Source organism: Microcaecilia unicolor, chromosome 2 (assembly GCF_901765095.1).
Source record: "Microcaecilia unicolor chromosome 2, aMicUni1.1, whole genome shotgun sequence".
Lineage (NCBI taxonomy): Eukaryota > Metazoa > Chordata > Amphibia > Gymnophiona > Siphonopidae > Microcaecilia > Microcaecilia unicolor.
This window is the reverse complement of record NC_044032.1, coordinates 33,602,814-33,746,992: the sequence shown is the minus strand read 5'-3', so window position 1 is coordinate 33,746,992 and position 144,179 is coordinate 33,602,814.

Sequence of the window (144,179 nt, the reverse complement as noted above, 5' to 3'; positions counted from 1 at the left end):
AGGAAAGTGCAAATTTTATACAAACAAAAAAAGCAACACTGGGCCTTCAAGACTTTTAACCGGCTATCTTTACACAGGAGAAGGCTTTTACAAGTACCCCTTTTTTTTCGCGTAGCAGCAAACATTTTCAACAATAACACTTTAATGTGTTAAGGCATTTGACCTAAACGATTTAAACACTGCAAGAACCAAATCTTGACCCCTGAGGCAGGCATCATTTGACGCCGAAACACAGCCCATGTCGGGTCACCTGTCAATAAAGTACTCCTGTTGTCCTAGTCTTGAAGGCCCAGTGTTGCTTTTTTTTTGTTTGTATAATTTATACTCCTAAATGTATTCTCTCTCCTAAAGTGACGCTGATAAATCTAAATCTATGAGAGTAATAGACACTAAATTAGGAGCGTAAATTTAGGAGCCTAGATTACTCTCATAGTTTAGGAGTGTAAATTTAAGAGCACAAATTTAGGCCCTCAAGGGTCCTTTTACTAAGCTGCAGAAGGGCTAACGTGCAGGTAGCCTGTGTCAAATTGGCACTACCGCCAGGCTAGCTCGTATACCCGGCAATAATTCTAATTTTGGTGTGCGCCGAATCCCACGGTAGAAAATCATTTTCTATTTTCTACCACGGTGGGTGTTCCCAGTAGGAACCGGAAGCACACTCACATTGGCGCGCACTGCGCGGTTACCACACGGGTAGCGTATTAGCCCTTACCGTTAAGTCAATGGGTGGCGGTAAGGGCTTCGGACATAAATAGGAATGCTAGTTTTAATATTAGCTCAGTCCCATTTTCCTGCCCATTTATAGAATGCCTTTTTCCCAGCCATCGTAAAAAGTGGTCCAGCGCGTGCCCACACTACCGCAGGCCACTTTTTACTGCAGCTTGGTAAAAGGGCCTCTTAAGTGTTAAAATAACATGTCTTAACCAGTGTTCCTTCTAAGCGGAGTTGGAGTCCGTCAACTACATTCCTGCCAGAGGGGGGAGGTGCTTCGATATTGTGTTTTCATTCCCTAGGGACAGACAGGTTCCCTGGTCCTGCAGAGCTTATCTATGCCGCTGTATTTAAAATGTGATACTAAAATAGAACTCCTCACTGGCAGGAATGCGGGTGGAGCACTTTCACTCCGCTTAAGGGGAACGTTGATTTTAGTGGTAACCCACTATGTCCCTTTCTATCTTTTAATGCTGGTTCCAGTAGTAATTTTCCTCATGCAAACTTACCATTGAGCACATTTGCATCAGGAGAAAGCTAGCATGGATAAGAACATAGTAACATAGTAGATGACGGCAGAAAAAGACCTGCATGGTCCATCCAGTCTGCCCAACAAGATAAACTCATGTGTATACCTTTCCTTGATTTGTACTTGCCTTTTTCAGGGCACAGACCGTACAAGTCTGCCCAGCAGTATTTCCCACCTCCCATCCACCAGTCCCGCCTCCCATCACTGGCTCTGGCATGGACCTTATAAGTCTGCCCTCCACTATCCTCGCCTCCCAACCACCAACCTCTCTTCCCCCACCTGCTTCGCCACCCAATTTCGGCTAAGCTTCTGAGGATATCACTAGGTCAAGCTGCTATCCCTTAGAACCCCATGGGTTAGTACATCAGTCAATAGATGAGAGAACCACCCAGGGAGCCTTTTACTAAGCAGTGGTAAAAAGTGGATTGCGGTAGTGTGGATACATGAAATTTATTTATTTATCTCATTTATACCACACATTTTCCCAACTGTATCAGGCTCAATGTGGCTTACATCGCACCGCAGAGGCGAACGCCAATGCAGTAAATTAATCTAATGCAATAATAAATCTACAATTGAAATAACGGAGGAAGGGGAAGAAATGAAAAGAACAGGGAAACCAGGGGAGAAGGGGGGGGGATGGTAAGTACAAAGTTGTCAGTGGATTGAAGTGTATCAGGCAGTGGAGACATATGTTGAGTCCTTAGAGTAGGCTTTTCTGACATGCGATGGGCCATTTTTTACCATGGCTGGGGAAAAGGGCTTTTTAAAATGGAGGCAATAAATGGTCGTATGCTAAAGTTAAACGTAGCGCATAGCTATTTACTACCTGAGCCCTTACTGCTACCCATTGACCTAATGATGTGCGCTCACGTGCAGTAATCAAGCGGCATGTGCCAATGTGGCCATGCTTCCGACTGCCACCGAGAACGACCACCGTGGTAGAAAATAGAAAAATATTTTGGAAAATAGCACGCACCAACTTTGAAACTACCGCAGTGGTGCCAATTTGGCACATGCTACCTGTGCATTAGTCCTACCACTGCTTAGTACTGGGAAAGACCAAAGGTCCATCGAGCCCAGCATCCTGTTTCCAACAGTGGCCAATCCAGGTCACAAATACCTGGCAAGATCCCAAAAATGTACAAAACATTTTATACTGCTTATCCCAGAAATAGTGGATTTTCTCCAAGTCCATTTAATAACGGTCTATGGACTTTTCCTTTAGGAAGCCGTCCAAACCTTTTTTAAACTCTGCTAAGCTAACCACCTTTACCACATTCTCTGGCAACGAATTCCAGAGTTTAATTACACGTTGAGTGAAGAAAACGTTTGTCCAAATTTGTTTTAAATTTACTACATTGTAGCTTCATTGCATGCCCCCTAGTCCTAGTATTTACAATACATATTTTTTTTCAAGTTTGTCCTTATGGATAATTGAGAAATATATGGGATTTGTTTACAAGAGAGACTTTACTATTTCATTGGTTGTACAACCTTTCCCCATTGTTATGTGATGGTAATTCCTGTCTGGAAGCACCAGTTACAAATGCCCACCTACTTTGCACCTCCGTCTGAGTGGCCAGGAAGAATACATTAGTATGTGTAATTATATGCATGGAATGTGAGCATACTGTTTTCTTCCCTCTAACCTACATATGCTTCTGGGAACATTTTATCATTCTCTGGTGAAAAGTATTGTGTGCTGTGGACCAAGTGAGGGCGATTTTCCAGTAGGCAAATTTACCTGGCTATATAGCTGTGAAAAAAAACTTCCTGTAATTGACAAGTGCTCGCAGAAATGCTTTGAAGTCAGACAGCATCAATGTTGTGCTCCATACATGGTTCTAAAACTGAGTCATTATGTTGCACAGAGCATATGTTTCATAAACTGATTTCATTTTCCAGGCTGTGCCTTCTTAACGTACTGTGAAAGGGAGTCCGCTCTAAAGGCTCAGAGTGCGCTGCACGAACAGAAGACGCTGCCGGGGGTGAGTCCAGATTGCTTTTTCCTTATCTCCAGCTGGCTGTGTTCCTCTCCGTTTTTCCTGAGTTCACTTGGCTCCAGTGAGTCAGAATGTGCTGTCAGTCTCACTAAGCCATCTGAGCAAGCACAATGCCCTGCTGGCTGCAACCTACCCTAGCTCATTTTGTAAGGAAGCAGTGAAAGGAACAGATCAGGTTATTTAGCTTCCATCCCTCAGTGATGAGAACATTCCTACTGACAAAGCAGAGTAGTCTGTAGTGTGGTTCCATTGATTGTGCTGCTTGGGTAGCAAGTAGGAAAGACAAGCAGTCAGAAAGAAACAGAAGGAAGGACTCCAGATGCGTTGAGTTGCTCTGCCTTTGTCTAGGCGTGCTCTGCACAGCGTTAAGTATTCTTGCACAAACTTTCAATGTTGTTGTTTTTTGCTAGGCTGAGGTACAGGAGGAACACAGCTAATGTTTGATTTTCCTCAACATTCTTTGACTTAGAAACGGTGTCTATAGCTCATTTTCGGTGGACCATATCTGCTTATATGTAAAGCCGATACATTTGACTCCTATTGAAAACAGTCAAGGATACCCAATAAGGGAAGAATTAACCTTGAGGATTTAAGTTATCAAACATAATTATTTGTAAAAATAAAGCATACAGAAAAATGAAGGATTCTGTAACTGAGAGATGGAGTGTTATTATTATTATTATTTGCATGACCTGCTTTTCAAGTCTATGAAAGGATCTCTAGTGGATAATTTCTCACATGTCCCTTATCTGGAAAATCAGAGAGTTCCTGCTATATAGGTTATATCATATGATGTCATAATCACATTCATATAATCTATCTTGGCAGACCTTCTTTTAAATGATATCATCCAAGTATTTATGTTTATTTTAAATTTATAAGTCTACTGCTTTTTTCATTACACTTACAAAAAAAAAGTTGGAACAACCAAAACTAAGAACCATGTGCATGAAGTGCTGTGAGAATTGAATGTTCTTCCATTGTGCCGGTTTGCTAGACAGATTATAGAACGTCAAATGTTTGATTCCTCTTTTTACGATCAAGCTGTTTTTGTGTAGAATCAACTGCCTTTGCAAATTCACACGTTGCCAGGTTATTACCATTTTGTTGAGCCCTCAAACTTTATTTATTTAAGGAATATGCGTGATTCAATATTCACAACCTAGTATGATCAATTTGTAGCTCCTGGTTTGTTTTCCAGCTATCTTGGGTTTTGTGATCCATATTGAACCAGTAATGGTTTTTGTGGAATAAAAGATCTTTATAACATAACACAATGTATGTTATTTTATCATTGTTATAAGGCAGATACCATACGAGCCAGCTCTGTGGGTAGTGAGTGCTGAGAACCCCCAATATTGAGCAAGCGCCTTCATTGTGTCCAAAGAGGGGTAGTTTGTATTGAGTTTGGCACTCATAAATCATGCTGAAAAGTTGATTCTGAGTGCAAAGATACCACAAGCGGGGTTACAAATAAAAGAGATGAAGGCTATAAAAGACTGCAGGGGCAACTTTAATTTTTGAAAGTTTTGTGAACTATAGGGTCAGTAGAATGGGACTATGCAATTTCTTTTTCATAAAACTGAAGTTTTTCATGTTCTACACCCTAAAAAATGAAATACATAAAAAGGTACCTAAAGTGGGGTGAATTACTTTTATATTGATACATGTTTCTTATTTTTGAAAAGTAAACACTTAATCTGTATCAAAAACCTTGCAAAACCACCGAATATTTATTTGTGCGTAGAGAAAAGAACCTCAGAAAATACCCGGTGATGTATTAGCCTTCATGCTTAACGGTTTATTGGCTCATTGTAGCTTTTTGAATCACTCTCAGGTAATTGATCAAACATTGGTTCAGAAAAAAACCTTTAATTTTCAAAAAATACGTTTTCCCTCAATGTCTTATATCCCTTTTTAAAAGTTGTTTGTAATTTTTTTTATATAAAATGATCCAAAAATAATTCAGAGGATAAACTGTGTCTGTTCATTTACCTGTTTCGCAGAACCTGCTTCCTCAGAGGATCTTCAGCATAGATATCATTTTAAGAAGCTGGTGCTAAACACAGTATCATTTCGACACTTGTACAGGTTTTGTGACAGATTAACGCCCATGTTTACTAAGGTGCGCTGTGGGCGCATTAGCGATTTTAACATGCGTAAATGGTTTACATGCATTAAACGCTAATGTGCCCATAGAAATGTATAGGCACATTAGCGTTTAATGCACCTTAAATTTAAGGGTGCATCCCTAAGTGTTTACTTATACAATTTTAAGGACCTGTTCGTGTGCCATAGATACTTGTTATAAGAGTTCTTATTTTTGAAAGACATAATTAGTCCATACCAGAGGCTGAAAGTTTGCAGGGTTATGCAGTCGATATCCCTCTATCACTTACTCCACTTTTGACACCTTTCCACTCAACAGGTCATCTATCCTTCCAATATTTGTTCATGCAAAATACCCGACTCTTCTGAGACAATGAAAAAAAGGGGAAACGCTTACATGTACAACCATTGATTAATTTTTCAATTTAGCATGTTTTTCCAATAGCAAAACGAAACAGGGGGAAAAAACCCTCAGGTCCTATGGTCCTTGAAATCAGAATGTGAGCTAAAGTCTCTTTTTCAGATACCAAAAAAAAATCAGAATGGCATTTCCCTACGATATCACAGCTCGTATCGTTACTTTCTTAAAGATAAAGCTGTTCGTTGACTTCAGACAGTCTCTAGCTACACCTCTTAGTGATATCATGAGTGGTTCCAGCCAAACCAGAAGGTTTTATTGCTGTTACTAATGTACATCTCTTCCTCTGCTGGTGACAGAATGGCAGAGGGCAGGAGAAAGCAGTAAGAGGAATACTGAAGTGATGCATTATGTATTTCAAGCTACTTTCTTTTATTAGTGAAAAAAATGTGTTTTTTTTAACGTTCAACCTTGTGATCCAATAGCCTCTATCTCTCAGATTGATATAACGCTGAGGGCAAGATTCTGAAAATGTCTTCTGGAACTCATAATGATATCACTGTAGTTTATTTAAGGAAACTGACACTTGTCCTTTGATTAATGGGTCTGCTCAAGTGCTGGGTTTATGACTCCTCTGTGAATAAGAGCTATTATTTACGACATCTCGTAACTGTGCCCGATAACATGCTGGAGCGTTATCAGACTGGGTTCATCACTATAAAATAACAAAGCAACATTTTTAAGGTCAGGGGTCAGTGTCCTCTTTTACATGAGATCACAAACAACCCGCAGAGCACCTTCTCATCACCTAACCCCGTCAGAAAGAATGCCGCACAGACTGCAGGAGCTGGAGCCGGAGAATTTACGATTTCTAGTCTAACTCGGGGGCATCTGTATATTTGGTTTTTGGTTTCGAAGGGCTCTCCATTTTGCTGGGTTCATTTTAAGTGGAATTTTGTTTTATGAGGCCTGGGTGTCCGTCCACTAGCATGGGAACCATGAGCCAATTGTCTTGTTCTGCTGCACAGAATACATTGCGTCTTTCTTGTTCAAAGTCATTTATGCCCTGATGGATTTGATATAAAAAAGTATTTGGGTTTTTTTCTCACAGATTTTCCTACTTCCAACAAATCATATCACTTTATTCATATAAGGGCATAGTCTTAGGATGGAGCCGTTGTATAGGTATACTGACAAATCATTTAGAGCCTCTGAAAGAGGAGCTTATTGTGGCTCCAATTTCAATCATTAATGCTTATGATTTGGGGCTTTATGTTAGTGAAAACAAATGTAATTACTTTCTACCTAATATAAATAATATTCATGCATGAGTCCTTCATGATGCAAAGTGAGTCATGGTTTGTCTAGCTTCGCTAGCTTTAATATCTGTGTCAGTGGCGTAGCCACTGGTGGGCCTAGGTGGGCCGGGGCCCACCCACTTAGGGCTCAGGCCCATCCAACAGTAGCACACAGTAATGAAAATGCTGCTCTCCACAATACTGGCACCTTCGCATGCTCAGTTTTCAGCACATGCCTTCTGCAGACTACCAAGGTGGAGACTGGAGAGAAGCATTTTCCCACCAGCTGAGATATGTTTTTGGGGTGGGGGAGAGAACATTTGGTGCCCACCCACTTCTTGCCTAGGCCCACCTAAAATCTGCTGTCTGGCTACGCCCCTGATTCTGTGTAGAGTTTAGTTGGAAGACATGTGGCATCAAGGGAGGAACTTGAGGGCATTCTATAATAGGACACCTCCAATTAGACACCCAATAATGAACAATAGGAGTGTATTCTATAACCACAATTAGGCACCCAATGTCATTATAGAATATTGGCATAACCTGGTCTTGGCATGCCTTGCATATAAGTGTCACAGCAGAAAAAAAACACAAGTGGACCTCGGGGAACAGGACAATGGCAGGTCTTTATTTAGAAGACCAGTTAGGCCGTGTTTCGGTGATAAGCTGCCTGCATCAGGGGTCAAAGATAACTAAAGTAGTTATAGATAATAGAATATACGAATCCACTGCAGGATTATACTCTCTCTTGACACGGAACAGAATGCTCTTACTTTTGTTAAAAAAATTACTCGAATAAACAGCGTGAGCTCGTTATTCCTGTGGTGTCACTAGTCACTGTCTGTTTATTCAAGTAATTCTTTTAACAGAAGTGAGAGTATTCTGTTCCGTGGCAAAGGAGAGTATAATCCTGCAGTGGATTTTTATATTCTATTATCTATAACTACTTTAGTTTTCTTTGACCCCTGATCAGTGGCGTTCCTAGGGTGGCTGATACCTGGGGCGGATCGCCGATGTGCCCCCCCCCCCGGGTGCAGCACGACCCCCACCCCTGGCGAAAGGACACCCCCGGGTGCATTTTTACCTGCTGGGGGGGGGGGGGGGTGTGCCGTGCGCCTGTCGGCTTCGCTCGTTCCCTGCTCCCTCTGCCCCAGAACAGGAAGTAACCTGTTCCAGGGCAGAGGGAGCAGGGAACGAGCGGAGCCAACAGGCACACGGCACCACCCCAGCGGCGTGCACCTGGGGCGGACCGCCCCCCCACCCCCCCTTGGTACGCCACTGCTCCTGATGCAGGCATCTTATCACTGAAACACAGCCCATATCAGGTCTTGTAAATAAATATCTGCTGTTGTCCTGTTCCCAGAGGTCCACTTGTGCTTTTTTTCTGCTGTGATCATTTGGCATCCTTGGAACCCTCTTTTTGATTGGCTTACATATAAGTGTCTGCAATTATACCAGCCATACACCAGAAGGTGTATTTTCAAAGCATGTAGACTTGCAAAGTTCCATAGTAACCATAGTATGATTGCAGGTGCCTAAATGTTGTAAGGATGCATGTAACACAGAATTCTGCAAGGTATCCATGCAAGTGGGAGCCCCGCCTATGTCCCACTCATGCTCCTCCTACATATACACCCCTTATAGTTACACACTATGGGCTAAATTCTGTATATCATGCCTAAAAAATCAGCGCTGCAAAAAAATATGCCAAGGAACATTCTATAAACTATGCCTAAATTTAGGCACGGTTTATGGAATACGCCTAAATCGAGGCGTAGTTTATAGAATACACCAAACACATGTTTTCTGTGACTATATTTAGTCACAGCCATTTACGCCAATGAAAACTAATGTAAATGCCGACACTAAATTATGCACAGAACAGGCATATTCTATAACGCTGTGTGTAAATTCTAGGAACACCCATGACTTACCCATAGTCACTCCCCCTTTTCAGATCTGCGTCTTATAATTTATGCACATCACTTTATAGTATATGCTTAGGTATTTGTGCATGTAAATTCTAATTGATGCCAATTACTGTCAATAATTGTGTGCTAAGTTCAATTATCAGTGTTGATTGGCTTATTATGCTAATTAAATTGTGTGCGCAAATCTAGAATGTAACTGGATTTGTGCATGCAGCTCAAGTCACACTATATAGAATCCAGGGGTATATATGCCCTTATAGAATAGCACCTCAGGTGCTTACATGCATAAGTGCAACAGTTTTCTGTGCATCTATATGTGCAAGGGGTGTATAACTCTGGGTGCTTATTATAGAATTGCCCTTCGCTTGTTAGATTATGTTTTTCTCCCTCCCCAGGATGGTAGAAAGCCAGTGAGGAATATATAATAAGCAGCTTGGATAAAGGTAGTTCTCTACTCAGTTGAGCTCTGGAGGCTAGCTATAGGGATATACCAATAACAGTTTTTGTGATAGGTCAGATAGGGGTCTATGTAAAAGGATCTAGTAGAAAATTGCCAAGGCTTATCACATGTTAAGTCTATGCAGGTGGAAATGCAGTATATCTAATATAATATTAAGAAAATATATAGTAATTTCAGGTTTAAAAAAAGAGTGAAAGTATAAAGAACTTGTGAGTCAGTTTGCATGCATAAGTTCCAGCTATTGCATCTGCCCAGAACCTTACTTTAATTCATTTCCAAGAAGGTCACGCACAATCCAAAACTGGTGGCACCAAAAATCCTCAGTTGAGCTTCTACTGAGTTCTTAAATGTGGCACACCCTGACAAAAAAGCTCTAGCGTGCTTTCAGAAGCAGTTTGTGCTAGCCTGGATTTCACTTATGCAGAGATTTCTGCCCCTACAGGAGGTGGCAGGAAAAGAATTCTGCAGCAGGGCATGTGTGATTCAAGATCTGCACAAGTTTCTGACTTGTGGGCTTTTTTTTTTTAACGTTCTTACACTGTTATTATCAAAAATGTAAATACCACTTTGCCTAGGAAGTCATGCAGAAACAGGGCTATTTGTTTAGAAATGCAGACTTCTGCTTTCTAGTTAATGTACTGCATATGATCACCGCACTTCAGGTGATTTATATGCAGGCTGGCATTTAATATTGTACTTAAGGTATATTACAAGTAGATGTTGTTCTAGCATGGATCTTTGTCATGGAATCCTCCCCTAACAACTAATAAAAGGAGACAGATGCGCTGGGGTTAACATATTCATTATACAACAAAAAGACTTACCAGAGAAAAGCAGACAATTTTTTTTTCTATTTTGCTTATTTTGCATTTTCCCCCAGATAGCTAGCTCAACTTTTGGCTTCATTTGCTGTTATTAACTGCAATGTCCTTGGCGAAATATGGTGGTTCCTTTTTTATAAAAAATGGGCTGTTTACCCAAGAATTTGCCTATTATTATGAGGTAAAGTAGTCATGATCTGATGAACGCTGCAGAAAATTGTGCCTGAGTTGCAAGATACAAGCACGGGCTTTTCAAACTGTTAGTCCAGTTTTGCTGTAATGCAAAACTTTTCTCCCAGGCTAGCAAAATCTCTTGTCCATTGCAAGAACTGGACAAAATAAGCCACCACCTTTTTTTTTGTATTGGAACAAACATTTAATACCTTACTTTCTTAAAGAAATACTACTATAATTTGATATCAATTCATTAGAAAGTAGACGTCCATGTCTGACTCATCTTAAGTGTATTGTATTATTGCATTTATTTGTTTTTTTGTTACATTTGTACCCCGCGCTTTCCCACTCATGGCAGGCTCAATGTGGCAATGGAGGGTTAAGCGACTTCCCAGAGTCACAAGGAGCTGTCTGTGCCAGGAATCGAACTCAGTTCCTCAGGACCAAAGTCCACCACGCAACATTCCATGTAGAAGTCAGCCCTTGCAGATCACCAATGTGGCCGCGCAGGCTTCTGTTTCTGTGAGTCTGACGTCCTGCACGTATGTGCAGGACGTCAGACTCACAGAAACAGAAGCCTGCACAGCCTTCTACATGGAATGTTGCTAGTGGAATAGCAACAAACATTCCATGTAGAATCTCCAGTAGTAGCAACATTCCATGGAATCTCCAACAGTATCTATTTTATTTTTGTTACATTTGTACCCTGCGCTTTCCCACTCATGGCAGGCTCAATGCGGCTTACATGGGGCAATGGAGGGTTAAGTGACTTGCCCAGAGTCACAAGGAGCTGCCTGTGCCTGAAGTGGGAATCGAACTCAGTTCCTCAGGACCAAAGTCCACCACCCTAACCACTAGACCACTCCTCCACTTGATGTGGACAAGTTATATCTATTTTGTATTTAAACTGAATAGGGATGGTAGTGTGCATAAACCTGAATCTATCTATATAGATAGGGAGATACTGATACATAAACTCTGAGAGTTTTATGGCTTCTGTGTTCTGGTGTAAAACATATTAGGGATCCAGATAAAGAAGGAGACAGTGGTTGTCAGGTTTTTGGGTCTGAATCAAACCCCACAATTTGTAGTTGTTTATATTATAGTGAAGCTGGATGATGAAGTATATTGGTTCTTTAATAGTGTATAGAAATCCTTTGCTGTTGTAGTAATTACATTAAAGGTCACATATCAAAGGCAATTTAGGTGAGCAGCTGGGTTACATTGCCGAAGGGTTACAAGGTAAAGTTTGCCTTTTTGCGGATGACACCAAGATTTCCAACAGAGTGGACACCCCGGAGGGAGTGGAAAACATGAAAAAAGATCTGAAGAAGCTGGAAAAATGGTCTAACGTTTGGCAATTAAAATTCAATGCGAAGAAATGCAAAGTGATGCACTTAGGGAGTAGAAATCCAAGGGAGGCGTATGTGTTAGGTGGGGAGAGCCTGATAGTCACGGACGGGGAGAGGGATCTTGGGGTGATAGTATCTGAGGACCTAAAGGCTATGAAACAGTGCGACAAGGCGGTGGCCGTAGCGAGAAGGTTGCTAGGCTGTATAGAGAGAGGTGTGACCAGCAGAAAAAAGGAGGTTTTAATGCCCCTGTATAAAACATTGGTGAGGCCCCACCTGGAGTATTGTGTTCAGTTTTGGAGGCCGTACCTTGCGAAGGATGTTAAAAAAATGGAAGCGGTACAAAGAAAAGCTACGAGGATGGTATGGGAGTTGCGTTCCAAGACGTATGAAGAGAGACTTGCTGACCTGAACATGTATACTCTGGAGGAAAGGAGGAACAGGGGTGATATGATACAGACGTTCAAATATTTGAAAGGTATTAATCCGCAAACGAATCTTTTCCGGAGAGGGGAAGGCGGTAGAACGAGAGGACATGAAATGAGATTGAAGGGGGGCAGACTCAGGAAAGATGTCAGGAAGTATTTCTTCACGGAGAGGGTGGTGAACGCTTGGAATGCCCTCCCGCGGGAGGTGGTGGAGATGAAAACGGTAATGGAATTCAAGCATGCGTGGGACAGGCATAAAGGAATCCTGTGCAGAAGGAATGGATCCACAGAAGCTTAGCTGAAATTGGGTGGCGGGGGGAAGAGGGGTTGGTGGTTGAGAGGCTAGGATGGGGGAGGGCAGACTTATACGGGGTCTGTGCCGGAGCCAGTGATGGGAGGCGGGACTGGTGGTTGGGAGGCGGGAAATACTGCTGCACAGACTTATATGGTCTGTGCCCTGAAAAAGACAGGTACAAATCAAGGTAAGGTATACACATGAGTTTATCGTGGGCAGACTAGATGGACCGTGCAGGTCTTTTTCTGCCGTCATCTACTATGTTACTATGTTACTATGGTTGCTTTCTCAGAAGCAATCAGCATCACTGTCCATGGTGCTGATGTCAGAAGAGGACCTGGCAGATTAAAGAAGGTTTTTAGGGAAACCAGAAACCCATTGAGGATGCACTGTTCCTTCTCTCCCTACCACCTATAATTAATACTGTTCACCATAATTTAAGTTAATGATTCATTCTGAAAACAGGGACTAACACTGTAGCGACAATTCTGAAGACACTACGAAGTGCATACCGATGGTTAGAAGTTTTGTTCCAAGGTTCAAGGCAGAGGTTTAATTCCATCCTAAAAAAAAAAAAAAATCTTTATGCAACTCTAATTTCTTGCACAATGTTCTTAGTCATTTCATTTTCAGAATTGGCAATACAATACTTGTTCAAAGTAAAATGGTTTCCAGTTTATGTGAACTTGTCTTGTTTCCTGCCTTTATATTGTCTTAGGGCGGTACTTAAGATAGGCAATTTTAGAAACATATAGACATGCAAATAGTGATTTAAAAAACTTCTATTTACATAGATAGAATCCCAAGACACAAAGATTTGAAGAGGATGTGGTGAGGACATAGGGGGGGGGGGGCGTGTTTTGGACCTGACTAAAAATAGACCTGTATTTCCCATTGTACAATAGGAAGCCATGTCTGCAGTAAAAAAGCATTCCCTTCTGTTTTTGCACTGGCCACAAGGAACACCATCTTCTAGTTTTGATTTAGGACTAAAGCAATAGATAGCTGCAAAGCTTGACGGAACCTCTCCTTCCCTCTGACCTCCTCTGAACACAAGCCATACTCTCTCTATTATCCTTACTCCACTCCTCCCCTCCAGACACAAGCCATAACCCTGATATTCCAACCTCCCCAGACATGATATATCTTCCAACATCCCAACTGCCTCATTTCCCTACCAATATTCTTAGAAACACCCTTGTCCCTCACACTTCAGCCCTCAGCTCTTAACAGGGGACTGTCTGAAACAGAACGAGCATGCAAGTTCAAAATGAAGCCTCTGATCCTTAGCAGTAATTTTCCATAACAAATACAAACCTTAGCAAATTATAGCTGATCATCCTTTCATCTTAGGATATTGATTTCTAAGAGGTTGATGTACTAATTTGTAAAATTGCTTTGCAAGTAGAGTGTCACATAGAAGCTCATATGAAAACACTCCAAAGTATGCAAAAATAGCAACAGTTTGGTGTTTTTATGTGTTTCTATGTGTGAAGCCTCACTTGGAAAAATATTCACAAATTTCATCTACTTGCTGTGTAGTAAACCTTTGCATGAACTCTGCAATGCATGGTATTTTATATAAATTCTGAAATAATGAACTGCTGGGATGCAAAAGCACGTGAAACTGCTCAATAATGGTGATTTTAATTATGTGAAAACTATTCATGGACCAGGTTTCACAAAAGGTTGATGAGCCTTGAATAGGAGATAGACCTTGAGGTGATAGTGTCTGAGGATCTCAAGGCAGCCAAACAATGAAGAAAAGGCAGTAGCTAGGCTGCATTGTGATGGACATAACGAGTAGAAAGGAAGAGGTTATAATGCCTCTATACAGGATGCTGATGACGCCTTACTTGGAGTACTGTGTTCAGTTTTGGGGGTTGTATCTCACTAAGAAATCAATACAAACGAAAGTCACCAAAATAGTAAACTGTCTCCATCAGAAGACATATGAGTTGAGACTGGAGACCCTAAATATGTAGAACATGGAGAAGAGAAGGGATAGAGGGGTTATGATGTAGACCTTTAAATACTGAACAAAAATGTCTTTTCCAGATGAGGAACTCTTAGAACGAGAGAGCATGATATAAAGCTTCAGGAGTGTAGAGACAACACATCGGAATTTTTTTTTTCTGAGAAAAGGTGGAGGATGCCTGGAATGCCCTCCCAGAAGAGTAGTGAAAGCAAAAAAAAAAAAAAAAAAATGATGCCAGAAAGTGGGATGTAAACAGTTAATCCCTTAAAAGGCAACAGGATGCAAATCAAGCATCGTGCATTTTTAGGAAAAAATGAGAAAACTAACTTGCATTGCATTCCCCATCAACCTTCCTGGGAAGACTCAGAGAGCTGTTGGCATTTCTCTACTATCATTTACCAGGTTACTATACTCCAATGAAAGATGTATATTTAGATAGGCTGTGTAAACAGCAGGACTAACTAAGGGGCCCTTGTCTGGTAAAATCTGGGCTTAGCGCAGTCTAATGTGGGACTTTCTAGCCCACTAAGCCCAGACTGAAAACGGCATTTTTGTAAGGCTTTTTAATGTTTTTTTCTCTTTTGCAGGTCATGTGCTAATGTTCCCATTAGTGCATGGTACCAGCATAACAATTACTGCAGGATCACTTGCCACCTACTCTCTGCCCATGCCACTCTCCCTCCTGTAAAAAAAATAGGTACTATGCAGGTTACTGCATGCAAACAGACAAAATATCACAAAATATTTAATGCAGTAGACTTTCAGTGTTCACTAACCACACATTAACCCCCGAGATTCTATATATGGTATCCAAATTTGCAAGGCCAAATTTCTGTGTGTGTCCAAGATGTGTGCATAATTTAATTGAGTAACGAGACCTTAATTATCAACAATTGAGTGCTAACAACTAGTTACTGATGGTAATTATCGCTCATTAAAATTTGTGTGTGCATCTGGATGTGCACTAGTTTATAAGGCATGGCATCTAATTCTAATTCAAAAGGAGGCAAAGCCGTGGGCATGTCAGGGGCATTCTGAAATGTTGCATGTATAGTTATAGAATATGGCCTCATAGCACCTCAGTTGGGCACCAGCACTTACCCCAGGTTTCAGCAGGTGCTAGTCTGACATCTAAAGTTAGGTTTAATACCCCTTAGTAGAAAGGCCTCAAAGATGGTTGAGGGGCCCTTTTACAGAGAGGCAGTAAGCCCAACGTGGGCTTACCGCTTGCTCTTCTGGGACTACTGGATGCCCAACGTGGTAGTCCCGCCCTGAGCGCATGCCATTTCCAGGGGAAAAATAAAATCCCCAGAAATGGCTTGTGTGGCGGTAACCCAGCAGTAATCGGGAATCGCCGTGTGCTGCCCTGTTACCACTGGGTTAGTGCAGGAGCTCTTATCGCCACCTCGGTGGGTGGTGGTAAGGGCTTCCCATCACATGGTCAGCAGAAAGAGTTCTCACCGCATGGTCATGTGTGCCTGGGGTCTTTTTACCCACCGCTAGTGCAGGGCCCTTTATCCTGCAGCTTGGTAAAAGGACTCCTAAGTTCTCTGTTTGATTGTGAGTCTGCATATTCAGTTCTCCTTCCTAAATGGATAAAGCTGCTGAATATTGACCATAAAGAGAAGTAGATAAATCATCCACTTACATAAATGTAGTGACCGTGAGTCTGAATATTACATAAGTAATGCCATACTGGGAAAAGACCAAGGGTCCATCGAGCCCAGCATCCTGTCCACGACAGCGGCCAATCCAGGCCAAGGGCACCTGGCAAGCTTCCCAAACGTACAAACATTCTATACAATCAAGCCATTGTGACATCACTAATGAGGTTGGCTCTTATTGGTGGAATGAGCCACTATGACATCACAATAGGTTAAATCACTGCTCTATGTAATAAAAGTGAGCCAAGTAGAGGACATAAGTACATAAGTAATGCCACACTGGGAAAAGACCAAGGGTCCATCGAGCCCAGCATCCTGTCCACGACAGCGGCCAATCCAGGCCAAGGGCACCTGGCAAGCTTCCCAAACGTACAAACATTCTATACATGTTATTCCCGAAATTGTGGATTTTGCCAAGTCCATTTAGTAGCGGTCTATGGACTTGCCCCTACTGCCCTGGATTCTATATATGTTGGCCAACATTTGGCAGTGTTTTAAGATGTGCACCCAACTAAATTTGCACCCAATTCAATTAGTACTGGTAATTGGGTGCTAATTGGCACCAACCATCACTAATGTAGAATTGCACGCACATCTTGTTATGCACTATTCTATAATAATGTACGTTCAAATATTTTAGCATGTAATCCAAGAGGGGGTGTGGCCATGGGAGGAGCATGGGTGGGTCAGGGGTAATCCTAAAATTTGCATGCAGTATTATAGCATACCAGAGGTGTGCTTCCAAATTGGGTGACAAGAATTATACCTGGGTTCAGGCGCTAGCAAATTTTAAAGAATGCCAATTAACATCAGTAATTATTTGCTAGCACCCAATTTTTGACAGTTAAGGGCTCTTAACGAGCCCTTAACTATCAAAAATACAAACTGCCAACTGTTGGCAGTACCATTAGAGGATTGTCAACCAGTCAATTAAAGAAAATAACATCTAACAATGGAAGGGCAATTCTTACAGAATAATATGCTCCCAAGCATAGGCGCCCCGTATAAGAGGCTTGGGGAGGCTAAGCCTCCCCAGCCCAATGGTCGACTTCCGTTTGGGTGTTGCGCCCTCCCTACCCGCCCCCCTCGCACGTGTGTTTTAATTGTTTTACTTCCGTGGCAGCGACGTCATTGACATCACTACCACGGAGAGTACGGAGGTCAGCTCCGCCCCCTTGGCAGCGACGTCATTGACGTAGCTACGGAGGTAAGCTCCGCCCTGTTTAGCCTCCCCAAAACAGTTGGCTACCGACCATCTATGCTCCCAAGTGGACTGAAAGAGGACTAAAAAAAACAAAGAATACTGTAATTCAAAATTATAGTACTGAATTGTTCTCCTCTTAAGAGTTGCATCAGCTGTAAGTTCGTAGGTTTCTCCCGATGAATCTGTAAGAACTCATAGCTGATTGGTTGGAATAAATGACCTCATTTCTAATTAAAGGCAGGCAAACACAGCAAAGGTGATAGCAAAGATGATGATAAACAAAACGTCCAATGGACTCAGAGAGTTCACATCAGAATCTTTATTCAAAGTATATTGGACTCAACACGAGTCGTGTTTTGGACACAGAGGCCTGCTTCAGGAGTCCAGTGAACTGTAAATATATGGCTTCTCAGTGCTCTACAGGTTTTGAAGGCAATAACCTAATGTCTATGTATCAATTGCAGAAGTACCTTCATCCATAGTCTCAGCAAACATACAGCATACAGAGAGTAGGTTATAGTACTACTACTACTACTACTTATCATTTCTATAGCGCTACTAGATGTACACAGCGCTGTACACTTGAACATGACGAGACAATCCCTGCTCAACAGAGCTTACAATCTAATTAGGACAGACAAACAAGACAAATAAGACCTTTCTCTTCTCCTGCTGCATCCTTCTCCTGTACGTACACCCAGGTATCTCCCTTTCTGCTGTTAAACCTGTTACCCCTGACACACACACAAACCAATTCCTCTCCTCTCCTGCTGTTATCCCCCCCTCCCCGCCCCAGCACATGGGTCCAGCATCTCTTTCCTCGCCTCCTCGCATTTATCTTAACATTTATCTGGCTCTTCATAGGATCTCCAGCAGCGATTCCTAAATGCTACTTGCAACTGACACTGATTCCTTCCCTCTGGTACATTATGCCAAGATGAAATAGGATAGACGGGGAGAGAAATCAGTAACGTAGGCAGATAACACACACGTCAGGGTACACCCGCACTCAGGCCCAGATGCATCAATCAAACGTTAAAAAACCCTAATATGTAAAAGTCCTAACAAATTTGAAAAAACGTAGAATGCACCAAAAAAACAAGTCACATATGTTCGGTGCGGTATTGAAAAGTACAATGTATTAAACATTCATAATCCCCGTCGGTAATCGGCCCCTAAAGCATGCGCAGAGCAGCCAAGCGTTGTGCTGGCCGCTCTGTGCATGCCACAAACGTCAAAAAAAAAAAAACACAACACAAACACATGGCTTATAGCCTTCAAAACCTGTAGAATGCTGAGAAGCCATACATTTACAATTCATAGGGACTCTTGAAGCAGGACTCTGTGGTCGAAACACGATTCACGTTGATTCCATTATACTTTGAATAAAGCTTCTGATGTGAACTCTCTGAATCCATTGGATGTTTTGTCTACCATCATCTTTGGTGTCACCCTTGCTGTGTTTTCCTGCTTGTATTGACCTGTGTGAGGGTCTTTTGTTCTTCTGTGCTTGTCGACTCATTTCTAATTAAGCATTAAGGAACAGCAAAAAATGTAAATAATAAGAGATGTAACCCCCTGTAATACCATGTGTCATGAGACAAAACTGAATGTTGTTTGTGAGAGGGGATTATTAATTGCAAAGTTATCCTCACCTTCTAAAGGACCTTAATATTCTAAGTACTTGTTGTGATTCATTGGATTGGCAGACTTAATGTTTTAAATAAATAAAATGAATTAATTATTTGGCTTACTGGGTACAGGTAGAATTCATCAACAATAGAAGGATAAAGCAGAGATATAAGAGCAAACAGAGGTATTAGCTTCCCCTCATGAGAATTCAATATTACCTATTACCATGAGTATAACAACTGTTAACAGTAGAGATATGCATTTATTAGAAACAGCACAGGAAATGTTGAAAGAGTGTGTACTGTGTGAATAATGATGAACACAAAAGTGAGGCAAATTTCAAGAGGATGTCAAGAAGTGTTTAATGTGAACATCATAAAATCGATTTTATGCTGTTCACATTAAAGACTTCTTGACATCATCTTCGAGTTTACATCACTTTGTGTTCATTGTTCACGTTTACGTTAGGTTTCTCCTCCTCCTTTTCATGTCCTCTCTGTGAATAATGCACATTACTTTTTCAAGAGTGCACACTATTCCCTGGATTACATATATGGCATCCAAAGTTGTGTGCCAAAATTTGGACTTTTGCCTAAATAGCGCACACAGCTTAATTGATGAGCCCTTAACTAGCAATAATTGGGCGCTAACAACCAATTATTGCAGTTAATTGGCATAAATTAGGATTTGCACATGCATCTGGCTGCACACTATTCTGTAAGGCTCAACACCTAACTCTCATAGTGTTGACAGTTCTGTGTGTAAATTCTAATTAATGCCAATTAGTGTCAATAATTGCTTGTTAAGTGGTCATTATCAGCGCAGATTGGCTTGTTAACTAATTAAGTTGCATGCGCAAATCCAGAGTATGATTGGATTTGCACACACAATTTAAGTCACGCAAATATAGAATCCAGGGGATAGCTGCTAATTTGTGCCAATTATCACTTGACCAAATATTGATAGTTACCACCAATTAAGTCAATTAGCTTATGCACAAAAGCGGCCCTGTTCTAAACGGAGTGCCCAATCGTTTCCTTAAATTTGGATGCACTTAGAGAATTTGGGGCTGGAGGCTGAGTAGGTATACTTTAATATAGTGGAGGCATGGGCTTATGGTTTGTGCAGTGGCCTACAGAACTAGGGGAACTGGGTTCAATTCCCACTGCAGCTCCCTGTGACTCTGAGGTAGTCATTTATCCCTCCATAACCCCAGGTAAAATAAATAGATAGATAGATAAACAAGCACCTGTATATAATATATAAACCACTTTGATTGTAGCCATAGAAAGGTGATCTATCAAGTTACATCCTATTTTCCTTTCCTTCATTCCTATAATTCATAGAATGGATGGATACAGAAAAACATATTCAGTTCATTTTCAGGCAAATTTCTGACTTCTTTCCTGATTTTGGGAATTTTTTTTAGTCATTTACACATTGGTTTAATAACAAAAAAATGTAACACTCCTTAGAACTTTTTCACACATGCAAATGAATTGCATGCACATTAATTTACAAGTTAATATAAGTTAAATTGATTTTGCCCACACTATATTTTTTTCAAGGAATGCTACTTAAGTACATAAGTTTTGCCATACTGGGCCAGATCAAAGGTCCATCAAGCCCTGCATCCTGTTTCCAACAGTGGCCAATCCAGGTCACAAATACCTGGCAAGATCCCCCAAAAAGTACAAAACATTTTATGCTGCTTATCCAAGAAATATTTTTCCCAAGTCCAATTTAATAATGGCCTATAGACTTTTCCTTTAGAAAGCCGCCCAAACCTTTTTTAAACTCTGCTAAGCTAACTGCCTTTACCACATTTTCTGGCAACAAATTCCAGAGTTGAATTACATGTTGAGTGAAGAAAATGTTTCTCTGATTCGTTTTAAATTTACTACTTTGTAGCTTCATCACATGCCCCCTAGTCCTAGTATTTTTGGAAAACGTAAACAGATGCTTCACTTCTACCCGTTCCACTCCACTCATTATTTTATAGACCTCTGTCATGTCTCCCCTCAGCCATCTTTTCTCCAGGCTGAAAAGCCCCAGCCGCTTTAGCCTTTCCTCATAGGGAAGTCGTCCCATCCCCTTTATCATTTTTGTCGCCCTTCCCTGCACCTTTTCTAATTCCATTATATCTTTTTTGAGATGCGGTGACCAGAATTGAACACAGTATTCGAGGTGCAGTACACAATGGAGTGATGATGTCCTCATTTTTGTTTTCCATTCCTTTCCTAATAATACCTAACATTCTATTTGCTTTCTTAGCCACTACAGCACACTAAGCAGATGGTTTCAACGTATCATCAACGACGACATCTAAATCCCTTTCTTGGTCTGTGACTCCTAATGTGGAACCTTGCATGACGTAGCTATAATTCGAGTTCCTCTTTTCATATGCATCACTTTGCACTTGCTCACATTAAACGTCATCTGCCATTTAGACGCCCAGTCTCCCAGTCTCATAAGGTCCTCTTGTAATTTTTCACAATCCTCCCGCGATTAAACTACTTTAAATAACTTTGTGTTGTCAGCAAATTTAAGCTACCCCCATCCCTAGGTCATTTATAAATATATTAAAAAGCAGATGTCCCAGCACAGACCCCTGGGGAACCCCAATAACTACCCTTCTCCATTGAGAATACTGACCATTTAACCCTACTCTCTGTTTTCTATCTTTTAACCAGTTTTTAATCCACAATAGGACACTACCTCCTATCCCATGACTCTCCAATTTCCTCTGGAGTCTTTCATGCAGTACTTTGTCAAACGCCTGCTGAAAATCCAGATACAAAATATCAACCGGCTCCCCTTTATCAACATGTTTGTTCATCCCTTCAAAGAAATGTAATAGATTGGTGAGGCAAGATTTCCCTTCACTAAATCCATGTTGGTTTTGTCTCATTAATCCATGCTTTTGAATATGCTCTGTAATTTTGTTCTTTATAATAGTCTCCACCATTTTGCCCAGCACCAACGTAAGACTCACCGGTCTATCATTTCCCGGATCTCCTCTGGAACCTTTTTTAAAAATTGGCATTACATTGGCCAATGCTAATGAATAGAATGCATATCCTTAATCTTTGAAGCTAACATCAGCTTTATAAGTTGCTTCCCTGATCAGCCCAGCGGTTGCAATGCAGTGCGCTGTCATCTGGCTAAAGTGAGTTTGATCTCTTGGTCAGGTCTCTTCTCTTTGGGTTAGGCAGGGCTAAGAATACGGTTGACACAGTATTCTCAACACTTGGGGTGGGGGAAACTGTCATCATGCATCAAAAAAAAATAAGGTCCAATATTCAGCAGGTGATGATCATTGTTTTGCAAACAGCTGCTGTCGTTGTCCCCAGAAATTCAACGTCTGGCCATGTCCAGGCTGCGTCACTGAATTTCCAGATTTATGGAGCCGGCAAAACCATAACTGGTTAAGGGGTCCTTTTACTAAGCTGCAGTAAAAAGTAGACTGTGGTAATGTGGGCACTTGTTTTTGGTGCATGCTGGTCCAGTTTTTATTGGGTATGGGAAAAAAGGCTTTTTTTCAATGGGCCGGTAAAAGGATCTGTGGTAAAATTGAAACCAGCACATGCCTACTTATGGCCTGAGCCCTTAACAGCACCCAGTGATCTAGTGGTAAGGGCTTATGTGCTACATGTGTCATCACCGGTCAGTGCACGCCAACTGCCGATTAACGCCAGAAATGCCGTATGCGATAGGAAATAAAAAATAATAATTTGTCCCGGTGGTAGGGGAGCATGGCAAATTTGAAATTACCACCTGCGGTACTGGGTGTATGCCATATCCAAAATTACCACAAGGGGGTGCGCTAGCTGGTGGTAATCTCATTTTGGCACATGCTACACATGCATAGAGCTTACCATGCCTTTGTAAAAGGGCACATTAATGCCATATTCAGCACTTAAATGGCTATAGTGAGTCATGTAAAGATAAGACTGACTTATTGGTTATTTATTGATTACCATGGCTGAGTGCTGAATATCGGCAATAAACTGACCAAGTGTTGGTTTCATTCCCGGAACGCCCCCAAAATAGCTGGTTTCGAGTTGGACTCTTAGCGGACATTTTCAGTCGCGCTATCAAGATGAGTGTTGCTGAATATAAACAGTTAGCCCAAAACAAGTGATTTAAGTGGCCAGCAGCTGGTTCTGTCTGGTTAAATCACCCAATCGTGCTAGATTCTGCGTCTGTGTTGCCAGGGTTATTGCAAGAAAAAGGCCATGGATCCAGATCTCAACTTCAGTTCCAACTGAGCGGGAAGGCCAAAGAAAAGAAGTAAACAGCCAAGTTAAAGAAAAATGAAAGAAAATTAAAAGATGTCTTCCAAAAGCTTCAGGAATACATTTTTCCAAGTTTTCACTGAATTGCGATAAACCTTGAAGTGCATACCTCATGTTGTGGTATCTAATGCTCTGTGACAACATCTCTACTAGACTGCTGTATATTTTTCAGTTTAAATCCTTCTGCATTCCAGTGTAACAAATAGATATAAAGCAAAAGTGGGCTAACACGGCCTACCATACCGTACAATTCCAGTATAAATTACAGTTCAGTGAGCAGTGACTGGCTGATAGAAGCCCATTGATCAAAACAGCCCGCAAAACACAAGCTGCATCTCATGCCCTTTATATTTTGAAAGGGAGCACATGTTTAATTACTCCTTGGGGAGCAAGTGCCTGTTCAAAGAGTTAAAATATTTTAAAAAAAATGAAATAAAAGGTCCAGCTGGTGCCAGGTAACCAAGTGGTAAAGAAAGGCGAGTAGAAATGTACACTGACGGGACACCTTTCTTCAGTATCCTTTAAGAAATTCTCTACTGGACTAGAGAGTCAAGGACTTGACTTTCTCTTGCTTAAGAAAGAAATGTGTTTTTTTTTCTTATTTGCTCACACCCCATGCAGTTATGCTGTGCTACAAATGAGATGAAACACCTGGCTACCATCTGCTTTGTAAACATTAAAGTTTCATTTTGTTAGTTAAAGATTGGTTTCAGCCTCCCACTACAGCAACTCCTGGAATGCAAAGTCAATTTATTCTAGATTTTTCACTGTCAGGCATGGAGAATAAAAGATGGTAAATGTATTGTATTACAAGCCCTGTGCCCACAATGCCGCATCTGTGGTCCCTAGTCTTGCTGTACCTGTGCATCATAGCCTACTAATATATGATTACTTAAAGTGATTTTTCGAAGAGCACACCATACTGGCTACATCTACATTTGGGAAAAAATCTGTTCTTGTCTTATGAACATGTCAAGCTATTAAAAGGGAATCGCAGCAATTAAACATCAAAATGAATCGCAAGAGTTTGAAGAATAACACGGGTTTTGTCTGCTTTGAGCTGCTCTGCAGCCCACAACAAGACACATCAGTGATCAGGTTGGTGAGGTCTGCATTGCCATGCATCCATGTCGAACACTGTCTTCCCTTTCATCCCTTCACCGACTCACAAGCCAACCATCATCTCATAAACAATTGCTAGATTATTTTCTTCAGAAAAATATTTGTTTGTAGTCCATTATTTATAGCTTTGGAGTGTCCTATTGCTACTACCATTCCTGTCCGTTCATGTATTTGTTTCCAGTTATTCGTTGCACGTCCAACACAATTTGGTTAGTGCAATGTGAAACAAAGGGAAAACTATAACAACATGAATGATACAATTTAAACCATCAAATACTGTAAAAGCACATCGTGGGGCACTTTTACTTAAGCGTATAAAGCATCTAGCTTGCGAAAATAAGATACTGTGAAGATGTGTTAAGGGATTTTGCCATAGTTACCTGTTTCTGCGTGTTAAACTGTACGTTATTGAATTTTTCTCTCAAGGGCGTGGCATGGGCAGATAGAGGGAGCAGAAGCATTAGCCAGCTAGCATGTTATACTTACTGCTCACTAAGGGCTGGATTCTATAAATGACATACAAATTTACATGCATAAAATTGCGTGCTATTCTGAGATACACGCACAATTACATTGAGTAAACAAGGAGTGGCCTAGTAGTTAGGGTGGTGGACTTTGGTCCTGGGGAACTGGGTTCGATTCCCACTTCAGGCACAGGCAGCTCCTTGTGACTCTGGGCAAGTCACTTAACCCTCCATTGCCCCAGGTACAAATAAGTACCTGTATATAATATGTAAGCCACATTGAGCCTGCCATGAGTGGGAAAGCGTGGGGTACAAATGTAAGAAAAAAAATAGTAGCAACATTCCATGTAGAAGCCTGTCCTCGTGCATCCGCGCAGGCTTCTGCTTCTGTGAGTCTGACGTACGGACGTCAGACTCACAGAAACAGAAGCCTGCGCAGGTTGCTGATGTGCAAGGGCTACATGGAATGTTGCTAGTGGAATAGCAACATTAACATTCCATGTAGAATCTCAAATAGTAGCAACATAAGATAGGAGTGGCCTAGTGGTGGACTTTGGTCCTAGGGAACTGGGTTCGATTCCCACTTCAGGCACAGGCAGCTCCTTGTGACTCTGGGCAAGTCACTTAACCCTCCATTGCCCCAGGTACAAATAAGTACCTGTATATAATATGTATAATATGTAAGCCGCATTGAGCCTACCATGAGTGGGAAAGCACAGGGTACAAATGTAATTTAAAAAAAATAGCACCAATAATTAAGTGCTAACAATCAATTATTGGCAAGAATTTGGATTTTCATGTGCATCTTTCTACATGTTATTCTATAGAGATCCATATGCAAATCTTACAGCATGCAGCTCAAAAGTAGGCATGGGTGCGGCAATGCATTTACTAAAGATACGCACAGTATTACTGATTTATGCCTTACTTACACACCAGAATTTGCACCAGGTTTCATTTGGTGTACATCTTCGCACCCAGAGTTTGGCACTTAAATTGGCTTTAAATGCTATTCAATAAATGACACACAACTTAAAGCACCTTTAAAAGACTAGCACTCGGCGTGGATTTTTTCAGTGCCACTAACTGAATCTAGTCCTAATTGTTTATGTAGCATGAATGCGCTCTATATAAGGCACAGCGAGTAGCATGCATTAAATTGTGCATGTGGCCAATGTAGACAAACTACTCAATTGAGTAATGAGTCAACCAGTGGTGATAATTGGCTGATAACAACCAATTATCGCTATTTGGCAATAATTGGAAATTATGCGCCTTTATTTCTTTTTAGTTGTATTCTAAAAAGAGAAGCACGGAAATTCTAACGCTGATAGCTGAAAAGGGGGCACAGCCATGTGAGGAGTGTGGGTGTGTTGGGGGCATTACTCAAATTTACGTGTATTATAGAATTCAGGAGTACGTTCCTATATTTAGGCACAAGTATTTACACCAGGTTTTCAGTGGCGTAAATGGCCACACCTAAATGCAGGTGCATTCCCCAGCCATATGCACTATTCTATACATCACACCTAACTTTAGATGTGGTATATAGAATTGCACTAAGTGCTTTCTTTGGACACATCTTGATTTTAGGTGCTATATATAGAATCTAGCCCTAAGTGATTTGGGGTTAACCAGGAGCATGTACTGCTCATTAATCTGAACATTAATGCATGACCTTCAATTAAAAATAGTGGGAGATACCCATTCTTGATGGATCTTTAGCTTTGGGTTTCCTGAGCATTAAAACTCTATGTTATAGCATGTTCAGCCAAAAACGTAATGCATTTTAATAGAAGAGCCCCTAGTTAGGTGTTTAAGTTTCATCTTCTCGTGATGTTAGTACAGATCTTGGTCAGACCTTCTATTATATTGCTAGGCCTTCTTATGACCATTCCCAATCCATCTCTAGCTTGGAGAAGTCACCTGTTCTTTGACTTCAAAGATGCAGAAGTTCTCCATGCTTTGCATGTCATCCGATGTGGGCATTGAAATGGTGAAATTTGACGTTAGAATGTGAAATTCAATGGCCATCTTCCTTCTCCTATACAAATGTTTTTGTTTAGGGTTCTGCGGAATGGTGTTTTAACAACTCGGTCTTTGGGCCATCATTTATTTTAAGTGATCCTCGTCGACACAACTCTTCTCTTTTTGACATGGCTTCCATGGGAAGATCAATCTAATTTAAAGTACAGCTATAAAGATGAATGATACGTAGATAAGATTGATGCACGAGCAGGATGGATACATTAGAAAGGGTGAATGATGACAAGACGTGGATTCTCAGGAGACAAGGATATAATAACAGAAATTAAAGAAAAATTTATGATGGATATAGTTAGCATGCACTGAGACTGATAATACTTCTGTATAGTTTTGCAATTGTGTGTAAAAGGAGCAAAGTATTTAACTTGTAAGAGATGATGTTCACTGTCTGATTGGCAGATGTGTGTGTGTGTCTCCATTTATGTATTAATATTAAACTATTTCTTTTTATCTTAAATCATACCAAAGAGTCCTTGTTACTGTATATATACCTGTAATGCTATAGTGGTTGCTCTAACATTTTACAGTATGAGTTATTGAGTTATTACTTAACGATCCTATATCAGAGGTGTAACAATGCAACCAGGCAATAAATGCCAACTATCAATGTGGGTGTCGTATACTTAGTCGTGCTGTCGTTTTTAGCGCATGCTAAAAAATAGGCGCATGCTAAACGCTAAAGACGCCCATAGGAATACTCTATTTTCCACTCTGTATATATTCCTGGAGTTGGTACTCTCCTCTTCGGAACCTGTAAGCCATATTGAGCCTACTGCTATGCGGGACAATGTGGACTATAAATGTAATAAATAAAATACATTGGCGTCTTTAGCGTTTAGCACTTGCCTATTTTTAGCACATGCTAAAAATGCCAGTGCATCTAAGTAAAAGACCCCCCTGAGTTTTGTAAACAAAGTAAGCTCTCCACTCTGAAACACCTCATGGATGCCTGATTGGCCAAGGACATATTCATCATGGCAGGAACTAGGCTTATGTAAATCATCAGAGCACTCTCATGTTTGAATGCAGACCCCTGATGAAGCCAGAATTAATGGTAAAAATGAGTCCTGTCAGGCTACAAAAAAATAAGTGCTCATTTTTTGACAACATTGCTGATCTAAGAACAGGGACTGTGAAGATATTGTTTTATTAAGTGGAGAAGAAAATAATTCTTAAACGATATGTAGATTTGCATGATTCGTTTTTGCAAATATATTCACTGCAAAATGGACGGTTTTACGGATCAATGATTGATAATGGCACCTGAGTTATTGACACGTTAATATAAAATAATGTCATTAAGGTGACTGAGATTCTTTTCCTCCAAAAAGAAAAGCTTGCTCCGTTGATTACAAAATGCATTTAAGGTCGGCATTTATTGCAGGGCTTCCCAACCAGTTGTGGATTCACCACAGCCAATTGAATGTTAATAATATCCACAATGAATGTGTGTGGAATAAATTAGAATATATGAGAAATTGATCTAATTAATATTGATTGTTCATATCCTGAAAGTCTAATTAGTTATGTTAAAGTTAGGCGCTGTTTATAGAATAGCACTTACACCCGTGAATCACATCAAAATTTAGGTGCAGCCAATTGCACCAACTGAAATGTGGTACAAATGTACATGTCTAAATTAGATATGTATCCTACCTTATTCTATAACAACATGCATAAATGTTAGGAATGCCCCCCCCCCCACCCGTTCGTCCCATGATCCTCCGATTTCTGCATCCCCTTCTTTACTTACACATAAAATTTAGGTGCAGATCCTGCATCTAAGTTTATGCACATATACGCCAATTAAATCTAATTAGGGCCAATGATTGCTGGTTAAAAAGTCAATTGTTTATTAATTAGCTCATTACTTAATTAAACTGCATGCACAAACTAGACATATTCCTAAATTTGTGCATGCAATTTTTGGTGACTTTAATAAAATTAGGAAGATTATGAGTTGTGGTCAGTCCTTTAAGCTCCTTGTCCAGGCTCATTTCAGAGGTGGAGACCTTCTACATAGGCCCACTCCATCACAATCCTCCGTGGCTGAAGTCCCTGTTTCCATCAACTCAGGCACCACCCCCACAAGATGGCCACTGATGCTCCCTAGAAAGTTATAGCAATCCTTGTTAGTAGTTTCACCCCAAAAGGCCATTATATTGTTTACATACTGCCTATAAGCTTTTGAAGGATTGTACATTCAGGCATAGTAGGTATTTTTTTGATCCCTGGAGGGATCACAATCTGAGGTTTGTACCTGAGGCAACGTAGGGTTAAATGATTTGCCCAAGAAGCTGCAGTGGAACTTGAACCAGGCTCCCCTGGTTCTCAGCCTATGACTCTAACCATTAGACTACAACTCTACTCCTCCTGGAAACAATTGATTATATAAAAGACGTATCAATTCATAATAGATTCTAATCTGCAATTCAAAAGCATACTTCAAAGGTATATCGTTTTTGCCAGTCACTCTTAGTAGCACAACAAAAACAGTTACCTCTCTCTACCTCAAATGGCAAACTCAAATTATTTCATATTCAATTATGGAACTATTCCAGTAGATATTTACCAGGCTTTAGCATTATCCCTCTCCACCTCAAGGAATCCTGGCAATAAGTCCCAGACTTCCAGAGCCATTAAGCATAAATCACACAATGCACTTAGGGCCTTATTCTGTAAAGTCTATGCTTTATAGAGAGAGCAGGGAACCAGCGGAGCTGACAGCCACATGGCTGCTCCCTGCACCCCCTTGCAAAATGCACCTGAGGTGGACCGCCCCCACTTCTCTGCCCTCAGTACACCACTGGCAACAGCAAAATGTGCTGTGAGCGTCTGCGCGGAGTCTTTGCTCGCCTTGCACATGCTGCAAGCAAATGTAAATTATTTGTCTGTTATCCATTGAGTTCTATATTATGACAATGGGGTTTCAGCATGCTATGTGACATCACCAGGGAGCTGCATATAACGAGACACCATGGCCCTGATGCTCAAAAGTAAATGTGTGCACTGGAGACCATTAGCACCATACTAGCGCCTGCATTTATATGTGCACAATGTTCAGAGCATGGGAACAAATGAGCATGCAGATAAACAATGCAAGAAGCATGCTAAAGTAGTAAAGCTCACGTTAATGGCTCTTCAGCCAGGCCTTTAATGGGAGAAATAACCTTCAAAATCTGCAACCTGGTTCCCAAAATCATCTACGGAGAAGCCCCGAGTTACGTGACAGACTTGATCGACTTACCAATTAGAACTACATCCGAATCAACATGATCTTATCTAAATCTGCACTACCCAAGCTGCAAAGGACTTAAAATACAAATCAACTTACACATCTAGTTTTTCCTACATAAGCACACAACTGTGGAACACATTACCAAAAGCCATGAAAACGACGTACGACCACCTAAACTTCCGGAAATCACTAAAAACCAACCTGTTTAAAAAGGCATACCCTACCGATCCAACTTAAATGCCTAATCTCTGCAACACAACCAAACTAAAGCACATAATGGACATAACACAACTCTTCGTTCTCTGATTCCCTAATGTGGCTGTGCCACATGAACTTGATCTTACTATGTAAACCACATTGAGCCTAAAAATAGATGGGAAAATATGGGACTCAAATGTAACAAATAAAATAAATAAACTTGTTAGTCTCACACACACAAGGAGTGACTCGGGCTGCACATACTGCAGCAGGACATGTTTATCCACTCCTACCCTAGCTGAGACTATATTTAACCATCTCAATGACATCATGTGCAACTTACTTTCAAACTCTTCTTACTCTCTTACGTGTCTATATGTTACATCTTTGCTTTACCCTTCACTATCAATTAAAATGTTCTATTCCGTATTGTGTTGACATTGTAAGTAGTTTCTAAGGGGTTTTGCTCTTCAGGAATAGCGGCAACCCTGTTTGCTGCCTAGACCATGCAGCCTGTTACAGTTGGTTTCCTGAAGAAGCTACAGCGAAACGGGTCAATTGGGACCAGACTTAGAGTTTAAACATCATGGTTGCTACATGAATACTTCAGGATTAATATAAGTCCCCGTTTTTTCTTTGGGACATTGCCCGAAGGGGCTGTAGAGTGTGCGTTTGTAGAGAAGCACTATAGTAATATTGAAATCGATTTTGAAATTGAAACCAGGGTATAATTGATTTGCATATTTTTTTTTAACTCAAAAAATATTAATCTGTGATTACTTTTTCACTGTGGGCTGCCAAGAAATGTGTGTTTCCGTTGCCACATTAGGATGTGATCCCTTTCCTCCCTCAAAAAAAGAGTGGTGTTGAATCGTCATGTGTTTTCTGTGAGTTATCTCCTGAATTTTGTGAAGTAGATTCGTGTGGGGTTGTATTGTGAGTAGTATACCATGCCATACTTTGTACTGTTTTTTGAATATTTTTACTGTTGTAATTGCCAATTGCTCATGTTTGATCTATTCTTACAGTACACCGCCTTGAGTGAATTCCTTCAAAAAGGCAGTAAATAAATCCTAATAAATAAATAAATAAATAAATAATGATGTCATTTTGTATTCCTCCCCAATGCTCAGAAAGAGTGGCTGAAACAAAACGGTCTTACTGGTGTAAAAAATAACACCAGGTCGGAGCAGGCGTTAGGGTATTGGAAGGAAGGATTTCTCATTATTCTCATGCTTCTCTCATGATTCTTTTCTGCAAAATTTGAATGTTTTTATTTATTTATTTTAACATTTGTACCGTGCGCTTTCCCACTCATAGCAGGTTCAATGTGGCTTACATAGTAATAGTGGAGTGGAGGAGTGGCCTAGTGGTTAGGGTGGTGGACTTTGGTCCTGGGGAACTGCGGAACTGAGTTTGATTCCCACTTCAGGCACAGGCAGCTCCTTGTGACTCTGGGCAAGTCACTTAACCCTCCATTGCCCCATGTAAGCCGCATTGAGCCTGCCATGAGTGGGAAAGCGTGGGGTACAAATGTAACAAAAAAACAGGGATTACAGAGTATAGACAGAGAAAATAAAATTATAGCAGAATAATAAAAGAGGAGATAGGTAAGTAGAGATGGGCAAGGGAGAAGAGAGTAGGAGTGGTGTGAGCAAGGGGTAGGTGAGCCCAGGAGAAGGGGGGTGGAGGCGGGGGGGGGGGATGGTACACGGGAAACGCTTAAGGAAATTTAGTGGAAGAAGTAGTTTGGGTTATTGTCAAAAGAAACCAGACAAGAAAGCTTGAAACAAAAACAGTTCCTGACATAAAAGTCCCTGACAAAATAGACTCCTGACAAAAGGGCCTGATGAAATAGATTTATTTTTGAATGGTACGAATTTGAAGGGTACAAAGAAGTGGAGGAGCCATAAATTACTGAGAAAGTCCATGGCGTGTCACTTGAAAGTCCTGGCACCTGGCTACAGCTTGACTTCACTATCCACACTTGGTATCTAGTGAGAATCATAAATCTGTTTTGTTGTGGGGTTTTTTTGTATAGGTTTTTTTTTGGGGAGGTTTTTTTTGTCATGGTCTGTTTTGGTTTTAATCTGTTTTGTTGTGGTTTTTTGTCGGGTTTTTTTTTGTATGGTCTATTATGTCGGGGTGCCGTCGTTATCTCCTGGATATTTGTAGGGTAGATGGGTTCATAAGATTATTTTGGGTCATTTGGGTATGCTTGCTTGAACAGATGGGTTTTTAGTGATTTCTGGAAGGATAGATAGTTATTGATTGATCAGATAGGTCTGGGTAGGGCATTCCAGAGTTGGCTGCCTAAGAAGTAAAAGTTGGATCCATAATAGGTTTTGTACTTAAGTCTGCTTTTGGAAGCAGAAGCAACCATGCGCAAGCAAACCCAAGCAAAATCATATGTTGGCATCTGTATACTGTCTAAATTTAAGTGTCTAGGCTAAAAAACAATTAAGAACACCCATAGTGAAAACACACATTGGCGTCTGTTTCCTGCATCTAAATATAAGCATCCAAGCTAAAAAAAAAAAAGCCATTTAAGAATTTACAGAAAATAGGCACCAATATCTGCTTCATGTTTGGGTTTTACCAGAGGCACACACACAGGAGCTAAGCTTATTGCAGAACGTTTCTGCGCATGCGGCAAGCACAATCTTCCCACGTCAAAGCATAATCCTCCCGACATCCTCCCGAATGCTCAACGCTAAGAGCGCACCTATATTGCATCTGATTAGCGTTGAACATTAGGGTTGTTGTTCTTCAGCGCTGTTCTGGCGGTAGTTTTACTGTACTATGCGGAACAGCTCCAGAGTTTTGAGCATTGGGGCCTCATTAGATGTTGAAGGAGGAAATATCGGAACAATGAACAAGAGAGAAAAATCATTATTCTGAAGGCAGTTCAGAGTTAGGTGCATGCCTGACAAATAGCATATGTGTTCCATTTAAAAGCTCATCAATCAAAAGAGGTGTAGCATACATCACATTCTATTAAAAAAAAAAAAACTATGACATACAAATCTGCCTGCTTTCTCGAAATAATTGTTGTTATAGCTCATTCTACATTTGTCATTGGATTTTAGATCACAGTTGCAATATAGTCATTATAGTTTATCCTAAATTGAAAGCACCATCAGTGACTCACAACCATCAGAAACCCTCGTTATTGTAAGTGCTTTGTTAGTTGGGGCATAGTAATTACAGCAATGCTGCAGTGTGCACATATGTTAATGGAAATGAATTGTTATGCTTGGCGACAGGTTTGCTATGATGGGGTGGTATCTAACTTGACTAGAACTCCTTGTTCTCTAGCACAATGTCTTCCTTTAAACTCCTGCTGAGATGATGTCACAGAATACCACAGTAGAGAATCCACAAACGTGGAGAACTCAACAAAATCCCACGAATAGTCACAATACAACAAAGCAGTGGGTAAAAAACCAGGAGTTCCAGAGTGAAGATGAACCAAACTTTATTAATCAGTATATTGACTCGACACAACGTTGTGTTTCGGCCAAAGGTCCTACATCAGGAGTCTAAATACTTGAGTTGAGAACGATAATGATGATCCAGAATTAGCAATGTTGTAAAATACAGTCTGTATTGTAGTGGTCTTGTTCTGAAGCGTGAGCCAGATCACTCGCATGAGCGTCTGGGCTGTGCAGTCTAAGAATACCACAGCACATCTTATTAAATTGCCCATTAGCCCATATTGATATTGTATATTGGCCACTCAGACATGGGAGCGCTGATGTTTGCCGTAAAGACAGCATGGGGATTCCACACAGGAGCTGATGGAGACCTGACTTTTTGGAACAAAAAATGATTTGGTTGTTTCTGGTGTCAGAGGAGCTTTAACTAGCAGATCAGGCAACCTGTTGATACTCTGTATCAATTTTGCCTTTGTCTTATACAAAGAAAATGCTCTAATCCTGTTTGATCTGTACATCTCTGCCTTCCCGATACTCTGTAAACCAACTATAGAGAGGGAGCAATGTTTTTCAAGTTATTTCCTTATATTAAACTGTTTATTTTAGAAGCTTTTCTTCAAGGCATGAGGTTCAAAGATTTCAAATTGAATTCTTCCAAGGAAAACTAATCAGCTCAGTTCCTTTTAGTAACGTTACATTTAATTTTCTTTTTTTAAAGGTGTGGGCCTCATTGACAATACACCCAACCCTTAGAGAGTCAACATGGCCTCATCAAAAGTTGGCAATTAAAGTAATAAATGCAAAAAACACTTATAAAAATTAATTGCCTGGAAATAGGTTTAAAATCCCTGAGAAAGACAATTATGATTATTCCTGGTTGCCTAAAGAACTAAGTTTACTACAAACATGAGAATAAGAAAAAGTTTAGGTGCACACAAATGTTAGTGCCTACAGGATTTCCGAATTCAGACTATTTGCATTAATTTCTGGGCTCTTCAGATCATAGTAGGGGCCCTTACTGAACTTAAGAGTAGCCATACTGGGTCAATTGTGGCAGCATTCCAGAACCCCAAAGAGTAACAACATTCCGGAATTCCATATAGTAGCAACATTCCATGCTACCAATCCCAGGGCAAGCAGTTGCTTCCCCATGTCTGTCTCAATAGCGGGCCATGGACTTTTTCTCCAGGAACTTGTCGAAACAAACCCAGATAAACTAACCGCCGTTACTACATCCTCCAGCAAAGAGTTCCAGAGCTTAACTCTTTGTTAAGTGAAAAAATATTTCCTCCTATTTGTTTTAAAAGTATTTCCGTGTAAAGTTCCTTGAGTGTCCCCTAGTCTTTCTACTTTTGGAACGAGTAAAAAAAAATCAATTTACTTCTATTCGTTCTACACCACTCAGGATTTTGTAGACCTCAATCATATCTCCCCTCATCCGTCTCTTTTCTGAGCTGAAGAGCCCTAAGCTCTTCAGCCTTTCTTCATATGAAAGGAGTTCCATCCCCTTTATCATTTTGGCTGCACTTCTTTAAACCTTTTCCAGTTCCGCTATACCTTTTTTGAGATACGGCGACCGGAACTGAATGCAATACTAAAGGTGAGGTCATACCATGGAGCGATTCAGAGGCATTATAGTATCTTTGGTCTTATTCACCATCCCTTTCCTAACTGAAATTTGGTAAATGTATTAATAGCAAAAACAAGTACTCAGGAAGTTCAAAGTCTGTGTGTTAAATGTAGAGAGCATGCCCATCATCTGTCCTGCGTGTACTGCACAGGGCAGCATGTACCACATGGGTACCACATTATATGCAGTAGCAGCCGGCACAGGAACACTTACACTATCTACAACAACATATACACCAGATTCTATATAGTGTAACTTAATCTGCGTGCATAAATCCAGTCATATTTTGGATTTACACATGCAACCTAATTAGTTAGCAAGCCAATCAGTGCTGATCATCGCTACTTAACAAGCAATTATCGACACTAATTGGCATTAATTAGAATTTACACACAGAACTGTCTAAGCATATTCTATTATTATTATTATTAATTACATTTGTACCCCGAGCTTTCCCACACATAGCAGGTTCAATGCGGCTTACACATTAAATAGAATTACAAAGTCTTGAAGGAGAATGTTACAAGTTGTAGTAAACATAGTAGTAGTGGGGTTTTGAGGATATGTAAATTGAGCATGGAGAGGTAAACAAAGATAGGATGAGCAAAAGGAGAAGAGATTGGGAGGGGTAAGGAGTAGGAAGGATGGAGAGGAAGAGATTGAGGAATGAGCTTAAGGAGATTGTGAGACATGGTCAAAGGTATAATAATCATCGGGGCAGGAATCATGTGGGTGGGCTTAAAAAGTTAAGTTGGGTCGTTAGGGTAAGCTTTCTTGAAGAGATGGGACTTCAACATTTTTTCTGAATGGTAGATGGTTGTTGATTGTTCAGATGGATCTTGGCAAAGCGTTCCAAAGCTGGCTGCCCAAAAAGGAGACAGTATAAGCTGATGCATATAAATTCTAAGTTGTAGAGTTGAAAAGGGGGTGTGGCCATGGGCGGGTTATATTGTAGAATACAACCTGTCCATGTGTAATTTAGGCATCAGGATTTACACCAAATTTTATTTGGCATAATTGCCCGCAATTAAATTTAGTCGTGCAGACAGGTGCTCAGCGTATTTTATAAACTGTGTGGAAATTTAGGCTTTATTTAAAAGTACTTTATAGAATACGTTTAGGTGTATTTTATTTCAGCCTCAACTTGTTAGGCGTGAGTCGTAGAATCTAGTTCATAATGTGGTCAGAGCCCAGATATGGAAAAGGCTCCCGTACTAATGGCCATGTGCAATTGGGAAATTAGGACATAGTCATTAATGGAGGAAATAGGAAGTGCTGCCATTTTAGAAGTGGGCTCAATGCATGGGAAACCCATGTGCTAGTCATAGCACAGGCCACTTTTTGGCACACAAAGAAGGCAATAAAAATGATAAAGGGATTGGATGACTTCCCTATGAGAAAAGGCTGAAATGGCTAGGGCTCTTCAGCTTGCAGAAAAGATGGCTGAGAGGAGATATGATACAGGTCTATAAAATAATGAGTGGAGTGGAACAGGTAGACGTGATCACTTCTTTACTCATTTCAAAAATACTAGGACTAGGGGGTATGCAATGAAGCTACAACATAGTAAATTAAAAACAAATCAGAGAAAATATTTCTTCACTCAACTTGTAATTAAACTCTGGAATTTGCTGCCAGAGAATGTGGTAAAAGCAGTTAGCTTAGCGGGGGTTAAAAAGGTTTGGATAGTTTCTTAAAAGATAAGTACATAAGTAATGCCACACTGGGAAAAGACCAAGGGTCCATCGAGCCCAGCATCCTGTTTATGGCAGTGGCCAATCCAGGCCAAGGGCACCTGACAAGCTTCCCAAACGTACAAACATTCTATGCACGTTATTCCTGGAATTGTGGATTTTTCCCAAGTCCATTTAGTAATGGTTTATGGGCTTGTCCTTTAGGAAATCGTCTAACCCCTTTTTAAACTCTGCTAAGCTAACCATTATTAAAATGGACTTGGGAAAATCCACTGCTTATTTCTAGGATAAGCAGCATAAAATGTATTGTACTGTTTTGGGTCTTGCCAGGTACTTGAGACCTGGAATGGCCACTGTTGGAAACAGGATACTGGGCTTGAAGGACCTTTGGTCTGTCCCAGTATGGCAGCACTTATGTACTTAGTAAAGGGGCCCCTATGCTTGTTAAGTTTTAACACACATTAAAATGACAGTGTGAAACCAACTTTACAACATGAATAAAAATTAGGAGAAATGTTTAAAAATCTGACAAAAATGCCCACTCGTAGTATGAGATTGCATGCCATTGGAATGCTCATTTCATAGTCCATGTCGCCTCTTTCTGCAACGCTTAGACTTCGGCAGGAATAATGAACTCTCAATTCCCATTTTGCAGGAGAGTTCTATACAGATCCATTATGCTCTACACAGCAGTTGCATGTTTAAACTCCAGTTTTTCGATCATTTGCTTCTTTGGCAGAATTTTCTTAGTAAATGGACAAAATCTGCATGCATTGCACAGATCACTGAGCTGATGTTTTTTTTTCCAGGCTTGCCCAATTATAAATGTCTCTTCTGTGACAACATGGAAAAGTGTGCATTTTGACTTTTCTTTTTTGCTTGAATGATTGTTTCAATAAAAGACCCAAAGCTGACCAGTTTAACGAGACCCTCATTTTTCTTTCAGTTCTTCAAATACGCATGAGCGTGTTCAATTTTGTTTTTCTATCTTTGTTAATGTTTTTATTTTTATTTGTTTCATTTGTGCCTTTCCCCCTTTCTCCCAGGCATTGCTCATCAATTCAGAAGCACTGCTGTAAAATTATTCAGGCAGCTGAGAAAATGACACTGCTTTTACAATTTTGTGTTAAGACATCCTTAAAAGCTGTTTTCCTAACACTGCAATGAACCAGGCTTAGAAAACACATTGGCTTAGAAATTAGACTGTGACTTCTCTTTGCTACAGTGAGTCAACTCATTAAGGACATTTGTCATCTTAGCTGCCGCTCTTCCATACACAGCATGGTCTGACGCATCTACTTACAGTAATATTTTCTATATGGTGGTTTGACTGCATTTGATTTTGTCAAATAGGTTCTACTGGCAGTGGCGTTCCGACCCTAGCTGACACCCGGGGTGGATCTACTACTACTAGTATTTAGCATTTCTATAGCGCTACAAAGCGTACGCAGTGCTGCACAAACATAGAAGAAAGACAGTCCCTGCTCAAAGAGCTTACAATCTAATAGACAAAAAATAAATAAAGTAATCAAATCAATTAATGTGAACGGGAAGGAAGAGAGGAGGGTAGGTGGAGGCGAGTGGTTACAAGTGGTTACGAGTCAAAAGCAATGTCAAAGAGGTGGGCTTTCAGTCTAGATTTAAAGGTGGCCAAGGATGGGGAAAGACGTAGGGGCTCAGGAAGTTTATTCCAGGTGTAGGGTGCAGCGAGACAGAAGGCGCGAAGTCTGGAGTTGGCAGTAGTGGGGAAGGGAACAGATAAGAAGGATTTATCCATGGAGCGGAGTGCACGGGAAGGGGTGTAGGGAAGGACGAGTGTGGAGAGATACTGGGGAGCAGCAGAGTGAATACATTTATAGGTTAGTAGAAGAAGTTTGAACAGGATGCGAAAACGGATAGGGAGCCAGTGAAGGGTCTTGAGGAGAGGGGTAGTATGAGTAAAGCGACCCTGGCGGAAGATGAGACGGGCAGCAGAGTTTTGAACCGACTGGAGAGGGGAGAGGTGACTAAGTGGGAGGCCAGCAAGAAGCAGATTGCAGTAATCTAAACAAGAGGTGACAAGGGTGTGGATGAGGGTTTTGGTAGAGTGCTCGGAAAGAAAGGGGCGGATTTTACGGATGTTGTAAAGAAAGAAACGACAGGTCTTGGCAATCTGCTGGATATGAGCAGAGAAGGAGAGATGCGCCCCCCCCGGGTGCAGCGCAACCCCCCCCAGGTGAAATGAAACACACCCCCCCCGGGTCCATGCCGCTGGGGGGGGGGGTGCCGCGGCGCGCGCCTGTTGCCCTGTCTCCGAGAAAGTTCACAATTCGCATGTGTTCACTGCTCCCTCTGAGTCTGCCCCGGAACAGGAAGTAACCTGTTCCGGGGCAGACTCAGAGGGAGCAGTGAACACATGCGAATTGCAAACATTCTCAGACTGAGACAGGGCAACAGGCGCGTGCCACGGCACCCCCCCAGCAGCCTGCACCCGGGGCGGACCGCCCTTGGTACGCCACTGTCTACTGGTAATTCATATGATGCTTTCCATCATCATCCACATTTACTTTCAGTTAATTTCCCAGAAATCCTGTGTTGATATTTCTACCTGGGAAGGACAATTTTCAGAAGGTTTTACACAGAAACAGAGAAAATGACAGCAGACAAAGACCAAATCTCCTATCTAGTCTGCTCATAGATGCCAAAGTTACGGGACTCAGTTTTAAAGGTCCAGTTTTAAAGGGGTCCTATTACTAAGCTGCGTAATGCTCTACGTGCGCCCAATGCACGCCAAAACAGAGTCACCGCCTAGCTACTGCGTGGCACTTGCGGTAATTTCATTTTTGGCACCTGTCTGATACACGCAGCCAAAAAATAGCTTTTATCTTGAGATGCACGTATCAGACCCGCGTCAAGTGGCATTTGGCGCGGGTAGGTCATTACCGCCCTGTTACTGCGTAAGACAGTAAGTGCTCAGTCTAAAATATCCATGTGGCAAGTGCAAACTTACTGTACAGTCATTTCATTTTGTTTCCAATTTTCACCTGCTGCAGTAAAACGGGTCCTGATGCAAGGCAAACATGGCCGCTGCTGTTAGCGCAGGGCCCCTTTTACCACAGCTTAGTAAAAGAGCGCCTTAATGTCCCCAGAGAGCTTATAATCTACGGGGCTCTTTTACTAAAGTGTAGCATGCACTAATGGACATGAGCACACAGTAAATGCTGCACATCCTATTTTATGCCTATGAGCCACGTGGTATTCACCGCACACTAATGTCCATTAGTGCATGCTAAGCTTTAGTAAAATGATCCTAAGTTTGGCAAGTCTGACCAAAATCACTCACAGATTTAATTCTGAAATCCCTAGGCATTGTTTAAGCTACAGTAAGACCGGCGCCCTGTATTTTCAAAGGAATACTCTAGAGGAAATATCCCTTTGAAAATGTACTTGCATGCCCCACTGCAGCAAAGTCTCCGTGGGCTTCTAGGATTACTGTGAGGTCTCAAACTTTCCCACCAAAGGCTGGCAACCTAGTCTCTAAAGGAATTGTTTACTAACAGTTTTTGCTAATATACGGGCTTATTTTCGAAAGTGATCGCCGGCCATCTTCCGACATAAATCGGGAGATGGTCGGCGATCTCTCAAAAGCGGCGAAATCAGTATAATCGAAAGCTGCTTTTTTGACACCATCGCTGGGTTTACTTGGTCCTTTTATTTTCATGACCAAGCCTCAAAAAGGTGCTCCAACTGACCAGATGACCACCAGAGGGAATGGGGGATGACCTCCCTGTACTCCCCCAGTGGTCACCAACCCCCTCCAACACTAAAAAAATAAAAACCTTTTTTGCCAGCCTGTATGCCAGCCTCAAATGTCATACCCAGCTCCCTGTCAGCAGTATGCAGGTCCCTGGAACAGTTTTTGTTGGTTGCAGTGCACTTCAGGCAGGTGGACCAGGCCCATCCCTGCCCCTACCTGTTACACTTGTGGTGGTAAGTGTTGAGCCCTCCAACCCCCCCCCCCCCCAAACCCACTCTACCCACATGTAGGTGCCCCCCTTCACCCATAAGGGCTATGATCAGTGCGGTTTTTCTAGCAAAAAAGGTGCAGGTACTCAAATGCTAGGCCACCCTTCAGTGGTGGGGTGATCACTGAGGGACCTATCCCACAATAGCCAGGCCCCCTGCAACCAGTCACAAAATCTATGATAAGGCAAACTTGGTATATAGAGACTGAGCTCTTTCATTAAAACTTGGGGTCCATGGGTCAATTTTAGCAGACAATGGAAAAGGTGCCGGTACTCAGTACCCCCAAGTACCCCCTCCAAAAAAGCCCTGGCTATGATAGTGGTGTACGGTTGTGGGGAGTGGGCTTTGGAGGGATTTGGGGGGCTCAGCACCCAAGGTAAGGGAGCTATACACCTGGGAGGTATTTGTATATATATATTTTTTATTTTTAGAAGTGCCCCCTAGGGTGCCCGGTTGGTGTCCTGGCATGTCAGGGGGACCAGTACACTACAAATGCTGGCTCCTCCCATGAGCAAATGCCTGGGGTTGAGATGGCTGCTTTTAGTTTCCAGTATTACTGAAAAACAAAACTGTCCATCTCAAACCCGGTGAACTCTGGCATTTGGCCGGGCCAAACCGTATTATTGAAAGAAAAGATGGCCGGCCATCTTTTTCGATATTTACGGTTCGGCCAGCTGTTTGCGGCGCCGCCAAAATAGATAGCTGGCAATCTATTTTGCCGGCGCCGTTCGATTATTCCCCTCATAGTTAACTTATAGTATTTACTCCAAGGCCCATATTGTGGGTCATTTTACAAGTGAGTGTGTATTTTTAGGTGCAGGGTACATGCCTAATTAGGAGCTATTTAAACATGCGTATGTAAATGGTCTGTTATAAAATTACAACCAGCATAATCGTACCTTAAATAGTGCCTTTAATATGTATCCTGTTATAAAATTGTCCTTATGAAAATGTCCTTGCAGTGAATAACATGCTTTAATGGTCTTAGCACATACTGTTAATATATCACCTTTTTAGAGGGGTAGTTATTAAGGTACAGTCAAAGTTGGGATTTTACCTCTCCTTAATTTATCATGGGAGTGACTATTTATTTATTTATTAGGATTTATTTAATGCCTTTCTGAAGGAATTCACTCAAGGCGGTGTACAGAAAGAATAAATCAAACATGAGCAATAGGCAATTACAGCAGTAAAAATATTCAAATAACAATACAAAGTATGACTTAATAGTATACTACTTAGAAACTAAATCCAAATAAATTGCTCTAACTCCTGGGTATTAGCCAATCCCCTCTTGGTATATTTAAATCATTACAAATTTAAATTAAGGAAGCCTCACAAGCCTAGGACACCTACATAGATGGACTTCCCCTTAACAGGCTCTGATCATAGGCTTCAATCAACCTCTGAAACCAACTGCAGAGAAAAACAACTCCCTATTGGAGAAAAAAACTCTGCAGCAAAAAAACAGAGGAAGCTCTAACAATCACAAGAGGTGTTAGGTTAATATCCCAACGTATCCCAATTTTAAAAAATACTGGACAAAATAATATTCATATTAAGGCATGTGCACAGTAAAACTGTATAAAGTCACTTAGCTTCTCCACCCGGGTGTTGATGATCATCCAACCAACATCCAGGGTGAGCTAAAACCACGTCCATTACTCATTCCTTGACAAAATGGTCCTTCTGTTTCGCTACTTCCTCAGAAGGAATTAATAAGGAAACAAATGTTACTCACGTTATATCTCTTCCAGATCTAATAGTATACCACTTACAATGTCAACACAATATGTAATAGAACATTTTAATTGACCGTGAAGTGTATAAGCAAAGATGGAACATATAGATAGGTAAGAGAGTAAGAAGAGTTAGAAAGTAAGGTGATTAATTTTAAAAAGTTGTACATGAGGTCAGAGATGGTTAACATATAGATAGCAGAAGGCAAAAGTAGAGACTAAACAAAGACGATTCACCACTGGAGACTGTTGGACTCACGTCTCCAGTGGTGAATCATCTTTGTTTAGTCTCTACTTTTGCCTTCTGTGATTTGTCATCGTAGAGAACTTCTCCTGTTCTATATTTTGGATTAACATATAGATAGGTAAGAGAGTAAGAGGAGTTAGAAAATAAAGTGGCTAATTTAAAGAGAGGTGCACATGAGGTCAGAAAGATGGTTAAATATTATATCAGCTAGGGTAGGAGTGGATAAACATGTCCTGCTACAGTATTTCAGTCCGTGCTAATGGCCAGTATGTGCTATCCTGTGGTAGATCAGTATTGCAGGTTAGTTACTCCGAAGGACAAGAATAACGCTGCTTTCTATCAACCTTGGAAGCTCCTGGGTGCTTTTAAACAGGCTGGTCAGAGCTGCCCCCTGCCTACCTTGTGGATAGTTCCCCCAAGGTCAGATATCCCCTCAGAGTCCCCCAAAATAAGACACCACCACCCTGATGGCCCCTCCAAGATCTGACCCCCAATGACCCACCAAAATAGGGAACAATCATCATGATGATCCCTCAAATAACCTCTGGTAGTCCCCCCCCCAAAAAAAAGAACTACCATTCTGATGTCCCCTAAGGCTATATAACCCCAATAGCACCCCCCAAATAAGACACCACCACCATGATGGCCCCTTTAAGGCCAAACCCAAACCCTAATGACCCCCAAATAAGAAATCACCACTTTGATGCCACCTCAAGGCCAGATACGTCCCTCACAGCACCTCAAATAAGACACCAGCCCAATGCCCTCTCTAAAGCTAGCATTCACCAATGCCCCCTCCCCAATTTGCATGTGGAAATGTATGCTGACTCACATGGATGGCAATATTGTATAACCTTTAGTGTGCTAAAGGGGCTTAAATTTAGGAGACCTGCTATAGAATGAAGAGAATATTTGGAGAGTATTATAAAGAGGTTCCTTGCATGGACAGGACTCAAAGTTATATATGTAAGTTATAGAATACTATAAGTTATGCGTGTATATGCAAAATTAGATGGTAGCACTTATACCAGCTCTATGATTGGAGTAAGTTCTTGTGCTGTTAGGCTGAAATATACCCATTTAATCTACTATTATATAAAGTATGTTCCTTCATAGAAGAGACTCTTACCAAGTGTCAATGCTAATTCTAGGCCCTTATTATAACATTTTTCTGAGGTATCCCATCGCTTGAATTAGGACTTCAGTAAATAGCATGTGTATGTTAACAAATGACAATGCAAGATAACATTTTCTTTCTCTCACCCTCTGTTTAAATTTATACCACTTTGAATTTTCTCTCTCTCTCTCTCTCTTTCTGATGTTCCTTAAACTGGTTGCTATTATTAGATTCAATGTTCATGTCTGAGGTCATGCAAAATTATTGCCATCCTTTTCAAAAAAGACCTTTTTTCTGATTCTATGGCAAGAATCATTATTGAATAAGATGACTAAATTCTCAAAGATGTTAAGCAAACATTTCAGGCCTTGGGTAATTTTCACTCAAATGACTTTGAACTACGGTTATCTTTGAATTTTGAGAACATATCTTATTCATGGCTTAGTTCACCTTCAATACTTTTCAAACTGGTCAAAGTCACCATAGCAGTTATTGGCAATATTCTTATTGAGGTTCTAAGAACACACCGTTCCCTTTGGCGGTATTAGCATGTTGATTCATGGTGTCAGGAAGGAAGTGATATCATGACAAAGTAATGAGTAGTAGATAAAGACCAAACTGGCCCACCCAGATCACCCAATAAGGTGGTTGGGTTTGTAACCACTGCCCTCCATGTCTTTGTTTAAGGTCCTAGCTACTGCTCTGTGTATATTATCTTGCATCTTAGACGTGTAAAAAGTAATTTTCACTGCTAATGTTTGTTGAACTGCACTTGTATTGTTTTCCTCTTCTTGCGACTGAGGAAGTCTCTTTTTGAATTCCATCATTTCTTTTGCCTCCACCACCTCCTCCTAAAAGACATTCCAGACATCTGAATCTACCTCTTTGTGGCTTCACATCTGGCCCTTAGTTCTCACCCTCTTTTTTATCTAAAGGGATTGTCTGTCGATAGATATATTACATCTATTGTAACTTCTCTACCATATCCTTCCATCCCTCCAAATAGATGTTGTAAGGAGGAAAGTTAAAGGGGAGGAGAACAAATCCTGCTGTAGAGAATTCTCACCGAATCTGATTTTTTCCTGGGTGGTCATCCGCCAAAAACCTAACACTTACCTCACCCTGAATCCTTCTTGCTCTGCAGTGCTGGAACCAAGAGCACTTTCAAAACTTGCCAGCTTACTATGCTAACCACGTGTCTTGCAATTGGCCTACTAAATCTAAATCTAAGTGTACTTCTAGCATTGAGAAGGTTATAGAGTACTAAGAGGAAGGTGTTAGCCTGACAGATATGTTAACAACTGTTGACCCCCTGTGTTACAAGAATAGAAACATAAGGATGTGTTCTACTCTTTTCCCTTCACAGGACTGACCATTAATGATGGAGAAAACAGGAATGGTCTGGAAGAGTAGAAGTACCATAGGGTCAATATTCAGTCAGTGACATTCAGAATTTCTTTAAATACTGACCACCGCTCACTAAGTTAGACCTTCAGTATTTGACCATATATGGACACTGGCACTGGAACTGAATATCCAGGTCATTAGCGGTGTCTGGACATTATATGAGTCTAGCCGATATTCAGTACTACTCACATAGCTAGGCAGGCAATATGTAGGCACTGGTTCTGAACATCACTGGCCAACTATGGCCAACCTCTACCCCTGGACCACCCTGACTATAACTGCCTCCCTGGCTGCTTAACCAATGATAAATATCAGCCGCCATAGTTTTGGTCAGGTTATACTGAAATCACTGCTATATTTTACACAATTATCTGTCTTCAAACCAAGTTATGTTTTACAGCAAGTTTCACTGTCCTATATGTTAATTTATTTATTTATTTTAGTACATTTCTATCCCACATTTTCCTACAGGCGCAGGCACAATGTGGCATACAGTAGTTCAAGAAAAATTACAATGAAAGAAAGGAATAAACATAGGAAGACAGAGCTGGGATGAATTCACAGAAAAGACATGGGTAGGAAAAACTGTCCAACAAGAGCAATTGGGTTAGAGACCCACTTCAAACTCCGACGGGGTAGTCAAATGGCGGAGTTCATTAAGGAGTATGCTTTCGTAAATAGGAATGTCTTTAAGAACTTCTTAAATAATTGATAGTCTGGTATCCCTTTTAAATGCTTCGGCAGTACATTCCAAGACTTAGCACTGGTATATGGGAAAGATGAAGCAAACACATTTCTGCTGCTGGGATAGTGTAGACAGAGAAAGTTGCGCGATGACGACAAAGCATTTCTGGGTGGCAGATCAATAAGGTCGAGCATGTATTCAGGGGTCTCTCCAAATATGATCTTGTGCATTAAAGAGTAGACTTTGAAGATGATGCGATCTTTGACTGGGAGCCAGTGCAGGTCAAAACGCAATGGTTGTGCATTTGCAAAGCGCGATTTGCTTAGTATTAATCTAGCAGCCGTGTTCTGGGTTGTCTGGTGTTTTTTTTAGTAAATAATCATGACAACCAGCATATATCCCGCTATAGTAATCCAGGTGTGAAAGGACCAGCCAGTGAATGAGAGTGCGGAATAGATCTCTAGGTAGACAATTTCTGATACGCTTCAGCCGACACATTGCAAAAAACATTCTCTTCACGATAACCTTCACTTGATTGTCCATAAGCAGGTGGTTGTCAAGTTCGACCCCAAGGATTTTCAGGCTATTTAAGATTGGTAGCTTAAAGTCATTGACATCAAGTGAAGTTGGGATTACTTTATTGTGCTGAGATGAAAGCACAAGACAATGTGTTTTGTCTTTGTTTACTGAGAAAGATCACCTTTTGACTCATTGATCCTACAAAACAATACTGAAGATCCCAAAACTGCCAATATGTGATGGCAGCTTTACAAGGAAAGTCAAAATTATACCCATTTCCTAACTGCCAGTTAGATATTATCAAAGCCATTGGGAGGCGTTCCAAAATGGCAGTATGAGTTATTGCTAGCATCAGAGTTCTGTAATGTTCTTCTGATTTTTTTTTTTCATTTTTCTTCCTTAAAATGCAAGGGGAAGACTTACACTTGAGTGATTCCACAGGTTGCCTCAGTGCAACATGAATGAGTTTATAATATAGCAGACAGCCTGTGTTTCTATTACAAGGGGATCACTTGTGATGTATTTTTTGAAACTTCATAAAAAACGTAAAAATATATTACCAAACAAATGTACCACCCCTCCCCTTTATGGTAGCCTACTGTGGATTGTTTCATTTTGGCTTTCATTTTATGAAAAGGTTTTTTTTTAATTAATTAAGTGTAATTACATGATTTTATCAACTGCCTTTACATTCTATCTCTTTTCTTCAATACAAAAATGGCAATCTAATAAGGAGCTTAAAAGTACCCTAGCTATAATGTGGATAAATTGATAGAGCACATTTCAGATAAGCAAGAACTGAACGTCTTTTATCTGGAGCATTCCTGAAACATACAGCCTTATAATATCTGGACAGTTTCCCTGTTTCTCTCCTCAGGCTCTTCTTCATAGCTGTACTTTAATATACTTCCTTTGACATCTGTAATAAAACTCAGGTCAGACATCTTTCAATAAAAATGGTCAGTCTCCCAACAGCTCTTCACAAGCGGAATATAACAGCCAGTGCTTTTGTTGTGTGTTTAACGAGGTCAGATGTGGAGAACAGAAGCATTTTGTGGAGGGGAAAAAATGCAAATATGTATCCACTCCGACTTCATGTGGGAATTGTAACATGGTTTTCACTGATGGTCAAGAATCATCTGTCCCAATGTATCTGGAGCTGGTGACCTTAGCCTTTGTAAATATCTGTTCCTCTTCTGGATGGTTAGATGACACCATTCCATGGGTACAAGACAAAACTACCGGGAAAGACTAAAGAATGTATTTCAGATGAAAGAATTTAAGAAATAATGCAAGCAAATGCAGGAAAGCTTTATATTGTGAAGTCTGAAAAATTGCATAATTTGCCATGTAATAATACATGCAAATTTCCAGGGAGCCTGGTAATGGGAAAAGAACTTGAGAAATGGGGAGTGCTGTTAATAGGTTATAAATATGCAAGAAAACCACAGGCACATCTCAGAAGTAATAGCAAGGGATGGCTATTGCCATCAAGCTCGGCTATTAGAATACTTTAAGTGCATAAAGGGAGGGAAAGGAAAAGAAGGGGGGACAAAACTCTCTAGACAGTGCAGGAGAAGGTCTTTTAGTAACAGCCTGTTCTCTGTTGCTGCTAAGACTTCGATATGCCAACAGAACATTCTTTCAACATTTTTCTTTATCAAAGCAGCAACAGCAGCTAGATCCAGCTTGGCTATATCTCAGCTTTATTGCATCCTCTTTAGATCTAATTCCTAATTCCCCCCACCCTATTTTTCTTTCTTTATTTATAAGTTTATAACCTAATTCACAAGTATCTACTTGTTTCATGAAAAACAGAGAAACACAGATACAGAAACCACGTCTAATAAGAAACATTACAAGAAGAAAATAATACATTCCTTTCTTCACAGTGTTTTACTTTCTTAGACCACAAAGCTTTGGGAGAGGGGCTAAGGAGAAGGGGAAAAAAAACTATTAACCTTTCAAAAGCTAGGAAAAGTGATAACCTGCATATATTCCACAAGTAAATTCAAGAACGCCGTAATAACAAGATGATATTCCATTGTTGGACACCTTCTTCAAGGCCAAAAAAAATTTAAGTTGTTCAGGCACAAAATATATATATATTTCACACGTAAATATTGTGTAATACATTTACACAGGTATGCCAATAAAAAAGTCGCCCCCAGTGTCTTAACTTCTTCTCCCGCAGCTAGAAAGATCTTCCATCTATCCTCAGTGGATTTAGTAACATCTGGGAACAACCACAATTTTTGTCCAGAAAATGTTTGCTATGCATTCTTGAATTACATTCTCAAGACTGCATTAAGATCTTGCTAGAATGCAAATGAAACCCAAATCAAGGAAAGATCTTTCAAGTCCTTTATTACTTCCTCCTGGACTTGCTCACATTTTTCACGGTCCACCCTTGATAGCTTCTTATCAGGTAAATAGTATATGCTACTGATAAGTGGAATAAGCTCTGAAGAAAAATTTAAATTTTCAGTAAGATATATCTTAAACAATTCCAAGGGAAGAACTCCAACAGGTCTAGGAAAATTCAAAATTCTTAAGTTCAAACATCTATTATAATTTTCAATCTGTTCAATTTTCCGATGTATTATTAGATTATTTTTCATAAGTGTTGTTACACTATCTTTCAAAGCCGTAATATCAGCTTGTGATTTCTGTACCTGTTCAGCAAAATCCAACTTCAGCCTAGTCATCGACTGAGAAAGCTGTCCCACCGTAGTAACTAGATTCACTGTTTCTTGAGTTGATTTCGTTATAGAAGTATTCAACTTCTCAATTGCCTTCCAGAGGATGTCCAATCGTGGAGTTAACTTCAATTTCTTCTCATCGCCACGTGTTCCTGGGTCAGCAGCTTCCGCAGGTCCGGAGCTTGTCTGCCCAACCCGCACTACAGCGAGACTCAGTAGAACCTCAGTGACCAGAGGTGACAATGAAATGTCATGCTCAAACAGCTCGGCATCTCCTCTTGTCGAGCCTACAGCAGAACTCCCTCTGTCTTGCTCTTGCGGTTGCTGAGTAGCGAAGCGGTTGAGCATTTGCTGTGTCAGGGAGGATGCCAGAGTCGGCAGCGGAAAGCCTCTAACAGTCCCCTTCCACTTAGTATAGGGTATGGTGGTTCAAAGAAAACGGATCAAAAAGCAAAACTCACACAACCAGCTTGCAGAACCTCAGCGTGCAGTCACCATCTTGGCCACTCCCCCTCCTAAATCTTTTTTTTCTCTTTGTTCCTGTTTATTGTTTACCCTTTCAGTAGGGAAAAAAAAGCGTAAGGCCCTGTTTACAAAGGAGTGCTAGCATTTTTAGCATATGCTAACACTAGAGAAACTCTAATATTCCTATGGGTGTCTCTAGCATTAGTGCGTGCTAATTTTTAGCATGCGCTAAAAACACTAGCATGCCTTTAGCGCAGCTTTTAAATGTAACTGGCTTTATGCTCTGTATAAAAAATGCCTTTGCTTTCCTACCTATGTTTCTAAAAGGGATCAATATAGAGTCTACATTAAAAAAAAGTCACCATAGAAACTTTCTTGAGAATGAAATACAAATCTTTCTGAAAAGCAAGAAGTTAGTGAAATAGCTTTTTTTTTAATACTAGCATCTTTAGAACCATGCTGGAAGAAAGCAAAATGTTCACATCGGCTGCGGTTGAGTTCTGTTTTTGCTCCAGCTATATTTGATTTCTGGCACTTTTTGGCAACATAAAATAAAATGCATAAAAAGAAAAGATTGCTATTTTCATAGGTCCATAAAAAACAATACAGTCAGAGCAGCAGGAAAAATATTAAATTTACAGACGACATCAAGCGTATTAGAAACATTATTTGGATGGTTATTTATGAAGGGGATTTTTTTATTGGTATAGATTGTCATCTTATTTTGGGGACGCAAAGGGCAAAGAGATCATATTAACAGTGGGGGAAGAGGGATCAATGTACCTTTAGCACCTGCCTATGGGTTATTTACATCTTGATCACAGGGCTTTTTCCTAAAGTTCTAGACAGCCCAGCCATGTCTATACTGTTGGTTGCATAACATGACCACAGCTCTGGTTAGCGAGGTGAGGAACTGAGTAGAACAGGCAGGATAGAGCATTAAAGGGAAGGAGACAATAAATAACATGGCAGTTTTCCAAAGCTAGGAGACATAGGTGCAGTGTGCAATATGTTATGCAAACAAAACTAAAAAGCCATGAAAACATAAGTGGCAGTTTCATGCGGTCTATGGCAGTTAAGAATCCCTCGGTGTATTCTGTAACGAAGTGCACCGAACTTCTAACATGCACAGGAAAAAAGGGCACTGTTATGGATGGGGAAATGGGCATCTCATGGGTGTTCCAAGATTTATGATCCTTGTTATAGAATATGTTTTAGAGCACCTAAATCTACGCACAGGGATTTATAGCAAGTTTTTGTGGTGTAAATGGCGCTGAAATATGAACTAAGCATATTCTATAATCAATGCCTAAATCTAGGCACTGATTAAAGAATATGCTTAGAGGGGCATAATCGAACAGCGCCGGCTAAATAGATGGACAGCTATCTATTTGGCCGTCTCCGCAAAGAGCAGTCCCGAACCGTATTACCGAAAAAGATGGCCGGCCATCTTTCATTTCGATAATACGGTTGGGGCCGGCCAAATGTCAGAGATGGCTGGGTTCAGACAGGTGGACCCAGCCCCATCCCCCCCTACCTGTTACGTTTGTGGAGGAAACAGTGAGCCCTTCAAAACCCACCACAAACCCCCACTGTACCCACATCTAGGTGCCCCCTTCACCCGTAAGGGCTATGGTAGTGGTGTACAGTTGTGGGTAGTGGGTTTTGTAGGGGGAGGTTAGGGGGGCTCAGCACACAAGGTAAGGGAGCTATGTACTTGGGAGCAATTTCTGAAGTCCACTGCAGTGCCCCCTAGGGTGCCCGGTTGGTGTCCTGGCATGTGAGGGGGACCAGTACACTATGAATGCTGGCTTCTCCCACGACCAAAGGGCTTGCATTTGGTAGTTTCTGAGATGGGTGTCCTCAGTTTCCATTATCGCCGAAAACCGGGGACGACCATCTCTAAGGACGACCTAAGGACGACCATCTCTAAGGTCGACATAAATGTTGGGATTTGGGTGTCCACAACCGTATTATCGAAACGAAAGATGGACACCCTTAGAGATGGTTATCCCCATTCGATTATGCCCCTCCACGGCTCCTGCACTAACCCTGTCTTAATCAGGTAGTGTGCGGCAATGTACCCACGCTACCTGATTAGCGCAGGGCATGCCTACACTCCACCGATAGACACGCCTCCTGCATCAAAAAATTAAAAATATTTTTAGTGCAGGATTAGCGCTTGCCAATGGGCACAGTACTGCAGGATGTGTCAGCATGTCCCACAGAAGGTGCTTTTTACCATGCAGTAGGCACGCTCTAGTGCCTACTACGGTTTATGAAAGGACCCCTTAATAATTTAGTTATGAGCCTAACTGCCCTTATTCTATTACCTGTGTGCTCAGTTTTACACACTAAGGGGTAAATTTAGTAAATAGTGCCTAAAGATCAGCGCCGAAAAAAATAATAGCACTTTGTGATAGTCTATAAACGGTGCTCAAAGTTAGGCACAAGTGGACCTCCAGAAACAGGACAAAGAGAATGCTTTATTGAAAGGACCTGACACAGGTCGTGTTTCGGCAACCAAGTGCCTGCATCAGGGGTCACAATAAATTGATGTTCAATTATAAGAATCATTCAGCATGAATAATTGCCTTCTTATATCGAGCACACAAAACGCTGTACCAATGTGGTTTCAAACAAAAGGCACCCATTACTTATCGGGATCTTCTAATCCAAGTGATGTTCTCAGTCCTGTAGAAAAACATGGTTGTGTAAAAGACCGCCAATAGAAACAATAAAAGTGTTTTGTGTGCTCGATATAAGAAGGCAATTATTCACAATGAATGGTTCTTATATTGCAGAAACGTGGCCCGTGTCAGGTTCTTTCAATAAAACATTCTCTTTGTCCTGTTTGTGGAAGTCCACTCGTGCTTTCTGTTTCCTAGTGTACTTGGAACCCTCTCTTTTGTACTTTCTGAAAGTTAAGCACCATGTATAGAATAGCACTAACCTGCTTATTTTCGAAGGAGATCGCCGACCATCTTCCGACACAAATCGGGAGATGGCCGGCCATCTCCTAAACCCGGCCAAATCGGTATAATCGAAAGCTGATTTTGGCCAGCTCCAACTGCTTTCCGTCGCAGAGCCAGTGAAAGTCCAAGGGGGCGTGTCAGCAGGGTATGGAAGGTGGGATGGGGCGGGACGGGGGTGTGGTTAAGACATGACCGGCTTCGGCCGATAATGGAAAAAAGAAGGTCGGCTCGGACGAGCATTTGGCCGGCTTCACTTGGTCCATTTATTTTTAGGACCAAGCCTCAAAAAAGTGCCCCAATTGACCAGATGACCACCGGAGGGAATCGGGGATCACCTCCCCTTACTGCCACAGTCACCAACCCCCTATGACCCAAAAAAACCCCATTAAAAAACATTTTTTGCCAGCCTCTATGCCAGCCTGAAATGTCATACCCAGCTCCCTGACAGCCATATGCAGGTCCCTGGAGCAGTTTTTTCTGGGTGCAGGTGGACCCAGGCCCATCCCCCCTACCTGTTCCATTTACCACCACAAGTGTGAGCCCTCAAAACCCCTGCCAAAACCCACTGTACCCACATGTAGGTACCCCCCTTCACAGTTGTACAGTTGTGGAGAGTGGGTTTTGGGGGGGGATTTGGGGAGCTCAGCACCCAAGGTAAGGGAGCTATGCACCTGGGACCAGTTTTTTAAGTCCACTGCAGTGCCCCCTCGGGTGCCCGGTTGGTGTCCTGGCATGTGAGGGGGACCAGTGCACTACAAATGCTGGCTCCTCCCATGACCAAATACTTTGTATTTGGCCAGGTTTGAGATCGCCGCCATCAGTTTCCATTATCGCCGGAAACCAATGCCGGCCATCTCTAAAGCCGGCCCAAATACTGAGATTTGGTCAGCTCCAACCGTATTATCGAAACGAAAGATAGCCAGCTATCTTGTTTCGATAATATGGTCAAGACACCGCTTTACGGGGCCGTCCATCTACATGACCGGCCATCTAGATGACCGGCAACGTTCGATTATGCCCCTCTAAGTATCGGGAACTGCGACTACATTTAGGCAAAACCATTTACACCAATGAAACCTGCCTAAATTAGGTGCAGATTCACCTTATTCTCATGTTTGATCTATTCGTACTGTACACCACCTTGAGTGAATTCCTTCAAAAAGGCGGTAAATAAATCCTAATAAATAAATAAATAAATATTCTATAACTGTGTTCATAAATTGTGGGAATGTCCCTGATATGCCCATGTCCCTCTTGTAGTCGTGCCCCCTTTTGGAGCCATGTGTTATATTTACGCCTGGATCTGGGCACATAAATATACTCATGTAATTTTTCATTGATGCCAAGCAGCATCAATAATTGATCGTTAGCACCCAATTAGCACTAATTGATTCGGTATTCAATTAAATTGTATGCACAAATTGGGCGCATGCCCAAATTTGCATTTGCAATTTAAATTACCATTTATAAAATTAGAGGGTAAGCTTGAAAATGTGCACGCAAGATTTTAGAATTAGGTGGTATGTGGAAAGTGAGAGCACTATTTCAGAAAGTGGGCACACTCTTTTCCCAAAAGAGCGTGCATGCACGTTCAAGTTTGTGCATTGGCAGAATCAATGGGTCATATGGGTCTTTCTCTGTCATTATTTCCTAATGGCCATGTTACCCTGTATCAAAATGTATATGCTTTAGAAGCTGGGATTGCTTTTATAAAATTTTTTCAGAGTTAATTATTTTGCCCCATCCAGAGAAAGAGAGAGAGAGAGAGAGAGAGACTCTCAATCCCTTATGTGTAATGTATTTCCAACATCTATTGTGTCGGAAATAATTTTTAAAAAATGGGCTACAGAATTTTCTGTGGATTATCAACCATCAGTGGTTTATTTTTTAAAATTGTTTCATGATTTTTTTAAACTTTTGTTTCTTTAAGCTACATCATAGTCTACACTGGCTTTGCTCTTTATTTAACTCTGCTATATTTTATATCTTTAAATAATCATATTATATTTTATATCTGTTTTGTTTATTGTAAATTTGCCATGAGCCTATTTTTGCTTTTATGTATTTATTAAAATGTTTATTTACTGCTAATCTCAGTGGTTTTAGATGTTAACAATTTAAACATAGACATATACCCCAAATTCTTTAAAAGTTGCCAAAAATTGTACATGTAATTGAATTGAATAACAAGCCAATTAGTGCCAATAATTGGCTTTTTAAAGCAATTATTGGCACTAATTAGATTTAATTGGCATCTACACACATACATTTAGGCATGGGATCTGAGCCTAAATTTTACACACTGCCCAAAAAGGGAGCGCAGTGTTTTGGGGCGGAGTGTGGGTGTGGATTTAAGTTACGTGTGCAATTGGAGCACAGTGCATAAATTTAGGTGCAAGCCCATGTTTTCATTGGTGCAAACGGCTGCCTCTAAATTTAAGCACAATCCCTGCATGTATAAATCGCACCTAACTTTAGGTGAGGCTTATAGAGTATGGCTTTTTTCAGCATCAATTTGTTTAGGCACCATGGGGGTCCTTTTATTAAGCTGCAGGAAAAAGGGCCCTGCGCTAGCAGTAGGGGCTATTTTTCCAATGCACCAGGGCCCTTTTTCCCACAGCCAGCAAATCCCTCAAAAATGGCCACGTGATGAGATAACTCTCACTGCGAGGCCATGCTGCGATGAGCCCTTACTGCCACCCTTACTGCCAGCTGTAGCGTGCAGCGATGCCTGATTACCTCTAGTTTACCGCTACGCTAGCCATTTCCTGGGGTTTTCTTTTTCCCCCGGAAATGGCGCACACTCGGGGCGGGACTACCTCTGGCGGCCATGTTGGGCAGGCGATAGTCAAAAAAGAGCAAGCGGTCAGTCCGCGTTGAGCTTACCACCGCTCTGTAAAAGGGCCCCCATATATATAGAATCTTGCACATCATAGACTCAGGGGCATTGCCAGACACACAATTTTGGGTGGGCAGGGGTCCAAGATGGGTGGGCAGAAGAACTCCACCTTGTCCCTCAAGTGATTTGATCTCTCCCTCTCTCCGCCCGCATGCCATATGATCTTTTAAACATCCCCCTAACCTGAATACCTTTTAAATAGCAGATTTTCACCGGCAGCGAGCAGCAACAAATACACACTGCTCATGTTGGCCCCACAGTCTTCCCTCTGATGTAACTTCCCATTTCCTCATAGGCGGGAATACATCAGAGGGAAGGCTGCGGGGCCGGTGCGAATAGTATGTATCAGTCGCTGCTCACTGTAGGCGAAGATCTGCTATTTACAAGGTACTGTATGCAGGAGGGACAGTTGTTGGGAGTTTTTGGCTGGTGGGGCTTGGGGATCCCTGCCAACCACATCATAGGTGTGCTGCTACTAGGTGGGCCTAAGTCTACCCAGGCCCACCCTTCGCTACGCAACTGCATAGACTACAGCATAACAACACCTTCAAAAACATATTAACTTATAATTGCAAATAACTCTTCTAACTATACATTAGATCAGTTATAAAAGAGCTCTCTTCTCACACTGCAACTTTTTTTATATTGAAAGGTAGATCATCATAAATCAAAATAAAGAAAGAACTGTCTTTGAGCTAAAGGATAATCTTATCCATTGCTAAAGGTCTTATCTTTCTATTACAAATGGCTCTTGTAGGCAGCATGTAAGACTCAGCTACAGCACTGCAGCTAGCTGGTTTTGTGAAACTCATCTAAGGGCCTGATTCATTAAGTTTGCTTTCCCGTAGACACAGAAGGGGTGATTTTCTAAAGCATGTACTAAGAAGACTTGCATGCTGATTTTGCATGGAAATGACTGGCATCTATGCACCTCTGTGCGCACATTCAAATGCTAGATATGTACCTACACAGCATTCTGTTTGTATGTGTATCGCTCGCAGGTGGGCATATACATGGGTGGGATCTGGATGGAGGAGGATCGGGCACTCAGTTATACACATAGGGCCAGATTCTACATACGACACCTGAAAAATCCACGCGGAACAAATTTCCACCTAATCATATTCTATAAGCGGCGCCTAGATTTAGGCGTGGTATATAGAACACGTTTAGTTGATATCCCAGCGCCTAGAACTACACGCATCCATTTACACCTAGGAAAATGTGGCATAAAAACCGGTGTTTAGATTTATTTATTTATTTATTTGTTACATTTGTATCCCGCATTTTCCCACCTATTTGCAGGCTCAATGTGGCTTACATAGTACCTTAACGGCGTTTGCCAGTTCCGGTATGAACAAATACAAGGTGTACTAGTGGTAGAATAAGGTTCATGTATGGTAGATACATTGAGGGAACAGAAGGGAGGAAGAGGGAGAGTTGGGGTGTGTCCATTACGATCTTTGGTTTTGTTGTGTTGCAGGTACTTAGGTTCTTATGTTGGGTCGGTGGGATATGCCTTTCTGAACAGGTTTGTTTTTAGTTCTTTCCCAAAGTCATGGGAAGAGGGAACTGCAAAATGGGTGGTTTGGTTGGCAAAGTTGATTATCTATCTATTCAACACTACTAACTGTACAGATAGTGGCACCAAATATACCTATTAAGCTAATTGCCAGAGCTGGCATTTAACTTAGAACAATCATTGTGCCGTTGAAAATCCAGCCCAGTCATACATGCTTCATTCATAAAATAATAGTCTTCCATTCCCCTCTTCCTGCTTTGCCATGGTCACAGGTAAATAACCTCTGTCAATTACACTATGCAGCACAATATCTTGTGAAAGCATTGAAATTACATTAACTAATGCAAAATACAGCTCCATGCATGATTTTTAATTTGAAAAAAATATGATCATAAAATGTCTTTGTTAGTGTGACTTCATTGGTTACCTATCAAAGCCAAAATCAATATATATAAATGGCGAGTGTCGTACTCACTCGCAAATGCGCAGTAGAGACCCTCTCTGCCCCGCCCCCGCGTCAATACGTGATGACGGGGGTGGAACAGAGAGGGTCTCTACTGCGCATTTGCGAGGGACACCGCCGTCACTAATGCTCCCCCCACCCGGAGTCGCCGCCGCCACCCACCTTCCACCCGGTTTGGCCTTCGCTCCGCTATTGAAACAGTGAGGGCACGCAGCACACAGCTCTGCTGAGCTGCCATCGGCCTTCCTTCTTCTTCAGTGCCTGTGTCCCGCCCTCGACAACGTTACATCACACGAGGGCGGGACATAGCCAGGCAGAGAAGAAGAAGGAAGGCCACGGCAGCTCAGCAGTAGAGCTGTGTGCTGCATGCCCTCGCTGTTTCAATAACGGAGTGAGGGCCCGACCGGGTGGAAGGTGGGTGGCGACGGCTCCAGGGGGGGGCGAACTCAGAGGGGGAGCGGCAGCGGCGAACTCGGCGGCGGGGTGGGGGGGCCTTTCAACCCCCCCCCCCTTCCTATACTAGCCCATTTTTACGGGCTGAACGGCTAGTTATATTTAAAATGTCTTAGCTTGTTTACATTAAATGTGTTCCTCTTCCAGTTCAGAAAACCACAGAAGCACCAAGAGCCTTAGGAAAATGGGACATGATTCTTTATTAGCAACTGTTGATATTCCAAGATAGACCCAACACAGGCCGTGTTTCGGCGGCTAGCGCCTGCGTCAGGGCTCTGGTGTCTTTTAAGACCGAAACTTCTTCTGAACTAAACATGAAGGGACTTGTCATTCCTGTCACATCAAGCACAACTTGCTTTGAATCTATACAGATTGCTATCCAATGTGATAGGAAAGAAGTTTTGATCTTAAAAAACACCAGACCCCTGATGCAGGCGCTATTTTCCTAAGGCTCTTGGTGCTTCTGTGGTTTTCTGTACTTGTTTGTACTTTGGACCCTCTCTGTACTGTTTCCTCTTCCAGTTCACAATACCATTGAAATACTGGGTATTACAATACATAATACGCTCAAAGAGATCAAAAACATATCTTCAATGTGGTCTGTTTGTCTTTTTTTTTTACTTTAAAATGAATACGGTTGATATGTTCTATTTTGGAACCTTTATCGATACAGATTCTAATACACTTGTTGGTTCTTTCTAAACTAGATTATTACAACTCACTTTTAAATGGGTTTCCGGTTATCATAAACTTCAGATAATATAGAATACTGCAATTAAAGTTATTTATGGTTGCAAAAAAATATATATATGATTATATTTCACCTCTTCTGTTAGCTGAACATTAGCTCCCAATAGCCTACGGAATTCCAAATAAGCTCAACATTCTTTTCATTCATTTCAGTCCTCTGGGTTGCCATTGTTTTTTGCAAGTAATTTTATTCCCTACACTCCTCTGAGATCACGTCGCTCGATGCAACTTCATCTGTTTCAGGAACTCGGGTTCATAAGGTGGTAAGAAAAAGCTCTGGTCCAATTCCAAAAGTCATTAAACCACTAAGGGGCCTTTTTACTAAGGGCCCCTTAGTGGTTTTTGGCGCACATCCGATATGCGCAACTGAAAAAAAAAATATTTTTGGATATGCGTATTGGATGCACACCAAATGGCATTTGACATGCATAGGTCATTACTGCCCAGTTACCACATGGGTAGAGAGAGTTGCATATCATAGGCTTATGCTCAACACTCTTAGCAATCTATTTCTGTTAGTGACCGCAGTGACGACTCACTTCACATGAGAAATCTGCCCATGACTCGCCTTACTCCTCATCGGTCACAAAACCAACTTTTTACCCTTTAATTAATGTGTAACGTTCAAAATATTTCACTCAAATACTTTTCCAGTGTAAAAATGACTCAAACTTAGGGCCCTGTTTACTAAGCTGCACTGTAAGCATGCACATTTTTTAGCGTGTGCTAAAACTCAGCGCCGGCTAACAATAGAGACGCCCGTTATATTCCTGTGGGTGTCTCTAGTGTGCGCACCTAAAGCGCGGCTTAGTATACAGGGCCCTTAGCGTTTGTAAGCATCCAATATTCAGATCCGCTGCCCAGTGTTTGAGTATGATCAGTATTGTACCTCCTTCTTGCTAAATATTTTGAGTCTGGCCATTTAAAGGGATTTTTCGTAGGCTTATGGACATTTAGAAGTTATGAGTTTCCAGAGCTACTGATAGCATTTATTTTCCCCATCTATAAACAATTTATTTTTTTTTCAGCTGAAAATAGTCTGAGGAAGGTGCGTTAGTATGCGAGAAATCTTTCCTCTAATTCAGGTGGCAACTGTACCCAACTTCTTTAGACATAGGACGTTTTTTGTTTGTTTGTTTGTTTTTACTATAGTTTGACAAAGTTTTGCATTACTGCATGATAATTGCCACTATCACAACTCAGTTACTGCAAAACCTCTGCATTAATGGTTGTAGGAAATCCCAAAATATACCTAGGTAGCATGAACTGCAGCCTTATCAGCTAACACTCAGGACCGTGCCACATGTTAAGGATGAGTTGTTGTTCCTGCCCAGTCTCTGCCCTGCTCTGCATTATTATTATTTGTTGCATTTGTATCCCACATTTTCCCACCTATTTGCAGGCTCAATGTGGCTTACATTGTTCCGTCATGGCGATCACCAATTCCAGAGTTAGAGATACAGTGGTATTACATTAAAGATCATGATTGCCATAGTAGATTAAGCCGTCAAGTAATTAAGAGTTCATATTCGGAAATGGAGGTAGAGTAATATTGTGTTAGAGTTCACTCGTGGTAGGATAGACCTTGGTAGTCAAGTATGGGGAGTTAGGTTTTATCTAGTACAGGCTTGAGTTTAATTGTCTGGTAGGATGTTTCGTTGTGGTATGCCTTTTTGAACAGGCTGGTCTTCAGTGATCTCCGAAAGTTAGTTAAATCACGGATTTTTCTCACGGGCGAGTGGTAGTGCATTCCACAGCATTATGAAGTTAATGATGAAATTAGCACATGCGACGTGTCATGCTGCTGTGTTGTTAACGTGGATGTATGCAAAAAATGTGTGTTATTTCTCATGCTAGTGGTTACAGCATCAGGCTTGACATCCAAGGGAGCCCAATTCAAATCCTACTGTTGCGCCATGGATCTTGGGCAAATCACTTAGGGGTCCTTTTCCTAAGCCACGTAAGCAACCACGCGCTCCCAATGCACACCAAAATGGAGTTACTGCCCGACTACTGCGTGGCTCTTGTGGTAATTTCATTTTTGGCGCGTGTCCGCTACGAGCGTCTGAAAAATAATTTTTATTTTCAGACGCGCGTATTGGACACACGCCAAGTGACATTTGACTCACATAGGTCATTATTGCCCAGTTACCACGTGAGTCTTTACCGCTAGGTCAACGGCTGGTGGAAAAGTCTCAGACCCAAAATGGACGCGCGCAATTTTCATTTTGCCACACGTCCATTTTCGGAAAAAAAGGGGCTTGTTTTACAGGTACACTCAAAAATGGATCGGCGCGCGCCCAAAACCCGCAAGCCATTTTTGAGCGCGCCCTTGTAAAAGGATTTTCCTTAACCCTCCGTTGCCTCAGGTTCAAAATTAGATTGTGAGCCTTCCGGGGACAGGGAACTATGTACCGTACCTGACTCTAACTCACTTTCAGCTAGTACCGAAAAAGGAAATCTAAATAAATGAATAAAGCAGGCTAGTTAAAGGTTTCAGCAGACTTACCTCATTCATGTGTATCAATAATGTGTAATTATTTCCTGAACCTGAGTGTTTTAGGATCCCGTTCTCCATTCTTCGTTGTTCATTTTCTTTTTTTTCAGTTGGTACGCTTGTCGAAAACTTTGCAGCTGAGTCACCAAATGTGTTCCGTTTATAGCCCAGCTGTTACCAGAAAAAACTATTTACTGCTGACAGGTTGTGTTTGTTCTCTTATGTACAGACTTCAAGGGTTGTGATTATGGACACAGATTTAGGAGCAGATATAGTAACAAGATGCAAGATTTGCAGATGCTATTTTAAGAACAGACTGTGAAAACTGCAAAGGGGGCGGACAGGAGGAAGAGATATGCTTGGCACAAGTACCAGTGGCATCCGAGATCAGATAATCATGCTCAGTGGATGGGCAAAATGTGACATCTGACAAAGGTACCCTTTTACTATACTGTGGTCAAAGATGGCCTTAGCACATCCTTATGTGGATCAATCTCGCAGCCTAAGGTCAATTTTTCCTCGGGGTAAAATGGCAAATTTTTATATTTTCAATATTAACAACTATGCACTAATTTTTCCATTAGCACATGGCCAGTGGCGCATGAGCCCCTACGGCCACCCATTATGTAGGTAGTAAGGGATCAAAACTGAGTGGCAATGTAGCTGTGCTAACCGATTAATGAAAAACATGCCCAATCTCTGCCCCAGACCCGCCCCTAGTGCTAAAAAATAAATGTTATTTTGTTTTGCCCGCGGGTAGCGCAAACATCCAAAAATTATCACAGGACGGCTCAGTATGCCCTGCAGTAAGGCCTTTTTTGTTGCAGTAAGCAAACACTAGTGCTTACCGCAGCTCAGTAAAAGACAGGGGCGCAGTTACGTGGGGCCACAGGGGCAGGGGCCCCACAGATTACGACCTGGCCCTCTCTACATTTGACCCCCCCACCCCCGCCACCGCATCAGGTACCTTGTTTGCTGGCAGGGGTCCCAAATCCCCGCCTGCCGTAAAGTCTTCTTCAACGCCGGTCAACTCCGGCACCTTCATTGCGTGATCATCTGTTTCTGATGCCTTACGTCCTGCACGGGGGCTACATGCAAGTTCTCTGGCTTTGTAAAAGAGGCTCTAAGTGCCGGCTGAATATCTGCCTCCGTAGAACATAGCTGAAGAGGTTGAAGTCTTCTGAGACACATCGGACCCCCAGGGAGTGTGCTGCCAGAACACGTTTGTTTCATGTTGTTTTCTGTGTCATTTCCGCATATGTTTGCTTTATTCAGGGGCTTTCTTTAATTGTGTCTTCGTAGGAGCAAAATACAAAAATGGAGAACCACAACAAACGCGAACACACCAAAAATGCAAATAGTGGATCAATGAACACTTCAAATGAACTCCAGAGTGTACAATATATTATCCACACACTGCAAAGTTCTTATAACCTTTCTTGAATATCCTTTTACATTGTTTCTCTTTTTTTTTTTAATTTTTCTTTTAAAAGACCTCAGTTGGCTGTAACTGTCTTACCCAACCAAAAAGCAAGCAAACCTGCAGTCAGGTAGACTTTTATGATTCTTGAACAGCTCACAGTTACTACTTAACATTTCTAAAGCGCTACTAGGGTTACGCAGTGCTGTACAATTTAACATAGAGGGATGGTCCCTGCTCAAAGAGCTTACAATCTAAGAGACAAGTGAACGGTCAGTCCGATAGGGGCGGTCAAATTGGGGCAGTCTGGACCTACTGAACGGTAAGAGTTAGGTGCCGAATGCAGCATTGAAGAGGTGGGTTTTAAGCAAAGACTTGAAGATGGGCAGGGAGGGGGCTTGGCGTAAGGGCTTAGTTTTCTATCATTGGACTTAAAAAACCTCCATATTTTTTTAAAAACTTTATTTATTGATTTTAAAGCAACATAATAATTATAAAAAACATATAACAGCATATAATATGGAACAATGAAAAAAACAAAAACAAACGAACACACAGGTCAGTGAGCTGATAAAAACAGAACAGTATGCGCAACATACTTTAGAGAGCTAATTCCCTTCACAAGATACATAGTTGTCTAGCAGCGACCATGCTCTATGGAAAGAGGAGATGCAACCAAATCTTATAAACATAAATTCTTGTCAAATCTTCTCAACAAGAATAAATATATACTGTGCATGCAAAAAGTCACTTAACAGTAGGAACGGTCCCAATGGGGACCCTTTTCACTTTGTGGGCTTCCTCAGGGGAATGAGCTGTCTGCCAGCGATTTATGAGAATACCACCTTCGGGCAGACTGCATAGATCAACAAGGTCAAGTTATAGTCATTTTACCTCTCACTTGCATTCTGTTTGGGGTCTAAGTTGGCAGAGAAGTCATTTTGTTTATTCATTTATCTCCCAGCTTTCTGCAAAAGCATTCAGTGTAAGCAGCAATGATAAAAAGCAAAACAAAAGGAAACAGTGTAAATGAAAACATCATAAAACCCCTAAAATTCCAACCTTAGTCCCCAGACACACCCCAATGACAATAGAATTCAAACCCACCCAACCACACCCCAAAAGCCCAACACCAAAACATCCCAGAACACATGTCTAAACACCTCTGATTACCAAATTAATATAAGTAATTAAATAAATAGATATACAGATAAATAAGTAGACTAAAGACAGCTACACAAACCAGGACTTACAATCCATAAGCCTTTGTGCGATTCACAATCAACCTGCCGATCCCTTGGAGAAACCGACCATGTTCCTTTTGCCACACCTTATCCTCAGTTGGCAGTTATTTGTTGTTTTGATTCCAAATAAGAGGGCCTGAAGTAACCTGATAAACCATTCAATCAATTTTCCTTTATAATCTGGTCCTTTGGCATTCCAGTGTCTGCTACTGATGTTTAAGTAGGGAAAACAACGTTAAAAAAATGCTTGTTTTACTTTCTGAAAAGTCTGGGAAATGACTTTGCTTCAGAAAACAAGCAAACTTTTCCACAGTTGGAAACGTGAAACTAATTAACTTCCAAATATAAAAAAATGTAATTGGGCTGCTGCTCTTTTTCGCTGCAGCAGGAGCCAAAGATGGTGACCTTTCTTGGCTCTGAGTGGCCTGGGAACCCTAGGGGACCGTCCCTAGCTTTCAGCTCCATTTCATTTGCATTTCATGCTCAGTTGATGGGAATAAATAGCATTTCTCTTCTACCACTACCCAGTCAAACTCGTCTTTTTTTTTCTTCCAAGAAGCATCCCGGTAGTTAGCAGAGCGAGGCAGCGCATTAATGTGCAGAGAAATAGGTCTTTGGTGGCCCCAAGCAGTCACTGCAGCCAGTCTGCGGCAAGAGATGCAGCTCGTAGTGGATGCTAATTCTTCCCTTCCATTCAAACCTTTATTTTGCCAGAAAATAGACTTCATTGGGGAATAAATTTATCTCTAACAAAAAGGTCCCCACAAGATGCTGAGGCAAAATTGGCAAGCAAATTACGATAAAAATCATTACAATAATTGTACATTAATGCACTGCACTCAAGGAGACCGAATTTATGCTAGGATATAAAGTTGCTAGAATTAATGAATTTGGTAATGTTGTATAAATAACAAAGGCAAAACAGGAGAGAAAAAGAAAGAAAGAAAGAAAGAGAGAAAGATTTATAAGCAGCTAAGACAATGGTTTAGTTGAGAGTCGATGGGAGTTAGTATGAGATTATGTTTTTAAAATATTTATTATGCATTTGAAATAATAGTAAGATTAACTTGTAAAAATGAACATTAGCAATTATCATATCTGGGTTTAAAAAGGGTTTGGACAAGTTCCTGGAGGAAAAGCCCATAGTCTGTTTTTGAGATGGACATGGGGGGGGGGGGGGAGGAAGCCGCTGCTTGCCCCAGGATTTCTATCAGGTACTTGTGACCTCAATTGGCCACTGTTAGAAGCAGGATACTGGGCTAGATAGACCATTGGTCTGATGACCCAAGCCTGGTGCCCCTCCCGGGATCAGAAGGTGAGTGGTCCTTCAGTCATGGTGGTGGCCATGACAGGTGTCCTGAACATGACCCAGCCGTTAACACTTACACACATAACTTGCACACAATAGGTGTGATTTCCGGGCATAAGCCTTATTCTATAAACCACGCCTAACTTTAAGCACAGCATATAGAATAGCGCTTTTCTGTGGCTGATTATTTTTTTGCACCATATATAGAATTCAAACCTTAGGGGCTAACCCCAAGATTCTACATAGGTGGCCCAAATTTAGGCACCCAGCGCAGATACACATACATTAGTTAACAAAGCATCAACAATCATAAATTACACCTCATTGACAACAATTTGCATTTGTGCGTGCAACGGCTTTAGTATAGCGTGAAACTCAAAGGGGGCATAGCTATGGGAGGAGTATGGGTGGATCAGTGGGTATTCAGAAAAAGTTAGGCGAGATGTTAGATAATAATGTCCTATACACACCTAAGGTGGAAGACAATGTTACACCAGGTTTTCAGTACCCTTATGTTATCATCCCCACCTTAGTAGTTCTCTTATTTATTTATTTATTTATTTATTTATTTATTTATTTATTTATTTATTTGCTGTGTTTGTATCCCACATTTTCCCACACATTTGCAGGCTCAATGTGGCTTACATTATGCCGCAATGGCGATAACCATTAACGGAATAAGCATAGAGAAGAACTACAATTAAGGTATATAAGAATATCAAGCAAATTAGATGTTAAAGATAAAATATCAAGTGAATTAGAAATAAATAATAAATAAATAATTCATAACAGGTATATAAGAACAAGGACAATGTAAAACATTAAATAATGTCAATGTATTTAAAGTAACCAGAATAAAAGAATCAATGTTGGTTTGTTCTGGTTCATTTTTGATGTCAAGTCTTTTATGAAGGATTCTTGTTATAAGTCTCTTTGAATAAGTTTGTCTTTAGTAACTTCCAGAAGGTTAGTAGATCGTGCGTTGTCTTTATGGCATTCAGTAATGTGTTCCACTGCTGCGTGCAGAAGTAGGAAAAACTAGACGCATATATTGATCTGTATTTAAGTCCTCTGCAATTGGGTTAATGGAGGTTTAAGAAAGTTCGAGATGAACGTTTTGTATTTCTTGCTGGTAGATCTTTGAGGTCTGACATATATGACATATATCTCTTATTTGTCCTGTTTGTCTGGCCTAATTAGATTGTAAGTTCTGTCGAGCAGGGACTGTCTCTTCATGTTAAAGTGTACAGCGTTGCGTACGTCTAGTGGCACTATAGAAATGCTAAGTAGTAAAGTAGTAGGACTACATCCAGAGCCAACATTAGTTGCGAGACCCTCCTAAGCTAATATTCTGCAAAAGGTAAGCACTCTTTGTACAATACTAGTTTAGTTCAGGCCTTTTCGGTGCCTAACATTAGGTGCCATTTATTGAATCTGACACATAGGGGTGAATTCTATAAATCACATCTCAAAAAAATGGCACTGAAAAAACCCACTCAAGCATTATTCTATAATTTGTGCCTAAAGGTAGGTGCAGTTTATAGAATAGCAATTAAGCGCAGGGGTCTTGTGTAAATTTAGGCGCATTCATTTGCACCAATGAAAACATGGGGCAAATACCCCTACCTAAATTTTTTGCACGGAACCTCCTTATTCTATAATTGCCTGTGTAACTCGAATCCATGCCTACGCTCTACCCTGAAACACCCACGACCCTCCCATTCCTGTGCTTTTTTTTCCGGGATGCGTGTAAAATTTAGGCATGAATCATGTGCCTATATTTATGCACATAAATGTTAGTTGATTTCAATTATCACAAATAATTGCTTGTTAAAATGCCAATTATGGGGATAATTGGCTCGTTATTCAAATTAAATTGCGTATATAAATTGGGTACATTCTCAAATTTGTGCGCACAATTTTTGGCAAATTTTATAGAATCGGAAGGTAAATGTATTCACTTTTTTACATGTATATGCCAGTATACATGCATAATAGTACCTGTAATTAAATTACTCCCTACTTAAAAGTGCATTTGATATCAATAACACGCATACTTTTATACAACTCTGGTGTGGGCGTCTTCAGAGTAGATTTTGGGTGGTGTGTGGGATCAGTCACAATTTATGTGTGCATTTATAAATGGTGTGTATGCATGCACTTTACATGGGAACATTAACACCAGATCCTAAGCAGTTAGAAATATAAGCAGGTTCATTTTACCTGCAATTTCTGCGGCCATTGTGCTGGTATTGTATAATGACACGTAGGGGCTCTGTTACTAAACTATGTTAGACACTTAGGGGGGATTCTATATAAGGTGCCTAAAAAATCTGTGTGGAAAACATTTCTGCCTAAGCGTATTCTATAAGCAGACCCTAGATTTAGGCAAAGCACATAGAATACGCTTAGTTCATATCCTAGTGCCTAAAACTACGTGCATCCATTTACACCAATGAAAACGTGGCATTAATCCAAGTGTGTAGATATAGGCGCACTGGGCTGTATTCTATAACTGCATATGTAAATTTCAGAACACCCATGAGATGCCCATTTCCCCACCCATAACCATGCCCCTTTTGCCTGCATGCATTAGAAGTTAGGCGCACTGCGTTACAGAATGTGCTTAGTGAGTTCTGCACGTAAATTCTAATTATTGCCAATTAGTGTTCATTATTGATTTTCAAGTGCTGTTAACAGTGCTGATTGGCTTGTTAAGCCAATTCAGTTACATGTGTTGTTACCAAATACGCTTGGATTTCGACAAGGATCTCTAGGCACACTATATAGAATCCAGGGGTTAGGGGGAAATGTGATAAAAGGCACTAAAAGTTAGATAACGGGATGATCCACACTAAGCTAGTATTATATAAAGACTACTGCTACATCTACATTGCGTCGTTTATAGGACATTAGTTTAGTGTGTATTTTGCACCTAACACTTATGCCTCCCAAAGTCTGGTATAAATGGTGGTACCCAACTGATGGCTGTTAGGCATGCAAATGCATCAAGCCTAATTTCTAGGAACACTCCTGACCCACCCATGCCCTTCCCATGGCCATGCCTCCTTTAGAGTCGCATGCTATAACATTTAGGTACACATGTTATAGACTAGGTCTTAATTAACACCAATAATTTATTGATTGTGTATAATTAGCTAATTAGTTTACATGCAGATCTGGGACCCACATCTTTGGGTGACCTTTACTGAATTCCCCACTTAACATGCGCTTTGCCAACCATTAACTGCTAACTAAGTACTGCGTTAAGGGGCTTTGCGGTAAATTTTCAGTTAGAGCGCAATTAACTGTATGTTAAGTGCATATTGTTGTAGAGGGTGTGGCATGGGCAGACAGCATGGCAGGTGTTCAACAGCCTGAAACACCTACATACCAGCTAGTGGCTGCCATGCACTAATGCTGACATAGCCTGGTCACTTTGAATGGATTGTGTCGGCATTGCCACGTGGCAGCCACTACTGTGGCTTAGTAAACAGGAGGTTAGTGTACACTGATTGCAGCAGGGCAGCGGCATAGCAAGGGCGCGGCGGTGGGGGCGGCCGCCCTGGGTGCACGCCGCTGGAGGGGTGCAGAGAGCAGCCGCAAGGCTCCGCTGTTTCCCTGCTCCCTCTGCCCCGGAACAGGTTACTTCCTGGTCCAGGGCAGAGGGAGCAGGGAGCCAGTGGAGCCGAGAGCCACGCGGCTACTCCCAGCAGCCAAGAATTCACCCGGGGGGGGGGGGGGGTTGATGCGCTGGGGGGTGTCATAGCGCCGGGGGGGGGGGGGGGTCGTGCTGCACCCGGGGGGGGGGTGCGTATTGGCGATCTGCCCCGGGTGGCAGCCGACCTAGGATCATCACTGCAGCAGAGTTAATGCAGGAACACTTACCGCCTCCTAAATTGGAGGTGCTAAGAGTTTCTGCATTCGAGACCTGTATAAGGAAGTGCTAGGAACACACCCAACGATTGCCACATTTAAAGTTCCATAAAGGTGGAGTAAAGGCCTGCATTAAGCCACAGCAAATGCAGATTTTACCATGGCTTAGTAAAAAGGCCCAAGAGGTGCTTAGGAGTCTTTGTATGAAAGAGTTGAAAGAGGCTCCCTCTTGTCCTCCGTAGGGTTATCCATGATAAAACTGCCTTCTTAGTGCAATAAAGCCAGTGTCTTGGGTGGAAAAAAAAACAGTTTTGACTTTGGTCTGACTCCTCAAGGCTTTTTTTTTTTTTAATGTTTTTAACTCACGACTTCTGTAAATCAAAATGAACCTTAAAATGTTCTGGACAAGACAAGCTGACATTAGAATTTCCAAAACAACAGACTGCGATTGACACGAATGCTCATGAAGAACCTTGTAGAAAGTAGCTATTACGGTCTTAGACTGTTATCTCACATATGTTTGACTGAGAAAGTTATTTTTTTTTAATCTTAAAGTAGAAAGTCATGATGATCTTAAGTAAGAACTACTTCCTAGAAGGTATATATCTCATAAAAATGTAGTTTCTGAAAGCACAATGTTTTATTTTAATGTTGTATATGGGAAACTGTGGCTTTAAAGCTAGTAAGATTTTTTTTTTAAGTTGAATAGGCAAAAGACTAATATTGTTTGGCATGGGAATTATGATGCTTTGCCTCAACAGTTTTTACAACTTTCTACAGGCATACCCTTTACCAATTACAAATAAGTCTAAGATCCTGGGCATTATTCTAGATTCGAGATTGTCCTTTGACCAACAAATTACAGATCTCAGGAAATATATTTATTTTCTCTTGCATCATCTTAGAGTAATTTGATCCAGTCTCAGTATCTCGACTATTGTAATTCTTTATACAGGGAACTTACCGTGAAACTACTAGGAAGATTGCAGCTTCTTCAGAGCACAGCTGCTAGATTGACTTTTAGAATTTTGAGAGACTATCTCTTCTTTTTAAAAAGTTACATTGGTTTCCGGTTTCCTCATGCTTAAAGTTTAAGATAGCCTGTATGGTTTTTAAATCTTTAGTGGGACAAAATTCAGTTTGTCTATCTAAGTATCTGATTCTCCTGTTTAGTGGTAGGGTTTTTTGATCTGCTCATTTAAATACTTTGGTGTTTTCAAATACCAGAGATGTTGAGTTAAAGAGCTTAGGGCCTCTTATCAAGGCATGCTAGCGGTTGCCGCACAGCAATGTTGACGTAGCCCATTCAAAATTAATGGGCTTTGTCGACATTACTGCACTGTAGCCGCTAGTGTGGCTTGATAAAAGAGGCCCTTATTGAACAATTATTTTCAACTAGTAAAAAAGGCCCATTTCTGACACAAATGAAACGGGCGCTAGCAAGGTTTTCCTCAGAGTGTGTATGTTTGAGAGAGTGTGTGTGTGAGAGAGAGAGTGAATGTGTGAGCGTGTGTGTGTGAGAGAAAGAGAGTGAGTCTAGGTGCGAGTGTGTCTGTGAGAGAGAGAGTGTGTGTGTGAGAATGAGAGTGTGTGCAAGTGTGTACGTGAGACACAGTGTGAGAGAGAGAGAGTGTGAGTTTCACACAGATATAGTGCGTGCGAGAGAGAGAGAGAGTGTATGAGACCAAGAGAGTGTGTGAGTGACTGTGTGTCACATAGAGAGTGAACGTGATACAGTGCGAGACATAGAGTGTGTGAGAGACAGTGTGTGAGAGTGAGAGAGAGAAATAAATTGACTGTGAGAGAGAGAGAGAGAGAGAGTGTGTGTGTGACAGAGATACCACCCCCCCTCTGGTGTCAGGCCCCCCCCCTCCCTCCCTCTCTCTGGTGTCTGAGCATTACTGTGCAGGACGCTGAGCTCTGGCTGTGCTTCAAGGAACTGACCAATCCTATTTAATAGAATGCACTCCAACTTTCTGAAGCCGAGAAACCTCGTGTGGTTGGTCACTTCTGCTTCTGAGGAACCCGGAAGTACGTGATGTCAATTCAGGAGACGGATACAGCGAGCAGAAATGCCTCAGCCATGCAGTCAGCTTCAGAATGTTGGAGGTGTGTTTTATTATATAGGATATTTAGCTGTAAAAATCTGGTATGGTATCTCTCACCAGATTAGAAAACAACCGATTCATTTAAATGTATAGATTGTATTATTTTTTCAGGATGCTGTTTGTAATTCCATCTGAGATGCTTCTTTTCTTGTAATCCACAATGAATCCTGTGGAGATATAGCAGAATATAAGTTGTGAATGGAATGGAAGATGTCTTATCACAACTTTCAGTATTTATTTTGACGCTTATTTAAAGCATACTGTCTGTGGCATAAAATAGACTATTGTATCCACTAACACCAAACCATCTAGTGATAACACATCTTCTATCACATGAGTCTTCTCCTCGCTTTCCAGCCACATTTTATCATCATGGGGAAAACATCCTTCTTGCGTTTACCTACAGTTCTGTTCATGGGAAACTACATGATACATTTGAATTTTTCCTGAGGGCAACATTAAATAGATGTCTACTTACTTGGCTCCCTGCTATAAAAATACCATCCATATGGGAGAACAGCCTCAGGTCATTTTCTAGTAAGTGAATCATGGTTTTGGTTTTGGGAGCAGGTAGGAGGGGGGGGGGGGGTTCTTTCAAACAAAAAAATGAACGTCCATGCAGATGACGGTGGAATTTTCAAGCTAGGTAGAAATATCTAGAGATGGTAACTTGTCTCTAAGTTACCAAAAGTGCAATTCTGTACCTCGGCATCTACACTTACATAATACACCTGTCAAAGGCACCAGCATTGGTAGTTATGCATGTAAGTGCACTAGGCATTATTCTATAATGCCACACCCAAGTGTTATAGACAACAACAACAACAACAACCATTTCTAAAGCGCTACTAGGGTTACGCAGCGCTGTACAATTCAAACATAGAAGGACAGTCCCTGCTCAAAGAGCTTACAATCTAAAAGACAAGAGAACAATCTAAAGACAAGTGAACAATCTAGAGGATGAGTGAACAGTTAATCTGATAGGGTGGATAGATTGGGGTATTTTATATTTCTCGAGCGGTTAGGCGCCGAAGGCAGCATTGAAGAGGTGAGTTTTAAGCAGAGATTTGAAGATGGGTAGGGAGGGGGCATGGCGTATGGGTAAAGGAAGAGCCTGCAAAAAGGTGGGATAATGTGGGGTACAAATGCAATAAATAAAATAATAAATAATTCCAGGCATAGGGTGAGGCAAGGCAGAATGAGCGGAGCCTGGAGTTGGCAGTAGTGGAGAAGGGTACTGAGAGAAGGGCTTTGTCCTGTGAGCGGAGGTTGCGGGCGGGAACATAGGGGGAGATGAGGGTGGAGAGGTAGTGAGGAGCCGCAGACTGAGTGCATTTGTAGGTAAGGAGGAGGAGCTTGAATTGTATGTGATATCTGATCGGAAGCCAATGAAGTGATTTAAGGAGAGGGGTGATATGAGTATATTGGTTTTGGCGGAATATAAGACGTGCAGCAGCGTTCTGAACGGATTGAAGGAGGGATAGATGGCCGAGTGGGAGGCCGGTGAGGAGTAAGTTGCAGTAATCGAGGCGAGAGGTAATGAGAGCATGGACAAGAGTTCTGGTGGTATGCTCAGAGAGGAAAGGATGAATTTTGCTGATATTGAGGAGGAAGAAGCGACAGGTCTTGGCAGTCTGTTGGATATGCGCAGAGAAGGAGGAGTCGAAGGTGTTATAGACCCTGATTCTATAAAATTGTGCACACAAATTTACATTCAGCATGCAAAGTTGTGCATGCAAATCATAGAAGAATGTCTGTGGTGTACATATCTTAGGGCCCCTTCTACCAAGCTTCAGCAAAAGGGCACCTGTGCTGGCATTGGTTTGTGTTTTTCACACGCCGAGGCCCCCGTCTACCGCAGCAGGTAAAAGGTAGGTCTTTCTTTCTTAAAGAAACGGTCATGCGGCAAGTGAAGGACTTGCCAAGCAGCTATTTTGGGGGGAGCCCTTACCAACATCCATTGAGGTGATGGTAAGGGCTCCTGCGCTAACCCAGCGGTACTTTATAGCGAGCAGTAAGCTCGCGTTGGGCTTACCTCTGCTTTGTAATAGGGGCCCCTAATAATTAGCTGTTAATTGGTGTTAGCTACCAATTATTGGCTATAATCAGTGTTAATTGGCACTAATTAGCAGTTACGCATGTAACTGTTCTTAGGATTCTCTAAATTGTACACATAAAATTCATCGCATGCAACTGCTAGGGGAATGGACCTATTAGGGGAATGGGCAGGTCAGGGGAGTGCCTATCGCTTGTATACATGGGTCATAGAATACTAGCAGTTATGCTTCTAAATCCCCACAGTTATTTAAGAGACCGTATGATAGTTGCAGTACTAAGATGCAGATGGCAAAAGAAATCTTAATGGAGCAAGGCCCTGGAAGTTGAAACTCTTGGCTATTGTAAACATGTTCAGCATATACAGCTGCATAAAGTGGCCGTGCTGCCAAGTCAAGCATTAATATCTAATGAAAGAAAGTTGGGAAGGGAGGGAAAGGAAAAGACAAGAGAAAAAGAGGCGCCAAATGCTTTGGAAGCAGAGATCAAATGTACTGCAGAGAGAAGAAAAGAGAATAAGAGAGTGTGAGAGAGAAGGAGAAGGTGTGACAGTGTACAAGAAAGGAAAAGATATGTAGGATAGTCAGAGAGCATGAGAAAGTGGTAGTGAAATGGAAGATGAGAGGGTTTTCGAGATGGAGGTAAACCATTGTTAGAATGCAGGAAGAAGAGGGGGGGGGGGAATTTTCTCCACTCAACGTGTAATTAAACTCTGGAATTCGTTGCCAGAGAATGTGGTAAAGGTGGTTAGCTTAGTGGAGTTTAAAAAAAAAAAAGTCTGGACAGCTTCCTAAAGGAAAAGTCCATAGACCATTATTAAATTAACTCGGGGGAAAATCCGCTGCTTATTTCTGGGATCAGCAGCATAAAATGCATTGAACTTTTTCGGGATCTTGCCAGGAATTTGTGACCTTGATTGGCCAGTGTTGGAAGCAAGATGCTGGGCTTGATGGACCTTTGGTCTGTCCCAGAGTGGCAATTACTTATATAAAGCGTGAGTGAGAATAGAGAAAGAGAAAAGGAGAGAGAATAAAGAGTTTCTGTTTTACTTTCTCTAGTCCTAGGTAAGGTTACTCAGGGTACTGATGGCTGCTGCAAATTAGCAAGTATTAACTCAACTTCCATGCTTGAAGTAGAAGCAAAAAATAAAAAACCTGACCTCCAGGTTCAGATATTTGACAGATTCCTTCCGCACTGGAAATGGCACACCATACCAAAAGCTCATTGTTAATTAGCTTTGTAAAAGGCCAGACTCCAACAGAAAAAAAAAAAAAAACAAAGCTGCGTAATTTAATGAGGAAAAGAATCTCACACTGATCCATTACTGAGCAATCAGGGCTGTTTTGAACTCTCTGAATTTAATTGGTGTTCATTGCATATATGCCATCATCTATATCTATGTCCCCGTAAAGATCAGGCGAGTCACTGGAATTTATATATCCTGTGAGTTGTGTGATTAGGATGACCTCACGCCTGTAGGTGTAGACTTGTCCTCCCTTATTAAACTTCCTATCAAAATCAAAGTATCATACAAATTGTCAGCAAAGAACAATGTAATTTTCTTGTTGCTTCTGCTTCTCAAAGGATTTCCCAGCTTGTCAGCTGTACAGGCTTAACTGTCTACCGGAGACCACGCCATCTTATTTTGTCCTTGTGAACAGCAACCACATCAGCCTAAACCTCAACTAGGAAACCTGTGCCTCCCCCCCACCCCTATTTTGCATTTATTGTACATTATTCCTATTGAGAGACTGTGGATTCATTCTCATACTGTAAATTCGGATATAGGGATAGACAACGGGATGACAGTAGATTAGTACATTAAATTACATTTTTGTAGACGAGTCCAGCAATATGACCAACCATTTCACTATTGAACGTTCACAGTATGACAAAAACATTATTACAGATTGCCGAAGTTTGAAGATAGAGAAGCCTACTTTGTAAAAACACATAGATGCCTCTGTATCGTTATAAAATACTAAGGGTAAACCAGCATTAATAACAGCTAGATTATCACTACAGATAATTACACCTGTTTGGACGTAGGCGTGAAGTTTACATTGTAAAATGATTGTGTGTGCACAAATGTTATCAAATTCTAAAAAGATTTGAAGCAGTTCAGAGAACAGCAATGAAAATGATATGAGGCTTGGACTAAAAGGGGTATGCGAAGAAACTTGAAGAACTGAATACGTACGTCCTAGAGGAAAGGAGGGATAGGGGTGATCTAGATGTTTAAATATTTGAAAGGTATTAATATGCAAACAAATATTTTCCAGAAAAGGGAACGCGGTTGAACTAGAGGACATGAAATGAGGTTGCAGAAGGGTCGAGCAAGAAGTAATTTCAGGAAGTACTTTTTAACGGAAAGGGTGGTGGATGCCTAAAGTGCCCTCCGGCGGGAGGTCATGGAGATGAAAACTGTAGCAGAATTCAAAAAATAAATGCAAAAAATAAATGGTGGGAGGCGGGACTGGAGGTTGGAAGGCAGGGATAGTGCTGGGCAGACTTATACGGTCTGTGCCAGAGCTGGTGGTGGGAGGCGGGGATAGTGCTGGGCAGACTTATACGGTCTGTGCCAGAGCCGGTGGTGGGAGGCGGGGCTAGTGGTTGGGAGGCAGGGATAGTGCTGGGCGGATTTATACGGTCTGTGCCAGAGCCGGTGGTTGGGAGGTGGGGATAGTGCTGGGCAGACTTATACGGTCTGTGACCTGAAGAGCACAGGTACAAATCAAGGTAAGGTATACACAAAAAGTAGCACACATGAGTTCTCTTGTTGGGCAGACTGGATGGACCGTGCAGGTCTTTTTTCTGCCGTCATCTACTATGTAGAATGGAAGCAAAACAAAACGTAGCAGTGCTTAGATGGTAAGTCCCGTAATTGGGAAATAAGGTCAATGTCAGGTAGGCTTCTATGGCTAGACACATCTGGATGGGCTCTGATAGCAACTCCAGTACTTATGCAGTCTGTGGCCTGAAAACAGCAAGGACCGATCAAGATCAAGAATGTTATATTGCAATCTATTCTATGAATTTATCTTATTGGGCAGACTGGATGGCCGTGCAGGTCTTTTTATTTTTTTCTTACATTTGTACCCCGCACTTTCCCACTCATGGCAGGCTCAATGCAGCTTACATATTATATACAGGTACTTATTTGTACCTGGGGCAATGGAGGGTTAAGTGACTTGCCCAGAGTCACGAGGAGCTGCCTGTGCCTGCAGTGGGAATCAAACCCACTTCCCCAGGACCAGAGTCTGCCACTCTAACTACCAGGCCACTCCTCCATTATCTGCTATCATCAACTATGTTACCAGGTAAATACACATATAAATCACGGCTTCACCCAAACTCTGCTTTAGAACATTGCTCATACAGGTCACCTGAAAGTGTTCCCTTTCTTGGCACTGCACATACTTTTATATATGTACTATGCAAGGTAATTTTATAAAAGCTCTTTTGCATACATAAAACAGGGTTTTACAAAATAAAAAGGTCATAAAAATGACCCCTTATGCCTGGGATTCGTTATATTGTGCCTTCAATTTCCAAATGGAAATCAAACTGTACCGTTCAGTGAATTCAGACTGCCCCAATTTGACTGCCCCTATCGGACCGACCATTCACTTGTCTATTAGATTGTAAGCTCTTTGAGCAGGGACTGTCTCTCTTTGTTAAATTGTACTGGCTGCGTAACCCTAGTAGCGCTCTAGAAATGTTAAGTAGTAGTAGTAGTAGTACATATAGCAGTGATTTAACCAGAGCTGAGATTGTGATGTCATAATGCCTCATTCCACCAATGCCTAAGAGCCAACCTCATCAGTGATGTCACAATGGCTTGATTGTCCTATATTTGTCTCACTCATCTATTAGATTGTAAGCTCTTTGAGCAGGGACTGTCTCTCTTTGTTAAATTGTACAGAGCTGCGTAACCCTAGTAGCGCTCTAGAAATGCTAAGTAGTAGTAGTAGTAGTAGTATTCCATAACAATATGCATAACCTAATTGGTTAACAAGCTAATCAACACTGATAATTGAATGTTAAGCAATTATCAGTACTAATTGGCATTAATTAGAATTTACACATACTGCTTGCTAAGTGTATTGTAGAATTTACGTATACCACGTTATAAGTCGCATGGTTGAAAAGTGGTCATAGGCATGGAATGGGCTGGTCATGGGCGTTTCTAAAATCTATGCATGTTGTTATAGAATACGCCCGCACTGTGCTTAACTTAGGTGTTGGGATTTATACCAGGTTTTATTTGACGTAATTGGCAGTGACTAAATTTAGTCATGTGGACCACTGCTCCGTGTATTCTATAAACCACATAGAAAGTAAGCCTAGTCTATGAAGTACACCTAAAATTATAGAATCCACTTAGGTGTATGTTTTTGCCACGTGGATTTTTCAGGCTCCATATATGGAATCTAGTTCTATTTGTTGACTGCTTCCTGAATGCAAGATTTAGAATAGTCAATTTCAAGTAATACAGGGGGGTAATTATCAAGCCGCATTACAGCAGGTTAAAGTGGGGGGCATAGTAATGAGATGCAGAGAATGCACATGTACGCAGGACACCTATTTACTATGTAATTTCTATAACACAAATTTTTAGTAAACACCACAAGCTCTCTTATAACAGGAAAATAACCCCAGCAAAAACATGTGTCCTTGTTTGCAAAGAGCATGCACTATGGATGACATTTGCTCCCGAAGTGGAAAAAAAAAAGAATAACGCTGCACATGGTATGGAAAACAAAACAAAACAAAAATTTGGAGGAGTAGCCTAGTGGTTAGTGGTTAGTGCAGCAGACTTTAATCCTGGGGAACTGGGTTCAATTCCCACTGCAGCTCCTTGTGACTGTGAGCAAGTCACTTAATCCTCCATTGCCCCAGGTACAAAATATAAACCATTTTGAATATAGTTGCAAAAACCACAGAAAGGAGGTGTATCAAGTCCTATTAACAAGATTCCATGCACAATCTCAAAGAGTGGCAACTTTCCAAGTAGAACCCCAAAGAATAGCAAGATTCCAGAAACCCAAGGAGTAGTTAGTGCAGCAGGCTTTAATCCTGGGGAGATGGGTTCAATTCCGACTGCAACTCCTTGTGACTCTGGACAAATCACTTAACCCTCCATTGCCCCAGATACAACTAAGTACCTGTATATACTCTGTAAACTGCTTTGAATGCAAGAACCACAGAAAAGTGTATATCAAGTCCCATTTCCCTTTGCTTATTTGAGATTCTACATGGAATGTTGCTAGTGGAGGAGTAGCCTAGTGGTTAATGTAGTGGACTTGGGGAACTGGGTTCAATTCCTACTACAGCTTCTTGTGACTCTGGGCAAGTCACTTAACACTCCATTGCCCCAGGTACAAAGAAGTACCTGTATATATGTAAACTGTTTTCAATGTAGTTGCAAAATACCACAGAAAGGCGGTATATCAAGTCCCATTTCCCTTCCCTTCCCTAGTAAACACTCAAATAACCACTGATTGGGACATAAGTACATAAGTAATGCCACACTGGGAAAAGACCAAAGGTCCATCGAGCCCATCAAGCCCAGCATCCTGTCCATGACAGCAGCCAATCCAGGCCAAGGGCACCTGGCGAACTTCCCAAACATACAAATATTATATACATGTTATTCCTGGAATTGTGGATTTTTCCCAAGTCCAACAGCCGTCTCTTCTCCAAGCTGAAAAGCCCTAGCCTCCTTAGTCTTTCTTCATAGGGAAGTCGTCCCATCCCCGCTATCATTTTAGTCGCCCTTCGCTGCACCTTTTCCAATTCTACTATAGCTTTCTTGAGATGCGGCGACCAGAATTGAACACAGTACTCAAGGTGCGGTCGCACCATGGAACGATACAACGGCATTATAACATCCTCACACCTGTTTTCCATACCTTTCCTAATGATACCCAACATTCATTTAACTAAGTCATTTTAACTCAACTTTTACAAACATTCGACTGCAGCTAGCCAAGCTAAAGTTATGTCCATATATGGATTTTAAGTTCACTTTTAGCCCTGGATCAAGACTAAATAAATCAGTACCTGAAAATAGCACAATCACAGATTACAAAGATGGCACATAGCTTTAACTGACAAGGAAATAATCAGAAAGGCAGCTTGAGAGGTACATGGAACAAAAGCAAAATCCATGCAAACAGATTTTAAATATATATTTTCAAAGACAGGGCAGGGAGACAGATTAGAAACCTTTGCCAGCAGGAATCTGGGAAAGGTGATCTGTGCTGCTGAGGTGCACCAGGTGTTTTAAAAAGCAGCTGTGCAAATTCTTGGCTCAGGCTCTCTCAGCTGGGGGCACCATGAGAAAAAGCATAGCAAACAGCTGGGCACTAATTGAAGGGTTAATTGCTCTATAGAGAGGGTTTATCCATATTTCCTGGGCTCCCTGGCCTTTTCTCTCATGCATCTGCATTTAAATACATCCTGCTGATGTTCCTTGTGACCCTGAAGGAGTCTCTTCACTCTCCATTGCACAAGCAGGCACACAGACACATACATACCCACCAAAGGATGGAAACAGAAATGAATATATGCACATGTGTACATACCTGTGCACACTCCCAGGCACACATCCAAACAGCTCCTTGCACTAAAGCTCTCACTGTAACACATGCTAAGTATTTTGTTGTTTCTGGCATTAAAAGGGTCTCTCTTACACAGGGTTGTGAATTTTTGCAGACTGTAATTCCCAATGAGAAAGCAATGTCTCTTTACCAGAGTATTTCAACATTTGAGTGTTTTGTTGTACAATGAAATGAAGTTTGGAGCAGCGACAGCTCACCATACACAGGATCTACAGATTTCTTATAAAAAGGTCTTTTTAAATACCATATTTCTTCATTTCATTGTACCATCGCTCACTAACCAATTGATGTCTTTACATATTTTATATAAAGACTCCTAAAACAGTCTAACAGAGTGGAGGAGTGGCCTAGTGGTTAAGGTGGTGGACTTTGGTCCTGAGGAACTGAGTTCAATTCCCACTTCAGGCACAGGCAGCTCCTTGTGACTCTGGGCAAGTCACTTAACCCTCCATTGCCCCATGTAAGCCGCATTGAGCCTGCCATGAGTGGGAAAGCGTGGGGTACAAATGTAACCAAAATAAAATAGATACTATTGGAGATTCTACATGGAATGTTGCTACTAGTGGAGATTCTACATGGAATGTTGCTATTCCACTAGCAACATTCCATGTAGAAGGCTGCGCAGGCTTCTGTTTCTGTGAGTCTGACGTCCTGCACGTACGTGCAGGACGTCAGACTCACAGAAGCAGAAGCCTGCGCGGCCACATTGGTGATCTGCAAGGGCCGACTTCTACATGGAATGTTGGAACATTCCATGTAGAATCTCAAATAGTAGCAACAGTGGAGAAGTGGCCTAGTGGTTAGAGTGGTGGACTTTGGTCCTGGGGAACTGAGTTCGATTCCCACTTCAGGCACAGGCAGCTCCTTGTGACTCTGGGCAAGTCACTTAACCCTCCATTGCCCCAGGTACAAATAAGTACCTGTATACAATATGTAAGCCACATTGAGCCTGCCATGAGTGGGAAAGTGCAGGGTACAAATATAACAAGAAAAAAAAGCATGGTACTGTTGAGTCTTCATCAATAAACTATTAGTCTTCGTTTGACGTCTCCTCGTTTGATTCTGGTTTGCCTGGTCTATTTCCCACTCCTGCTAAAAAGAGAATGTAACGTGAATGTTGCTAGATAATAATCAGCATGGCTTCAGTAGGTTGTCCAGATATATGGCTAGGTTTGTCCTTGCGATTCCATGCAGACCCCCTCCTCCTCTTTTGTTTTTAGGGTTGTAACTGCAGCTCGGTGCAGTTTATCCCCATCTATGTCTTCTTTTTAAGTGTGGAGTGTGGTAGCCGTGTTAGTCCACTCTTAAGGTTATCAATAGAAATCAAACAAAATAAAACATGGAAAAGAGAATAAGACGATACCTTTTTTATTGGACATAACTTAATACATTTCTTGATTAGCTTTCGAAGGTTGCCCTTCTTCCTCAGATCGGAAATAAGCAAATGTGCTGGCTGACAGTGTATATAAGTGAAAACATTCAAGCATTACTATGACAGTAAAATAGATACTATTGGAGATTCTACATGGAATGTTGCTACTATTGGAGATTCTACATGGAATGTTGCTATTCCACTAGCAACATTCCATGTAGAAGGCTGCGCAGGCTTCTGTTTCTGTGAGTCTGACGTCCTGCACGTACGTGCAGGACGTCAGACTCACAGAAGCAGAAGCCTGCGCGGCCACATTGGTGATCTACAAGGGCCGACTTCTACATGGAATGTTGCTAGTGGAATAGCAACATTCCATGTAGAATCTAAAGAAATCAAACAAAATAAAACATGGAAAAGAAAATAAGATGATACCTTTTTTATTGGACATAACTTAATACATTTCTTGATTAGCTTTCGAAGGTTGCCCTTCTTCCTCAGATCGGAAATAAGCAAATGTGCTGGCTGACAGTGTATATAAGTGAAAACATTCAAGCATTACTATGACAGTAAAATAGATACTATTGGAGATTCTACATGGAATGTTGCTACTATTGGAGATTCTACATGGAATGTTGCTATTCCACTAGCAACATTCCATGTAGAAGGCTGCGCAGGCTTCTGTTTCTGTGAGTCTGACGTCCTGCACGTACGTGCAGGACGTCAGACTCACAGAAGCAGAAGCCTGCGCGGCCACATTGGTGATCTACAAGGGCCGACTTCTACATGGAATGTTGCTAGTGGAATAGCAACATTCCATGTAGAATCTAAAGAAATCAAACAAAATAAAACATGGAAAAGAAAATAAGATAATACATTTCTTGATTAGCTTTCGAAGGTTGCCCTTCTTCCTCAGATCGGAAATAAGCAAATGTGCACTGTCAGCTAGCACATTTGCTTATTTCCGATCTGACGAAGAAGGGCAACCTTCGAAAGCTAATCAAGAAATGTATTAAGTTATGTCCAATAAAAAAGGTATCATCTTATTTTCTTTTCCATGTTTTATTTTGTTTGATTTCTATTGATTTTTAAGTGTGAAAATCATTAAAGTTTTGCTATATAGGGATCCTCAGTGTTTTTCCCATGCCTTTTTTTGAATTCCATCACTGTTTTTGTCCCTACCATCTCCTCAAGAAGCACATTCCAGGTATCTACCACTCTCTCCATGAAGAAGTATTTTATGATGTTGTTTTTCAGTGTCCCCCTTGCAGCTTAATTTCATTTTCTGTACTTCTGTAGCCACTCTCTTTTTTGGAAAAGGTTTCTTTGTTCGTTAATATATTTTGAGCATTTAAATGTTTGTGTGTCATATCTCCCCTGTCCTTCCTCTCCTCCAGGTGTAAGTCTTCTCACAGACATCTTCTGTCACAGAGCCTAATCCATTTCGTTTGCTTTCCTCTAAAAGCTTTGACTCTTTAAAAATATATATTATTTAGTTATTTATTGAATGAAACACAAATTCTTATACAGGTAAAGCAAATATCCCAAATAAGGTCAATTCTAAACAAATAAAATACATTTTTTGGAAACTATACAAACCAAGAAAACTTCGTTCAGATATTGGGGTACTAACATTTCCATGAATAACAGACGGAGATGACAAGGAGCCAAAGCAAAGTCACTGGAGAATATTTAGCAGCAAAAAAATTCAAAGAGTTATATTCACACTCTATAGCAAGTCCATCCTGTTTAATTCTTGTTTATCAACCTTCAACCTAACAGCAGGGTCTGCAGATCTGATAATATTATTAACTCTGGGTAACCTGTCCAACCTGCTTAGATTCAAAGAAAACCTTTAAATGGTTTTTTTGGGGAAAAAAACCCTACAGCTTACAGAGTTTAACTTTAACAGGTAAGGAAAATTAAGTATAAAGGAAGCTGCCAAGGCCAAAGCTTCAGAATCCATCTGAATAAACAATTTCCTACTTTTCTGAGTATTTTTGGGAACGTCTTGGAAAATCCAAATACGTTGACCCCAAAAATGTATTGGACCTCACATCCTTTACTAGGGGGGCTTTGTGCATGGCCCTAGATCTGGAATGTTTACCCTATGCAGTGCCCACGGGTCCCTCATTGGAACACTAAAGATTGTGGACCATTGGCCTAGTGGTAATAGCTTAGATCTGCGGCTCAGGTGACCAGTGTTTCATTCCCACCTTATCTAGGGCTACCCTGCTAACCCCACCCCTGTGCTATTATATTGGGACTGACAGCCAGACCTTGCGTCCAGATGTGCTCAGGGAGTTGAATATTGGGAGTGGGCTACAAGGCTGTTTGATCTTCAGAAGGGTGCCTTAGGTTCTTTGCCAAAGTGACCTCATGGAACCTCTTGCTTCATTGAAGGAATGTCTTATAGTCTGGTGTAGAACAGGTTGGTTGGTTGACCTCTCACTCTTTGATGCTCAGGTGCAGCTTGGATCTAGAATTTCACACTAAATAGAGTGCACCATATATAGAATTGCACGCAGCATGATTCTATAAAGGATGTGCACCATATTTCGAATCGTACTATGAGTGAACATTGGCATGATCACATAGCCGCTCAGGCCAGTGATCGCACCCTCATTCTTGCTATACACGATTCCATATATGGCACACATTCTTTGTGGAATCATGCTAAGCGTGTGGATTTTGGGGCTCAGATTTTTAGGCACCACTTAAAGAATTTACCCCTATGTGTCTTTTGGCACTGGACTAACACCTGCTGAAACCTGCTGTAAATGCTGGCATCCAAGTTAGTCACGGTTGGATAATATTCTGTAATTCCACATGTAACGTTTCAGAAATTCTCCAAGACACCAATAGCCATGTCCCCTTTTGTGATACACACCATGGGAGTTAGGCGTGACTTATAGAACAACATGCATTCAGTTGTGTGTGCAAATTTTAATGAATGCCAATTAGCATCAATAATTAGTTGTTGGCACCCACTTATGGATGGTTCAGAGCTCATTATCCAATTTATTTGTCTGTTCGTCTTGGAAGCACAGATCTGGGTCTATATAGCAGTACTCTGCTCATTTGTGTGTGTTCTCTGCTCCAAATGTCCTTGGTAAGTTATTCTTACATATTCCTTAAAACACAGCACTCAGCATCTATCCACATGTGTCTCCAACAAAACTTTTATGATCTTAGCATAGCACAAGCTATCACTTGCCAATCTCAAACACAAGATTCTGTCTCACCACCCAACTATTCTCTTCAAATCTCTGCCCTCCATGGCCCTCTCCTCTGCTCAAAGAATCACCCCTTTGTTTTCCAGTCCAGCCCAGCACAACCTGTCTCCTCTAAGACATTCTACTTTACAAAGAGGCATCTTCACCTAAGAACAAAACAAAACCAATAGCAACAAAAATGCTGAAATCTTCTTTCCATTTAACACCTAGCAGTGATAAACAGGACAGAGACAGGTGCTAATCTCATTGGATTTCGGCATCTTGAGGAAACAAAGTGTTAATCTATGCTGGGAAACAAAGAACGCCATGGTGTCAGGAGAGCAAGCATCAGGGAATAATTAGTAACTGAAAAAGCAACACCCAACAGACTATCTTGCTGAACTTCCCAACTATTCATGTCTTCCATCAGTTAAAAAAAGAACTTATCTGCTCTCTCTGCTCATCTTCGGCACAGCCATGACATCATGGATGGAGTCAGGGGTACAGCTCATAGTTTGGCATGCAGTGTGCCAGGGATTTACATCATGGATCACAGCTGCATGATTATTCCACTGCCCCCTTAGATGTGGCCGAATTTCCATTGCAAGTATTTTAGTTGGCAAGAATGGGTAATGTTTGCTGTAGACGCATTTGTTTTGACAATGAACTAATTTCCATTGTGCTTTCCTTTATCTGTCGAGTTTACAAGAAAGAAGCAAAGCAGAAAGGTGGGGCAAGCAACAGTTTATTTCCTAGCTATGTAGAACATAGCATAAAGCACATTCTAAGAAAGGTACTGTTTATGGACACCTATTACAAACAGAAAAAAGGCATCTTGACCATTGGTGTTGGAGTTCTGTAGTAGTGAGCCTGGTAGAACTCCGGTTCATACATATAGTGAATTAATTGATGTACTCCGTGCAATGGGAGTATTCAAAGATAGCAATATGTATCTCTAGCAAGTTCAAGGCTAATTGAACCCTATCATGTTCCATCACAGGGCAGCTCACTAAGCTCTGTAAACACTGAAAACGAACCTGTTTAAAAAAGCATACCCTACCGATCCAACATAAACGCCTGATCTCTGCAACACAACAAAACTAAAGAACGTAATGGACATAACACAACTCTTCCGTTGCACGATTCCCTAGTGTGGCTGTGCCACATGAACTTTATCTGACCACAACATCACTTTGTATTTGTTTACACCGGAGTCTGTAATGGCTCTCTGGTACTATGTAAGCCACATTGAGCCTACAAATAGGTGGGGAAATGTGGGATATAAATGTAACAAATAAATAAATATTTATTCATTTATTTATTTATTGCATTTGTATCCCACATTTTCCCACCTATTTGCAGGCTCAATGTGGCTTACATAGTTTTATTATCATTGTCGTTCTAGGGTATCAGATACAGTTAGTATTGTGCCGAGATTAAGTAGGGAAGAGAGAAGAGGAAGGGAGTGATTAGGGTAGTTATAGAAGGTGGGTCTTCATAACTGAGTAGGCTGGTGAGGTGGATTAGTGGGGTTATTGGTTAACGGTTCTCGTTGTAGGCTTTGTTGAAGAAGTATGTCTTCAGGGTTTTGCGAAAGATGGTCATTTCGTTGATTGTGTTCAGGTCTGTAGGTAGTGCATTCCATAACTGCGTGCTCATGTAAGAGAAGGTAGTGGCATGCATCAGCTTGTATTTTAGTCCTTTACAGCTGGGGAAGTGCAGGTTGAGAAATTTGCGGGAGGTAGGTCCACGAGGTTTAGCATGTATATTGGGGTGTCTGCGTGAATGATTTTGTGTACAATCGTGCAGATCTTGAATGCAATTTGTTCCTTAAGTGGGAGCCGAAGTTTCTCTCTTAAGGGTTTTGCACTTTCATATTTGGTTTTTCCAAATATGAGTCTGGCGGCAGTATTCTGGGCAGTTTGGAGTTTTTTGATAGTCTGTACAGAAATAAGCACAGTACTCCAGCACCATAGTGAACAGCGCCTGGGAATAGCATAGGAACAGAGCAGAAAAATAGTTCCCCAAAGCTCAACACTAATTGCATGCAAATAATATGGATGCTGTGAGACCGAAAGTAAGGTGGAGGAACGTGCCTAAACAAGCACATAAATATATAAGCATGGCTGTTGTGTGCATTCAGCTGGCAAGCCCGGAAGTGAAGCATACATTGGCACTGTTCCTCTGTGCTTTTAAATAATAAGCTTTTCAATTTTTTTTTCCACTGGAAGGCTTATATTTAGGGGCAGTAAAGAGGCGCCAATGTGTGCTTTTATTTTCTAGATTTGCTCAGACTCACACACATGCGTTTCTCCCAGTGCTTAGAGGATTGCATTGAAGGGGATTCCTTCCACTTCCAAATTCAACCAAAACCAGTAGATTTTTAAAAAGTCAATCATGGGAAATCCTCTCTTCAAACACCCCAATGACAGCTCTATGCTGGCATTATGTTTCCAACAGTAAGGGTGGCTTTGTTTGTGCGCTCTTCTCTGAGTATTGGGGAAGAAAAAAGAAATAACTTCATTAACATGATTGGCTATATTTAAATACTGTTTGTGCTAATTTGGGGCATTAATGTTTCCTGCGCTGGAGTCCTCTGAATATTCTCTACACATTAACGTTGACGCTAGTTCATCATTAATTGGCTCTAGTGCCAGCATTGGCCTTTAAGGGGGTAGTTACTAGGGTGTGTTTAGACAATGATACCATTATTTACCCCTTAACAAGAGTTAAATAGCAATATGTATGTGCATTGTGCATTAAATGGCAAATTACATGTATTATATTTCTATAAAGCACATTAGTTTAGGTTACATGGAAAATATAAAGCTTGCAAATACCTCATTATTATGTACATAAGTTAACTCAACTTGCAGTGAGCACCTCAAGCTGTGTTATTCCAAGAAAAATAAAGCTAGTTCAAAGCTCCAATGATCCCAGACGGCATCTTAAAAGGCTGCAGCTGAATCGTGCTTCTCCTTTTCCCACTCACAGAATCCCTACTGCACGGATCCCTCCAAAAATCCCCTTTAGAGGCCCCTCCCCAAAGATACCCAAAAAGACTCTCACCTTCCTGTAGACATCCCCCCTCCTGGACATACTTCTTCCAATCCCTGGTGGTATGGGGGTTCCATAGGAGCAATTCCCAGCCAGTCCTGCCCCTACTGGTACTGGGTTAATAATGATACTGGCAACTCCATAGCAGTAGCCTCATGGTAGTACCACTAGAAATCAACACCACGATTTCAAACCCTACATCAACATAGGCAGCAATGACTGAGGATTGCTTCTGCCCCAGAACCCCCTAAAGTAGGCCTTCTCAACCCAGTCCTCAGGGCACAAGTCTCATCAAAGTTTCTGGATATCCACAATGAATATGCATGATAGTTTTTCATACCAAGAAGGAAGTGCATGCCAATCTATCTCATGCATATTCGTGGTGGATATTCTGAAAACCCTGAGGACTGGGTTGAGAAGCCATGCCTAGAGAGCCAGGGGTTTGAAAGACAGGGCTTGAGGACCCTACAGGATGGTGGGGCCCTCAGGAGGGTCTCTATGGGGAGAGGGCTCTACAAGGGGCTATGTTTGGAGATGGAATTTTAGGGGAGTTCAGAGTTTTTTGGGAAGGGGATCTGAGGAGGGATGTCTTCAGGGGGGCAGGAAAACATGGTTCAGCTCCAGCCCCTTTAAGAACATTTTGCAGGATCATCAGGCTATGAGTTAGTGGACCAGTGCTTCCAGGGAGGATGAATAAAATAGCTTACGAGGTTGATCGGAAGTTATGGTATTCCACAGGTTAGTTACTCCCATGATAAACCATGGTGTTGGTAAAAGATCAAACTTTACTGCACAATATTAACTACCCCACCCATACCTACACCCCCACCCCTCACTCCCACGCCCACCACATCCACACACACACACAAAAACACACAGCTGGCATTCTTCAAGTTTCACTCAATGATTGTCAAAAAGAAAAATAATTTAAAAAAAATCAAAACCTTAAATGACATTGAAAAATAAAATGAAATCCTGACACATGCAGGTACATGTGCCCCCTCTTTGTGTGTAAGGTATCTGCCTATTTTCAGGCTTTAGCACCTTCAAGGACCATCTATGCTTACCAGAGCTGCAGGCCTTCAAGTAATTATGTGTTACTAACTTGCTGACAGCATGCTCCCATAGCTATGTCTGGTTTGGTTTTCTGATAAATGATATTGTTACAGATGTGCTACAGGGTTGCAGATTGAAACTACACTGCTAAACTGAGAAGTCAGAAGAGGCCCTACCAGCAGAAATTTACCCCACAGTACAGGATGAGAAAAGTTGATGGTTGCCCCAATTAATTCTCAGCAGTGTGTCCCTGTAATGTTGCTGATGGCTAATTACAGTGCTTTGCTTGGAAGGATGCAAGTCTGATGGCATGTCATGCTTGCCAGCTTAAAGGAAGGCTGCCCCTGGTGAGTGTACAGATGTCATTGCATACCATGCGACAAAAAGTTTCCAACCCTTTCCAGAAAACGGTGTGTTCTCACTGGAGAACCATATAAGTGGGTGATTAGGTGATGTGAGGCCTCTCATCTGGAGCTTTGAGGTGAACTAGTCACTGTTCTGGCCCACAGTCAATCCAACATCAGTGATCAGTATACTGAATAGGTGATTAATCCTCGTAAATTCACACTCATAGCAGGTCATTTTAGAAGTATCTACACATGGAAATAGTGACCTCTACCATATTGACTGCATACATGTGGTAATGATGATTTCTATAAGTCCGTATTTACATGTGTAGATGCCCCAGGATGCAAAGATTTCAAGGGTGGCTGAAAACAATGTTTCCTGTGATTTCCATTTTACAAAGGAAACACTCACATGTAGATACATTTTTAAATTTTCACCCTGGCCTTTGCATTAATGCATGAACAAGTGTCAGCTACCTACTGGGGATATCAGCCAATAACTCACCCTGTAACATAAAGCTGTAACATGTTGTTGTTTTATCATTTTGACGGTGTTACAGCTTTATGTTATAGTTTGACTTATTATGCAAATTTTTATAAAATGGTCCATCTTCAGCAGAGTTTTTTTTTTTTTGTAAAATACTCAGAGAAATATGAAAGTCCTGACCTGGACGTCCCATTTCCCAATAGAGGTCCTATGCAAAAAGAAGCCTTGCATGTTATGCATCCCTTCAAGTTTGGGAAGAGTACAGAGTAGAGGAGGCCCTGTTTTTGCTGGAAGTTAAGTGGCCTAGTGGTTAGGGTGTTGGACTTTGGTCCTGAGGAACTGAGTTTGATTCCTACTTCAGGCACAGGCAGCTCCTTGTGACTCTGGGCAAGTCACTTAACCCTCCATTGCCCCATGTAAGCCGCATTGAGCCTGCCATGTGGGAAAGCGCAGGGAACAAATGTAACAAAAATAAAATAGATACTATTGGAGATTCTAAATGGAATGTTGCTATTCCACAAGCAACATTCCATGTAGAAGCCTGCGCGGCCACATTGGTGATCTGCAAGGGCTGACTTCTACATGGAATGTTTGTTAGTGGAATAGCAACATTCCATGTAGAATCTCAAATAGTAGCAACAGTGGAGGAGTGGCCTAGTGGTTAGGGTGGTGGACTTTGGTCCTGAGGAACTGAGTTTGATTCCCACTTCAGGCACAGGCAGCTCCTTGTGACTCTGGGCAAGTCACTTAACCTTCCATTGCCCCATGTAAGCTGCATTGAACCTGCCATGAGTGGGAAAGCACGGGGTACAAATGTAACAAAAATAAAATAAGTACATTAGTTTAAAATAGGTCTAGTATATCAGTGGCTCTTTAATGGCATGCCTCCTTTTGCAGAAGACTGAAGAATGGTTTTGCCTTTCTGTTGCTGTTAGAACAACAACAACAACAAAGAGAACAACAGAGAACGATGGGAGGGCTAATTAGCGACCCAGGATGCTCCGGAAGCCGGCAAAAGAATCTTGAATTCTAAATGTCAGGAGCAGAGTAAAAAAAAAAACCTTATAATTAGTTAGAGAGCTTAAGTGCCAATTTAGCAGTTGATACCCATACCCCATATACAAACATATTTATTTCAGTGGTGCCAGTAATGCTGCCGTTAAGGCTCAAATGGTATTTCTAATGCAAATCGAACAGAAAGGAGGGCATTTTGAATTAAGGCTTAATTGGACAAAGCATTTTGCAGATGATTTCACCAGTTTGGGGTCTTTAGGCTCTGGATTTTTTTTTTTTTTTTTAGGAATAGCCTTAGTCACTCTCAGAGGATAAAAGCAACAGAGTTGATGATGAGATCTCTAAGGTCCCAATGTTCAGAACTCTGGTGCTGAAGTGAACAGCTCCCACCCCATACTGCGGGAACAGAACAAAAACTGAGGGGTCCTTTTACTAAGGTGCACTAAAAAATGGCCTGCGGTAGTGTAGACGTGTGTTTTGGGCGCACGCAGAATCATTTTTTCAGCGCACGTGCAAAAAAATGCCTTGTTTACATTTTTGCCGAAAATGGACGTGCAGCAAAATGAAAAGTGCCATGCGTCCATTTTGGCTCTGAGACCTTACCTCCACCCATTGACCTAGCGGTAATCGGGCAGTAATGACCTATGCACATCAAATGCCACTTGGCAGATGTCTAAAAATAGAAATTATTTTTCGGCTGCACGTATCGGACGTGCACCAAAAATTAAATTACCACAAGATCCACGCAGTAGCCGGGCAGTAACTCCATTTTGGCGCATGCTGGGCACACGTAGATGATTATGCGGCTTAGTAAAAGGGCCCCTTAGCTTCCCAGTGCTCAACACTAATGACATGCAAATCATATATATTCTGTGAGGTCAAAAGTAAGGGGGAGGAATGTGCCTGGCACAGTAAACACAGCTCTTGTGCACATGGCCAGGCAAACCCAGAAGTGAAGCACACATCGGTCCATTCTTCTGCACCTTTAAACATAAGCTTTTCAAAAAGCACAAAAAAGCAGGCTCCAATGTGTGCTTTCACTTTCAGGTTTGCTCGGACTCACACGTATTTGTTTCTTAAAAGCTTGCATGGGCTTCCTTCTGCTTCCCAAACAAATCAAAATTGGCAGATTAAAATCACACAAAATCCTCTCTCCAATCCCCCTTACAACAGCTCTGAGCTGGCGGTAGGTTTCTAGTGTTAAGAGCAAGCGGAGTTTGTTTCCTGTTCTCCGAGCATTGGAAGGGCATAGCAAATGACCTCATTAACATCCTTTTGACTACATTTAAATACAATGTGTGTCCTTCTTTGGGTTGCACATTGTTTCCTGCGCTAAAAAGCCCTCTGTACATTCCATGCAGATTAATGCCGGCTAATCAGCTCTAACATCGGCAATAGTTTCTGAGCATCGTGGCCTAAGATAGTTTTTGATCATGTGTAGTATAGTAGTATTATATAACTACAGTTTCAGTAGAACTGCCATTAAGAACCAGGCATACCCGTTTAAGGGGGGGGCCACCCACAACCGGGCTCAAGGCCAGCAAAGATAGAAGGGTGGGGGAGGGTACAGGGAGGGCCAGCTAGAGAGCACAGGTAGTAGTGGGAGGGAAACAAGGGGTAGCAAGGGGAGGGGGCAGGAAAGAAGGGGAGGAGCAAGGGAGGAGGAGAGAGGAATTTGAAATGTACGCTTAGCATCAAAATGTTTGACATCAAACCTTTTTGGTGACCTTTCTTGAATTTACCCCATACTGTCATATATGTGTGAGAATTACCCTCTTGATGTAATTGGGAAAAGCTGAAAGAAATCAGGACTCAGGCCCACAAGAAGTTCATAAAAGATAGTCACAGACCAGCACCAGTGAAAGGGAAGTTGGTAGCAAATGTTTCTTCGCAAAAGGTGTGCCCCTCTCCCCAAAATTGTTGGGTACACAACAAAAGAGAATGACCCTTGGAAACAAAATTGTGGTCAAACACACAAAGCAACAGCATTATCTAATGGCAATCTTGTTTTCTTGTGTGAAACAATAGGCGTTCTGCTCCAGTCCGAATCTCTAGGGACCTCAAAGTTCATGGCCCCTGTAAGTTTAGAACTTCTAGCACTGAAATTACCATGAATAAATTAGCACACCAAGACCTTATTCTCCTGCATTCGCATGTTCACCACTCCATACCTGAAAACATAAGAACATAAGAAAATCGGTGCTAAGGTCAAGGTCCATCAGGCCCAGCAATCGGTCTCAGGTAGTTTACTGGTTACAGTTGATTTAATAATGGCTAATACGGCAAATCCCAGAAATCAGAAAAAAGTTCTCTTAGGTCATATCCAGGGACAAGCAAAGGGTCTCTCAAGTTTATCTGGCTAATCATTTTTTTTCTGGTGTTTTCCTCCAGGAATTTGTCCAAACTTCTTTTAAACCCTGCTACGTTAGTCATCTCAATTGCATCCTCTGGCAACAGATTTCACAGCTTAATTGTGTGTTGTATGAAAAAATATTTTCTACAACTTGTTTTCAATCTGCTGATCTTTAACTTCATGGAGTGTCCTGTTGCATTGGTGTTTGAAAGATTAAACTACCATTCCATCCCACCTGTGATATTATAAACTACTAACAAAAAGCCTCTCAGCTTTGGAATTCTGCCAAATACCTGTGACCTGGATTGGCCATTGTTAGAAACAGGATACTAGGCTGGATGGACCTTTGGTCTGACCTAGTAATGCAATTTGTATGTTCTTATTGTTCTTATGAGGTGGGCACTTGCTGACAGCCACATAAATGCATTTGAAAATTGATTTCTACAGTACATTCTGCCATTGTAGCAGTTTACTTATAACTACACTAAGCATTATCGGAAGCTCTGGAATGTAGGATCTGTAATTCGTAGTTTCTCTTACTTTCTCTGTTCCGGAGCTGTAGCCCGTTTACTGTCTTCTAAGCTCTTGAGTTTTATATATTACTTATGAGTGCTATGTAACTATTTCTACTTAGATCTTCTGTCTTCCATTTTTGTCCAATAAAGTCATATAAACTAAACTTTAGAATCATATTTTGCAAGGAGTCTTAAGTCATTCTAACACAGTTACCTCTACAACAAGAGACAGTCCTTGGCAAGGGCTTTGTTTCATTTCTTGCTTCAAAGAAAATTCTCTGTTTATTTTTCTGCTCAAACTATTTTAATCCTTTTCTAAACAGTTGAACATATTCATTGATGATTGTATAGGGCAAGAAAGCAACATGATGCTGAATAACTCGTTGACCCAAATAACGTAGATTAATCCATTCTCTAAGGGAAATACTACTACTACTACAACTTAACATTTCTAGAGCGCTACTAGGGTTACGCAGCGCTGTACAAAATAAACAAAGAAGGACGGTCCCTGCTCAAAGGAGCTTACAATCTAAAGAACAAAATGTCAAGTTGGGGCAGTCTAGATTTCCTGGGTAGAGGTGTAGAGGTTAGGTGCCGAAGGCGACATTGAAGAGGTGGGCTTTAAGCAGAGATTTGAAGATGGGCAGGGAGGGGGGCCTGGCGTATGGGCTCGGGGAGTTTGTTCCATGCGTGGGGTGAGGTGAGGCAGAAAGGGCGGAGCCTGGAGTTGGCGGTGGTGGAGAAGGGTACTGAAAGGAGGGATTTCTCTTGAGAGCGGAGGTTACAGGTAGGAACGTAAGGGGAGATGAGGGTTGAGAGGTAAGGAGGGGCTGCAGATCGAGTACACGGAGCCTTTTATAGACAAAGAGGGGAAGAGATCGAACTGGAGAGAGAGGTACTATAAAACATACTTATGAAAGATATAGCAAATAATATAAAGTTATGCTCATCAGTGCTATAATGTAGACTGTGGGAGGCAGCCCAGCTATGTCCCGTGGTCAACGGTGAGCTTGGTTATTCAATGCTGGGCAGTTTCAGGTGACCAGCATTGAATATCCGATTTATTTTTGGCCAGTTTAAACTTAAATGGCCAAGCCGATATTCAGCACTGGTCATTTAAGTTTATAATAGCCAAAGATAGGCCTGCTATTTGGGTGGCCAGTTTGGCCACCAAACTTAGCCAACAATGCACTGAATATTTGCAGATAGCTGGTTATATTGTGCAATATAACTGGTTAGCCTCTAAGGGGGAGATTCTATATAAGGCGCCTAAAAACAAAATTGGTGCTGTAATCAGTGCCGACTAAGCGTATTCTAATTGGTGCCTAGATTTAGATGCCAGTTATAGTAACATAGTAACATAGTAGATGACGGCAGAAAAAGACCTGCACGGTCCATCTAGTCTGCCCATGATAAACTCATATGTTATCACGATAAACTTACCTTGATTTGTACCTGTCTTTTTCAGGGCACAGACCGTATAAGTCTGTCCAGCAGTATTTCCTGCCTCCCAACCACCAGTCCCGCCTCCCATCACCGGCTCCGGCACAGACCCCGTATAAGTCTGCCCTCCCCCTGCCTCTCAACCACCAACCTCTCTTCCCCCCGCCACCCAATTTCAGCTAAGCTTCTGTGGATCCATTCCTTCTGCACAGGATTCCTTTATGCCTGTCCCACGCATGTTTGAATTCCGTTACCGTTTTCATCTCCACCACCTCCCGCGGGAGGGCATTCCAAGCGTTCACCACCCTCTCTGTGAAGAAATACTTCCTGACATTACGCTTAGTTGATATTTCAGCACCTAAATCTACAGACGGAAATAACCAGCTAGCTCCCTCTGAATATTTGTGGATAGCCGGTTAAGTGCTATTTAACTGTCCAGGAGCCATTCTAGGCTGTTTAAATAGTGCTGAATATTGGGGGGAATCATGTTTTGTCACAGCGAAGAACAAGGTGGGAGGTTGGGAACATAGAAACTGACTATAACATGACCCATAACTTTGACCCTTATCCCACTCCCTGTGATTGGCCACTCAAGTTGTAGTGGAAATTTTTCTTGCCATAGCTCAGACAGCCCACTGGTCTAAAATATACTGTACGACAAGTGTCATTATCATTCCTTCTAGAGGCAGATAGAGTTCTTATCGTATTTTGGTCACAGAGAATACTGAAATTCTTTGCAGGTTGAGAATCCTGTTGTGTCAACAAACCCATTACTCAAAGCTGCTGCTCAACATGAGCTGACAAGATCAAGTCCTTTTAGTTAAGATACCACGCTTGCAATATATAATAGATTAGAGATGGAAGATGGTGAATAGCAGTCGCTGAAAGGTGATATCTACTATTCATAAACTGACCATAGAAAAACGAGGAAATGGACACATCTAATGACATGTCTGTGGAATCACAGAGTCTAGTTACAGTACTTTCCATGTAGACGCACTTATTAATCCTATCTGAAAAGGGGCACTGGCTGATGGAATTATAATTTTATGGTGGATTTTCTGTTTATCAGGTCAGATCACAGTGTAAAAGCTTGTGTTTCCGTAACATTGCTTTTCCAGTGAGACCAAGCGATAAAGATCACTAACACTGATGCTAGAACAGTGAGTGAGGATGATAATATGATTTTTGCTGTTCTGACATCACCAGCATATTCTTGGGTATGTTCAGTCAGTTTAACCTGAGAAGTCTCATATTGATATTGACCAAAGTTTAGAGCAAGCTGCATAGAGAGTATATATATACATATATTTAGATTTTGCTCACACCTTTTTCAGTAGTAGCTCAAGGTGAGTTACATTCAGGTACTCTGGATATTTCTCTGTCCCAGGAGGGCTCATGATCTAAGTTTGTACCTGAGGCAATGGAAAGTTAAGAGACTTGGCCAAGATCACAAGGAGCAGCAGGGATTTGAACTGGCCACCTCTGGATTGCGAGACCGGTGCTCTAACCACTAGGCCACTCCTCCACTCCTATCAGGTTCTTAGCCCAAGAAGACACATAATGTTAATTGCTGTCGTGTGATTTGAAGAACACAAACCAATTTGAGGAAATAAGTGAAGCACTTCATGCCTCCAAAGTTCTGATCTAACCTTGTGTGAATGAAGATGGCGATAAACAATGTGGGGGTACGAGGAAGGCTCTAATCCAGTTCTTCAATAATTTGCTCAATCAAAAGAGCGGGCCTTGATTTCCTCTAACCACTAGGCCACTCCTCCACTCCTTTTATATGTATATAAGAAATACCTCATATACTCTCTATGCAGCATGCTCTAAACTTCAGTCAATATCAATATGATATGTTATTAAATTTTTGTTAGTCCAAATTTGACAATCAAATATTTTAAATAAATATAGACATATATGATAATATGAACAACATTGTTGGAGTCATGAATGTATAACTGTGGCCTCCAAACTATGGCTTACAGACCATATTCAGCCTACGATAATATCATCTGTTGTGTCAGAGTGCCAAAATTATAGTCACCAATGCCATGGGTGGCATTCACATTATGATGTTGAAGAAACAGGTTCATGAGCACTCATTATTCCTGTGAATAGAGGAGGTAGTGTCAAGAAGACCACTGTGGGAACAGTGAGCACACATGCAGTGTTCTGTCTTTGTCCCCGTGGTATATACTCTTAGTCATGTTCAGTTGTGGTACTACAGGAGGACTAGTGAGACTAAGGAGAGAAGTGAGAAGGATAAGAGAGGCTGGGGAGGTCTGAAGAAGAATGAGTGAAGGTGGAGGTGTATATGTGAATGAAGGAAGCTCATGCAAGTATTGGGAGAAGGTAAGTAATGCCGGGGACACTGAATGAAGGCTTTTGAGAATTGGGGATGAGGAGACACTATTTTTCAGGCATGATTGTAAAGGAGTCAGATGTAGAAGAAGAAAGAAGATGAGGGGGACTGAAATTGAAAGATTGAGGATGATGGTTCACTGAGAGGAGTTAATGGAGGCAGGTGAATCAAAGGCCTGAGGGAGGGAACTGAAAGATTGAGAATCAAAATCAGAAAATGAGAGGGCTTAGACGTAGCTGAGAGCCAGAGAGAGTGAGAGAGATAGGAGGCAGAGAAAAGAAGAGGGATGGAGAGAAGTACCCTTGTCCACCACCGTACCACTCTCAGTACCCTTCTCCACCACCGCCAACTCCAGGCTCCGCTCATTCTGCCTCGCCTCACCCTATGCTTGGAACAACCTTCCTGAACCCTTACGCCAAGCCCTCTCCCTGCCCGTCTTCAAGTCTTTGCTTAAAGCCCACCTCTTCAATGCTGCGTTCGGTACCTAACCCTTGCCGTTCACTGAATCCAGACTGCCCCAATTTGACTGCCCCTATCGGACCGACCGTTCACTTGTCTATTAGATTGTAAGCTCTTTGAGCAGGGACTGTCTCTCTTTGTTAAATTGTACAGCGCTGCGTAACCCTAGTAGCGCTCTAGAAATGTTAAGTAGTAGTAGTACGTTCCCGCCCGAAACCTCCGTTCACAGGATAAATCCCTCCTCTCAGTACCCTTCTCCACCACCGCCAACTCCAGGCTCCGCTCATTCTGCCTCGCCTCACCCTATACTTGGAACAACCTTCCTGAACCCTTACGCCAAGCCCCCTCCCTGCCCGTCTTCAAGTCTTTGCTTAAAGCCCACCTCTTCAATGCTGCGTTCGGCACCTAACCCTTACCGTTCAGTGAATCCAGACTGCCCCAATTTGACTGCCCCTATCGGACCGACCGTTCACTTGTCTATTAGATTGTAAGCTCTTTGAGCAGGGACTGTCTCTCTTTGTTAAATTGTACAGCGCTGCGTAACCCTAGTAGCGCTCTAGAAACGTTAAGTAGTAGTAGTAGTAGATGTGAAAGAAAGAAAAATGAGATTAGAAAGAACAGTAGGAGATGAAGGTTAGAGGTCAAGAGAGATGGTGAAAGATGTAAAATGAAGATAAAAGACAAGTGTTATGAGAAGAAGTTAAAAAAAAAATTGGGCAGCAGAAAGATTAATGTGGAGAGGAGCAAACTGAAAACATAGAAGAGAGAAATGTTGGTAAAAGAGATGGAAAAGATGGGGAAAGGAAGAGACAAATAGGAAAGGTAAACTGGTATTTGAAAAGACTGCAAACTTTTTCCCCTTTTAGTACCCTAACTTTATAATTTACTCAGCTGGTTAGTGACTGAATATTACTACTACTACTATTTAGCATTTCTATAGAGCTACAAGGCATACGCAGCGCTGCACAAACATAGAAGAAAGACAGTCCCTGCTCAAAGAGCTTACAATCTAATAGACAAAAAATAAATAAAGTAAGCAAATCAAATCAATTAATGTGAACGGGAAGGAAGAGAGGAGGGTAGGTGGAGGCGAGTGGTTACGAGTCAAAAGCAATGTTAAAGAGGTGGGCTTTCAGTCTAGATTTAAAGGTGGCCAAGGATGGGGCAAGATGTAGGGGCTCAGGAAGTTTATTCCAGGCGTAGGGTGCAGCGAGACAGAAGGCGCGAAGTCTGGAGTTGGCAGTAGTGGAGAAGGGAACAGATAAGAAGGATTTATCCATGGAGCGGAGTGCACGGGAAGGGGTGTAGGGAAGGACGAGTGTGGAGAGATACTGGGGAGCAGCAGAGTGAATACATTTATAGGTTAGTAGAAGAAGTTTGAACAGGATGCGAAAATGGATAGGGAGCCAGTGAAGGGTCTTGAGGAGAGGGGTAGTATGAGTAAAGCGACCTTGGCGGAAGATGAGACGGGCAGCAGAGTTTTGAACCGACTGGAGAGGGGAGAGGTGACTAAGTGGGAGGCCAGCAAGAAGCAGATTGCAGTAGTCTAAACGAGAGGTGACAAGGGTGTGGATGAGGGTTTTGGTAGAGTGCTCGGAAAGAAAGGGGCGGATTTTATGGATGTTGTAAAGAAAGAAACGACAGGTCTTGGCGGTCTGCTGGATATGAGCAGAGAAGGAGAGAGAAGAGTCAAAGATGACCCCAAGGTTTCGAGCTGAGGAGACAGGGAGAATGAGAGAGCCATCAACAGAAATAGAAAACGGGGGGAGCGGGGAGGTGGGTTTGGGGGGGAAAATGAGAAGCTCGGTTTTGGTCATATTTAATTTCAGGTAGCGTTGAGACATCCAGGCAGCAATGTCAGACAAGCACGCTGAAACTTTGGTTTGGATGCAAGGTGAGATATCAGGGGTAGAAAGGTAGATTTGGGAGTCATCAGCATAGAGATGGTAGGAAAAGCCATGGGATGAGATTAATGAACCAAGGGAAGATAACCAGCTAAGGGGCCCTTTTACTAAGCTGCATTAGGTGCTAATGTATTCCTAACGCAGGACATGCTAAACTGTGCTATATTTACTTTTGGCACTTGAATGCGCTAAGTACATGGCATTTTTTTTTGTAATTGTTTGCTGAAGAGGCACGTTGGGGTTGTGAGTGGATAGAAATTGGGTATGGAAGCTGCAACTACACTGCGTTTAAAAAAAACTATGTAAAGGTTTTTTGTTTTTTTTTTCACAACTTTTTCAAAACTTGACCACTTTCAATAAAATTTGCACTAAGCCTACACTCATGCTGGCCACCTCACTTAAATGATTTCACTTTACTATCTGATTCTTCGACTGCCGTGATGTGTTTTTTTTTTTTTCACTGCGAACTGATCAAGCCTTGCTGCAGCCCGTTTCTCAAAACATGTTCTACACTTATCTTCTTTCACCTTTTTTTCTGGAAACTCTTGCGCCATTCTGTAAAAACCACAACCTTTCTGCAGAAACACATTTTTTAAAGAAGATCAGATCCTCCCGACTGAAAACCATGGTACCTGTCTATGTTTAAAGCAAAATTGCATTTGTGCGTATCATGTGATAATCAGTAGGTGGTGGTGACTTCATTTAGAAGAGGTGTCTGGCCTGAGTGTAGGTTTATTGCAAATTTTATTCAGGATGGAAAATCCCAAATTTTATTGAAATTGTCCCAAATTTATTGAATTGAAGTTTTGACAGGTATTCAAAAAAAGAAGCTTTGTAAAGAATTTTTTTAGAAACACAGGGGTTCTTTTACTAAGGTGCGCTGAAAAATGGCCTGTGGTAGTGTAGACATGTGTTTTGGGCGCGCGCAGATCCATTTTTCCGTATGCCTGTAAAAAAAATGCCTATTTAAATTTTTTGCCAACAATGGACATGTGGCAAAATAAAAATTGTCATGTGTCCATTTTGGGTATGAGACCTTACTGCCAGCTATTGACTTAGCGGTAAGCTCTCGCGAGGTAACCAGGTGGTAATGACCTATGTGCATAGAATGCTACTTGACACGCATAGCTGACGTGCATCAGAAAATAACAATTATTTTTTGGACACATGTAGCAGACACACGTAAAAAAATGAAATTACAGCAAGGGCCACACGGTAGCTGGGTGGTAACTCCAAATTGGTGCATATTGGGCGCACCTAGGTGCCTACACAGCTTAGTAAAAGGGTCCAACAGTGTAGTTAGTGCATCACATTATGTTACACTAACCCCCCGATCCTATATAGTACGACTTAAGTTGCATGCGCAGTTCAGGTTCTATTCTGCATTGCATGTGCAACTTAATTATTTTAACAAGCCAATCAGTGCCAATAATTGTCAATTAACAAGCAATTATTGACACTAATTGGCTTTAATTAGAATTTACACTCACAGCTTGCAATGCATATTTTAGAAAGCGATGCGTGTAAATTCAAATGTGTGCTGACAAAAAGGGGCATGGCCATGCACTAATGGTAACATTAGCACATGATCCAAATTGATCATAAGGAAGTTGGCTGGATCTATGGATTTCTCTTTCATGGAAATTGATTGTGAGGATGCTGTTCACTGGGGGGGGGGGGCCCCTTTTACAAAGCGGTGGTAAGCCCGACACGGGCTTACCGCATGCTAAAACTGAACTACCACCAGGGCAACGTGGCCACTGGAGGTAGTTCTGGGATGAGCGCACGCCACTTCTGGCACTCCCAGGAATTTTTTTTTAGTCTTGTGCTGCGCTAACCCAGCGGTAATTGGGCATTGCCGTGTGCTGCCTGGTTACTGCTGGGTTACCGCAGGAGCTGTTACCGCCACCTCAATGCATGGCGGTAAGAGCTCCCTGTTACATGGCCATGCGGTAAGAGTTATCTTACCACATGGCCAATTTTATTTTGGAGGGGGGGGGGTCTTTTTACCCATTGTGGTAAAAAGAGCTCTGGCATGTGGTTAAAAACGGTCCCTGCTACTACTGAAAGGCCCTTTTCCCCCCAGTTTAGTAAAAGGACCCCTGGGATTGGTATGAAGTAAGATGGAGGCAAGAATTGCAAATGAAGGGATTCGTATCTTCACTGCAATCAACACTGAGTTAAGTTAATAACATGAACATATCTAAACCTGCACTACCCAAGCTGCAAAGGACTTAAATACAAATCAACTTGCGCATCCAGTTTTTCCTACATATGCACACAACTGTGGAAAGCATTACCTGAAGCCTTGAAAGCGACGTACAACCACCTAAACTTCCGGAAATCACTAAAATCTAACCTGTATAAAAAGGCATACCATACCGATCCAACTTAAATGACAGATCCCGGCAACACAACAAAACCAAATTATGTGACGGACAGAACACAACTCTACTGTTGAACGACTCCCTAATGTGGCTGTGCCACATGAACTTTATCTTACCATAATATATCTTTGTATTTGTTCACACCGGAGTCTGCAAATGCTTCTCCGGTACTATGTAAGCCACATTGAGCCTGCAATTAGGTGGGAAAATGTGGGTATACATATGTAACAAATAAAATAAATAAATATTCCCTTATCTCTTGTTTGTCCTAATTAGATTGTAAGCACTGTCGAGCAGGGACTGTCTCTTCATGTTCAAGTGTACAGTGCTGCGTATGTCTTGTGGCGCTATAGAAATGATAAGTAGTAGTAGTAGTAGTAAAGTAGTCAGTTAGGGGATGGATGGTTAGTGGTGATATTCAGCAGTATTAATCAATTAAGTGCCACTGAATATTGGAGACCAGCTAGCTCAGTGGGGTTTACCTGGGTAGTGTGTCTCTGTGGATAGCGAAACTTACTGTTGAAAAACAAAGGAAAGATGTGAAACATGGATGGGGAGGGGAAAAAAAGATACCCATTTCAGTTCAAAGAATCCTGTTGCATCAATTAAATTTTTTAAGTCTCAAGACAAAGGAAATATGATATTCACTCCAGATATGAAATGCTCCGAATCAGATTAGTCACGTCATTATAAAAGGCACTAAAGCAACACACACATGGATAATACTGCCAGCTTCCGCTTCCACTAGAACCCTCAAAATACATTAAATCCTTAAAACTAAATGAAAGCAGCTGCATTTTTTATGGAAAATAAAAGATTCTCATATTAATAAGCTCAGAGCTTTTTTTTTTTTTTTAATGTGAAAAAATAAAGTAAAGCACTCAGCAGTATTGTACAAAGCTCAAAGCTTTCAGGAAGGTTTACTGTATGCACCTCAGAATCAATGTGGCTAAGCTTTTTATGAGTGAAGAAACAAAAAGAAATCAAGGCCCGATTTTTTCATTGTGCAAATTATTGAAGAACTGGATTAGAGCCTTCCTCGTAACCCCACATTGTTTATCGCCACCTTCATTCACACAAGGTTAGATCAGAACTAAAGGACAGAAACTTTGGAGACATGAAGTGCTTCACTTATTTCCTCAAATTGGTTTGTGTTCTTCAAATCACATGATAGCAATTAACATTATCTGTCTTCTTGGGCTAAGAACCTGATAGGAGTGGAGGAATGGCCTAGTGGCTAGAGCAGTGGCATAGCCAAGGGTGGGCTTGGGTGGGCCCAAGCCCACTCACTTTGGGTTCAGGCCCACCCAGTAGCAGCATACCTATGATGTGGCTGGCAGGGATCCTCAAGCCCCACCAGCCGAAAACTCCCATCAAGTGTCCCTCCTGCATACCTTGTAAGTAGCAGATCTTCACCTGCAGTGAGCAGTGACATATATACTGCTCGCACCGGCCCCAAGCCTTCCCTCTGATGTATTTCTGCCTAGGCGGAAACAGGAAGCTGCATCAGAGGGAAGTGTGTGGGGCCAACATGAGCAGTGTGTATTAGTTGCTGCTCGCTGCTGGTGAAAATCTGCTAGTTAAAAGGTATACGGGAGAAGGGGGATGTTTGAGAGACCATATGGCATGCAGGCGAGAGAAGGAGAGACCAAATCACCTGTGGGACGGGGCGAGGTTCTTCTGCCCACCCATCTTGGGCCCAGGCCCACCCAAAATTGGGTGTCTGGCTACGCCCCTGGGCTAGAGCAGCAGTCTTGCAATCAATCCAGAGGTGGCCAGTTCAAATCTCACTGCTGCTCCTAGTCCTTCTGATCTTGGGCAAGTCCCTTAACTCTCCATTGCATCAGGTACAAACTTAGATTGTGAGCCCTCTTGGGACAGAGAAATATCCAGAGTACCTGAATGTAGCTCACCTTGAGCTACTACCGAAAAAGGTGTGAACAAAATCTAAATAAATGAAGCCAGGATCACATGGAGTACCCTGTGGAATCTGGGTTAGAAAGTCTTTTTGGTAACACCTTGAAATTTTGAGAAGTAACTATTTATGTGTGTATATATGGTAGTATTTATTTATTAGGATTGATTTACCACTTATGTTTGCAGGAGATTTATCCAAGACAACAAGACAGGTCCAGAAAAACAGTAAATGGCCCTTTTGCAAAGGCGCAGTAGGCTTTACACGTGTGCAGTGCATACCTAAATGAGACTACTGCTAGTCTAGGATTGAAAGAAAAACCCTTTTCCCAGATGTGGTAAAAACTGACCCATCATGCACCAAAAATAGGCGCCCACACTACTGCAGGCCACTTTTTGCCACGTCTTAGTAAAAGGACCCTTAAGCAAACAACAATACATATTATGGCACTGCATGCTACTTACAATACTACTACTACTTATCATTTCTATAGCTCTACTAGACGTACGCAGCGCTGTACACTTGAACATGAAGAGACAGTCCCTGCTCGACAGAGCTTACAATCTAATTAGGACAGACAAAAAGGACAAACAAGAGATAAGGGAATATTAAAGTGAGGATGATAAGGGTTCTGAACAAGTGAATAAGGGTTAGGAGTTAAAAGCAGCATCAATACACAATGGAACATCCTATATAATAATTCTCACCTTCAACATTCTGAGGCTGCCTGGAACCATGGATCATGTTGGAGTAGATAATAGTGATGTCACACAACCCACACCAGATTGGCCAGTAGAAGGGAGAGGGGCGGAGCCACGATACAGGGAGCAGCGAATCAGCACAACACGGGGAATGCACAGCAGCAGGAACAGAAGCCTCTCTCACACAGTCACTCTCACATACACTCTTTCAAACATACACACTCAGAGGAAAACCTTGCTAGCGCCCATTTCCTTTCAAACAGAAATGGGCCTTTTTTACTAGTATTCTATAAAGTTTATGCTCCTAAATTTATGAACATACTTTATGCTCCTAAAATATGAGCCTAATCTATGCTCCAAAATAGATTACACTTGTAATTTAGGAGCATAAATTTAGAAGTGTAAACTGAGGACAATAACCTTTAAAGAATAAGGCCCGATACAACATCTTAATATACAACATAGGGTGTAAATGGGTGGAACATCTTCAGGGTGAGACATAAAAACAGGCACCCCCCCCCCCCCCCCCAGAGTTGTTTGCCATTTTCTCAGCAACCACTTTATATTTCAACAAGAAATTATTCTATATCTAAACCAACCACTTACTGATCCTTCTGAATTGATTATATTAATCATAGTATCATTTTTGATCATTTATTTTACTGCTTCTTAGTATGAGTTATGTAAACCATTCTACAGACATCTCTTCCTCAATTCTTGTATAGTAATATGTTAAATTAGAGCAAACCTCTTACTCTGTTCACAATTATATCTTTTGCAATACAATGTAAGCCACATTGAGCCTGCAAATAGGTGGGATAATGTGGGGTACAACCTATAAATATACTCACTCTGCTGCTCCCCAGTATCTCTCCACACTCGTCCTTCCCTACACCCCTTCCCGTGCACTCCGCTCCATGGATAAATCCTTCTTATCTGTTCCCTTCTCCACTACTGCCAACTCCAGACTTCGCGCCTTCTGTCTCGCTGCACCCTACGCCTGGAATAAACTTCCTGAGCCCCTACGTCTTGCCCCATCCTTGGCCACCTTTAAATCTAGACTGAAAGCCCACCTCTTTAACATTGCTTTTGACTCGTAACCACTTGTAACCACTCGCCTCCACCTACCCTCCTCTCCTCCTTCCTGTACACATTAATTGATTTGATTTGCTTACTTTATTTTTTTTGTCTATTAGATTGTAAGCTCTTTGAGCAGGGACTGTCTTTCTTCTATGTTTATGCAGCGCTGCGTATGCCGTGTAGCGCTATAGAAGTGATAAGTAGTAGGTTAGTAGTCTCTTGTAACCAGAGCTAATATTGTGATGTCATAATGCCTCAGGCCACCAATAAGAGCCAACCTCATCAGTGATGTCACAATGGCTTGATTGTCCTATACTTGGCTCACTTTTATTACATAGCTCTTTGAGCAGGGACTGTCTTTCTTCTATGTTTGTGCAGCGCTGCGTACGCCTTCTAGCGCTATAGAAATGCTAAATAGTAGTAGTAGTAGGGGTACAAATGCAGCAAATAAATAAATAAATATATTACTGTTAAACAACAGTTAATTATCTTAAGCTGTGTTGATGTTTCTGACACTTTAACATGACTACCTGGCCATTTTTACCTGTTAAAAATGTCACAATAAAATGCCATTCAAACAATATATGTTTATATTTATGCTTATTTCCACTTGATGCATCACTTTGTTTTAGCAAATTAATCAAAACCATCTACAAAATTAGTTAAAACCATGTTTAAAAAAAATGGAAAATATAGGGTCCCTTTTACGAAGCAGCGGTAAGCCCAATGTGAGCTTACCACTCACTAAAAGGGAAGTACCGCCGGGCTACTGCAGACGCCTGTTCGTAGTTCCCTCAACCAGTGTGTGCCATTTCCGGTACATCAAGAATATTTCAATTTTTGCAGCGCTGGTGTGTACCTGGCAGTAACTGAGCAGTGCCACATATAGTAACATATAGTAAATGACGGCAGATAAAGACCTGAACGGTCCATCCAGTCTGCCCAACAAGATAAACTCATTTTACATGGTATGTGATACTTAATACCCGAGTTTGATTTGTCCTTGCCTTTCTCAGGGCATAGACCGTAGAAGTCTGCCCAGAACTGTTCTTTTATTAAAAGTTCTGAAGATTCTGGAATTCTAAAGAGTTACAAGATTCCGGAATCCCAATGAGTAGCAACATTCCATGTAGAACCCCAAAGAGTAACATAGTAACATAGTAAATGACAGCAGGTAAAGACCTGTATGGTCCATCCAGTCTGCCCAACAAGATAAACTCATTTTACATGGTATGTGATACTTTATATGTATACCTGAGTTTGATTTGTCCTTGCCTTTCTCAGGGCACAGACCGTAGAAGTCTGCCCAGCACTGTTCTTGTACTAAAAGTTCTGGAGGTTCTGGAATCCTAAAAAGTTACAAGGTTCTGGAATCCCAATTAGTAGCAACATTCCATGTAGAACCCCATAGATTAACATAGTAACATATAGTAACATAGTAAATGATGACAGATAAAGACCTGTACGGTCCATCCAGTCTGCCCAACAAGATAAACTCATTTTACATGGTATGTGATACTTAATACCCGAGTATGATTTGTCCTTGCCTTTCTCAGGGCACAGACCGTAGAAGTCTGCCCAGCACTGTTCTTGTACTAAGTTCTGAAGCTAACATCGAAGCCCTTTAAAATGTACACTCCACCCCATCCCTATCTATTCAGTCACGATCAGGGCGTAGAACGTAGAAATCTGCCCAGCTCCCGTTTTGTTTCCAATTACTGGCATCGCCACCCAATCTCCGCTAAGATTCCACGGAACCATTCCTTCTAAACAGGATTCCTTTGTGTTTATCCCATGCATGTTTGAATTCCATTTCTGTTTTCATCTCCACCACCTCCCGCGGGAGGGCATTCCACATTTTCACCACCCTCTCCGTGAAAAAATACTTCCTGACATTAGTCCTGAGTCTTCCCCCCTTCAACCTCAATTCATGTCCTCTAGTTTTACCACCTACCCTTTTCCTGAAAAGGTTTGTTTGCAGATTAATACCTTTCAAGTATTTGAACGTCTGTATCATATCACCCTGTATACTGAACGTCTGTGTCATATCACATACTGTCTGTAACCCTGAACGACTGTAACCCTGAATGTCTGTATCATATCACATACTGTCCGGTTACCACCAAGTTAGCATAGGAGCCCTTATCGCCATCTAAATGGGTGGCAGTAAGTGGTCACCCCAAAGTGGTTCACTTGCCGCATGGCAATTTATTTAAGGAAAGAGAAACCTGCCATTTACCTGCTGCAGTAAAAGGGGGCCTCTGCAAGCGTGACAAACACACACTGACACCAGTGCAGGCCTCCTTTTCCTGCAGCTTTGTAAAATGACCCCATAATTAACAATGTGTCAGAAGTTCACAGTCACTTTGAATGTTCAAAGTGTTCACCACCAGTTTTAACACAGGCCTTCAGTCACTTTAGGAAGTTCTTATCAGCCTTGTTGATCCTTCCTGTGGCAGGCTGTCCCATATCATAAGTACATAAGTATTGCCATACTGGGAAAGACCAAAGGTCCATCAAGCCCAGCATCCTGTTTCCAACAGTGGCCAATCCAGGTCACAAATACCTGGCAAGATACCCCCCAAAAGTACAAAACATTCTATACTGCTTATCCCAGAAATAGTGGATGGACTTTTTCTTTAGGAAGCCATCCAAACCTTTTTTAAACTCTGCTAAGCTAACTGCCTTTACCACATAACAACTGGTGCCCGGACGCCTGAAGAGGTCGTCCGGGCTCCGCCCAGGGGTTTTTAAACCCCTTCTAGCTCTCTCTCCTTACCAGCGGGTTGCCCTTGGGCGGCGGGAACATGCTCGCCCCGCCCCGCTCGCACCCCGCTGGCCCCGGCGCGCATGCCCATTGGGGCACAGCGCCATGTTATATGCGGCACTGTGCACCCATGGGCACTGCGCCTAGCTTTTCTCTGGCAACGAATTCCAGAGTTTAATTAGGCACCAGAACTTGCACCATGTAAACGCTGGTGCCTAATTGTAGCCACTTTGGCATGTAAATGCTAGTATTCTATAACATGCAAGCATAACTGTAAAGTACACCTCTGACCCTCCTATGCCCCTCCCATGGCCACACCCCCTAGTAGATGTGTGCAGTAGAAGTTGAGAACATATATTATAGAATACCAACTAAGGACAGTTGCATGTGTAATTGCTTATGGGTGCCGATTAATGCCAGACAACTTGCCGGGGATCCGCTAGCTCAAGAGTTTCCTCTTCCTAAGTATGCTTCTACTTTCTCCCTTTCTTGATTTCTTTCTTTTACTTTTAAATTTGACATTATTTTCTGTTTTCCTATTATTCTATTGAACAGCTGGTTAATGTGAGGATCCTTCTGCAGCCTGTTATTTTTCTCTGTTCCCTCGTAAAGTAAAATGTACAAGTGAACCTGACAATTAGTCTTGAAAGTCATCAAATTTAAGTTCTGTTTATTATTTGATATACTGCAAATCATAGCAAGATGTTTAAGATTAAGCGCTGTTTAAGGGAGGGGAGGGGGACTGAAGACAATAAGTAACTAAAGGCCAAAAACAGAACATAAGGGATGCTTAATAATGCAAAAATGATAGGTATAGGATGGAAAGAAAATAATCCATGAAAGGCAAGTCTACAAATTAATGTTTAAAGATGGTCACCAAGGGGAGGATTCTATAAATGGGACCAACGGTTAGGTACTGAGTAGATCTGTGCTAAACTTGTGTTCTGCATGGAGCACCCTGATCTTATGCCTAACTTTGGGCGGGGCACTTACGCCTGCTGAAACTTGGTGCAAATGCTGGCGTGCAACCAATGGCAGTTGAGTACACAAATGAGCGTATTCTCCAGCATGGTGCCTAATTTCTGGAAACACCCCTGATTCGTCCATGTCCCCCCATGCCACGCCCCCTTTTGAGGTGCACATTATAAAATTTAGGTGCACATTTTATAGAATACAGTGCAGAGCAGATCCACACTTAAAACCAAGGGAGAGCCAATTACCACCAATTATTGAATGCTAACAGCTCATTAACTACTTAAGGGCCCTTTTACTAAGCTGTGGTAAAAAGGACCCTGTGCTAAAAGGCCAAAAAAAAGATACGGCCATGTCGTAAGATTGTTCTTACCTTGTGGCCATATGTGTGTGTGTGTGGGGGGGGGGGGGGGGGGGGGGGGGGGAGGATCACTCTCTTGTGCTAATCCAGTGGTAACTGGGTAGTTCATGACACTGCCTAATTACTGCTGGGTAACCCCCTGTAGAAATATTTTTTGAAAATTTCTGCTAGCACCAGAAATGTTATTGGCTTATTCAATAATTACATGGATAACTAAAAGTCACGCCTCGACCCACTCCAATATGACCTTAGCCCTCCCGTTTCCAACTTGTGTATAAAATTTAGGTGCAGAACCCATGCCTAAATTTACATGTGTACATGTTAAATTTAATCTAATTAGCGCCAATGATTGCTTGTTAAAAAGTCAATTATTTGTGCTAATTAGCTCATTATTTAATTAAAATGCATGCACAAATTGGGAACACACCTAAATTTGCACGTGCATTTTTAGCACTCTTTATTGAATAAGGGGGGTATCGTAGAATAACAGCATTTATGCATGTGATTGGTGCCACTAATTTGCAATTATACACTTAAGTGCTAGGCGCTATTCTGTAATACATATGCCAACATAGCTTAGGGCGTATGTGTAGGGGCATAAACTACTACTACAAATCATAAACATGGGCAGAGAATGAGTAGGTGATGGGTGTATCTCTGAAATATGCATTTAACTTATAGAATACGCTAAGTTATGCACATTTCAGGCTAAAATTAGTCGCCAACAGTAACAACTGCTATTGACTTGGTGTAACTGTGGGCACCTAACTTTAGGTGTGCCAATGCCACCTTATGTATGTTATAAAGGAATATTTGTACCAAGAAGCCATTATAAAATTGATACTAAAAACATGGTATTGGGATACCTAAATCTTGGTGTCATAAGTAGAAGCTGCATTTACCAAGGGCATGGGTTAGCTGAAATTCACTGAGGGAAAGCCTGACACATCTGAATTTTGGAAAGATAGCTTGGCTAACAATGACGAAGAAGGTTCTAATGCTATCTAGCCAAATATGTCAGAGTGAGGGTACAGTAAGAAGGGGCTGCTGGGATGAGCAGAGAGTCCTCAATGGACCATAAATCAGATTAGCGAGAAATAAAGGGAGACCAGAGTGTGAAACCAAGCAGAAGAAAAATTTTTTTTTCTTGAAAGAACAAAAATATAAGAAAATGAATCAATGACGCAGACCAAAATAGTATTTCTAAGTTAACTGTAAGAACATATTCCTCTTTTGAGCTTTGAGTTAATCTTGGCCGTGAAAAAAAAGTACAGTGTGTTCTGTACTCTCTAATGCACCATGTAACTGCATGAATCCAACTGACTAGGGAAATGTTGGAACCAAAGAGCTGGCCTTTTCCCTCTCTAACCTTCACTTTCTGTTTTTCATTCTCTTTTCTTCCTTAAACACAGTACAGTAGACAAAAAGAAACTGGGAGGCCAAGAGATCCAGTCACAGCAACACTGAGATCATCAAAAGTTGCCATGGCAACGGCAGTGTAATTAAGGCCTGCTTCAGCAGTAGGCAGCTGTGAGCACTTCAGCTGCCTGGAAAGGAAAAAAAAAAAACTATAAAGAAATAGTGGTAATTTGCAGACCTCTTCCTGTTCTGGGAGAGAGCGCGGAGATACAGTAGCTCCTAATTATCTTTCCTTTTATTTTTTTTTCCTAAGACCAAAGTCATAATGAAGTATGAAGAAGGATGGAGGAAGCCTCTTCGAGGTTAAAGTTCCAAGAGCTCTGTTGACGCTTTGATTCAGCAACCCTTAGTTTAGGACACTGGGGCAGATTTTGTTGTTGTTGTTTAAATGATGCTAGTGGTGGCTTCTTAGACTACTTCCTCTTCTTTTTTTTTTCTTGAATAAGTCATTTAACCTTGTTAAACTGTCCCACTGAAGGAAGAAAAAAAGACCTTCGTAATGTTCTAATTCTTCATCCATGTGATGTCTTACCACCTTCGAACACACAAAGCAAAGTACTGCTAACTGCTTTAGCACAGGGATGGATAGCTCCAACCTCTCAGAAGAATGTAACCAGTTCAGCTTTCTCAATGATAACTACTACTACTAATCATTTCTATAGCACTACTAGATGTATGCAGCGCTGTACGCTTGAATGTGAAAATATTCCTACATAAGAACATAAGGGTAGCCATAATAGGTCAGACCAATGGTCCATCTAGCCTAGTATTCTGTTTCTAACAGTGGCCAAGCAAGGTCACAAGTACCTGACAGAAACCCAAATAATATCAACATTCCATGGTACCAATCCCAGGACTTGCAATTGTGTCTCCATGTCTGTCTTAATAGCAGACTATGGGCTTTTCCTCCAGGAACTTGTCCAAACTTTTTTTAAACCCAGATATGCTAGCTGTTACTACATCCTCTGGTAGAATCTCAAATAGGGAAAAGGAAATGGGACTTGATATACTGCCTTTCTGAGATTTTTGCAATCACATTCAAAGTGGTTTACATATATTCAGATACTTATATTTGTACTAAGGACAATGGAGGGTTAAGTGACTTGCCCAGAGTCACAAGGAGCTGCAGTGGGAATGGAACTCAGTTCTCCAGGATCAAAGTCCACTGCACTAACCACTAGGCTACTCCTCCTCTCCACTTGGAGAAGTGAACGTGCAAGGAGCTAGGAACCGAGCCTTGTAGTGTTTTAAAAAGAAAACAAGCTAATTTAAAAAGCACTCTAGCTTCAATTGGTAACCAGTTAAGTGTAGCGTAAAACGAGGAAACACTCTAAAATTTAGATAGCCCAGTGATTAGTCGAGTTGCTGTATTTCGTATGGTCTAAAGCTTATTCAGTAGCCTCTTCATATCACCCAGATAAAACTGAGTTGCAATGATCAAGGGATGACAGTAATAACGTATGCACTAAGCGCTCATATTGGTTGCTTTAAAAAAATTTTTTCGAATTTGCGCAGTTTTCTAATTAAGAAGAAACATTTTTTTAACTAAGGCATTGACATGTGTATCCAACGAGATGTAACTGTCTACTTGAACTCCCAAGATCTTAACAACAGAACAAAAAGTTATATTGAACTTGACTAATAGTAATAGTCGTAGGAACTTGTTCTGGGTTAGTATTGACTGCTATTATTTATTTATTTATTTGTAGCATTTATACCCCGCTCTTTCCCGCTCGATAGCAGGTTCAGTGCGGCTTACAGAGTATGGCACAAAGTATCACAGAGACAGTGCAAAGTATGTTACAATGTATCACAGAGGTAATCCATTTACCCATTGCCCATAGTAAATGCTCAAATCATAGACAGGAATTTTTACAATGGTAAATGGTCAGGCTTTAAGATACTGAGCAGAAATAAGAATTTTTGGTCTACCTATCATTCTAAGGGGCCCTTTTACTAAAGTTTAGCCTGCATTAATGGATATTAGCATGTGTTAAGTGCTGCTTGACCCATAGGTATAAAACTAGGCCATGCAACATTTAGAGGACATTAGTGCACATTAAGCTATAGTAAAAGTGTCCCTAACTGATCAATTTATGAAAGCAAAATATCAGTCTGACACAGCTTCTATCCTTTATACCACATTTAAAAGCCAAAGGTGGTTACCTTCCTACAGGGCTGGTGTGAGGGGAAGGGGACAAACAGGGCAGCTGCCCCGGGCCCCAGAGTTCCAGGAGGCCCCTGTGGACTGGCATGTCTTCTCCCACTACCCCATCCTGTCCTTTTTCCTGTCCAGCTTATGCCTCACCTTCCCAGTAACTGCATTTTTCTTCAGAGGGTTGCCAGCGCAGCAACATTTCAGACATTCTGCCTTTGCCTTCTTCAGTGTTCGCCCTCTGCCATGATCCACACAGGCAGAAACTGGAAGTTGCATCACAGATGGGGTGGACTGCAACAGAGGGAGAGCGCTGAAGTGGGCAAAGGCAGCATGTCTGAGTCACTGCTGCACCAGCAACCCTCTGAAGAAAATGCAGTTACTGAGAAGGTGAGAAAGAAGGTGGATGGGAGTGGGTAGGGGGTGGGGAAGACTTGTTGGCCCATAGGGGAGTCAATGAGAGGGGGAAATGCTGGACTAAGGGATGAGGAAAGAAATAATGGGCATGGAAACAGAGGAGACAGAGAGAGCAAGAGATGGTGAACAATAGGATGGAGGGAATGAAGAGAAAGGGAGAGAAGCTGGACTGGAGGAGTTGCTGTGGGGGGAGGGGGACCGAGATACTGGATGGGAGAGCAGTTGGTTAGATAAAGAGAGAGATGGTGAGGGTGGTGGGGAGGGAGAAAAGTTGAGGAGAGAAAGGGGAGATAGAGGGGGTGGAGTGGAGTGAGGGAGAAATATGGAATGGGAAGGCAGTATAATTGAGAAGAGAAAGGTAGAGATGATGAGGGTGGTGGGGAGGGAGGGAGAGAAATGGAATGAGAGGGCAGAGCAGCTGGGAAGAGAAAGGGAGAGATGGTGGACCTGGAGGGTGGGGGGAAGGAGAAAGGGAGATATATGGATTGGGAGGGCAATTGGGAAGAGAATGAGAGTGATGTGGACCTGGGGTGGTGGGGAGGGAGAGAGAGATACTATATGGGAGGGCAATCTGAAAGAATGAGAAAGAAGATGGACCTGGGGGTGTGAGGGAGGGAAGAGAGAGGAAGAAACGTTGTCTGGGGGTGGAAGGGAGGGAGAAATGTTGAACAATGGGATGGAGGGAGAAAGAAATGCTTTATCAAGGGGGGGGGGGGAGAAGAAGAACAGAAAAGAGGAAGTGATGTTGGACCATGGAGTGGGGAGAGAGAGAGGAGAGATGAACCCATGGTAGGAGGAAAGAGAGGTGGGTCAGGAAGATGCTAAAGGGTGGAGTTAAAGGGACAGGGAGATATCAGGCAATGAGAGTGGGCTACATGAGTGAAGAGAGGGAAAAGAGATTCTGGAAATGGTAAAACCATGTGGGAGAAGTCACAAGGGTGATGGAAAGAAGATGAGTGAGAGGAGAATAATGAGTACACAGGTAGAAATATGGTAATGGGGGGTGCATAGAAAGAGGAGGCTGAGGAAGGAGTGAGATGGGAAATGGGAAAGCTAGGGACTGAGAAGAAATTGAAAATTTCATAGGTAGCTGAAAACTAAAAAGGAGAACGGTGTAAATTTGAATGAACAGAAGCAGAAAAAAAGGGAGGACATAGCTGAAAGGGAAAAATCTATATGTTAGAGAAAGGTGTAATGAAGGAATGGATGGAGAGGAGAAAAAAATGGACAGCAGACACTGGAAAGAGAATTAGCAGAAGACAGACAACAAAACAGAAAAAGAAAAAAACTGGGACCAATATGATGGACAAACAGAACGTCCAGGCAACCAAGGTAGAAAAGGTGTTTTATTTGAATTTATTAACTGGAATATGTTAGCTTTGAGATATGTGCATCACAGGTGGTTTTTGTATTGTATTCAGTGGCATAACCAGATGGCGGACTTGGGGGAGGGGGGCTTGAGCCCCAAAGGGGTGGGCACCAAACCCCTATCCGAATACAAAATATAAATACTTCAGCTGGTGGAGATCCCCAAGCCCCAGCAACTGAAAACCTCCTCCTCCTCCTCCTCCAATCTGGCAGCCAGACATCTCTAAGCTCTACAGATGGTGGCAGTATCCCTGAGTTCCTACTACTGCCCCCTCCCCACCACACATATTCATTTTTCATGCATGTGTGAAAGCTGAGCAGGCATGGGGAGGGGGGGGAGGTAGCAGCAGCTCTGAAATACTGCTACTGATTATAGAGTTTGGAGAGTTCTGGTCACTGGATGTGAGGAAGAGAAGGAGGTGGTCATCAGCTGATGAGGCTGGGCCCCTGGGGGCACCAGCCACCTCAAGGGAGATGTTAATTCTGGGGGGGCCTAAGTATCCCCCTTTGTGGTTATACCACTGATTGTGTTCCATACTAAATGAAGTGTGTTTCTATTTTTGTGTTGCCTTACTTGCTCAGTTTAATTTCTTGGAGTTTCCAGTTTGGTTTTGGTGTTTATATTTCTAATTTGTGATCCCTTGTTCTGTATTTGTTAAAGGTCTGTTTATATTTTACCTGTGAAGAAGTAGTTTAAAGTTGTTTTATGTGTGGTAGTAATGGTGAGTGGGGAAATCAGGGGAGAGGCAGGGAGAAGAGGGGATTGGGGCCCCCTCCCTAATTTCTGCCCTGGGCCCCAGAATGTCTAACATAGGCCTAAGATAACAGCACAGCTGTTGCCATACTTTCCCCAGAAACTGTACACAGATCAATAGAAAATGTGATTTAATGGACTTGGAGACAGTTCCGTGTGAGTTTCATACTAGTTGAAAACTGCATATCTAATCACCTACCTGCGGCCATTTTGGAAAGTTGCTGCTAATGAAAATTAACACACAAGCTGTTAAACAGCAACTTTGTCACTGGGATATCTGTGAATTTTATCGGAATATCCTCCATAATTTATACTTTTGTTAGAATGCTATCTTTAAGGTTGCGCAGGTCTTAGTATTTGATTTTGCTTCAGACACGTATTATTTTTTGAAAGGGACCTTGCTGTTTATTTAAGGCCTGTGTCATCCTACAGATGTTAAGGCAAGTCAAGGACAAAGGGCAACCATCTGGCTACATTTTTTTGGAGGATAGGTTTATCTTCTCCGATTTACCGGCAGTACATGCAAAGACTCTCAAATGTGATGTTCTTAAGGATCCAACACTGACAAGAATTTGCACATAGTGAAGATAAAACTGGATTGACCTGTTCCCCACAAAAGAAGTCCAATGGTAACGGCATTAACAGAAATCTTTCAGTTTGGTATTTTCCTTGCTAAGGTAACACATAAAGGGCAAATCTGTAATTGGGATGATAACATTTACAGGCCCATTGCCTCCCAGATTCTATATATCGCACTGAAATTTGGGTGTGCAGGACATATGCATGTGCAAATTAATTAGTTAACAAGCCATTAAGAATTATTATTATTATTATTATTATTATTATTATTATTAGTTACATTTGTATCCCACATTTTCCCACCTATTTGCAGGCTCAATGTGGCTTACATAATACCGTAGAGGTGATCACCATTTCCGGTAGTGAAACAAATACATAGAGTTGTTGTGGACGAATAAGGTTATAGGTGTTATAGACACATTGGGGAATCGTAGAGAGGAAGAGTTGTGTAGAGTCTATTACGATATTTGGTTTCATTGTGTTGCGAGGTTTAGGCACTTAGGTTGGGTCGGTTGGGTATGCCTCTTTGAACAGGTTGGTTTTTAGTGATTTCCGAAAGTTCAGGTGGTCGTACATTGTTTTCACGGCTTTTGGTAGTGCGTTCCACAGTTGTGTGCTTATGTAGGAGAAGCTAGATGCATAGGTTGATTTGTATTTGAGTCCTTTACAGCTTGGGTAGTGGAAGTTTAGGTATGTTCGTGTTGATCTGATTGTGTTTGTTATTGGTAGGTCTATGAGGTCTGTCATGTATCCCAGGGCTTCGCCTTAGATGATTTTATGGACCAAGGTGCAGATTTTGAAAGCGATACGTTCTTTGATTGGTAGCTAATTTAGACTTATGCACACATCTGCATATGTGCTATTCTATAATGTTGCGTGTCCAAAGTGTCTCGCATGCAACCCAAAAGGGGCATGGCCATGGGTGGGTAAAAGGCATTCCAAAAATTTAGGTGCAGTGTTATAGAATACTGGGGTTGTGTACCCAGTTTATGTGCCAGAATTTACACCAGGTTTCAGCAGGTATAAATCCTCATGCCCAAAGCTGGGGGCGGGAATCCACACTAAGTACTATTCTATCAAAGGTGCTCAGCTCGGAGCACTCAATCTAGAATAGCACTTGATGCAGATTGTTTTACAGCAACTTATTGTGAACACCATTTACTGAATCTGGCCCTGCATGTCTAAGGTGTTCATCAATGCGTGTACATGTCAACATGCCGCCTAAGTGTTATTTTGCAGATATTTGCAAGGGGACGCATACATAGGCAGAACATGGGCGGGATATAGGTGAGGCTCCCACCAATGCCTGTAACTTAGAAAATACTGTAAGCTAGGTAGGCCCTTGCTGCATTTAGTACTTGCACTTATGACATCTCATTGACTAGTGTTAAGTGTTAGTGCATACATTTTAGGCACGCTGATACCAGATATTGTCTTAAAAATGTATTGAACAACAAACAAAAAATGTGCAATCAGCAAACAATAACAGGTAACTGAAATATGGATCAATTATAACACTAACTAAAACATCTATATACTGTCTAAACAGTACCTGGGAAGATCAAGACATATAATTGTTCACAGAGCCTTAGCAAAAAGATCTGTCTCTTTCTTCTTCCAGGCTAAGACTGAAGCAACAGTCAGCATCTGCTGAGTAATTTTCAAAACTCTAGGCCAATCAGAGCCCAGAACAGTCAAGTTTCAAATAAAAACTGTTTCTTCACAAGCACAATTTATAGAACTTCCCCCTAAATGTTTACCTGAGCATGTACTGTAGACATCCTGACTTCACATCTAGCGGAAAATAGTAGCAAATACCTTTCACCTGTGAATGAGTGACAAGTTGAACTCTATACCAATCTGCCAATATATTAGTAGAAGTTAAATCCAAACAATATAAAATTATTTTCCAAATCATTTTATAATCTCCACAAGAAATTCCTACATGCACTAACATAGTTTTATTTATTATTGGGATTTATCAACAGCCTTTATGAATGGATTCACCAAAAGTGGTGTACAGCTGGTACAGTTTGACAATAAACTAACAATTGTTTTTTAAAGAATCTAAACAATACCAAAAAAGATAAATATAGTAACATTTCTCTGATATCTGAAGATTTGTGACTGATACATACCCTAAACTGCCTAAACGCTGCCAGTCCTGTGCCCCCCCCCCCCCCCCCCCTCCGCCATGTTCAGCAGAAGTCTTTCAAACGCTGGATGTGTTGTGTAACCAGGAACATGATTACTTTTATGCATGGCTCATTTTGATGAAAATAATAAGCATCATTCTTGTTCTATTATATTCTTCAAAGGAAAACTATTTCTGTTCTCTGAATGCTAGAGCACAAGAGAGGTCTGGATGCTTCAGGTAAACTGTTGCAGGGCAAAGAGTCCTCTAAGCTATGGATAGACGGAACTCACACATTCATTAAAGATGACCCTTTCAGGACCCAAATCACACATGTGATAGTGACCTCACAAATCTAGGGAAGCTCAATATATATGGAAAGCTTAAATTTTCCAATCCATTTAGACTTAATTGGCACACAAAGCTCTGTTATTTTGGCAGCATCCATATTCTCTTGCTTATACAATTTCAAAGTGTAGCAACATTCCATGTAGAACCCCAAAGAGTAACAAGATACTTTGGGGTGGAGGAGTGGCCTAGGGGTTAGAGCATCGGTCTTAGTTCAAATCCCACTACAGCCCCTTGTGATCTTGGGCAAGTCACTTAACCCTCCATTGCCTCAGGTACAAAATTAGATTGTGAGCCCTCCTGGGACAGAGAAATATCCAGAGTACCTGAATGCAACTCACCTTGAGCTACTACTGAAAAAGGTGGGAGCAAAACCTAAATAAACCATATTTATTTTGATTAAACTGATGACATTTGTTTCAGTGATACCTCAAGATGAGTTACTATATTAGGTATTTCCCTGTCTCTGGTGAGGTTAAAATCTATGGGGTTCTTTTACTAAAGGCATTTACCCATGGCTTCTAAATTTGGGTGTGTTGCTGAGATGAGCGCAAAGTTAAATTGCTTAACGAGCCATCAACTATGAATAATTGGAAGCAAACAAGCAATTATTAATGTTTATTGGCAACAACTGGGGTTTGTGTGCACATCTGGCTGGACGCTATCCTATAATGCTGGGCGCCCAAATCCCATAGTGTGTAACCTAAAAGGGGGCGTGGCCATGGCAGCAGCACAAACGTGTCAGGGATGCTCTCAAAAAATCGTACACATTGCTACAGAATACTGGTTTCAGCAGGCGTAGATTTGGTACACAAAGGTTGGAAACGAGAATTAGTGCTAAGTGTGATTACATAGAGGGTGTGTGCCCTTTATGGAATTACGGTTCGGGCTAGATTTTGTATATTGCGCCTGAAAAATCTATGCGGAACAAAAATTCTCTAAAGTACACTTAAATTTAATACAATATGCTTAAATTTCCACACGGTATATAGAATACACCGAGCGTATCTCCACGCAACCAAATTTGGTCACGTTCATTATGCCATGTTTTCCTTGGCGTAAATCTTGATGCCTATATTAGGGGCAGAGCAGGTGTATTCTATAGATTTTAGAAATGCCCATTCCACACCCATAACCCTGTCCCCTTTTCAACTATGCGACTTGGAATTTACACGCACCACGTTACAGAATACGCTTAGCAAGTTGTATGCGTAAATCATAATTAATGCCAATTAGTACAGATAATTACTTGTTAATATCCAATTGCCAATGCTAATTAGCTAGTTAACCAATTAAGTTATGTGCATTGTTATAGAATGCGCTTTGATTTCTGCGCAGAAATTAAAGCGCCATATATAGAATCCTGGGGTTAACGCCAAACTTTTCTGGCACCCATTTTTGAGCACAATTTATAGAATTTCACCCTAAGCCCTTAATTGTGTGGTTGGTGTGCACCTACAGGCTACTGCAGAAATGTGTTAATGAATTTTGCAGTATTTTGCCTCTTGGCACACGCTAGCCTTCATATGAGGAAAGGCTTAAGAGGTTAGGAAGCTTTGGCTGGAAAAGAGACAGTTCAGGGGGGATATGATTGAGGTCTAGAACGGGTAAGAGTAAATCTATTTGTTACTCTTTCAAAAAGTACGATGACTAGGGGACACTCAAGCAAGTTACATGGTAATACTTTTAAAAATGAACAGGAGGAAATATGTTGTCACACAATGAATAGTTAAGCTCTGGAACTCATTGACGAAGGTTGTGGTAACAATGGTTAGTGTATCTGGGTTTTAAAAAGTTTTAGACAAGTTCCTGGAGGAAAAGTCCATAGTCTGCCATTGAGATAGACATGGAGAAGCCACTGCTTGGCCTGGGATTTGTTGAAAGCTTCTGTCAAAGTTCCTCATGAGAAACTCCTTAGAAAATTAAAGTGTCAAGGGATAGGAGGCAATGTTCTGTTGTGGATTAGGCAGGTAGTACGGTTAAATAGACATTTTTTATCAGTGGAAGAGGATAAATACTGGAATGCCACAGGGATCTGCACTGGGATCGGTATTATTTAACACTAGGAAAAAATGCCCGTTTCTGAGCACAATGAAACGGGCGCTAGCAAGGGGCTCCCTCCCTCCGTCCCTCCGAGCTACTTGCCTTGTTGGGGGCTGTGTGTGGGGAGGGTTTTTTTTTTGCTGCGCCTCCGTGGCCGTGCCTGTGGCGTTTCCGTTTCGGCCCTCGAGTGTCATAGCTCCGCCCTCGACGTCATGATGTTTTGACGCGAGGGCGGTGCAGACACTCCAGGGCACACTGGATATCTCGGACGCCTCAACTTCCGTGGAGGCTTCAGAACGTTGGGGTTGCCTTTTATATAGAGAGATATTTATAACTTATTTGTAATTGGTTGGACAAGTGAGATGATTAAATTTGCAGATGACACAAAACTATTCAAAGTTGTTAAAACACATGTGGACTGTGAAAAATTGCAGAAAATTGAAAGACTCAGCTTCCAAACATTAGATGACATTTAATGTGGACAAATGCAAAATGATACATATTAGGAAGAATAATCCAAAGCATAGTTACCTGATGCTAGGGTCCACCTTGGGAGCCAGCACCCAAGAAAAAGATCAAGATGTCAATGTAGACAACATGCTGAAGTCTTCTGCTTCAGCCAAAAAAAAACCAAACAGGATGCTAGGAATTATTTGGAAAAGGATGCTAAATTAGACTAAAAATATTATAATACCTCTGTATCGCTCCATGGTGTGACTTCATCTTGAGTACTGCATTCATTTCTGGTCCCCGTATCTCAAAAAAAAGTATAGTGGAATAAGAAAACGTTCGTAGAAATGATAAATGAGATGGAACTCCTATCATATGAGGAAAGGCTAAAGAGGATAGGGCTTTTCAGCTTAGAAAAGATATGGCTGAGGGGAGATATGATTGAAATCTACAAAATCCTGAGTGACGTAGAATGCATAAAAGTGAAGCATTTTTTTTTTTACTTTTTCATAAATTACAAAGACTAAGGGACACTCGGGGGTCCTTTTACAAAGTCACACTAGTATTTTTAGCACATGCTAAAAATAAGTATGTACTAAATGTTACAGTTGCCCATATATTTCTGTGGATGTTGATAGCATTTAGCATTCGCTAATGATTAGAGCTCCCTAAAACCTCTAGCGTGCTTTTGTAAAAGGACTCCACAATGAAATTACGTAGAAATACTTTTAAAACAAATAGGAGGAAATATTTTCCCTCAATTAAGAGTTAAGCTCTGGAACTCATTGCCAGAGGATATGGTAAGAGTGGTTAGCATATCTGGGTTTTAAAAAAAAGCTTTTGATGAGTTCCTGGAGGAAAAGTCCACAGTCTGCTATTGAGATAAAACATGGAGAAATCACTGCTTGGACTGGGATTGTTGGAACATGGAATGTTGCTACTAATTGGGTTTCTGCCAGCTACTTGTGACCTGAATTGGCCACTGTTGGAAGCAGGATACTGGTCTAGATGGACCATTGATCTGACCCAGCCAGTATTGCTATTTTTGGGAGGGGCGTGTTATGGGTGGAGAACGGACATGGAAGTATTAACCAGCTAGTGCGTTAACTCTAAATAGGTACCATGTGCATGATTTTGAATACACACTAATTTTAAGATGCACTAACAGACTGAGGTGCCCTTTTACTAAAGGTTAGCATGCTCTAATGGAATAGAATCTCGTGGTTAGTATATGTTAAGCTCTAGTAAAAATACCCCTGAATGTGCTCTAAAAAATGTACATGCCTAACAGATTTCTTTCCTACCTTTATTGTACCTGGGGCAATGGAAGGTTAAGTGACTTGCCCAAGGTCACAAGGAGCTACAGTGGGAATTGAACCCAGGTTGCCAGAACCAAGGCCCACTGCACTAGCCATCAGGCTACTCCTACTAGACGTACACTGTACTGACATAGTCATTTACACCACTGAAAACCTGGTGTAAATACCCCTACCTATATTAGGCATAGTTCTCCCAAATTCTATAACCACGCATGCAAATTTGAGTAATGCCCTGACATGTCCACACTCCTCCCATGCTGTGCACATTAGAATTTATGTGCATATCTTTTTAGAATATGCATGTGTGAATTCCAACTGTTGGCCAATTATCATTGCCGATCGGCTCGTTACTCAATTAAGATACATGCGTAAATTTGGCACATGACCAATTTAATGCGTGTAACTTGCCACCCCTTATATAGAATCTTGAGATATATCTGTCTTGTGTTGGATCTGCACTCCTAACCCATTTTTTTTATTACGTTGAAAGCTGCTTAGATGGTTCGTCTGTAAGGCAGGATAGTAAATATTAATAAACTTGTATATAGATGCTAAAAATAAGATTGTGATGTAGATATTCTGTTTGCTCACTGCAGTATTTTCTTACATACATTGCTCACTTTGTTTACGCCATTAGGCTGGCTGATAAGAATAGCAAACACCAGGGGCATCGCATTTACTCTTCATAAATTAATGTTTCTAAGATTTATGGCCAGATTCCAGATGTCATCAATAGCTGGCTGATACGATTTGATTTTTTTTTCTCTTGCTTGCCTGCTTCCTTAGACCCTCGCAGATGAGTTCATTTATCCTCAAAGAAGCTGCCTGCCTCTAGGGTCCATGCAATCTTTCTCTTTGCTTTGGCTGTTCGGAGCTAGAGGCCTCCTTCTACACTCAAAAAGTTGAGCTGTGGGCTACAGAGGGCAGCCAAGGTTTTTTGTAAACAGAACTACATTGTTGTGGTAGCTACGTCGTTCCACTTTTTTTAAAGTTAATAAACAGAAATAAAAGTAAAGAAGATGATTCCTTTTTTATTGGCCTAACAACACATTTTTTGATTAGCTTTCAAGGCAATACCATCTTCTTCTCATCTGAAATGAACAAATGTCGGCAAATCTCTCCCTGTTCCTCACCCCCAACCCCTACCTTTCCCTTGGAATGTTTTTAGGTTTTACTTACATATTCTCAATATCTAGACGATTAGGAGATTCTAAACACAGAGCATAGGTCTGTCCCAACTAAATGTGCAATTTAAAAAATGTTCTGATTGCCTCTTGGAGTGAGTCCCTAATTCATCAATCCTGATGGGTTTATGGCAGATCCATATAACAAGGGATTAAAAATAAGATAACACACGGACCACAGGACCCTGAAGCAGGTCACCGAAACGCTGGCCATCGTAGGCCGTAGTCAGGTATCGAGATGTAGGAAGGACCTGCACAGCAGGAAACAGCGGACAAGCTAAGTACCTGCATTTTGCTATGAAGCCCATGAATTAAGAGATCTGTAGGAATTAAAGTTCAAGAATTGAAAGATCCATAAGAATTAAAGAGCTTTAAGAGGTTTTCGGCCGATGATGAAGTCCAGCCCCCGAAGTTAAAATTTATGCTGGGGGTTTCTTGAGGCTTTTCCTCTTTATATTAATGATATCTTTATTTTAAAATTGCACATTTAGGTGGGACAGACCTATGCTCTGTGTTTAGAATCTCCTAATCGTCTAGATATTGTGCTAACCCTATAGGAGATCACCTCTAATATTGTTTACTTACATATTCTGACATTTGTTCATTTCTGATCTGGGGAAGAAGGTATTGCCTTTGAAAGCTAATCAAAAATGTACAACAAGGTCTATTCCCAAGTGATTAAAACAAACACTTGTTGAACACCCTTAGGGGCCCTTTCACTAAGCTGCGCCCAACACATGTCAATTCGGAATTACCGCCCAGCTACTGTGTGGCCCGGGCGGTAATTCCATTTTTTATGCGCGTCCGATACACGGGTCAGAAAATATCTTTATATTTTCTACAGCACAGCGGTAATCGGCAGTGTGCGCACGCTGACGATTACCAACCGGTTAACGCGAGAGACCTTACCGCTAAGTCAATGGGTGGCGGTAAAGTCTCAGATCCCAAAACGGACGCGCATCAATGTTTATTTTGCTGCACGTCCATTTTCGGCCAGAAAGAAAAAGGCCTCTTTTACAGGCGCGCTGAAAAATGGACCTGTGCACATCCAAAACATGCACCTACACTAGTGAAAGCTGTTTTTTGGCACACCTTAGTAAAACAACTCCTTACACACATCATGATCTTGTACCAATACCGAAGGGGATCATGTTTAAGTTATCGGTACTGCATACTATGAGAACGTTCCACCTTACTACCTGTAATTATATCACACGTTCCAGGAAGAATTGTTATGGTTTTCTCTAACTTTAGGTTGGTGAGATCTTCCCTTTCACATTTTCAGTGAGAGTCTACTCGTGAAAGTGCATTCCCATGGTTAAATGGATTTAAAAAATATATATATAAAGGGCCATTTACTAAGGTTCACTAATGGATTAGTGTGCACTAACAAATTAGTGTGTGTTAAACGTCATGCAGCCCATAGATATACAGTGGGTTGTGCGACATTTACCATGTGCTAAATCCATTAGCACACTATCCTGCTTACTTTCGAAGGAGATGGCCAGCCATCTTCTGACACAAATCGGGAGATGGCCGGCCATCTCCTAAACCTGGCCAAATCGGTATAATCGAAAGCCGATTTTGGCCGGCTTCAACTGTTTTCCATCGCAGGGCCGGCCAAAGTTAAAGGGGGCATGTTGGCAGGGTACGGAAGGCGGGATGGGGGCGTGGTTACGAGATGGTCGGCTTCGGCCAATAATGGAAAAAAGAAGGCCGGTTCTGACAAGCACTTGGCTGGCTTTACTTGGTCCACTTATTTTTAGGACCAAGTCTCAAAAAAAGTGCCCCAATTAACCAGATGACCACCGGAGGGAATCGGGGATCACCTCCCCTTACTCCCCCAGTGGTCACCAACCCCATGTCACCCAAAAAAAATAAAAATAACATTTTTGTGCCAGCCTCTATGCCAGCCTCAAATGTCATACCCAGCTCCATGACAGCAGTATGCAGGTCCCTGGAGCTGTTTTTAGTGAGTACTGCAGTGCACTTCAGGCAGGTGGACCCAGGCCCATCCCCCCTACCTTTTACACTTGTGGTGGTAAATGGGTGCCCTCCAAAACCCACCAGAAACCCACTGTACCCACATCTAGATGCCCCCCTTCACCCATAAGGGCTATGGCAGTGGTGAACAGTTGTGGGTAGTGAGTTTTGAAGGGGGGCTTGAGGGGCTCAGCACACAAGACTATGTACCTGGGAGCTTTTTCTGAAGTCCACTGCAGTGCGCCCTAGGGTGCCCGATTGGTGTCCTGGCATATGAGGGGGACCAGTGCACTACAAATGCTGGCTCCTCCCATGACCAAATGCCTTGGATTTGGCCGGGTTTGAGATGCCGCCATTAGTTTCCATTATCGCCGGAAACCGATGGCGACCATCTCTAACGCCGGCCCAAATGTTCAGATTTGGCCGGCCCCAACCATATTATCGAAACGAAAGATGGCCGGCCCCATTTGATTATGCCCCTCTATGTAAAAGGACCCCTTAAAGTGTTATTAAAGACTAGTGGTTTTTTTTTTATTGTTTTTTTGAAGCCTTCGGTATACTGGGCTTAGAGGAACAGGTGAAAATTTGGCAGAATAAGATGATTTTTTTTAAAACTTTTGGATGATTTTACCCTTGGCTGTGTGAGTAGTGTAAATGAGGTAGGTCTTTCCTATTATAATAATGGAGTTATTTTCTTTCATATTTGTTTTATATTATTTTGTGGTCGGCATGAGTTTGGCAGTGAAGCAAATTTTAAATAAATCATAAGCCATAAAACCATTTGCACACATACTATTGATTATTCAGTATATCTAAATTTATGCAGACATAAATGATAATATCTGTATGCCCTTAGCTAGACATCCATACACAGGTCCTCAAGTAAAGGTTGACTAAAGGAAGAGTTGAGATCCCTGATACTGGAGAACAGAGGGGAGAGAATGTGGAACCAGGAAGGTAGGAAAATGTTGAGGAATCCTCAAAGAGGAAAGTGAAGAACATGATTTAATGTACTTAAATACTTGAACTTATAACTTATCACTTTCAGTTGAAAATACCATGTGGAGCAGGATGTACATAATGCACTACCCATGGCCCTGAAAACCATGACCAATCTAACCAGCTTTTGCAAAGCTTTGAAAACACATCTCTTCAACAAAGCTTACAAAAGTCACCCTCAATGAATCAAATCATTCCTTAAAACACCCAAACACACCAAAGATACCTCTCACACGACCTACCTAACACCTTCCATCTAAATCCTCTCTCACCTCTGCGTACGATCGACTGCTTTTAAATCATGTAACAATGTTATCATATCTACGCTCTGTAAGCCACATTGAGCCTGCAAAAAGGTGGGAAAATGTGGGGTACAAATACAATAAATAATAATAATAATGATCACACTAACCAACCCCTCCCCCGCTTTCACCCCCATAATCCATCCCAACCCTTAAAAATACACAAATCCAACCTTTAAAAAACTCCATAAACGAGCAAGTCTTAAGACGCTTCCTGAGACTCAGGTAATTCTGGGAAATTGTCAGGCCTTCTGGAAGTTTATTCCAGATCCCAGACATTGCACCTGAAAAATATGAAGCCCTCACCAGAAGCAAACAATGGTAAAGCCAAGTCCCCTGTTCCACTGGACTGCAACTGCCTCTGTGGTTCATAAATCCTCAAATTAGCCCCTAAATAGAGAGGCCCTACTCCCCACAAGACCCTAAAATTCAAGTAGAATACTATGGGTTAAATTTTAAAAGATTGCCTGGCTCCTTCTAGATCTGGTGTAGAGACAGTGAGCAGCAGTGCAGTGAAACTGAGTAGTCCGTGTGCATGCGCTGAGTGTTCCGCATGCTGATGGAACTCTCAGGAGAGTGACAAACAGCTCAGGCTGGCAGTTGGGAGGGAGCTCTATTGGTGAGAACATGTTACTAGGGAAAGACTGGAAGAAAGTTGATGCTGGAGATCATCACCTGAAAGAAAAGGCGCCCACCGTTCAAGAGAGCCAGAGAGAGAAAACAAAGAGAGCAGCTAAGTGACTGAAACTATTTTAAAAAGTGCACATAAGAGAAAATAGTAAAGGAAACCTGAACAATAAGTGAGAGATAACTAAAAGAAGAAAAAAAGAGTAGAGGAAAACTTACGTGTTGGGATCCTTGGGGGTCTCCGGGGGTCTGAGGGACAGGAGAGGGGAGACTGGTGTTTTGCGGAATTGAATGTACCTAAATGATTTATGTAACTAATATTTATACTTATCTGAGGATGCTCTCAATGTTTCTAGAGACTAAACTGATTTGTGTTGCAAACCTGTAATTGAAATGCATATGTTAAATTTGCAAGTTGGTAAAATTTCATTAGCATTTAAATATAATTCAACTAATAAAAAAAATATTTTCTTTTTATTGTTAAACTCCCTGGTTGGTGTTGAGTCATTTTGGGGAAACACTGTGACGTATTTGGTACCATCATTGTAATACCTTGCTCTGCCACCAGGGGGTTTACAAAATGAAATCCAGATTTCTACTAGGAAGCCAATATGATGCATAAAGCAGAGATGTAACCCTATTCCAGCCAAGTGAAAGCCTGGCATCTCTGCCCAGTAACTCTGATCTGCTACCTGAAGCCCAGCTATGTGCTAATGCCCCATTTCTCTTCTTTCTTAACAGCTGATCAGCTCATTATTGGAGACAATATTTCACCAGCCAACCAATTAATTTGCTAATTGTCAAGCAAGCAAAAAGTAATAGTAAGATGTAATTAGCAGTCTGTTTGTGCTCTTCTCGTTATGTTCTGTGATTAACATTCATTCCACTGTCCCTTCCTTTTGTTCCTTTTTGTCCATCTCTATTAAAATGCAGTTCAGAAGGGTTCTAGCATTAGTGTCCCTACTGACGAAAGAAAGACAGTTACATTTTTAGAGCACCCTCATCAAGATGAAAGACAAGAAAAATGAGTACAGAGCTGAACAACTGGAAACCCATTTGACTAAGAGGAAATACAAAGCCTTACATGGTGTAACCAGGTTCTTCTCTTGTGCAGCCAAGGATAGAACAATCTCCTCCAGCCACAGGCTCCCGGTACAATGAAGAAATAGACGTCCACCAGTAACTTCAATCTTAAGGACTTTTATTCCATGCAGGTTTCTAGTACACAGTTCCAACAGCAGCATAGCACATACCAGGATTCAATAGAGACTTACAGGCTCCAGTCTGGGCTCTTTATCCAGTGCATCACAGTTCAGTCACCAAGCAGCAGTTTCTACCTTCTATCCTCTTTACCTTCAGGAGAGTTCAATATTTTAGGGACTCCTTCTACCCAAGGGTTTTCCACTGCATCAGCGTCACAGTGAATTCAATACTTTTGGGACTTCCTCTCACCCAAGGAATTTCAGCCCGCTTCAGTACTTTAGGGACCTCCCTGCCCAAGGATTTTCAGCCTGTAACTGCTTCTCTCCTTCTGCTTCTCTCTCCTGAGCTGAACTCCACTCCTGGGACTCCTTCCCACCTGCCTAATCAATCCCTGGCTTCAGCTACCACCACCAATCATTCCCCTTTCATTAGCTTCCCCATACCCATACCAGCTGAGTTGAGCATTAAACTAATGAGACCAATGATGAGCTCCTGCACACAGGGTTTCCTAACTCTTTTTCCGCCAAGTGGCAGCCACTCCACACAACCTGCCAGCTTACACCCATGTCTTCCCTGATTGCAGCTAGGAGTCCAGTCCGGGTTCTTCATCTCCCCCTCTGGCTCCTTGCCTGCAATGCTTTCTGGGACTTGTATTTCAGACTGAAACTGCCTTAACCCAACTATTCTGGAGGTGACTTTATCACAATGGTCAATATCTTAGAGAAACTCTGCCCGATGTTCAGCGCTATTTAACCAGCCAGGAATGGCTCCTGGCTTGTTAAATAGCGCTTAACTGGCTATCCATGAGTATTCCGTGGAAGATAGCCAGTTATCTCTCAGTGAATATTCATGGTCAGTACTTAGCAGGTAACCAGATATAGCTGGCTATCTGGGACTATTCAACACATCACAGCTAAGTTTGTCGGTAAAATTTGGCCACCGAAATAGCAGACCTTTCTTTGGCTGGTTTCAACTTAACCGGCCAGAGATGAATATTGACTTGACTGGTTAAGTTAAAACCTGCCAAAAATAAACTGGATATTCAATGTTGGTCACCGGAAACGCATTCAATACACGTGTTTACACCAGCTCAGGCCATTCTTCAGCTCATCTTAAAAGACCCCTCAATTTCAGGTCATTAGACTCCGGCATTGAATTTCCGGGTACAGAGATCTGGCTAACTCACAGCCGGTTAAGTGTAATATATGGCATTTAACTGGCTTTGAAGAACTGCATAAAGATAGAATTGCTTTTTATGTGGTCCAAGTTATGTGGTTATCCTTAACCAGTTAATTGCCGAACATTATACTTAACTTTAACCAGTTAATTGCCGAACATTATACTTAACTGGTTAAGCGCCGACTCCACCCCCAAAATAGCCAGTTTCAGCTTGGGTGAAAATCGGGCATTTTCAGTGGAACTATCCAGTTAAGTGCCACTGAAAGTATTTGGTTATCCCTGGACAGGTGATTTAAACAGCCAAGAGCTTTGCCTGGCTGTTTAAATTATTTTTTTTATATCGGGCCCAATATGCACAGCACCAGGAATTGGCAATGGCTGCAGTTAGGTGACCTAAGAAGGAAACAAAAGGATGTATTATTATTATTATTATTATTATTATTATTATCTCTTTGGGTAGAGATATATCATTAAAGAACCAGGCACACCCATTAAAGGGGGGCCGCCCACAACCGGGCTGAAGGCCAGCGAAGACAGAAGGGTGGGGGAGGGTACTGGGAGGGCCAGCTAGAGAGCAGAGGTAGTAGTGGGAGGGAAACAAGGGTTAGCAAGGGGAGGGAGCAGGAAAGAAGGGGAGGAGCAAGGGAGGAGGAGAGAGGAATTCTGGTACGGCTTGGCCTGTGGCCCAGAATATGCAACGACGTGTAGAAGCTGTGTACCCAGGTAGAAATGCAAATGCTGGCATAATGATTATTAGAAGATGTAATGTAATTTGTTTGAGTTGTAACATTTTTGATGTTCCTGGCTGCGGCCAAAACAAATCCAATTCTATCAAAGATACGGCTTGCAGTGTGGTATTGAAGGGGGCGGGGGTTGATACGTCTGAGTGTGTGCCGAATGCCCGAATTGTGGATACTGTGATGGAATTTATATTCCATCTGGCAGAAAAAGCAGAAAGAAATCCCCCCCCTCCCCCAGAGCCAGTGGAAGAGAAGAATATTTGAGGAAGACTTCATTTCCAAAGAGACAAAGGGGCTCTGGAAAAGAGGCTCTGACAGCAGGGAGGATGGAGTTTCCAACCCCCACTTGAAAGAATCCTATCGTTTCCTGAGTACCATAGGCTTCCAGGAAGCTATCAAATTAATTTCAAGATTATTATTGTTGTTCTTGCATTCCAATTTTTGCAAACGGGCTTACCAGCACCTGTTTTCAATTCTCCTATACCACTGACTCCCACACAATATTTGTATTCAACTACAACTAAACTGCTGTGGATTCCTCCTCTGTCTCAGGTGTGGTGGGCCTCAATAAGAGATTGTTCCTACTACGTTGTAGTCCTCTTGCTATAGAACTAACTTTTCAAAATATGTTCTGCTAGGACCAGGGCTTTTTTTGAGGGGGTACTTGGGGGTACTGAGTACCAGCACCTTTTCTGTTGCCTGCTAAAATTGACTCATGGTCCCCAAGTTTTAATGAAAGAGCTTAGGCTCTACACAACAATTCTGCCTTGTCATAGATTCTGTGATTGGTTGCAGGGGGCCTGGCTATTGTGGGGTGGGACATTAAGTCATCACCCCACCCTTAAAGAATGGCCTAGCATTTGAGTACCGGCACCTTTTTCACTAGAAAAAATGCACTGGCTAGAACCATCCTTGCTAAAATGTAAAAGATTATCTTAAAATCTACCTAGACCATAATTAAAATGACTTGAGGAAAATCCACTGCTTATTTCTGGGATAAGCAGCATAAAATGTATTGAACGTTTTCGGGATCTTGCCAGGTATTTGTGACCTGGATTGGCCACTGTTGGAAACAGGATGCTGGGCTTGATGGACCTTTGGTCTGTCCCAGTATGGCAATACTTATGTACTTGGGATTCTGAATGGAATCTTGCTGCTCTTTGGGGTTCTACATGGAATGTTGCTATTCTTTGTTTCTCTGCCAGGTATTTGTGACCTGGATTGGCCACTGTTGGAAACAGGATGCTGGGCTTGATGGCCCTTCGGTCTGACCCAGTATGGCAATACTTATGTACCTATTTCCAAGGCATTTAAAGATGGTTAACCGCAGACTGGGTTGGTGAGGTTCCTTGTAGACACGTCTCTTCTTAATTTTGTCTTTTCTCTATATAATTGTAATATTATAAACTACAATAATGGTATATCAAATGCAGTAATCAAACATATAAACGGCGAGTGACCGACTCACTCGCAAATGCGCAGTAGAGACTTCCCTCTCTGCCCCCGCGTCAATACGTGATGACGAGGGCGGGACAGAGAGGGAAACTGCGCCGCCGAGGTTGATACCGCTCCCCGGCCACCCGCCCACCCGAGGTCGCCGCTACCGTTACCCCCCCCCCCCACACACACACACACACACCGGGCCCGGGCCCTCTCTCTGCTACTAAACTTACACATCCATTCGCCGGAACGCAGCTCGCACATCAGCTGAGCTGCCGTCGGCCTTCCTTCCCTGCCTGTGTCCCGCCCTCGCTGACGTTACGTCACAGGAGGGCGGGACACAGGCAGAGAAGGAAGGGCCGACAGCAGCTCAGCTGATGTGCGTGCTGCGTTCCGGCGAATGGATGTGTAAGTTTAGTAGCAGAGAGAGAGAGAGAGAGGGCCCGGGCCGGGTGGAGGGAGGGATGGCGGCGACTCCGGGGGGGGGGGGGAACGGTAGCAGTGGCGACCTCACGGGGAGGGAGGGGGAAGGAAGGAAAACCCCAATACCAGCCCGTTTTTACGGGCTCAACGGCTAGTAAGTATATAAACATAGGATGGCTTATAATTCCACAAGAAAACGCAGTAGGAGAAGGAGTGAAATAGTCTTCTGAGCCAGCTCACAACCACCGAAAGAGAAAGTAGTCCAGGTAGTGGGTGCTTCCACACAGAAAAAGCAGTGGAAACAAGTTTCTTGTTGTGAGATAAGAACTGGGATGGCCTTCCAGTGCCATAGTACCAACAAAAATGAAATAACCGAACCCACATCTTCCTACGGAGCTCACACTTGTAATACTGATGTGCATTAAGATGTAACTTGTGCATGTCTGACCTGAATTAATCATTTCTTTGAGTATGCTTAAATTACTCTTTTTAATTAGGATCACGGCCATTACTCTTGCATAGCAGAAGGTTCAGCAGTGACACACATTATTTCTGCATATATCAAAGTGTATTTGGCTAGCTGACAATATTCCTTTCGTTTGTGTGCAAATGTTGTATGAACGTTTTGCAAACTTTTGGATGCTACAAGGGACTAACAGTGGAGAGAATCCTTCCTGAAACCTCTAAAGAAATGGAATGTGCTTTCCATGTGTGACTCTTTTATGTGCATAAGTTAATTTTTATGCATACTTGTTAACTTTATGTAAATACATGATAAATATGTCAACATAAAATTAAATTATTCACATATATTGAGGCAATTCCATATCAGGGGTTCCCCATTTAGGTGCCAAACTTAAGTGGGTAGCACACCTCTTCTATAATGACATGTGCCTAGTTGCCATTAGAGAATACTAGCGGAAGTTGGCATCAATGTGCCTACATTTAGGGGTTGATATCAGTGGCGTAGCCATGGGGGGAGGCCTTAGTGGCCTGGGCCCCTACTTTTAGCTCAGGCCCCCTTTACAGCTAGAGTAATCTTTGACTGGGTGGTGGGGACGCTCATTCCTTCCAGCCGATGAGATCCACTGCCAGAACTTCCCCGGTGCTGCCTCAGTAGGGAAGAAGTTGGTGGCCTCCCTTCCTGCCACTGACATCAGCACTCCTCATACTACTTCTGCTACTACTTATCATTTCTATAGTGCTACTAGACATACACAGTGCTGTACACTTGAACATGAAGAGACAGTCCCTGTTTGACAGAGCTTACAATCAAATCCTAATGCATGAACTGAGCATGTGCAAGCAATGCCAGCCTCAGCAGCATTCCTTGTGTCACTGATATTAACCCCTAAATGGTCATTTCTCCCAATGGAGGAGGGTGAACAGTGGAGTGCCACAGGGATCTGTATTGGGACTGGTGCTTTTTAACATATTTATAAATGATATAGAAATCAGAACAAGTGAGGTGATTAAATTTGCAGATGACACAAAACTATTCAAGTTTGTTAAAGCATGAGCGGACTGTGAAATATTGCAGGAAGACTGGGCATTTAATGTGGATAAATACAAGTTGATGCATATTGGAAAGAATAATCTAAATCATAATTACCTGATGCTAGGGTCCACCTTGGGGGGTCAGCACTCAAGAAAAAAGATCTAGGTGTCATTGTAGATAATACACTGACATCTTCTGCTCAGTGTGTGGTGGCAGCAAAAAAACAAAAACAGGACGCTAGGAATTATTAGGAAAGAGAGGTGAATAAGATCGAAAATACTATCATGCCTTTGTATCGCGCCATGGTGCATCCGCACCTTGAGTATTGTGTTCAGTTCTGGTCACCATATCCCAAAAAAGATAAAGCGGAACTAGAAAAGGTTCAAAGAAGAGCGACCAAAATGATAAGAGGGATGGAACTCCTCTCGTATAAGGAAAAGCTAAAGAGGTTAGGGCTCTTCAGCTTGGAAAAGAGATGGCTGAGGGGAAATATGATTGAGGTCTACAAAATCCTGAGTGGCGTAGAATGAGTAGAAGTAAATCGATTTTTTACTCATTCTAAATGTACAAAGACAAATAGGAATGGCTCCTGGTTGGTTAAATATCACTTAACCAACTATCCACAAATATTCAGTGGGAGATAGCTGGTTATCTCCCACTGAATATTCCTAGTCGGTGCTTAGGGGGAGACTATATATGGCGCCTGGAAAATCCATATGGAAATCATTTTTGCCTAAACATATTCTATAAGATTTAGGCAAAGAATATAGAATACATTTAGTTGATATCCCAGCACCTAAAACTATGTACATCTATTTACACCAACAAAAACGTGGCATAAATCCCCAAGTGTACATTTATGCAGACTGGACCATATTCTGTAACAATATGCATAAATTTGGGAATGCCTATGAAGCATCCATTTCCCCGCCCAAAGCCACTCCTTTTTTAAACTGCATGCCTTAGAATTTAGTAACAGTTCATTACAACATATGCTTAGCAAGTTATACGTGTAAATTCTAATTATTGCCGATTAGTGCTCATCGTTGCTTGTTACGTACTAGTAACAAAGCTAATTGGCTTCTTAAGCCAATTAAGTTACATACATTGGTATAGAATATGCTTATATTTTGGTGCAGAATGCTAGGTGTGATTCCTAGAATCCAGCAGTTAGTGGCTAACCAGTTATACCGCATGATATAACCGATTATCCGATAATATTCAGCGCCTCAACAGCTAAATTTGGCAGCCAAATCGGGTCGCCAAAATAGTAGACCTATCTTTGGCCAGTTTCAACTTAACTGGCCAGCACTGAGTATTGGCTTGGCCGGTTAAGTTTAAACCGGCCATAAATAAAACGCATATTCGATGCCGGTCACCGAAAATGTCCCGGCATTGAAATTTCGGTGTCACCGCTGACCGTAGGAGTTAGCCGGGCTGCCCCCTGCAGTCTAAATATCGGTCCCTCTGTGCCCAGATTTACACCTCCTCTTAAGCAGGCAAAATGTCCAAGCCTTCAATGTAGGCACTCTGGCCAATGAATTTGCGCTCGCATTTTATAAACTCACACAGACTTCTATGTAGCTTTATTTAAAAAGTGTCAAAATAGGCAAACTTCTGCCCTGTTAACCTAGGCATCCTAGTAAAAAATTACCCTCTTAGACTGTTTGCAGATACTTTTGTATTGGATAATAGGGGAGGGAAACCAAAAATGTTCATTTTGTTTTGTTTCCTGATCTATTCGTTGCATTGCTCATTTTGTTTTTGTTAGTCTTCATTTTTGTTTCAGAGCAGACAGCAGATTTTGGGTGGCCCTAGACAAGAAGTGGTGGGCACAAGTGTTCTCCCACCCTCCCCCACCAACTTAAAAAAATATCTCAGCTGGCAGGAAAACACTGCTCTTTACCTTGGCAGCCTGCAGCAGGCATGCGCTGAAAACTGAGCATGCGCAGTTGCCAGTATCGGCAGTTTAAGAAGCTCAGACTTCTGAAGTGGAGAGCAATGTTTTCAGCACCATCAGGAGGAGGCCTTCAGCTGGCAGAGCTTGGGATCCCCACCAGCTACCACTAAATGTGTGCTGCTGTTGGGTGGGCCTGAGCCCTAAGAGGGTGGGCCCCAGCCCACCCAGGCCCACCTGTGGCTACGCCACTGTTTCAGAGACAATGTTGCGAGTGTGCCCTCTTTTCTGGTAGTGTGCTCAGGTGTGTACTAATTTATACACGCATGATGGTCCACATGCACACACTATTTGCAAGCAGGATACACGCTTCCGGAAATAGTGCACTTCTTTTGCAAATGAAAAAATAAAATAGAAAATGTAATGTGTTTTCTTCTCGTTTTTAGTTGTTATTGACATGCAATGGCATTTCTTTTGTTGCTGCAAACAAGAGTCCATCCTTATTGTGGTAGCCACGCAAGCCCCATCAATTATTGACAGTCTTCACTGTAGTGCTAAGTAGTGGTAGAAGTTTAAATTAAGGGCCTCCAAGCAAAATATGAGAAAAAGCCATCCGAGCAAGGGGAATAGCCTCAACAGATACATGGATGGCTATAAGCGGGGATCCCCTCCTTCCCTGCCCCACTGAAAGGGCTGCTGGGTTGGAATGTACGCCACTGATACTAAGCTTCCATTCTCCTCAAGTCATTTCACTGGCTTCCGATCAGGTACCGTATACAGTTCAAGCTTCTCCTACTAACCTACAAATGCACTCAATCTGCAGCCCCTCATTACCTCTCTACCCTCATCTCCCCTTACACTCCTACCCGTAACCTCCGCTCACAGGACAAATCCCTCCTCTCAGTACCCTTCTCCACCACCGCCAACTCCAGGCTCCGCCCTTTCTGCCTCGCCTCACCCTATGCTTGGAATAATTTCCCTGAGCCCATACGCCAAGTCCCCTCCCTGCCCATCTTCAAATCCTTGCACAAAGCCCACCTCTTCAATGTCGCTTTCGGCACCTAACCACCATACCTCTATTCAGGAAATGTAGACTGCCCCAACTTGACATTTCCTCCTTTAGATTGTAAGCTCCTTTGAGCAGGGACTGTCCTTCTTTGTTGAACTGTACAGCGCTGCGTAACCCTAGTAGCGCTCTAGAAATGTTAAGTAGTAGTAGTAACCCTCCATTGCCCCAGGTACAAATAAGTACCTGTATATGATGTAAACCCCACAGAAAGGCAGCATATCAAGTCCCAGTTCCCTTTCCCTATTTCAGATTCTACATGGAATGTTGCTACTATTGGAGATTCTAGATGGAATGTCGCTACTATTGGAGATTCTACATGGAATGTTAATGTTGCTATTCCACTAGCAACATTCCATGTAGAAGCCTGCCTGCGCGGCTGCAAGGGCAGGCTTCTACATGGAATGTTGCTAGTGGAGGAGCGGCCTAGTGGTTTATAGTGGTGGACTTTGGTCCTGGGGAACTGGGTTCAGTTCCCACTGCAGGCACAGGCAGCTCTATGTGACCCTCATCTCCCCCTACGTTCCTACCCGTAACCTCCGCTCTCAAGACAAATCCCTCCTCTCAGTACCCTTCTCCACCACCGCCAACTCCAGGCTCCTCCCTTTCTGCCTCGCCTCACCCTATGCTTGGAATAAACTCCCTGAGCCCATACACCAAGCCTCCTCCCCGCCCATCTTCAAATCCTTGCTCAAAGCCCACCTCTTCAATGTCGCTTTCGGCACCTAACCATTGTACCTCTATCCAGGAAATCTAGACTGCCCCCAATTTGATTGACTGCACTTTTTTGTCCTTTAGATTGTAAGCTCCTTCGAGCAGGGACTGTCCTATGTGTTAAATTGTACAGCGCTGCGTAACCCTGGTAGCGCTTTAGAAATGTTAAATAGTAGTAGTAGTAGTATCTGTGACACATATCAGACTTGGATTCTTTAACTGGGAGATGGTATATTTTCTCACAGTCTTGTGGTCATTCAGAGAAACAGCTCCTTCCTCCTCTCTTCCTTCTCTCCCTCTCTGTTTCTCTCATAGAGTGCCTCCAATTAACCTTATTTCCCCAATTAGGGAGTAATGTCCCTGTATGGTATACTGGGACCAGGCAGATAACTGCCTATGCCATTGTTCCCTGTCGAAATCCCAGACGACTTGGATTCACATTCAGCACATCTGGCACTGCCATGCTGAGGCTCATTGAACCACAGATAATTTTCTACCGAATTGGACAATAACTAGAACATTTTAAAGGAACAGTGCCTCTTATAGAAAATCTATCTATGCGTCTATCATTTCTTTTTCTTCCCTTGCACCGAGAGGAAATATGGGCCTATGTGTTTATCCCTGTATTTTCCCCCTTCTCAATCATTTAATAATATTTTTATAGTGGTTCTGCTTTCCTCGTTAAGGGGCCTTTTACCAAACTATGGTAAAATTTCTCCTTAGCACATCCTTACGTGGGTCATTCCGTGCGCTAAAGGCATTTTTACCACGTGGATAAAATGGCCGCTTTTTCTATTTTTTTTAATTAATGGCCCTGTGCTAATCTTCACTTGAGTCCCTATCACCACCTTTTTTGTAGGCAATAAGGACTCAAGTGCTACATAAGAACATAAGAATAGCCTTACTGGGTCAGACCAATGGTCCATCTAGCCCAGTATCCTGTTTTCCAAACAGTGGCCAAGCCAGGTCACAAGTACCCTTCAGAAACCCAAAACAACGTTTACTAACCGCAGAGTCCCTATCCAACATAGTGCTACATTTTGCTCGTCCTTCTGCATCAGGAATTCAAGGTCTGTAGAAAACTAAAGATGTTAGAAAATCATCCCATGATTCAATGTCCATAATTTATAATACAAGTTTACTTTATTTATCACGTCTTCTGGCATAACATTCTTATCTCGCCATAATTTGTTACATTTGTACCCCACGCTTTCCCACTCATGGCAGACAATGGAGGGTTAAGTGACTTGCCCAGAGTCACAAGGAGCTACCTGTGCCGGGAATCAAACTCAGTTCCCCAGGAACAAAGTCCACCACCCTAACCACTAGGCCACTCCTCCACTAGGTCACTCCATCTTTCATCAAAGATGGCGCCAGCATTTTTTCAGTTCGGTAAATCCAAACCACTTGATGACATGGACCAATCATATCAATGAGTTGGACTCTATCCACCTTCTGATAGTCTTTTAACAAAAAAAACCCAATATTGTTATTGATTATATAGAGCACTCTTTTTTTGAGACATTTAGGTGCTAACATTTTTACAAGCTATAGAGCTATTGTAAAAGTGTGGACCTACATTTTGGTACATTGATGTGGCTTTAGGCTTGTGTTCTGTAAAGACATTTACATACTTAAGTTTTCTTATAGAAAAGGATCACTACCTGGTGCCCTGTTATAGAATTCTGTGCCAGAAAGCTTACGCTCTAAATCTGTAGCTGAGGCAACGGAGGGTTCAGAAGATTGCTGTGAACATCAGCTTGTGTCTGGCTTCCTATCCGTTTCCGCATACAGTTCAAACTCCTCTTATTGACCTATAAGTGCATTCACTCTGCAGCTCCTCAATACCTCTCCACTCTCATCTCTCCCTACATTCCTCCCCGGGATCTCCGTTCACTGGGTAAATCTCTCTTATCTGCACCCTTCTCCTACACTGCTAACTCCAGACTCCATTTCTTTTATCTTGCTGCACCATATGCCTGGAATAGACTTCCTGAGCCGGTACGTCAAGCTCCATCTCTGACCGTCTTCAAATCTAAGCTAAAAGCCCACCTTTTTGATGCTGCTTTTAACTTCTAACCCTTGTTCACTTGTTCAGAACCCTTATTTTATCATCCTCACTTTAATATTTCCTTATCTCTTGTTTGTCCTGTTTGTCTGTCCTAATTAGATTGTAAGCTCTGTCAAGCCGGGACTGTCTCTTCATGTTCATGTGTACAGCACTGCGTACGTCTAGTAGCGCTATAGAAATGATAAGTAGTAGTAGATATGAGCCACGGAGTGATTCTGGTAATGTAAATATCTATTGAATATGGACTAGAAAGGACTGACAACTAGAAGATAAAACACATATCTTGTTTGATTTGAATTTGTATCGGAAACCCCTAAGGAAGCCTGTATGTGGGGCGAAACGGGTCCCGTTGGGAGCAATATACAGATAAGTGATTTTCCATATCTCTTTAGAGTAGTTCCCTTGGCGTCATAGCAAATGCAAGTATAAAAAAGAGAAGCCAACATTTTAAAAAATGTTGAAATAAAGTATAACTATCAGTGGAAGTTTTTTTTTTAATGACCAATGATGAATATGGAACCAATGACTTGAGCAGAAGAGTAAACTAATTCTGCCTTCTGGTTATTGAGGTCTTTCCTACATCTGATTTTTTTCATTTTTTGAATGCATGAGAATCATCATATGCTTTCTAGTTAAACTTTTACTTTTTATGTTTAAGTTATTTGCCTGATATTACAACAAGTAGCAGGAGGTTTTGAACCCAGATTCACCTGGTTCTCGGTCTGCTACGCCTCTTTGCTTCATTCTGCATCAGTGCAGTGCCTGCTTATTTCAACCAGCCACACTCTTTCAACACTGCTTGCTTAGGCTGTCTGTTCTCGGGTTCTGCTACTTGCGTAGCTGAGGTAGTGCTATGAGCTATGCCCTTCCCTTATTGGAGAAGCAAATATCTCTTTGGAGACCTATTTGTTAAGTGATGAATCTCCAACTGGAGGAGCAGAAACAGAGGACCTGATTAGCATGGGGACCGCTGCACAGGCACAAAAGTGAAGGCTGGGGAGAGAGTGCCATTCTGCTAATGTCAAGTATTAGTTCAGGGTAATTACTAACCCGTTGGTAAGGTCATCAGGAATGTATCTTATGCAGTACCTTAAGCAATTTCAGTTTGGCAGGGGAGATAAAAATGATTACTGGCTAGACTGAGTAAAACAAAAAATCCTTTCACCTAGAGACAATTCAGAGGGAAGATCTCCTGCCTGTTACCCCTGTGAAGATACCTCCATCTGTCTTTTTGACATTTTGCTTAAAACAGTATCCCAATCAAAATCAAATTCTCTTCATTTTTCTCAGTGGATTGAAAACAAATACACAGCAGCAATGCTTTGGCATCCCTCCCCCCCCCCCCCCCCCCCCCCCCCCCCCCGCGCTTCAGTTCATGTATATATTAAGAATGTGCATTCATTCTTGAAAAAAATGGGAAACACAATGAAACAGCCTTGTTTCAAAATGAAATACAAACCTGTCATAATTCTTTTATTTGCTTTGGTTTATAGGAACAGACACAGAGAGGTAGATATTGAAAGGGGTTTAGATGGGCTGTCTCTGGATATTCAGCGAAATCTCACTACCAAAAGTCCCTATCAAACTGGACACTTGTAATATTACCAACAATACTACTGATCCATAGAATAATAACATTTACATAAATGAAAATGTGCTTAGACTATTACATCACTCATACATCATATCTATGAGCAGACACTTAAAAGGGAAATATATGTTATTTTCTCTTTCATTGGGCAGTTTCCATAAACTATCAGAACATAAGCGTTGCCATACTGTGACAGACTGAGTCCATTGAGCCCAGCATCCTGTTTCTCCAACAGTGGCCTATCCAGGTTACAAGAACCTGGCAAGATCCCAAAACAGTACAATACATTTAATGCTGCTTATCCTAGACATAAACAGTGGGTTTTCCCCAAGTCCATCTTAATAATGGCTTATGGACTTTCCTTTAGGATGTTATCCAAACTGGTGGTCCCTGGGCAGAGTTGGGGAGGAACTCGCACCTACCATTTTCCCCTGGATTCTATATATGGCACCTAGATTTGCATGCGCTTCTGAGATGCATCTGTCTGCACGCTATTCTGTTTGACATGGTGCCTATCTCTACTAGTGTGTAACTTAAAAGGGGACATGGTCATGGGTGTGCCAGGGACATTCTGAACATTTGTACATGTCTTATATAATAATTCTCACCTCCAATGTTCTAATGTGCCTGGGACCGTGGCTCCCTCGGAGGTGGTCTGCTAGGCAGGCTAGAACGCACTAACGTCAGTGACTGGTCAAGGATGGGGCAAGACGTAGGGGCTCAGTCAAAAGCAATGTTGAAGAGGTGAATGATCTTCTGTTCAAGTTCCTCTGCGTGCGGACGCACGCACAGAAACTTGAACAGAAGATCACTGAGGAAGCAATGCCCCGAAGGCCAGAACAGGACTTCAGCTGACGGGGATTGGGGTCCCCCGTCAGCACAGGTACTCGACAGCGGCGGGGGACGGTTTTCGGCGAGAAGGGGGGGGTCGACAGGGTCGTGGAAGGGGGGGTACAGGGGTCCGTAACGCGGAGGGGGGTGTTGAAAACGGAGGGAGGGCAGAGTCTGGAACTCGGTGGGAGGGGCATGAGGGGGCCTTGAACTGGGTGGGTGGCAGGCCAGGGAGGCTGGGAGGGAACAGAGCGACACAGCGAGGGAGGGTGGGGGATTGCCTTGCTAGCGCCTGTTTCCTTGCCTTAAGAAACGGGCCTTTTTTACTAGTAGTTGCAGGATATGGAACACCTAACTTGGGTGCCAGCATTTACACCAAGTTCAGAAGTGTAAGTCTGGTGCCCAAAGTTAGGTAGAGGAATCAGGGCTAAGCTTGATTCTATAAAGGGTTGCTCCCCTAATAAAATCACACTTAGCATCAATTATGACTAGCACTGAATGTTGAGCACCGTTTATCAAATTCTGCCCACTCAATGTCAGTGCACCCAAAGCTGTCGGACAGGTTGGACCACACATAAAGCTATCACTGTGCAGGGGTTGGTCCTGAATATTTACTGTTGCCCAGACATGGCCTGGCATTGAATACCCAGGGTAAGATTCCGTCCACAGCAATCAATCACTGTTCCCTCTAAGCTGAGTGGACATCCTCCAACAGCATTGCAACCCGTGGGGGGTGGTATCTCAATATTGTGTTTCCAATCACAAGGAACAGGCAGGTTCTCTGGAGTCCTGTAGAGCTCACCTGTCCCTCATTATTGAAAAAAAGTGATAGTGAAACAGCACCCCCCACTGGCAAGACAGTGCAGTCAGGACCTCTTTTACAAATCCGTGGTACTGATTCCCCTTGTGGCAAATGAGAAGAAGCCCATTCAGTTCCTATGGGCTTTCTCTTATTTGCCGCAAGGGAATCGGTAGCACAGCTTTGTAAAAGAAGCCTTCACTGCTTTAAAACTGTTGACTACCGTAGACTGAATATTGGGGTTTGAGGGGGAGGGGATAGAATAAAATGGTAGTAAAGGCCAAATGACCTATCCAATCTGCCCATCCATACCAACTACTAATCTCTACTATCCTTTCTTGTCCCTTAGAGATCCACTGTACTTGCCCTGTGCTTTCTTGAATTCAGACATGGTCTTTAACTCTACCATCTCCACTGACAGGCTGTTTCACAAATCTACTCCACCCTTTTCATAAAGGAATATTTTTTCAGATTACTCGAGTCTATTCCCTTTCATATTTTTCATATTCCCCACTCATTCCAGAGCTTCCTTTCAATTGAAACAAACTCATCTCCTCAGCATTCTAGTCAAGGAGGTTTTAAAATGTCTGTATCATATCTCCCCTCTCCTGTCTTTCTTCCAAAGTATATATGTTGAGATCTTTAGATATGTCGACATGTGCTTCACAATGACAACTCACTATTTTAACAGCCACCCTCTGTCAAAAGCTTAGGAT